Raw genomic sequence first — 144,179 nt, 5'->3', positions numbered from 1 at the left:
ATAATGCGCAGAATGAGAGAAAGTATTTGCAAAAAAATCTGAAGATCATATATCTGATACACAGTTAAAATACAGAATATATAAAGAAACTCTAAAACTCAACAATAAAAAAAAATCAAACAGCCCAAATCAAAAATGGGCAAAGAATTTGATGGACATTTCTCCAAAGAAGATATACAAATGGAAGCAAACACATGAAAAGATGTAAATAACCTTAGTCTTTAGAGAAATACAAATCAAAAAACTGCAATGAGATACCACTTCATATCCACTAGCATGATTATTATGAAAAATTAGAAAATAAAAAGTGTTGGTGAGGATGTGAAGAAATTGGTACACTTATACACTGCTGGTGAGAACATACAATGTTATTGTTGCTGCATCACACCATTTAGTGGTTACCTCAAAAAGGTAAACATAAGATCCATCAATTTCACTCTAAGCATATGCCCAAAGAATTGAAAGCAAGTATTCAAAACAGATACTTTTATACTCCTGTTTACAGCAGCATTATTCGCAATATACCAAAAGGTACAAACAGTTCAAACATCCCTCAACAGATGGATGGATAAGGAAATTGTGGTCAGGGGTGGGGGAAAGAAGGAGAGGGTAGGACGAACGGAGAGAATAACATACACACTGTCATGTGTAAAATAGCCAGTGGGAATTTGCTGTGTGACTCAGGAAACTCAAACTGGGGCTCTGTAACAACCTAGAGGGGTGGGATGGGGTGGGAGGTGTGAGGGAGGTTGAACAGGGAGGGGACATACGTGTACCTATGAGTGATTCATGTTGATGTATGGCAGAAACCAACACAGTATTGTAAAGCAATCATCCTTCAATTAAAGATAAATAAATTTTTTAAAAAGAAACCATACAATAGAATACTATTTAGGCCTTAAAAAAAAAAAAGAAATTCTGACACATCCTAGAACATGGATGACCTTGAAGACATTATGCTACATAAAATAACCCAGACACAAAAGAATAAATATGGTAATAAGTCCACTTATATGAGGTATATAGAATACACAAACTCATGAGACAGAAAGTAGAAGTAACTTGAGGCTGCTCAGAGTGGTAGTGGAGAGGTATTGTTGAATGCGTACAGAGTTTCTATTTAGGATGATGAAAATTATCTGGAATTGAATAGTGGTGGTGGTTATACAACAGTGTGAATGTAATTAACGCAGTTGAATTGTTCACTTACGATGGTTAAAAAAGGAAATTTTTTTGCATTTTGTCACAATATAAAAATAATAAAATAAAACAGGGCTTCCCTGGTTGTTCAGTGGTTCAGTGTTTAAGAGTCTGCCTGCCAATGCAGGGGACACAGATTCAATCCCTGGTCTGGGAGGATCCCACATGCCATGAGGCAACTAGGTCTGTGCACCACAACTACTGAATCCTGAGAACCCTAGAGCTTGTGCACCATAACAAGGAAAGCCACCCCAAAGAGAAGACTGCATTGCACAACTATAGAGTAGCCCCTACCCATTACAGCTAGAGAACGCCCTTGCGCAGCAACAAAGATCCAGTGCAGCCAAAAATAAATTAAATAAATAAAAATGTAAAAGACAATAAAAAGATCAACCCAGGTATACTGTCCACATTTGTCATTTTATCACCAGCCCCTGACTCATAGCAGACACTCAAAAAGTATTTGTTGAACACATGAATGAATGAATGAATGTTAGCAAGAGGCAGTTCTCAAACTGTGTGCTATTAGAATGTATTTCTGTGTCAGAATATTTGGAGGCTTTGTCAGCGCATACATTGCTGGGCCCAGAGCTCCTGATTTAACAGATCAAGGATGAAACCTGAGAATTTGCATTTCTGACAAGTTTCCAAGGTAACACTGATGCTGCCAGTCTGGGACCACACATTGAGAACTACTGATTTACAAGAACAATCACCATTGTTGAAGAACAAGGCCCCTGCTCAAATATGAAGTAAATAAGTAAAGCCTTAGATTCCTCTCAAAATCCTAGGCTGGGGAGGCCAAAACATGACTGAATCTCTTATCACCCTAAGTGGAGGATACAGAAAGCCAGATTTAAAAAGATTGAAAGAGAAAGTAATAGAGCTTTTTGTATATGTGACTGTTAAATTTTTACTCAATAAAACAGGTAAAGAAAACAGTTCCTGAAGGAAGTTAGTCCTCAATGAGACCCATAAAGGCAAAACCAGAAACACTGAAATTCTGAGTGCTGCTCACTAGTTGTGTAACTTAGGGTGGAATAGCCACCCTAAGTTGCTCTCTGAACTTCAAATACTATACCTTAAAATAGAGATGGGCTTCCCTGGTGGCTCAGGTCAGTTCAGTCCAGTCACTCAATCGTGTCCGACTCTTTGTGACCCCATGGACGGCAGCAAGCCAAGCTTCCCTGTTCATCACCAACTCCCGGAGCTTGCTCAAACTCATGTCCATCAAGTTGGTGATGCCATCCAACCATCTCATCCTCTGTCATCTCCTTCTCCTCCTGCCTTCAATCTTTCCCAGCATCAGAGTCTTTTCTTGTTGAAAAAAATTAAGTTATTTTAATTGGAGGCTAATTACTTTGCAGTATTGTAGTGGGTTTTGCCGTACGTTGACATGAATCAGCCACAGGTGTACATGTGTTCCCCGTCCCTCTGGGCTTCCAGTGCACTGGCTTTGAGTGCCCTGTTTCATGCATCAAACTTGGACTGGTGATCTATTTCACATATGGTAATATACATGTTTCAGTGCTATTCTCTCAAATCATCCCACCCTCACCTTCTCCCACAGAGTCCGAAAGTCTGTTCTTTACATCTGTCTCTTTTGCTGTCTCACATATAGGGTCATTGATACCGTCTTTCTAAATTCCATATATATGCATTAATATGGTGTTTTCCTTTCTGGCTTATTTCACTCTGTATAATGGCTTGAGTTTCATTCACCTCCTCAGAACTGATTCAAATGCATTCTTAATAGCTGAGTAGTATTCCATTGTGTATATGTACCACAACTTTCTTTTCTAATAAGTCGGCTCTTCAAATCAGGCTGGCAAAGTATTGGAGCTTCAGCATCAGTCCTTCCAATGAATATTCAGAACTGATTTCCTTTAAGATTGACTGGTTTGATCTCCTTGCAGTCCCAGGGACTCTTAAGAGTCTTCTCCAACACCACAGTTCAAAAGTGTCAATTCTTCAATGCTCAGCTTTCTTTATACTCCAACTCTCACATCCATACATGACTACTGGAAAAACCACAGCTTTGACTAGATGGACCTTTGTCAGCAAAGTAATGTCTCTGCTTTTTAATATGCTATCTAGGTTCCTCATAGCTTTTCTTCCAAGGAGCAAGTGTCTTTTAATTTCATGGCTTCAGTCACCATCTGGAGTGATATTGGAACCCCCAAAAAATAAAATTTGTCACTGTTTCCATTGCTTCCACATCTATTTGCAGTTAAGTGATAGGACCAGATGCCACGATCTTAGTTTTTTGAATGCTGAGTTTTACGCCAGCTTTGTCAGTCTGCTCCTTCACCTTCATCAAGAGGCTCTTCAGTTCCTCTTCACTTTCTTCCATAAGGGTGGTGTCATCTACATATCTGAGGTTATTGATATTTCTCCCAGAAATCTTGATTCCAGCTTGTGTTTCATCCAGCTGAACATTTCACATGATGTACGCTGCATATAAGTTAAATAAGCAGGGTGACAATATACAGCCTTGATGCACTCCTTTCCGGATTTGGAACCAGTCTGTTGTTCCATGTCCAGTTCTAACTGTTGCTTCTTGACCTGCATACAGATTTCTCAAGAGACATGTCAGGTGGTCTGGTATTCCCATATCTTGAAAAAATTTTCCAGTTTGTGGTTATCCACACAATCAAAGGCTCTAGCATAGTCAATAAAGGAGAAGTAGATGTTTTTCTGGAACTCTCTGGCCTTTTAGATGATCCAGCAGATGTTTGCAATTTGACCTCTGGGTCCTCTGCCTTTTCTAAATTGAGCTTGGACATCTGGAAGTTCATGGTTCACGTACTGTTGAAGCCTGGCTTGGAGAATTTTGAGCATTACTTTGCTAGTGTGTGAGATGAGTGCAATTGTGTGGTAGTTTGAGCTTTCTTTGGGATTGCCTTTCTTTGGGATTAGAATGAAAACTGACCTTTTCCAGCTGAGTTTTCCAAATTTGCTGACATATTGAGTGCAGCACTTTCACAGCATTATCTTTGAGGATTTGAAACAGCTCAGCTGGAATTCCATCATCTCCACTAGCTTTGTTTATAGTGATGCTTCCTAAGACCCACTTGACTTGGCATTCCAGGATGTCTGGCTCTAGGTGAGTGATCACACCATCGTGGTTATTAAGATCTTTTCTGTATAGTTCTGTGTATTCTTGCCACCTCTTCTTAATATCTTCTGCTTCTGTTAGGTCCATGCCATTTCTGTCCTCTATTGAGCCCACCTTTGCATGAAATGTTCCCTTGGTATCTTTAATTTTCTTGAAGAGATCGCTAGTCTTTGCCATTCTATTGTTTTCCCCTATTTATTTTCACTGATCACTGAGGAAGGCTTTCTTATCTCTCCTTGCTATTCTTTGCAACTCTGCATTCAGATGCGTATATCTTTCCTTTTTCCTTTGCCTTTAGCGTCTCTTCTTTTCTCAGCTATAGGTAAGGCCTCCTCCAACAATTGTGCCTTTTTGCATTTTCTTCCTTGGGAATGGTCTTGATCAGTGCCTCCTGTAAAATGTCACAAACCTCTGTCCATAGCTTTTCAGGCACTCTGTCTATCAGATCTAGTCCCTTGAATCTATTTGTCACTTCTACTGTATAATCATAAGGGATTTTATTTAGGTTATACCTGAATGCACTAGGGATTTCCCCTACTTTCTTCAATTTACATCTGAATTTTGCAATAAAGAGTTCATGATCTGAACCACAGTCAGCTCCTGGTCTTGTTTTTGATGACTGTATAGAACTTCTGGTGGCTCTGACAGTAAAGATCTGCATGCAGTTGGGAGACCTATGTTCCATCCCAGGGTTGGGAAGATCCCCTGGAGAAGTACATGGCAACCCATTCCAGCTTTCTTGCGTGGATTATCCCCATGGACAAAGGAGCCTAGTAGGCTGCAGTACATGGGCTCACAAAGAGTTGGACATGACTGAGCAACTAAGCACAGCACAATATAGAGATGGCAACAGAAAACAGATGGGGTTATCATAAGCTTTAGAAGAAAGGGAGCAAAATTAAAATATAGGTAATGCTCTCTTACCCAGCTGCTACTCAACCAACTTGCCAATTTAATTTCTCCATCTTCCTGACCTAGGGCTGCTGCAGGTTCATGGCCGGCATGCTCTTGCCTGTCCTTCCCATGGAATCAGCCTTCTGTATCCACAGATGCAGACACCTGGATGTACAAAGCTGTCTATACTCCAGTGTTTTATATTGTATAAGGTACTTGAACATCTGTGGCTTTTGGTACCCATGAGAGTCCTGGAACCAATCCCCATGGATAACATGCATTGATACTGTACTTCTGCTAACACCAGCAGAGTCAGAGGCATTACAAATCAGGTGTGTCTGTTATCAAACCTGTGTGCTGGATGTACTTACAAATGTACTTATGTAATTTAACTCAATATTACTTAAGTCCCTGAAATATGAGCACAAAAAAAAACACTATTGTTTCTATGAAAGACAAGTTGAATGCTTTGGAAAGTCTCCTAAAGGCAAGTTGTTAAATAAATTACTATCAGATTTCATACACGTGAGACATCTGCGAAAACGTGGGAGAACAGTTAAAATCTATAAAGATGCTTTGCTTCATTGGTCCACATACCTTTAAGTCCTTGCTCCACTTAAGAGGATCTCAAACTGGAAATCTTAGCAGATAGATCACAGAAGTGGTTTATGCAAGAATAACATATGGAACACCTGTCAGCTTCTGTCCTCAAAGGAAGAGTTTCAGCCTTGTATCAATAGATCATCCCCCAAAATGAACAGAATCATGTTTTAAAGTAAAATGTTTAAAGTCTGAAGATATCACTCCGTATCCTTCCCCACTTCAACTTTCACAGCCCACAGCACCAATCCAACCACCCTGGGTAAGAAGTGTTCACAGTCCTTGGTGCTGCTGAAATGTTACTTCTTCTCCCACCACTACCCCTGCTACCTTGAGAGTTCCATTTGGTTTCACACCCAAATGTCATTCCTGTTAACATTTCATTGGTAAATACACACTGTTGAAGTGTGCTATTTGCAGAGACAATTTGAAGCCCAGGACATTTCCATTTTACACTTTCTAGAAGCCTCCCCCCACAGCTCAGCAAGATCCAGGGAGGCTGGGGAAAAGTGGCAGCACAGACACACTCATGAATATTCATCCGGCCTTCAATACAAGTATAGCACCTGCTCTTACACAGCACGCTAATGATGATAAGCTCTTGGAAGATGATAAGCTCCTGGCATCCCTTGGAGCTGGGCCACTGCTGTTCTTTCCCACTTAGAAGGTTAGGGAGTGGGTCACAGAAAGGTTAATTGACTTGCTTAAGTCAGCACTACAAGTCAATAGGAGAGACGGAGTCAGATGTCGGGTGGCTGAGGTTGCCACCTGTCAGACCTGGTCTTGAGGCTTCCAGTTTAATTCCTTTCCCAAGAGCTTATGTGTGTTCAGCACAATAATACCTCTATGTAAAATATAAAGTATGTGTGCATGTGTGCGTGTACATATGCATGTCCATCTTTCCTCCTTCATGAGAACACCTGGAAAAGAAGCAGTCTGTTTAAAGTTCTGTCACGTTCGCTTTCTCTAGTCCAACTGACTGGGAAGAGCCCAGCTCCCCCACTCTTGCTGCCCCCGTTTCTGCATTTGCTGATAACTTGTTTCTTAAAGAAGCAGATTCCAGGGCCACTGCATCCGCCATTCCAGTGCATTCACAGCAACGAGAAAAAGCTGGGAGAGACAGTCCAATCTGGACAAAGGACTGCAGCCTGGAGATAAACTCGCCTGAAGACCAGGCTGTCCTTGCCCTCATCAAGTCCTAGAATCAGAAGACAAGCATCCTATCTATGGCTAAAACATCCTGCTCTGTAAAGATAGGGTTCCTCGGTGCTCAGAACATTCCTCTTTCCCAGGCCCCTCAGCCGTGGCCACATCATGGTTAGGACACTTGAAGAGGTTGGTCATAAGTTGTGACCATTGACACGTAAGCTGCTTGCATGGTAAAAGGAGGAAAAGTTATACAAATATCACCTCAGTCTGAGTTGCAAATACAGGTGGGCCACAGAGTGAATGTAAGCAGGGAGGATTGATAAGATCCTGTCTTCTCTTCCAGGGCCCACCTGAGAGCCTCTGGGACCAACATTCAGTCATCCACAAACATCTATCAAGTAGTTACTGTGCGCTCTGGGTGCTGACCTTCAGAGGAAACCCCCACTTCCCACAGCATGGAGGGGAGGAGGCAGAAAAAGATTAGGAAGAAGAACGAGGAAGAGACTGAGGCACCCATGGGCTTGGTACATTCTCTGTAGCTGCCTAGTGAGTCACCGTGTGCCATCCCGAACTCCACCCCGAGACCAGAACCCCTTCTGCCTGCCCTGTGCCTTCTGCTTTCCTCCCAAGCTTTAGGGATCCATAGAGGGTGATGGCCCAGACCTATGAGGTTGGTAGGAATCTGTATCACATGGAACCAGCAAGACCATAAAGGAATCCTTCATTCTGGTCTTGGTGTCTGTGTGCATGCTCTGTCGCTTCAGTCGTGTCTCCAACTTTTTGTGACCCCATGGACTGTAGCCCCCAGACCCCTCTGCCCATGGGATTCTCCAGGTAAGAATACTGGAGTGGGTTGCCATGCCCTCCTTCAGGGGATTTTCCCTACCCGGGGATCAAACCAGTGTCTCCCTTTTCTCCTGCACTGCAGGCAGATTCTTTACTGCTGAGCTACTGGTCTTGGTAGAGCAAAAAATAGGGAATGAATTTCAACTACTTTGCTTCTCAAGTAACTCAGATTTTCAAGGCCACACATGGGCCTAGAAACCCTTCAGGGGTCAGTCTCTACCTGTTAGCTCAAGATCGGTGTAAAGTCATATAACTGTTATAAAAAAGACAAGAGATAACAAATGCTGATGAGAATGTGGAGAAAAGGGTTAACACTTGTGCATGATTGGTAGGAATGTAAACTCATGCAACCTCTATGGAAAAGAGTATGGAGGTTACTCAAAAATTTAAAATAGAGTTACCATATGATTCAACCCTTCCCTGGTGGCTCAAATGGTGAAATATCTGCCAACAATGCAGAAGACCTGGGTTCAGTCTCTGGGTCAGGAAGATCCCCTGGAGGAGGAAATGGCAATCCACTGTAGTATTCTTGCCTGGAGAATTCTATGGACCGAGGAACCTAGCAGGCCATAGTCCATGAGGTTGCAAAGAATCAAACACACTAAGCAACTAACACACAACACACACATATGATCCAGCAATACCACTTTTTGGTATTTATCAGAAGAAAATGAAACACTACCTTGAAGAGTTATCCGCACCTCCATGTTCACTGCAGCGTTACAGTTGAGACACGAAAACAACATAAGTAGTTAAATAAAATGTGATCTACATATATTTTTTATAAATAAACCTATATTTATACTATACACACACAACGGAATATTATTCACCCAATAAAAAAGAAAACAACCTTGCCATTTGTAACAACATGAATAGACCTGAGGGCATTATTCTAAGTGAAATAAGTCAGACAGATAAAGACAAATACGGTATGGTATGATCTCACTTATGTGTGGACTCGAAGAAAGCCAAATTCACAGAAACACAGAGTAGATGGGTGGTTTCCAGGGGCTGGGAGCTGGTGGAAACAGGGAGATGTTCCAAAGTACAATCATCAGTTAGATGAATAAGCTCTGGAGATGTGACGTACAGCATGGTGACTATAGGTAATAACACTGTATTATTGCTGGAAGGAAAACTATGACAAATCTAAAATCCAGCATATTAAAATCAGAGACATCACTTTGCCAACAAAGGTCCATATAGTCAAAGGTATGGTTTTTCCAGTAGTCATGTATGGATGTGAGAGTTGGACCATAAAGAAGGCTGAGTGCTGAAGACTTGATGCTTTCAAATTGTGGTGCTGAAGAAGACTCTTGAGAGTCCCTTGGACTGCTAGGAGATCAAACCAGTCAATCCTAAAGAAAGGACTGATGCTGAGGCTGAAGTTCCAAAGGTTTGGCCATCTGATGTGAAGAGCCGACTCACCAGAAAAGACCCTGTTGCTGGGAAAGATTGAAGGCCAAAGGAAAAGAAGGCAGCAGAGGATGAGATGGTTAGATAGCATCACCAAGTCAATGGACATGAATCTGAACAAACTCCAGGGGATAGCAAAGGACAGGGAAGCCTGGTGTGCTACAGTTCATGGGGTCGCAAAGAATCAGACACAACTTAGTGACTGAACAACAACTGTATTATAACTGGAAAGTTGCTAAAAAGTAGATCATAAGTGTTTTTAACACACACAGACAAAGTAATTATGTGAGTTGGTGGAGATGTTAACTAACATTTTGGAATAATTTCAAGATATATACATATATTAAATCAACACATTGGACACTTTAAACTTACACTTACACAAAGTTATATGTCAATTATATCTCAATATAGCTTAGAAAAAAGAGAGAGAGAGAGAAAGACACATCACAGAAAAGCCAACATTTGCAAATGTGACCTTGCTTACTTTTAAAAAAAGAATGTATTTTGGAGGCAGCGTGTGAAACTGAAGCAGCACTAACTATCCTGAGGTTTAAGGAGACCTGGTGGGGACGTTCCTAAAGGTCCAGTGGTTAAGAATCTGCTTGCCAGTGAAGGGGACACAGGTTCAATCCTGGGTCCAGGAAGATTCCACATGCCATGGGACAATGGGGCCCATGGGCCACAACTGTAGAATCCATGCTCTAGAGACCCTGAGTCACAAATACTGAAGCCTGTGCATCTGGAGCCCACATTTTGCAGCAAGAGAAGCTGCCACAATGAGAAGACCACACACTGCAACCAAAGAAAGCCCATGTGCAGCACAACGAAGAACCAGCATAGCCAAACATAGTTAATCAATTAATTAATTTTAAAGAAGAAGGAGAAGAGCTGGTATCCCAGCTCTGTTACAAACTAGTGCTGGGCCAACTGATTCACAGCACTCAGACACCTCACGTCACCCATTGGCCCCTGAATTTGGGGTACGCATTTCACAAGGTATGCAGAGCCCATTGGTGTCTGAGTCCTGCTTCACAGGAGAGCTGAGGGCTGGTCCTTCATTCCTTATCTCAATGAAAGAGTGACTATTAGCTTCATATGTTTCCAGAACCACCTTCTAAACTCTGCTCTGAATAGAAAGCCGGCGGGTGGTCAGGGAGTGAGGTAATGGCCCACATTTCCTCCTGGCCCATTCACTGAAAGAGGCAACAGCCCTGTGATGAAGCCCTACTGCCCCTTCAGGTCCCAGGTCCAGAACCACGGCTGCTAGGAGCCCCACTCAAGCTGTTCTTTGAGGTTCCCCATCATGTGGATGGAACTCCAGGGCACCAGGCTACAATCCTTCCTGGGGACTCATTTTGTGGAAACCAAAGTCTTAGTCCCCTGGCCTCATTTACAAAGAGCTGACCCCATGCCAGAGTCCCTGGGAGATCAACTGAGGCTTTTATTAGAATTATAGCACAGTCAACTTCCCCTGAGCATCCTCATTCCCTTACAGGTGCTGCACCCCAGAGCCCTCCTCCACCTCTTATCCCCCTTACTCAATCTCTAGCTCAGAGTCTGTCTCTCAGCAAAGAAGCTAATATAATCTAGGACAGTTACACACCACATCCACAAACAGGCTCATTCAGATGTTTTAGAATGACAAAGGAACACTTCATCCCACACCTCTTGCTGAAAGGATGACTAACTGCAGGGTGGTGTGTGTGTGTGTGTGTACACACATATACATGCATCTACTCCAGAAGAACTGAGAGAAAACCAGTGACGTTATACATGGAACAGAACATGAGATTAGGTCAGATTGGCTAATTAAGGCTCAATCTCTGTCGTCTCCTGAGATGAAAGCTACCATGGACTCACACAGGAAACAATTAACCCCACTTGAGTTCAAGCAGCTTATGTGAGCAGAGAGCCCATTCCTTCTTCTGGAGTCATTAATTAATAAGTCTGCTTCTTCCCCATCCCTCATTACCATCAAAGCTTCTTTCACTGGTGGCATCAATTGTCATGCTATGCAATTCCCCAACTGACAGCACGAATGCAAATTTGGAGGGGAAATCACAGGGTGAGGGCACACTGTGCCAGGGGATGTTAACAGCTGTTTCTGTGGAGATGCTCCTTTTGCTTGAAAGCATATCACAGCCTGGCTCAGGCAAGGAGCAGCAGTCTGGAGAAACACCAACCATAAAACCAGAGGTCCTAAGAATCCTCGCTAATATAAATGAATGTGGCTTCCATTTGACAGGGTGAGGAAAATGGTGTGTTTTTAAATAAGACCTGAAGCATTGTAGGTAAATGAGAGGCCTTTCACAGGCATGCATATGTACCACTCAGATCCTTGGGCTGGATGCTTGTTTTGGAATTACCCCTATGCACAGTGCTTTTAAATGGGCCTAGTTATTCGTAAACAAGGTTACTGTCAATTTGTCATTTTTAACCACACTGGTCCCCAAAAAGATGTACTGCCTTCTCATGGGGCCTTTTCCCTTTATGCTTGTGATCTTGTATTTCTCCAATGTTGTAATGTAAAGCAAAGAGAGAGATTGGTCCAGGTAAAGGATTCTAGGAATTCTGCAGATCTCAGACCAGTCTCTAAGGGGATAAATCTCAACAGCTAAGGCCATGGGAGACGGAATTATAAAGGAGAAGGCCACTGATGCACAGCCCGGGAATGAGCGCATAATGTGGAAGGAGATGTGTGTGTGTTTGCAGACAGAAACACTCAGAGCCACTGTCCTGCGCATCTCACTATGAAGTTATCTGAAGTAGTAATTGGAAAATTAAGCAGAGTCAGAGCAAAGGGAGCTTTATGGGTTATTTTATCCAGTTTAGGGAAGACCATGGAGAATGGTCTCAGGGCTGAACTAGAGTTTACTGTTGGAGAATCTATAATTTTTATCTTTCTTTTAAATTCAGTCGTTTTTCTCCCCATCAGGCAATGCTACATAAATACAAACTCTTTGTTTCTGAACACTTCTTTTTCTAAGCTCCATATATACTACCATCCTACAGTTGGCATTTATCATAAAATGTTGCAATTACCAATATTATATGTTTATCACATAAAAACTAATAAATGTGAAACAGATGGGTGGCATTTCAGGGAGGCTCTGAATAGCTCCCAGTCCTTTATGTCTCAGCATAGAAAGAATTCAGCGAGAAGCAAAGTGATAGATAAGAAGTGATTTATTAGCATAGGATGCTTGTGAGGCTTACAAGTGGGTGGGCAAGAAGGTACCATGTTCCAAGAACTTTGTGAGCTACAGTTTCATAATCAAAGGAAAGGTGAAGGAAAAGATTTCCTTATAATCAAAAGAAAAGCGGACAAGAATTCTTTGTCATTCTTGACATTCTGCTTCTATCATGAGCTCCTCCTCAAAGTTGGGTAGGGAAGTTTCCCTGAAATACATGTTTAGGCTAGGTCTACAAATTACTGCTTTTTCTGTGTGCAGAGTATGCCCTAACTTCCTGAGCTCACAGGGCACAATGTGGGTCTCATACCACCGCTGTTTTATTGTTTGGAGGGCATATCTTGTGCATCTGTTGCCTGGTTTTCTTGCTAAGCAAGTCTGCTTGGTTTTGTGGTTAATCAAACTTGCTTTCTTGTGTAATCATTAACTTAAAGGCGTCTCCCATATTTCCATATTTTTTTACATACAATTCCCTAGTGAGATTAGCTATCTAATCTCCTACTTTGTCCCTTTACTCTGTCTCTGTCAAATTTACTTTAGGTTACAGTATGTATTCTGTTCTTCATTGTAGGGGTTTACCTGTGTGATGTTTCTCCATGTTCCTACTATACCCATATTCTTTTTCTAATTTATGACATTAGGATCCATATGGTGATCTTTAAAATTATAAAGTTCTATTAGAACTCAAATTGAGGAACTAAGAAACAGAAAGGGATGACAGAAGTAACAATAAGAAAGGACAGTGGAGGAAGGGTGGACAGATAAGTGAATTTGTTGGGGAAATGAGCCAAGAGTCACACTCACATATGTGAAAGAAATTTAGAAGACACAATGTTCCAAGAATGAAGAAATCTTTGGTATAGGGTAAAGGTGGCCAACCTGCTAGCTGTAATTAGTAATCTTAGGGTTTCCAAATTCTGTGTGCCACCTGCTACATCAATGAATTCCCAAGGGTTTACAAGAAACCATTTAGAAAACAGTTCAGACCTATGCAACTTTTAGTCTCAAATCCCTAACTATTTCCTACCTAGAGAACTGGGCTGTAAAACTTCTTTAGCCCCGCTACACTAGAAAACAACTGCCAGTTCCATGTATCCTTTCTCCAGGGAATGGCCCTCATTTCCATAGCTTTTTAAAATGATGTGAAGTGAGAAGAGAGGAAGCACTTCTGCAACAGCAGAGTAAGGATCTCCCAATCCCAGCTCTTCCATAACAACACCTATAACACTAGAAAGAAAGTTACCAAAGTCAATGTTTCAGGATTCTCAAAGTTAACCAAAGTCTTGCAACGATTAAAAAAAAAAAAAATTATTCAAGAAAAAAAAGCTGAATATTGGTAAGAACAATGAGCCTTGCAGTATTTTCACTTGTCCTAACTCCACTCCCATCTCCCGAGCTCCATATTAGCCTCGAAAACCAATAGCCTAACAATACAGTGACTATGAAAGTCGTCAGCCAAACAACCACTAGAGTGGGGAGAATGGGTTTGAACTCTTCCAAAAACTTGTTCCCAGAGCATTATCACTCTTTAAACAGTTTGACAGCTGACTGAAACGCTCCATTCTCAGCAGCTGTCTTTATTTGACCTGACTCAGAGTAAGCAGTCCTATTCCCAGGGCATTTGTCAAAAACAATGAGTAGCAATTGTTTAACATTTCAGCTGCCTAAGGCAGAATACCTCAAGGGATATTCTGAGGCTGAAAACAGGTTGAACAAAAAAATCTAAAAGGAAGAACTGAAAAACAGAACCCTCAAGTAAAGGAGAATAATTTTACAGAGAATGAAGGGATGGAGCCAAATCAAAAACAACACCCAGTTGTGGATGTGTCTGGTGATAGAAGCAAGGTCCAATGCTCTAAAGAGCAATATTACATAGGAACCTGGAATGTTAGGTCGATGAATCAAGGCAAAGTGGAAGTGGTCAAACAGGAGATGGCAAGAGTAAACATCGACATTCTAGGAATCAGCGAACTAAAATGGACTGGAATGGGTGAATTTAACTCAGATGACCATTATATCTACTACTGTGGGCAGAAATCCCTTAGAAGAAATGGAGTAGCCATCATGGTCAAAAAAAGAGTCTGAAATGCAGTACTTGGATGCAGTCTCAAAAATGATAGAATGATCTCTGTTTGTTTCCAAGGCAAACCATTCAATATCAAGGTGTTCCAAGTCTATCCCCCAACCAGTAACACCGAAGAAGCTGAACTTGAACGGTTCTGTGAAGACCTACAAGACTTTTTAGAATGAACACCAAAAAAACATGTCCTTTTCATTATAGGAGACTGAATGCAAAGGTAGGAAGTCAAGAAACACTTGGAATAACAGGCAAATTTGGCCTTTGAGTATAGAATGAAGCAGGGCAAAGGCTAATAGACTTTTGCCAAGAGAATGCACTGGTCATAGCAAACACCTTCTTCCAACAACACAAGATAAGATTCTACACATGGACATCACCAGATGGTCAACACCAAACTCAGATTGATTCTATTCTTTGCAGCCAAAGATGGAGAAGCTCTATACAGTCAGCAAAAACAAGACTGGGAGCTGACTGTGCCTCAGATCATGAACTCCTTATTGCCAAATTCAGACTTAAATTGAAGAAAGTGGGGAAAATCACTAGACCATTCAGGTATGACCCAAATCAAATCCCTTATGATTATACAGTGGACGAGAGAAATAGATTTAAGGAACTAGATCTGATAAACAGAGTGCCTGATGAACTATGGACGGAGGTTCGTGACATTGTACAGGAGACAGGGATCAAGACCATCCCCAAGAAAAAGAAATGCAAAAAAGCAAAATGGCTGTCTCAGGAGGCATTACAAACAGCTGTGAAAAGAAGAGAAGTGAAAAGCAAAGGAGAAAAGGGAAGATAAACCCATGTGAATGCAGAGTTCCAAGGAATAGCAAGGAGAGATAAAAAAGCCTTCCTCAGTGATCAGTGCAAAGAAATAAAGGAAAACAATAAGATGAGAAAGACTAGAGATCTCTTCAAGAAAATTGGAGATACCGAGGGAACATTTCATGCAAACATGGGCTCAATAAAGGACAGAAATGGTATGGACCTAAAAGAAGCAAAAGATATTAAGAAGACGTGGCAAGAATACACAGAAGAACTGTACAAAAAGATCTTCATGACCCAGATAATCATGATGGTGTGATCATTCACATAGACCTGGATCACGTAGACATGCACATCCTGGAATGTGAAGTCAAGTGGGCCTTAGGAAGCATTACTATGAACAAAGCTAGTGGAGATGATGGAATTCCAGTGGAGCTATCTCAAATCCTGAAAGATGATGCTGTAAAAGTGATACATTCAACATGTCAGCAAATTTGGAAAACTCAGCAGAGGCCACAGGACTGGAAAAGGTCAGTTTTCATTCCAACCCCAAAGAAAGGCAATGCCAAGGAATGCTCAAACTACCACACAATTGCACTCATCTCACACGCTACCAAAGTAATGCTCAAAATTCTCCAAGCCAGGTTTCAGCAATATGTAAACCGTGAACTTCCAGATGTTCAAGCTGGTTTTAGAAATGGCAGAGGAACCAGAGATCAAATTGCCAGCATCTGCTGGATCATCGGAAAAGCAAGAGAGTTCCAAAAAAACCATCTATTTCTGCTTTATTGACTATGCCAAAGCCTTTGACTGTGTGGATCACAATAAACTGGAAAATCTGAAAGAGATGGGAATACCAGACCACCTAACCTGTCTCTTGAGAAATCTGTATGCAGGCCAGGAAGCAACAGTTAGAACTGGACATGGAACTATAGACTGGTTCCAAATAGGAAAAGGAGTACATCAAGGCTGTCTATTGTCACCCTGCTTATTTAATTTCTATGCAGAGTACATCATGAGAAATGCTGGACTGGAAGAAACACAAGCTGGAATCAAGATTGCCGGGAGAAATATCAATAACCTCAGATATGCAGATGACACCACCCTTATGGCAGAAAGTGAAGAGGAACTAAAAAGCCCCCGATGAAAGTGAAAGAGGAGAGTAAAAAAGTTGGCTTAAAGCTCAACATTCAAAAATCTGAGATCATGGCACCCAGTCTCATCACTTCAAGGCAAATAGATGGGGAAACAGTGGAAAGAGTGTCAGACTTTATTTTGGGGGGCTCCAAAATCACTGCAGATGGTGACTGCAGTCATGAAAGTAAAAGACGCTTACTCCTTGGAAGGAAAGTTATGACCAACTTAGTTAGCATATTAAAAAGCCAAGACATTACTTTGCCAACTTTGCCATTATTTTGTCCGTCTAGTCAAGGCTATGGTTTTTCCAGTGATCATGTATGGATGTGAGATTTGGACTATAAGGAAAGCTGAGCATAGAAGAACTGATGCTTTTAAACTATGATGTTTAAAGAAGACTCTTGAGAGTCCCTTGGACTGCAAGGAGATCCAACCAGTCCAATCTATAGGAAATCAGTCCTGGGTATTCACTGGAAGGACTGATGTTGAAGCTAAAACTCCAATATTTTGGCCACTTGATGCGAAGAGCTGAATCATTTGAAAAGACCCTGATGTTGGGAAAGATTGAAGGCAGGAAGAGAACTAGATGACAGAGGATGACATGGGTTAGATGGCATCACCAACTCGAAGGACATGAGTCTGGGTAAACTCCAGGAGTTGGTGATGGACAGGGAAGCCTGGCACGCAGCAGTTCATGGGTTCGCAAAGAGTCAGACATGACTGAGTGACTAAACTGAACTGAAAAGTTTTCAACATAATCCTAAAACTCTAGATGGTCACACAAATGTACAGAGTCATGTACATGCCTAGGAAATGCCTGAGAAGGCCCTAATTTACCTCTAGCTGGCCTTCAGATTCTACATAAGCAAAAAGTAAAGACTATAAGGAAGATTTATAAACTGCCTGCCAGCACCTTGACAGCATACCTCAAAACACACACAGGTAGCCACTTGTCAAACACTAGCAGATGTATTGATCCAAAGCATTTAAACAAATCTGAGTCTAATCATTGTGAGAGTCCAGTCATTAGCTGACAACTATGTTAAATGATCACAGATATCAATGGCTACACATAACACTCATATCAATGGCTACACATAATACAGAGTGTACAGATTCAATTTAGGGAAATCTCTAAACAAATACAAAAACAACAAACAAGATTGTTTAGTTCAACAACTGGAGATCAAGGTGATTTTATTTCTAGAATTACTATATTATAATTATCTGATTTCCAGTTTTAAACAAAAAGATGAGGATAAACAGGAAAGTATGGCTCCTATATAGTTAAAATAAACTGTCAAGATAAACTACTTCTGAGGAAACTCAAATATTGGAGTTACTAGAAAAAGAGCTTAAATAAGCTATTATAAATATGTTCAAAGAACCAAAGAAAATTATGTCTAAGGATTAAAAGAAATCTTTAGAATGATGTTTCACTTCAAATAGAGTATAGCTTTAAACAGATGGAATTTTTTTTTTAACCATACAGATATTCTTGATTTGAAAAACACAGAGTTGAAACAAAAAATTCATTAGAGAAGCTCAACAAAGATTTGAACTGGCAGCAGAAAGAATCAGCAAACTTGAAGACAGATCTACTGAGATCATCTAGGCTGAGGAATAGAAAACAAAGAATGAAGAAAAATGAACAGACCTTAAGAGAGACCATCAACTAACACACACATGAGAGAAAAGAAAGAGAGGAGAAAAAGAATATTTGAAGAAATAATGGCTAAATACTTTTCAAACTTTATGGAAAACATTAATCTGCATATCTAAGTGGTTCAATAAAGTCTGAGTGGGATATCTTAAATAGATTCACACCTAGACACACCACTGTCAAACTGTCAAAAGACAAGATAGAGAGGTAACTCATCATATACACAGGCTCTTCAACAAGATTAACAGCTGAAAACATGGAGGTCAGAAGACAGTAGAATGACATATTCGTTTCTGAAAGAAAAAGATAATCAGCAATTCTATATCCAGCAAAATGATCTTTCATAAAATATTTTCTGGAAATTAAAATATTTCCAGAAAAGTAAAAACTCAGAGAATTCATCACTAGCAGACTGGCTCACAAGAAACAGTGAAGGGGGTCCTTCGGGCTGAAATTAGAGAACACTAGGCAATAATTTGAACCCACAAGAAAGAATAAAGAGCACCAATAGTAGTAACTACACAGGTCATGGTCTTCCCAGGTGGCGTTAGTGTTAAAGAAGCTGCCTGCCAATGCAGAAGACCTGAGATGTGGCCTCCAAACCTGGGCCAGGAAGCTCACCTGGAGGAAGAAACGGCAGAACGGCAGCCCCCTCCAGTGTTCCCACCTGGAGAGCACCACGGCCAGATGGGCCTGCTGGTCACAGTCCACAGGGACGCAAAGAGACGGACACAGCAGAGGCACTCAGCATGCACCCACATAGGTAAATATGACAATATGAATGTATTTTCTGTAATTTTATTCTCCTACCTGACTTTTGTTTAAAGCTGCACACAGTGCTATTTATAAAACTGTGTTGGTGGACTTATAATGTACATGGATCTAACTTGTATTATAAATATAGTACAAAGGAGGGGAAAAACACAAAGCTATTTTGGAGCAAAGTTTTTGTATATTACTGATATGAAGTCAGTTTTAATATGAACCATATTGTTTTAAATTAAAATGTTAATTTTACCTCCCAGGGAAAGCACTAGGAAAATAACTTTAAAATATGGTAAAAGAAATAGCAAGGAAATAAGAATAACATATTAAAACTATCTAACTAAAAAGAAGGTAGTAATGAAGGAATAAGAAGATCAAATGAGACATGAGATACTAAAATCAAATAGCAAAATGGCAGATGCAAACCATACCTTATCAACAATTCCAATTAAATGTAAATGGAGGCTTCCAGTTCAAGATGGCAGAAGAAGGACATGTGTCCATTTCCTCCCGTGAGAGCACTAAAACCAAAACCAACTGTTGAACAACTATCAATATCAACACTGGAACTCACCGAAAAGAGATACACCATGTCCAAAGACAATGACCCCTCAGTGAATGGTAGCAGGGGCACAATCATGATAAAATCAAATCTCATTCCCATTAGGTGGGTGACTCACAAACTGGAGAACAATAAGACCAAAGAAGTTCTCCACTGTTGTGAAGGTTATGAGCCCTACATCAGGCTTCCCAGCCAGGGGATCCAGCACAGGGACTGGAAATTCCCAGGAAATCTGACTTTGAAGGCCAGTGGGATTTGATTATAGGACTTCCACATGACTAGGGGAAACAGAGACTCCACTCTTAGAAGACACAAACAAAATCTTATGCACACAAAGACCCAGGGGAAAGGAAGAATGACACCACAGTGAACTGCTGACACTACACTAGTGACAGGACCAGACCTACACCTACTGTTGGAGGGTCTCCTGTGGGTCAGCAGTGGCTCACACAAGGACTGGGGCACTGGTAGCAGCAGTCCTGGGAGGTTCCCCTTGGTGTAAGTCCTCTTGGAAGTTGCTACTAACCCTACCACAGACGCTGTAGATCCCAGGGTTAGGTGACCACAGGCCAAACAACTAACAAGGACGGAGCTCAATCCCACCCACCACCAGATAATTGGATTAAAGCTTTATGAGGAAGGCCATGCTGACTAGTTCAGTTCACTTCAGTCCCTAAGTCGTCTCCGACTCTGCGACCCCATGAATTGCAGCACACCAGGCCTCCCTGTCCATCACCAACTCCCGGAGTTCACTCAGATTCACATCCATTGAGTCCGTGATGCCATCCAGCCATCTCGTCCTCTGTCATCCCCTTCTCCTTCTACCCTCAATCCCTCCCAGCATCAAAGTCTTTTCCAGATGAGTCAACTCTTGGCATGAGGTGGCCAAAGTACTGGAGTTTCACCTTTAGCATCATTCCTTCCAAAGAAATCCCAGGGCTGATCTCCTTCAGAATGGACTGGTTGGATCTCCTTGCAGTCCAAGGGACTCTCAAGAGTCTTCTCCAACACCACAGTTCAAAAGCATCAATTCTTCGGCACTCAGCCTTCTTCACAGTCCAACTCTCACATACATACATGACTACTGGAAAAACCATAGCCTTGACTAGATGGACCTTAGCTGGCAAAGTAATATCTCTGCTTTTGAATATGCTATCTAGGTTGGTCATAACTTTTCTTCCAAGGAGTAAGCATCTTTTGATTTCATGGCTGCAGTCACCATCTGCAGTGATTTTGGAGCCCAAAAAAATAAAGTCTGACACTGTTTCCACTGTTTCCCCATCTATGTCCCATGAAGTGATGGGACCAGATGCCATGATCTTCGTTTTCTGAATGTTGAGATTTAAGCCAAATTTTCACTCTCCTCTTTCACTTTCATCAAGAGGATTTTTCATTCCACTTCACTTTCTGCCATAAGGGTGGTGTCATCTGCATATCTGAGGTTATTGATATTTCTCTCGGCAATCTTGATTCCAGCTGGTGCTTCTTCCAGTCCAGCGTTTCTCATGATGTACCCTGCATAGAAGTTAAATAAGCAGGGTGACAACAGACAGCCTTGACACACTCCTTTTCCTATTTGGAACCAGTCTGTAGTTCCATGTCCAGTTCTAACTGTTGCTTCCTGGCCTGCATACAGATTTCTCAAGAGGCACGTCACGTGGTCTGGTACTCCCATCTCTTGAAGAATTTTCCACAGTTTATTGTGATCCACACAGTCAAAGGCTTTGGCATAGTCAATAAGCAGAAATAGATGTTTTTCTGGAATTCTCTTCCTTTTTCCATGATCCAGCAGATGTTGGCAATTTGATCTCTGGTTCCCTGCCTTTTCTAAAACCAGCTTGAACATCAGGAAGTTCATGGTTCATGTATTGCTGAAGCCTGGCTTGGAGAATTTTGAGCATTACTTTACTAGCATGTGAGATGAGTGCAACTGTGCGGTAGCTTGAGCATTCTTTGGCATTGCCTCTCTTTGAGACTGGAATGAAAACTGACCTTTTCCAGTCCTGTGGCCACTGCTGAGTTTTTCACATTTGTTGGCATATTGAGTGCAGCACTCTCACAGCATCATCTTTTAAGATTTGAAATAGCTCTACTGGAATTCCATCTCCTCCACTAGCTTTGTTTGTAGTGATGTTTTCTAAGGCCCACTTGACTTCACATTCCAGGATGTCTGGCTCTAGGTGAGTGATCACACTATCGAGATTATCCGGGTTGTGAAGATCTTTTTTGTACAGTCCTTCTGTGTATTCTTGCCACCTCTTCTTAATATCTTCTGCTTCTGTTAGGTCCATACCATTTCTGTCCTTTATCGAGCCCATCTTTGCATGAAATATTCCCTGGGTATCTCTAATTTTCTTGAAGAGATCTCTAGTCTTTCCCATTCTGTCCTTGTCCTCTATTGCTTTGCACTGATCGCTGAGGAAGTCTTTCTTATCTCTTCTTGCTATTCTTTGGAACTTTGCATTCAGATGCTTATATCTTGGCTTTTCTCCTTTGCTTTTCCCTTCTTTTCTTTTCACAGCTATTTGTAAGGCCTCCCCAGACAGCCATTTTGCTTTTTTGCATTTCTTTTCCATGGGGATGGTCTTGATCCCTGTCTCCTGTACAAAGTCAGGAACCTCATTCCATACATAGTTCATCAGGCAGTCTATGTATCAGGTCTAGGCCCTTAAATCTATTTCTCACTTCCACTGTATAATCATAAGGGATTTGATTTAGGTCATACCTGAATGGTCTAGCGATTTCCCTACTTTCTTCAATTTAAGTCTGAATTTGGTAATGAGTTCATGATCTGAGCCACAGTCAGCTTCTGGTCTTGTTTTTGTTGACTGTATAGAGCTTCTCCATCTTTGCCTCAAAGAATAGAATCAATCTGATTTCGGTGTTGACCATCTGGTGATGTCCATGTGTAGAGTCTTCTCTTGTGTTGTTGGAAGAGGGTGTTTGCTATGACCAGTGCATTTTCTTGGCAAAACTCTATTAGTCTTTGCCCTGCTTCATTCCGCATACCAAGGCCAAATTTGCCTGTTACTCCAGGTGTTTCTTGACTTCCTACTTTTACATTCCAGTCCCCTATAATGAAAAGGACATCTTTTTTTTGTGTTAGTTCTAAAAGGTCTTGCAGTTCTTCATAGAACCATTCAACTTCAGCTTCTTCAGTGTTACTGGTTGGGGCATAGACTTGGATTACTGTGATATTGAATGGTTTGCCTTGGAAACGAACAGAGATCATTCTGTTGTTTTGAGATTGCATCCAAGTACTGCATTTCAGACTCTTTTGTTGACCATGATGGCTACTCCATTTCTTCTAAGGGATTCCTGCCCTCAGTAGTAGATATAATGGTTATCTGAGTTAAATTCACCCATTCCAGTCCATTTTAGTTTGCTGATTCCTAGAATGTTGACGTTCACTCTTGCCATCTCCTGTTTGACCACTTCCAATTCGCCTTGATTCATGGACCTGACATTCCAGGTTCCTATGCAATATTGCTCTTTAGAGCATTGGACCTTGCTTCTATCACCAGTCACATCCACAGCTGGGTATTGTTTTTGCTTTGGCTCCATCCCTTCATTCTTTCTGAAGTTATTTCTCCACTGACCTCCACTAGTATATTGGGCACTACTGACCTGGGGAGTTCCTCTCTCAGTATCCTATCATTTTGCCTTTTCATACTGTTCATGGGGTTCTCAAGGCAAGAATACTGAAGTGGCTTGCCATTCCCTTCTCCAGTGGACCACGCTCTGTCAGACCTCTCCACCATGACCCGCCCATCTTGGGTTGCCCCATGGGCATGGCTTAGTTTCATTGAGTAGACAAGGCTGTGGTCCTAGTGTGATCAGAATGACTAGTTTTCTGTGTGTATGGTTTCAGTGTGTCTGCCCTCTGATGCCCTCTGCAACACCTATCATCTTACTTGGGTTTCTCTTACTTTGGGCATGGGGTATCTCTTGACGGCTGCTCCAGCAAAGCGCAGCCGCTGCTCCTTACCTTGGATGAGAGGTATCTCCTCACTGCCGCCCTTCCTGACCTTCAACTTGGGATGGCTCCTCTAGGCCCCCTGTGCAGGCGCAGCCACCGCTCCTCAGATGTGGGGTTGCTCCTCCCGGCTGCCACCCCTTACCTCGGACATGGGGTGGCTCCTCCTGGTCACCGCCCCTGAACTCGGACCCACGGTGGCTCCTCCCAGTCGCCACCCCTGGCCTTGGATGCGGGGTAGCTCCACTTGGCTGTTCCTGTGCCGTCTCAGCCTGGCACTCTCAGCCGCTGCCCCTGACCTCAGACGTGAGGTAACTCCTCTTGGCTGCCGCCCTTCAGGCATGGGGTCCTCCCGGCTTCTGCCCCTGACCTCGGACATGGGGCAGCTCCTCTCAGCTGCGCTTAGTGTGCCGGCCGTGCTACCTACACTTAGTGCGCCTGTCGCCACCGCCTACTAGAGCAAGACCCACTTTTTCCCAACCAGTTCCCCCATCAGCAAGTTTACACAAGCCTCTTAGCCTCATCCACCAAAGGGTAGACAGAAGAAGCAAGAAAAGTAATCCCACAGCAGCTAGAATGAAAACCATATTACAGAAAGTTAAATAGGATGAAAAATCAGAGGCTTATGTCCCAGACGAAGGAAGAAGATAAAACTCCAGAAAAACATCATAATGAACTGGAGAAGGGCAATCTTCCAGAAAAAGGACTCAGAATAATGATAGTGAAGATGAACCAGGATCTTGGGCAGGGTGGGGGGGGGGGAGGGGAATGGAGAAAATGTTAAAAATGTTTACCAGAGACCTAGAAGAACAAACAGATAGAAATGAACAAAGTACCAGAAGGAACTGATGGCAGAATAACTGAGGCAGAAGAATGGAAATTGGCTTGGGAGATAGAATGGTGGAAACCACTGCCATAAAGCAGAATATAGAAAAAAGAATGAAAAAAAAATGAAGACAGCCTAAGAGACCTCTGAGACAACATTAAATAAGCCAAAATTCACATTATATGGTTAACAGAGACAGAAAGAACCTGAGAAAATGTCTGAAGAGCTAACAGCTGAAAACTTCCCTAATATGGGAAAGGAAATAGTCAACCAAGTCCAGGAAACACAGAGAACCCCAGAGGATAAACCCAAGGAGGAACACACTGAGACACATTGTCATCAAACTGACAAAAGTTAAAGACAAAGATAAAATGTTAAAAGCAACAAGGGGAAAATGACAAATAATATACAAAGGAACTCCCATAAGGTTATCAGCTAATTTCTCAACAGAAACTCTACAAACCAGAAGAGAATCAGTTCAGTTCAGTTGCTCAGATGTGTCCAATTCTTTGCCACCCCCATGGGCTGCAGCATGCCAGGTTCCCTGTCCATCTCCTGGAACTTGCTCAAACTCATGTCTATGGAGTCAGTGATGCCATCCAACCATCTCATCCTCTGTCATCCCCTTCTCCTCCCACCTTCAATCTTTCCCAGCATCAGGGCCTTTTCAAATGAGTCAGTTGTTTGCATCAGGTGGCCAAAGTTTTGAAGTTTCAGCTTCAGCATCACTCCTTCCAGTGAATATTCAGGACTGATTTCCTTTAGGATGGACTGGTTTGATCTCCTTGCAGCCCAAGGGACTCTCAAGAGTCTTCTCCAACACCACAGTTCAAAACCATCAATTCTTTGGTGCTCAGCTTTCTTTATGGTCCAACTCTCACATCCATACGTGACTACGGGAAAAAAATCATAGCTTTGACTAGACGGAGATTGTTGGCAAAGTAATGTCTCTGCTTTTTAATATGCTGTCTAGGTTGGTCATAGCTTTTCTTCCAAGGAGAAAGCATGGCTTGCTTCATTGCTTTCATGGCTGCAGTCACCATCTGCAATGATTTTTGAGCCCAAGGAAATAAAGTCTGTCACTGTTTCCATTGTTTCCCCATCTATCTGCCATGAAGTATTGGGACCAGATGCCATGATCTTAGTTTTCTGAATATTGAGTTTTAAGCCAGCTTTTTCAGTCTCCTCTTTGACTTTTACCAAGAGACTCTTCAGTTCCTCTTCATTTTCTGCCATAAGGGTGGTGACAACCATGAACAGAATAGAGTGGCATGAAATATTTAAAGTGATGAAAGGAAAGAACCTACAATCAAGAATATTCTACCCACCAAGACTTCATTCAGATTTGATGGAGAAATCAAAATCTTTCCAGACAAGCAAAAGTCAGGAGAATTAAGCACCACAGAGGAACTAAAAGCCTCTTGATGAAAGTGAAAGAAGAAAGTGAAAAAATTGGCTTAAAGCTCAACATTCAGAAAACTAAGATCATGGCATCTGGTCCCATCACTTCATGAGAAACAGATGGGGAAACGGTGGAAACAGTGTCAGACTTTATTATTTAGGGCTCCCAGATCACTGCAGATGGTAACTGCAGCCATGAAATTAAAAGATGCTTACTCCTTGGAAGAAAAGTTATGACCAACCTAGTAGCATATTCAAAAGCAGAGACACTACTTTGCCAACAAAGGTCCGTCTAGTCAGGCTATGGTTTTTCCAGTGGTCATGTATGGATGTGAGAGTTGGACTGTGAAGAAAGCTGAGTGCTAGAGAATTGCAGCTTTTGAACTGTGGTGTTGGAGAAGACTGTTGAGAGTCCCTTGGACTGCAAGGAGACCCAACCAGTCCATCCTAAAGGAGGTCAGTCCTGGGTGTTCATTGGAAGGACTGATGCTGAAGCCAAAACTCCAATACTTTGGCCACCTCATGCGAAGAGTTGACTCATTGGAAAAGACCCTGATGCTGGGAGGGACTGGGGGCAGGAAGAGAAGGGGACGACAGAGGATGAGATTGCTAGATGGCATCACCAACTCAATGGACATGAGTCTGAGTCAACTCCGGGAACTGGTGATGGACAGGGAGGCCTGGCGTGCTGCGATTCATGGGGTCGCAAAGAGTCAGACACAACTGAACGACTGAACTGAACTGAACTGAAACCAGCTTTACAGCAAGTGCTAAAGGAACTCCTCTAGGCAGGAAGCACAAGAAAAGGAAAAGACATACACAAAATAAACCCAAACCAAGAAAATTAAGAAAACGATAATAGGATCATACATATCGATAATTACCTTAAATGTAAATGGATTAAATGCACCAACCAAAAGACACATAGTGGCAGGTCAGATGAAAACATGTGCATGCATGCACTTCTACTTACCACATCACTCTACTTAATCCCCCAAACTGTATGTAATTATTTTACACTGTTGAGTTAATCACATTTCCATTATGGCTTGCAGCTGTAATTATACTTTTTTGTCTGGCTATTGATTGTGAAATCTAGTAAACATCTTTTACTATTGTGATTATGTATCTATTATTCACTTAAATACCATTGTATCATGATTGGTCAACAGAAAATGTTATGGTTCTATATCACTAAAATTATTGTTTAATAGAAAATCCTGCAATCACTTTTTAAAATATGAATGCATTGCAGAATTATCTTGGACTTTTTTGAAGAATACAAATGCTAAGCATTGCTTTTTTTCTCCAAAGCTCCAGATGTGTTTCTAATAAGAAGTCATGTTTAAAAATAACTGGAATATATGATGATCTTTTACTTTAGTTTGTTTCACTTTTCTATTTCATATTCAGTGCTCCCATTTCATTTAGTTTATGTTTTCTAATTTCTCCATTTCTATTTTTTTAATGTTCTTTCTCGAGCCCTTATCAAGCACAGTAGAAAAGCTTTTGTGTATGTGTGTGTTTGTATATATATATAATGTATAATATAATATATATACTTTAGGTAACATGAATTTTTGCCTAGCTAAAAGTTTTGTGACATTTTGATTCCACTTGTTTGACTGCATGTGAATAGAATGCTAGATTTCTAATTTATATTATTAGTTGTTGAGTTTTTTTTCCCAGTTGTTATTTTTTTTAATTTTTTTAATTTTAAAATATTTAATTCTTACATGCGTCATTGAGTTATTTTTACAACTTAAAACTTGTATATGCTTCCACGTATTTTGGCATCTAATATTACTGCTAAAAGTTTAGAAAGTTTATTATCTTAGTGATTTTTAAAAAAAAATTTAATGAAGCTTGGAACTTCTAATCCAGTTCTGAGAATATAAAGAAATACTATGAAACAAACAGGAAATTAACTTGTGATACAGTATTATTAACTAAAGTACAGATTTTGTTCAAATTTCACAAAATTTTATGCTAGTGTCCATTATTTGTTTTCATACCTTATTCAAGAGTCCACATTTTATTGAGCAGCTTCAGCTGATGCAACAAATCCTGTTAAATTTTCTTTTCATTTTTATTCTATTACAAATATTTTCTATTTCTTTGTTATGGCTCCTTAAATACACATATCATTTCAAAGTGGATGTTGAATTTCTAAATACATGGAATTTTAAAGTATGTTTTCTATTAATTTCTCATTTTGATATTAATTTCTCATTTAAGTGATTTCTTTTCTGCAATCACCTTCTGTGTTTTCTCAGTCTTTTCACTTTACTGAAGCTTCCAATGGCTGAGTCAAAAGATCTCTCTTGGTAAATGTTACATTGCACTTGAAAATATGTGGGTTATTTTCAAATGTTTTTTAATATTGATATCTAACATAATTCCACAGTGACAAGAGAAGAGATTCTATGATTTTGGTACCTTTAGATCATCAAATTTTTGCACCTGGCCTTATGTCCCTGTATATGTCTCCTAGTGTCTCCTAGTTTATAGTCTCTGGGAAATTGAATAGAATTTGTACCCTACTGTTGTGTGAAAATTGTATAAACCTTAAATTTGTTGAATTGGTTCATAGTGCTTTTCAGGTCTGCTGTATCCTTCTACTTCTCTATATATTCATTCTATCAATTTTTGAGAGCTTGATATTGAAATTCTTAATTTATCTTAATTTATTCAACTGAAATTCTTAATTTATCTACTTATAATTGCAATATATAGTGAAACTATATGTAACCTTGCCCTGTATTTTCCAAATCTCCTGTAAATATTTTCACAATTAAAAAAATTTTAATGCAAATGGAATAAACATTTTAACCAAAGGGTAGAAATGATTGGCAGCATAGTTTTAAACACTGGATGGCTCAGTGGAAAAGAAACCAGCTGCAATGCAGGAGCCACAGGAAACATGGGTTCAATTTGTGGGTCAGGAAGATCCCCTAGAAAAGGAAATTACAACATACTCCAGTATTCTTACCTGAAAAATCCCATGGACAGAGGAGTCTGGGGCAGGGGGAGGCTACAATCCCTAGGGTTGCAAAAAGTTGAACACAACTGAGCACAGGCACCCATATCAACTATATATGCTGTTTTCAAGAGACAGTTTAGATTTAAGACACAACAGATTGAAAGCGAGAAGACAGAAAAAAGACATATCATACCTTAGTACAAATAGCATCAAACAGAGAGCTGGAGGGGCTATACAGACAAAACAGATTCAGATAAAACTGTTACTAGGAGTAAAGGAAGATATTTTATAATGATAAGAGGAACAATCCATCAAATATATATAGTATACACCTGTTTTTGCATACGAGTCCCAAGATACATGAAGGAAAAATGACAGAGCTGAAAGGATAGACAGTTTAACAATAACAGTTGGAAATTTCAATACCTTCCACTCAATAATGGATAGAACAACTAGACAGATCAACAACAAAGAAATAAAGAGGATGAGAAGAAATATTTCTTTTCTGATTGGATGACAATCTAGACCTTCTTTATTGCCCTTGTTCCTTTAGAGAGAAGAAAAAGAAGTAGTCCAAAGAAGAAGAGGGATCCAGGAGCACCGAAAGTGGGGTGTTCTCAAAAGAGTGCCTCCCTTTGACGGGATAAAAGCTTTTAATCTCTTTGTTTCTCCTAGAGAATTCAGCCCACACAAAAAATTGACCATCTGCTGGTCTTTCATCCATATCAGCACTTCTCATCAGGGAGAGGAGTAGGGTAGGATGGAAGCAGGGTCCTTCAGTTCAGTTCAGTTGCTCCGTCATGTCCGACTCTTTGTGACCCCATGAATCGCAGCACGCCAGGCCTCCCTGTCCATTACCAACTCCCGGAGTTGACTCAAACTCATGTCCATTGAGTCGGTGATGCCATCCAGCCATCTCATCCTTTGTCGTCCCCTTCTCCTCTTGCTCCCAATCCCTCCCAGCATCAGGGTCTTTTCCAATGAGTCAACTCTTCGCATGAGATGGCCAAAGTATTGGAGTTTCAGCTTCAGCATCAGTCCCTCCAATGAACACCCAAGACTGACCTCCTTTAGGATGGACTGGTTGGATCTCCTTGCAATCCAAGGGACTCTCAACAGTCTTCTCCAACACCACAGTTTAAAAGCATCAATTCTTTGGCGCTCAGCTTTCTTCACAGTCCAACTCTCACATCCATACATGACCACTAGCCTTGACTAGATGGACCTTTGTTGGCAAAGTAACATCTCTGCTTTTGAATATGCTATCTAGGTTGGCCATAACTTTTCTTCCAAGGAGTAAGCATCTTTTAATTTCATGGTTGCAGTCACCATCTGCAGTGATTTTGGAGCCCCAAAAAATAAAGTCTGACACTGTTTCCACTGTTTCCCCATCTATTTCCCATGAAGTGATGGCACCAGATACCATGATCTTACTTTTCTGAATGTTGAGCTTTAAGCCAACATTTTCACTCTCCTCTTCCACTTTCATCAAGAGGTTTTTAAATTCCTCTTCACTTTCTGCCATAAGGGTGGTGTCATCTGCATATCTGAGGTTATTGATATTTTCCCGGCAATCTTGATTCCAGCTTGTGCTTCTTCCAGCCCAACGTTTCTCATGATGTACTCTGCATATAAGTTAAATAAGCAGGGTGACAATAAACAGTCTTGAAGTACTCCTTTTCCTTTATCTTCCCTTAAAAATCAGAATGTGTATTATTAAAGAATAATAAATAATTTATTTTTATTAGCTAATAAAAGGTAAACAATTTCTGCCTCATTTGAAGATGCCTATATTTTTTCCATTCATATGCATCTGGGGAAAGTTTAGCACTTCCCTCAAGGATTCAAACATTTTGCAGTGTCATCAAGCAAGCAATGATGAACTGATTTAAGTTCAACAATCCACTGTAGAATGCATACATTAAAGCGGATTTTCTGTTACTTTATAATTTATTGACTAATTCCTTCAATCAAGTCCATTTAAGGGCTTTAATAGATTTCTAGTTTAGTTTAATGACTTTTTGTCAATGCCCTCCTACAATAGTACTTTTTTTAATCTTTAAGAACTTCATAATCTTTAATTAGTTCATACTACTCCACTGAGGTTAGATGATAACTACTCAGTTTTTATGAAAGACTTAGTGGATTCTCACAAAAGAGTATACACCAAAATCACCAAGGTTACTTGTTAAAAGTGAAGATTCTTAGGCCCCATCCCATAGAAAACTTTGATTCAATAGGTTTCATTGAGACCTAATACCCTGTAGTTTAAGTAAACAGTCCTTATGTAGATGGCAGAGAATATTTCAAAATGTTTTTAGAACATTTTGAAAAACACTAGCTTAATCCACAAATATCTAGATAGGAAAATATTTTGTTTTCCAAACTACAGCAGTTTATCTACTTTGATTTCAACCCTACAGGATTACTTTCATATTATATTGTAAAATAGCTTTGGTGCTTGAAAATATGTGATACAGCTTTTAAAAACTGTAAGTCTGAGGAGAAGCTAAGGAATATCTAAAGGGCAACAACTCAAGGAATTGAGAACTGAAGCACTGAAGCCAACATCTGCCTTGAAAGCTAGAGCAGTGAATTTCATTTTCAGATTTTACACATTCAGGGGACATATGACACAAGAGTGAAAAATCAGGGCCTGCCCAAGGTGAGAAATGTTTAGAAGACGCCTCCATTATGCTAGGATGCCAAGGGGTTATACTCTCAGCACAAGGGTGAATCAGAAGTTAATTTGTCCTCACTCACAGCAAACCATGATAAAAATTGCAGACTCACATTGGCCCTGGATGGAGTGGAGGAAGAAACTACCCTGAAATTCATAACTACATAGTAGTTCTCAAATGGATTTTCAGCCTGAATTCACACCATCTGTATAATTTGAAAATCTCAAATTCAGTCTTCAAAAACAGGTCCTGGGGTCAGTCCATTAAGAAGATACAGTACTTATAAGTGTTTATACACTCAACACAAGAGCACCTAAACATATGAAGCAAGTATTAACAAATTTAAGAGAGAAACAGAGAGTAATATAATAACAGTGGATGTTTAATACCCCACTCCCATCAATGCATAGGGCATTCAGACAGAAAAATCAGTAAGGAAACATTAGTTTTAAATGTCACATTGGATTACATGGACTCAACATACATATATAGAATATTCCATCTAAAAGAAACAGAATACAAATTCTTCTTAGATACACATGATACATTCTCCAAGACAGATCATACATCAGGCCACAAAACAAGTCTTTATAAATGTTAGAACACTGAAATCAAATCAAGCATCTTTTCCAACCACAATGATATTAAACTGGAAATCAGTTATGAGAAGAAAACTGGAAAATTGACAATTAGTGGTGATTAAACAATATCTTACTAACTAAACAGTGGGTCAAAGAAGAAACAACACAGAAATAAAGCAATATCCTAGACAAATGGAAATCAAAATATAGTATACCAAAACATGGGATGCAGCAAAAGCAGCTCTAAGAGGGAAGATTATAGTGATAAATGCCTACATCAAGAACAAGGAATATCTAAAATAAACAACTGAACTTTACACCTCAAGGAACTAGAAAATGAAGAACAAACTAAACCCAAATGTAGTAGAATAAAGAAACTAACAAATATCAGAGCAGAAATAAACTGACTAAAGACAGCAGAAATTACCAATGAAAGTAAGAGGATTTGGTTTCTTTAAAGATAAATAAAATAGATAAATCTTCAGCTAGAATCACCAAGAAAAGGAGAAGACTCAAATAAATAAAATCAGAAAGAAAAGAGGAGATGTTACAAGTGATACTACAGAAACACAAAATATTATAAGACCACTACTAAGAATTGTTTTTGTTCTTGCTAGGTCATGTCTGAGTCTTTTGCAACCCCAGGGACTGGGAGCCTGGGGCTCCCCAGGCTCCTCTGTCCATGGGATTTCTCAGGCAAGAATACTGGAGTGGGTTGTTATTTCCTTCTCCAGGGGAATCTTCCTGACCCAAGGATCAAACCCACATCTGCATGCAGATGGATTCTTTACCACTCAGCCACCTGGGAGCCCACTATGAACTATTATATACCAACAAATTGAACAACCTAAAATAATGAGTAAATTTCTAGAAACACACATCCTAACATGACTTAATCATGAAGAAATAGAAAATCTGAACAGACTGTTTATTGGTAATGAAATTGAATCAGCAATCAAAAACTTCCCCAAAACAAAAGTCCAGGACCAGATGGCTTCCCTGGTGAATTCTACCACACGTTAAAGGAAGAATTAATACCAATCCTTCTCAAACTCTTCCAAAAAGCAGAAGAGGTGGAAAGACTTCCAAATTCATTTCACATGGCCAGCATTACCCCGATAGCAAAGCCAGACAAGGACACTACAAGAAAAGAAAACCATAGACAAATATCCCCGATGAACATAAATGTAAAACTTCTCAACAAAATATTAGCAAATATATTCAACAACATATTAAAAGGATCACACATTGTGATCAAGTGGGATTTATTCTAGAGAAGCAAACATGGTTCATATCTGCAAACAAATATGTGTGATACACTACATTAACAAATGAAGAATAAAAATCATATAAAATAAAAATAAAAACTATCCCAGTAGATACAGACAAAGCATTTGACAAAATTCGATATCCACTTATGATAAAAACTCTCAACAAAGTGGATATAGAAGGAACATATATCACCATAATAAAGGCCATTTCTGAAAAGACCAGAAACAACATCATACTCAATGGTGAAAAGCTGAAAGTGTTTTCTTTAAGATCAGGAACAATAAAAGGATGCCCAGTCTAGACACTTTTATTTGACATAATATTGGAAGTCCTAGCCAGAAAACTTAGGCAAGAAAAAGAAATAAAAGGCATCCAAATAAGAAAGAAAGCAGTAAATCTCTATTTATAGATAACATGATATTAAATTAAAAAAAAAAAACACCAAAGACCCCATCAAAAAACTGTTAGAATAAAAAAATTCAGTAAAGTTACAGGATATAAAATCACTATGTAAAAATCTATGTGTGAATAATGAATTACCCAAAATAGAAGTTAAGAAAACAATCTCACAATTGCATAAAAAATAATTAAATACCTAGAAATAAATTTAATCAATAAGGTGAAAGACCTGTACAATAAAAACTATAAGACACTGGTGAAAGAAATTAAAGACACAAATAAATGGAAAGATATTATTTGTTCATGGATCAGAATAATTAACATTGTTAAAATATCTATACCACCAAGCAATCTACAGATTCAATACAATTCCTTTCAAAATTTCACTGACAGTTTTCACAGAAATAGAAAAAAAATCCTAAAATGTGTATGGAATCACAAAAGACCCCAAATAGCTAAATCTTGATCATCTTGAGAAAGAAGAACAAAGCTAGAAATATGACACTTTCTGATTTCACACTATTACAAAGCTATAGTAATCAAAGCAGTATAGTACTAGCATCATTTCAGTTCAGTTCAGTCGCTCAGTCATGGCCGACTCTTTGCGACCCCATGAACTGCAGCATGCCAGGCCTCCCTGTCCATCACCAACTCCCGGAGTTCACTCAAACTCATGTGCATTGAGTTGGTGATGCCATCAAGCCATCTCATTCTCTGTTGTCCCCTTCTCCTCCTGCCGCCAATCCCTCCCAGCATCAGAGTCTTTTCCAATGAGTCAACTCTTCACAGATACATAAATCAATGGAACAGAATTGAGTGCCCAGAAATAAATCCTTGTATATATTATCAATTAATTTACAACAAAGGCACCAAGAATATGCAATGAGAAAGGACAGTCTCTTCAATGAATTGTGTTGGGAAAACTGTACTTCCACATGCAAATGAACGAAACTGTTTCACTACCTAACACCATACACAAAAATTAATTCAGAGTAGATTAAAGGCTTGAATGTAAGACCTGAAGACTTAAAACTCCTAGAAGAAAATATAGTAGGTAAGCCCCTTTACAATGATTTTTTGGATTTCATGCCAAGAGAAAAGGCAACAAAAGCAAAAATAAACAAGTGGGACTACATCAAACTAAGAAGCTTCTGCACATCAGAGGAAACCATTAACAAAATGAGGAAACCTACCAAATGGAAGAAAATACTTGCAAATTATATATTCAATAAGTAGTTAACACACAAAATACAAGAAAAAAAACTCATACAACTTAACCTAATTAAAAAATGGGCACAGGAGCTGGACAGACATTTTTCCAAGAAGAACTACAAAGGGAGGGTGCTCAGGACTGGTGTATTGGGATGACCCAGAGGGATGGGATGGGGAGCGAGATGGGAGGAGGGGTTCAGGATGGGGAATACATGTACACCTGGGGCGGAGCCATGTCAGTGTATGAGAAAACCACTACAATATTGAAAAGTCATTAGCCTCAAATTAAAATACATAAATTTATATTAAAAAATAAAAATTGAAAAAAAAGAACTACAACGGGCCATCAAGAGTATGAAACACCACTAATCATCAGAGAAATACAAGTTGAAACTACAATGAGATATCACCTCACACCTGTTAGAATGACTACTATCAAAAAGACAAGTGTTGGCCAAAATGTGGAGAAAAAGGAACACTTGTCTACTGCTGATGGGAATGTAAATTGCTGCAGCCACTGAAAAACAATATGGATGTTCCTCAAAAATTAAAATAGGACTACCCTATGATTCATCAATTGGCCTACTGGGTATCTATCCAAAGAAAACAAAGTCACTCTATGCCTTCTTCCTATATCATGTTCATTGCAGCATTACTTATAATTCCCAGGACATGGAAGCAACATGAGTATGTAAGTGTCCATCAATAGATGGATGAATAGATACAGAAAATGTGAGATATATGTGTATGTGTGTATCCATATATATGAACACAACATACTCAGTCACAAAAAAGAAGGAAATCTTGCCATTTGGAACAATGTGGATGGACCTTGAGGGCATTATGTTAAGTGAAATAAGTCAGACAGAGAAAGACAGACGATGAATGGTCTCACTTTTATGTGGAATCTTTAAGAATAAGACAAACTCATAGATAGAAAGAACCGATCGGTGGTTGCCAGAGGCAGGGAGTTGGGGGTGGAAAAATGGGAGAAGGTGGTCAAAAGGTGCAAATTTCCAGTTATAAGAAAAATAAGTCCTTGGCATGTGATGTACAGTATAGTGACTACAGTTAATAATACTCTATTGCATATTTGAAAGTTAAGAGAGTAGGTCTTAAAAAGTTTGCATAACAAGAGAAAAGAAATTTGGGACTTCCCATGGCTAAGACTCCACAGTCCCAATTCAGGAAGCCTGGGTTCAATCTCTGGCTGGGAAACTAGATTCCACATGCCACAACTAAAGTTTTGCCTGCCGCAACTAAAGATCCCACATGTTGTAATGAAGATCAGAGATCCTGCATGCTGCAACTAAGACCCAGAATGAAGACCAAAGACCCTATGTGCTGCAACTAAGAACCAGCACAGCTGAATATATAAGTGTTAGTCCATCAGTCATGTCCAATTCTTTGCGACCCCACAAACTGTAGTCCTCCAGGCTTCTCTGTCTATGGGATTCTCCAAGAATACTGGAGTGGATTGCCATTCCCTTCTCCAGAGGATCTTCCCAATCCAGAGGTTGAACCTGGATCTCCTACATTGCAAGCAGATTCTTTAACATTTGAGCTACAGAGAAGCCCACAGCTGAATATATATATATTCCTGAATATATATTCATATATATATGAATACTGAATACTATATATATATATATATATACATATATATATATATATATATGCATGCATGCCCAGTCGCTCAGTCGTGTCCAACTCTGTATAACCCCATGGACTTTAGCCCACTAGGCTCCTCTCTCCATGGTATTATTTAGGCAGGAATACTGGAGTGGGTTGCCATTTCCTCCTCCAGGGAATCTTTTCAACCCAGGGATCGAACTTTCATCTCTTGAGTTTCCTGCATTGGCAGTACATATACATACTGTAAAAAAAAAAAATTGTAATTATTGTATTGAAGGATGTTAACTAGGCTTATTGTGGTGATCATTTCATGATATACAAATATTAAATCATTATGTTGTATACCTAAAACTAATATAATGTTATATGTCAATTAGTTATTGGTTAAAAAAAAAAAAAAATCCTGAGTATCCCCAAGCAACTGACAGATACAAACCATCCCTAGAGAAAACCACTTTCACAGGAAAACTCAGTTTCCACAGTTAAATTTCAATAATTATCAGGTCATAATAAAATTATCATTTAATATCAAGGAAATAAGTCTCCATGCTGCTGCTGCTGCTAAGTCACTTCAGTCATGCCGGACCCTGTGCAATCCCATAGATGGCAGCCCACCAGGCTCCTCTGTCCATGAGATTCTTCAGGCAAGAATACTGGAGTGGGTTGCCATTTCCTTTTCCAATACATGCATGCACGCTAAGTCACTTCAGTTGTGTTTGACTCTGTGCGACCCTATGGACAGCAGCCCACCATGCTCCCGTGTCCACAGAATTCTATAGGCAAGAATACTGGAGTGGGCTGCCATTTCCTTCTTTCTCCAAAGTCTCCATGAGACAGACCCAGGGGAAAAAAAAAAAAAAAACAGCAGAATCAGATCCACAAAAAATTGAAAAATTACAACTCTTTTCAGATAGAATATAAAAGCATTTGTATAATATATTTAAAGAATAAAAGTTTTAAATGAGATTTTTGTTGTTACTGTGGAGTTGCTAAGTCATGTCTCTTTTTGCAGTCCCATGGACTATAGCCCACCAGACTCCTCTGTCCATGAGATTTCCCAGACAAGAATGTTAAAATGAGTAACCATTTCCTTCTCCAGGGAATCTTCCCACCCAGGGATTGAACCCGTGTCTTGTACATTTTAAGAGCTTACTCTTGTAAGATCTGTGCCCTCTTCCCAAAGCATGTTCATTGCAGCATTACTAATAATTCCCAGGACGTGGAAGCATGTAACTACATAAGTGTCCATCAACGGATGGATGAATGGATACAAAAAATTTGATTTATATGTTCATATGTGTATACATATATATGAACACAACATAGTCGTAAAAAGAAGGAAATATTGCTATCTGAAACAATGTGGATGGAACTTGAGGGCATTATGCTAACTGAAAGAGAAAGACAAATGATGACTGGTCTCACATCTCTTGCATTGGCAGGCAGATTCTTTACCTCTGAGCCTCCAGGGAAGCCCTATATGAGGTTGAGAAAATTTAAAAACACGATAATTGGAATTTAAAACTCCATGTTGAGTTTAACAGCAGATGAGATACAGATGAAGAGAAAATTAGAGAATGGAAAATAAATCTGAAGATAGTATGTAGAATGAGGTATAAAGAACAGAGAGAGAAAATTTTAAAGAAAGATTAAGAGAAATGGTAAAAGAGTGAGAAGAACTAATAAATGAATACTGGAATTCCAAAAGAAGAAACAGATAAATAATTTCAGAGACAGTATTTAAAGTAACAATAGCTGAGAATTTTCTAAAACTTATAAAAGATAAAAATCATTAGATTCAAGTATCCCAAAGAATCCTAAGCAGGATTAAAAAGACAATTCAAATTGCAAAATACCATAGACTGAGGGTCAGCAAACTTTTCCTGAAAAAGGTCAGTTTGGTAAATCTTAGGATTTGCAGGCCAAACTCTTGGCATTACTTCTACTCAATTCTGCTGTTAAAGAACAAAAGCAGCTACTGTATGCAAAAGAGTGAGCCAGGCTGTAGTCCAACAAAGTCTTATTTACAAAAACCACTGGTGCCTCAGATTTGGTATGCAGGCTGTTTGTTGATTCCTGGCATGGAAGAAACACCTTAAAAGCAATTAGAGAGAAAAGACAAACTGTCTACAAAGGGATGACAAATAGATTTGAATCTAACTTCTTAATAGCAAAATGAAGACAGTGGAATAATGTCCTCAATGTGCTAAGAGAAGAACCACCAACCCAAGATTATATCAGTCAAAATAACTTTCACAGATGGAAGAGGTAAAAAAGTTATTTCTTATAAATAAAAATTGTAAATTAAGCATAAACAGACCCTTGGTTTTTAGAAATAAATTCTGATGAATATATTTCAAGCACCAGGAAGTATATCCATGGTGGGAAGTCTAATTTTAAAAAAGAAGAAAGGAAGGAAGAAAGAAAATAGGGACTTGCCTGGCAGTCTAGTGGTTAAAAGACTCCATGCTTGCACTTCAGGGAACATCGGTTCAATCCCTAGTGAGGGAACTAAGATCCTGAATATCATGTGGTAAGGTCAAGACAAACAAACAAGCAAAAATTCAAAAACCAAAGGGAAAAAAAAAAAGAAATGATGAAAAACAAAGTTGAAAAAAATTAAATTATGAGCAATGTGATGAGATTTGTTTTATGGTTCAGCATATTATCTATTTTAATGAAATTACTTTGGGTAATTGAAAAGAATGTATGCTTTGCTCTTTTTAGGTGGAGTCAGAAAACTAAGATCATGGCATCTAGTCCCATCACTTCATGGGAAATAGATGGGGAAACAGTGGAAACAGTGTCAGACTTTATTTTGGGGGGCTCCAAAATCACTGCAGATGGTGATTGCAGCCATGAAATTAAAAGACACTTACTCCTTGGAAGGAAAGTTATGACCAACCTAGACAGCATATTCAAAAGCAGAGACATTACTTTGCCAACAAAGGTCCATCTAGTCAAGGCTATGGTTTTTCCAGTAGTCATGTATGGATATGAGAGTTGGACTGTGAAAAAAGCTGAGCACCAAAGAATTGATGCTTTTGAACTGTGGTGTTGGAGAAGACTCTTGAGAGTCCCTTGGACTGCAAGGAGATCCAACCAGTCCATTCCAAAGGAGATCAGCCCTGGGTGTTCATTGGAAGGACTGATGCTAAAGCCGAAAGTCCAATACTTTGGCCACCTGATGCGAAGACTTGACTCATTGTAAAAGACTCTGATGCTGGGAGGGATTGGGAGCAGGAAGAGAAGTGGACTACAGAGGATGAGATGGCTAGATGGCATCACCAACTCAATGGACATGAGTCTGAATGAACTCCAGGAGTTGGTGATGGACAGGGAGGCCTGGCGTGCTGCAATTCATGGGAACGCAAAGAGTCAAACACGACTGAGTGGCTAAACTGAACTGAACTGGACTGAGGCTATAATCACAATTATATCAAATCTTGGCAGTTGTATTATGTAATTATGTATGACAAATTACCCCGAAATAATAAAGTTTCTGAGAGTCAGCAATCTGGGAGTGGCTTAGGTAAGCACTTCTGACTCAGAGTCTCATGTAGGGTTGTGGCCAATCTGTTGGCCAGAGTTGCTGAAAACTTGGTTGGAGCTGGAGCATTCAGTGCCAAGCTCTGTTATGAGGCTATTGGCAGATGGCCTCAAGGCTTCAGTTCCTGGCCACACTGTCCTCTCTTTAGGGCTGATCACACACTGGCTTCCCCCATGGGGTGAGTAGACCGAGAGCGGGTGAGTAGACCGAGATAGGGTGTGAGCCCCAGGATGGGAGTCACTGTCTTTTCAAAACTCACCTTGCATGTGGCAGACCATCACTTCTGCCGCGATGACATGGGCCACAGATCAGCACTGTGATATGCAGAGAGGAGGACCCAGAGGTGCAAATACCATATCCCACAACTGTGTTATTCAAATTTCTGTATCCTACTGCTATGTGGTTGACTGGTTCTATCAGGTACTGAGAGAGGAATGCTGATATGTCCAACTGAAATTGTGAATATGACTCTCCTTTCAGTTCTGTCATTTTTTGTTTATGCATTTTGGAGCTGTGTTTTTAGATGCATGCACATTTAGAGCTATTATATCTTCTTAGGGCATGGATTCCTTTGTCATAAAAAGACTTACCTTAACTCTGGTGAGATTCTAGGCTTAAGAATTGGTTTTGTCTGATAGTAATAACCATTCCAGCTTTCTTTTGTTTACTGTTCTCATCAACTGACTTTTATCTTATATATGACTTGCTATTTAATAAAAGTGGGTTACCCATGTTCCTTGGCTTTTGATCCCCCCTCCTCCGTTCTCAAACCCAGGAACAGAGGGCAGAGTTTTTCTCATGCTGCCATTTCTCTGTGGCCAGGAAAACCTCTCCACTTCCAAGGACTTGTGTGATTACATTGGACTCACCTGCATAATCCAGGATCAATCTCCCCATCACAAGGCCCTTAACCTTGAGTACTTTCATCTCCTCAAAGTGCTTTTGTGTGACTGACACTCTTGCCTTTGATCTGTCTGAGGTACTAGCAAATCCTTGCGCAGCTGCTCCCTTTGTTTACCTTCCTTAGGAGCTCAACAGACTCAGCTCTACGTAGGCCTTTAAAAAGGTAAAATTTTGCAGACTGTTCAGATCTTTCTCATCAGGTAGGAGCAATGTGATCTTGCAGCTTTCTGCATCATAAGTAGCAGTGAAAATTCTACTTAATAGCTAACAAAATATTTAACTAGATATTTAATAAAAACACTTTTAGAGAGACAAGGGAAAGGGGAGAAATGAAATTGATTGTGAGATGAGCCAGGGTAAATGCTAATCACATAACTGAGAAGCTGGTTACAAGACATCTAAATGAGGAAGGAAAAAAAGATTAGACCTGCAGCAGATTTTTATACTTTCGATTTTTAAAATTTAAGGCTAATATATAAAGATATAATTCCTGGTTAAATAATCCCAATGCACTCTCAAAGACTGGCATATTTGATACCATCTGGTAAGCAAGATAAATGGTCTCTGGAGTACCCTTAGCTTAGCGGATCTTCATTATCAGAATTAGCATCATATGATCATAGATTAACATACATATCCTTCCACCCGCATTCAAAGCTGGGGGACAACATGACTCCAGCATTTACAATAAAGGACAATATGTGCTGGCAGCTGGCAAAATCTATCCTAAGTCTGGGAACCAAAGAATGTATGTTCCCTGAATCCTGATTCTTGCCCCTAAAAGCAGATAAAATATAGCTCTCTAACCTAGAAAGGGCAGATATTTCAGTCACAGAAATAGAATGGCACCCGAATATCTCCTTGCCCCAAGCAAAGCGAACAAAATTTGATTTGTGGATTTATCAAGACTGGGAACAATGTTTTCTATACATATAGGATGAGTATGCGTGTGGGCAAAACTGGTCTTTTTTATGGCATCTTTTCCTGTTATTTTTTGACATATGTAATGGAAATTACTAAGACTTATGTAAAAGATTTAAATTATTACATGACTTCAAGTCATTTCGATATAGTGGAGACTTTTTTCTTTCAGAACTTCTGAGGCACTGTTGGGTCAAGACAAGGAACAAAGAAACAGTGTAGAAAAGCTAAAGAGAGAGTTAAATCTCTTCCAAGCACACTTCTCTCCTACAAGTCACAAACGAGGACCAACTGTCTCTCATTGGTGTGGAAATATTCCCCGGGCATTTATGCTCCTGGGGAAACGATGTAGCAAGGTTCTCTGAGGGATGAGCCTCTAAGCAGTGTGTGTTCACACAGTGAGGTCAGCCAAGGGTGGGTGTATTTGGGGTCACTTATGTCTGTGCTCAGTAATATTGGGTGAGCCAAAGCTTCGTTCAGGTTTTCCCTAAAATCTTACAGAAAAACCCAAAGAACATTTTGACCAACCCCAAAATTTGATTCCACAGTTGTACTGTTTAAGTTGCTTTGCACAGGGAGTCCCAGAGGAGGGGGGGGAAAAGCAAGAAGATACAAAAAAACATAGCATGCTTGTATCCCTGTGCTACCATTGAGGGTCAGCCTACTGCTGCCAGAGTACTTGGCTTAGCTGTTTGACCCTATGACTGGCATGTGTCGCCCAGGGCTGTGAAAGAATGTGGCCATGTGGATGAGTAAAAGCAGAGCACTAGAGCTGCCTGTTCCATGCTGGGCAAAGTCCAGACATGTCTGAAGTTTATTCTAACTCAACCGGGCAAGACTTACATTGTATTCCCACTGGATCAACGCAGAGGCCGGCTTAGTGAGGCTACGTAACTTATGCAAGGTTGCACAGCTAATAAGTGACCAAATCAGAATTCAGTCCTGTTAAAGCCCTACCTTCCTTCAAGGCACCAGCTGCCTCCATCCTGAAGTACATTTCCACTTGCAGCCCAGGAAGTAGCTCTGCCTGGCAGGAAGGACAGCAGCCTATAATCCTGGATCAGCCTCACTGGGCCGGCTACGCTTTGCCAGGGCTATTTTTTGGGATTCTCTAACTCTGGTCTTCATCTGTCCTGTTTGAGACACTCTGTCAGCCAATGATTCAATGATTCTTAAGATGTGAAATGCCAGTTTGTCCAAACCCCCAGTTAGGAAGTGAAGTGTGAAGGCTTTGCCCAAGCTAACCTTGCTCCTAGTGAGACACCTGGCCCTCAGTGCAGCTCCTTCTGTGTACCTGCAGCCCATCTGAGGACAGTCAGAGGCTTGTTTACGCCTGACTCCCAAAGGATGTCAGATGGTCATCCCAGACTGAGTTAGAAAACAACGTCCTTCCATCTGAGGTCATTGCATGGTCTCTGCTTGGGGTTCTCTGCAGTGGCAGAGCTGATTGGATGCTGGCGGGCAGCCAGGGCTGCTGACTCAGGACTGTGTCCCCTGGGGTGTAGGGATTTTGTGTGTCAGTGGTACCCAGCTCCACTGCATGGACCAAACTCTGAGGGTGACCAGGGAAGTACACCTGAATCCCACCCCACCCTCAAGGCTGCGGTCAAATTTTACCCCCTCCTATGGATGGCATCACTGACTCGATGGACGTGAATCTGAGTGAACTCTGGGAGTTGGTGATGGACAGGGAGGCCTGGCGTGCTGCGATTCATGGGGTCACAAAGAGTCGGACACGACTGAGCAACTGAACTGAACTGAACTGAAATGTTCTCATAGTCAATAAAGCAGAAATAGATGTTTTTCTGAAACTTTCTTGTTTCTCCCATGATTCAGTGGATATTGGTAATTTGGTCTCTGGTTCCTCTGCCTTTTCTAAAACCAGCTTGAACATCTGGAAATTCACAGCTCACGTATTGCTGAAGCCTGGCTTGGAGAATTTTGAGCATTACTTTACTAGTGTGCGAGATGAGTGCAATTGTGCAGTAGTTTGAGCATTCTGTGGCAATGTCTTTCTTTGGGATTGGAATGAAAACTGACCTTTCCCAGTCCTGTGGCCACTGCTGAGTTTTCCAAATTTGCTGGCATATTGAGTGCAGCACTTTCACAGCATCATCTTTCAGGATTTGAAATAGCTCAACTGGAATTCCATCACCTCCACTAGCTTTGTTTGTCATGATGCTTCCTAAGGCCCACTTGACTTCACATTCCAGGATGTCTGGCTCTAGGTGAGTGATCACACCATTGTGATTATCTGGGTCGTGAGGATCTTTTTTGTACAGTTCTGTGTATTCTTGCCACCTCTTCTTAATATCTTCTGCTTCTGTTAGGTCCATACCATTTCTGTCCTTTATTGTGCCCATCTTTGCATGACATGTTCCCTTGGTATCTCTAATTTTCTTGAAGCGATCTCTAGTCTTTCCCATTCTGTTCTTTTCCTCTATTTCGTTGCATTGATCACTGAGGAAGGCTTTCTTATCTCTCCTTGCTATTCTTTGGAACTCTGCATTCAGATGCTTATCTCTTACTTTTTCTCCTTTGCTTTTCGCTTCGTTTCTTTTCACAGATATTTGTAAGGCCTCTCCAGGCAGCCATTTTGCTTTTTTGCATTTCTTTTCCATGGGGATGGTCTTGATCCCTGTCTCCTGTACAATGTCAGTAACCTCAGTCCATAGTTCATCAGGCACACTATCTATGAGATCTAGGCCCTTAAATCTATTTCTCACTTTCACTCTATAGTCATAAGGGATTTGATTTAGGTCATACCTGAATGGTCTAGTGATTTTCCCTACTTTCTTCTACTTAAGTCTGAATTTAGCAATAAAGAGTTCATGATCTGAGCCACAGTCAGCTCCTGGTCTTATTTTGTCGACTGTATAGAGCTTCTTCATCTTTGGCTGCAAAGAATAGAATCAATCTGATTTCAGTGTTGACCATCTGGTGATGTCCATGTGTACAGTCTTCTCTTGTGTTGTTGGAAGAGGGCGTTTGCTATGACTGATGCATTCTCTTGGCAAAACTCTATTAGCCTTTGCCCTACTTCACTCCATATTCCAAGGCCAAATTTGCCTGTTACTCCAGGTGTTTTTTGACTTCCTACTTTTGCATTCCAGTCCCCTATAATGAAAAGGACATCCTTTTTGGGTGTTAGTTCTAAAAGGTCTTATAGATCTTCATAGAACTGTTCAATTTCAACTTCTTCAGCATTACTGGTTGGGGCATAGGCTTGGATTAGTGTCATATTGAATGGTTTGCCTTGGAAACAAACAGAGATCATTCTGTCATTTTTGAGATTGCATCCAAGTACTGCATTTCAAATTCTTTTGTTGACCATGATGGCTACTCCATTTCTTCTAAGGGATTGCTGCCCACAGTAGTAGATATAATGGTTATCTGAGTTAAATCCATCCATTCCAGTCCATTTTAGTTCGCTGATTCCTAGAATGTCGACATTCACTCTTGCCATCTCCTGTTTGATCACTTCCAATTTGCCTTGATTTACGGACCTAACATTCCAGGTTCCTATGCAATACTGCTCTTTATAGCTTCGGACCTTGCTTCTATCACCAGTCACATCCACAGCTGGGTATTGCTTTGCTTTGGCTCCATCCCTTCATTCTTTCTGGAGTTATTTCTCCACTGATCTCCAGTAGCATATTGGACACCTACCGACCTGGGGAGTTCCTCTCTCAGTATCCTATCATTTTGCCTTTTCATACTGTTCATGGGGTTCTCAAGGCAAGAATACTGAAGTGGTTTGCCATTCCCTTCGCCAATGGACCACATTCTGTCAGAACTCTCCACCATGACCTGCCTGTCTTGGAAAACCTATATGCAGGTCAGGAAGCAACAGTTAGAACTGGACATGGAACAACAGACTGGTTCCAAATAGGAAAAGGAGTACATCAAGGCTGTATATTGTCACCCTGCTCATTTAACTTATATGCAGAGTACATCATGAGAAATGCTGGGCTGGAAGAAGCACAAGCTGGAATCAAGATTGCTGGGAGAAATATCAATAACCTCAGATATGCAGATGACACCACCCTTATGGCAGAAAGTGAAGAGGAACTAAAAAGCTTATTGATGAAAGTGAAAGAGGAGAGTGAAAATGTTGGCTTAAAGCTCAACATTCAGAAAACAAAGATCATGGCATCCGGTCCCATCACTTCATGGGAAATAGATGGGGAAACAGTGGAAACAGTGTCAGACTTTATTTTGGGGGGGCTCCAAAATCACTGCAGATGGTGATTACAACCATGAAATTAAAAGACGCTTACTCCTTGGAAGGAAAGTAATGACCAACCTAGATAGCATATTCAAAAGCAGAGACATTACTTTGCCAACAAACATCCATCTAGTCAAGGCTATGGTTTTTCCAGTAGTCATGTATGGATGTGAGAGCTGGACTGTGAAGAAGGCTGAACACCAAAGAATTGATGCTTTTGAACTGTGGTGTTGGAGAAGACTCTTGAGAGTCCCTTGGACTGCAAGGAGATCCAACCAGTCCATTCTAAAGGAGATCAGCCCTGAGTGTTCATTGGAAGGACTGATGCTGAAGCTGAAAGTCCAATACTTTGGCCACCTCATGCAAAGAGTTGACCTATTGGAAAAAAAACCGTGATGCTGGGAGGGATTGGGGGCAGGAGGAGAAAGGGACGACAGAGGATGAGATCACTAGATGGCATCACTGACTCAATGGACATGAGTTTGAGTGAACTCCAGAAGTTGGTGATGGACAGGGAGGCCTGTCATGCTGCGATTCTTGGGATCAAAAGAGTCCAACACGACTGAGCAACTGAACTGAACTGAATGTCCTCATGCACTAGCTAGGCTAGTGCCTAGCTCAGAGTGAGTCCTTCACCTGTCAGGTGTACACCCCCACATGGTACCTGCCACCCGTTTGGCAGGTGGCTGTGAGCTCTCTGTCACCTGAGGCTGTCACATGGTCACAGCATTCCTCTGGGTGAAGGTCAGTGTCACACGTCTGGGGGCCATGGTTTCTCACTAAGTGCCCCTACAGAGCAGACCTTGGTCACCAGCTCCTCACCACTTCTCTTCTCTCTATATACTATCTAACCCAGTAAAAGTAAGTCCCCTAAATGCAAACCTTCACTTTTTAACATTTTTTAATTTTTAAATTTTCTATTTCTCCTTTAATTTTTATTTTTATAAGCTACTATTACTTTTCAAAAAAAGACCCTCTTTTTGCAGCAAATGCCATATATATATATACATATATATATATATTTGCATGTGTGGTTGTTGTTTTTTAATAATTCTTGTGGCTTTTTTTTTTCTTTCTTCTTCTTCTTTTCTTTAATATTGTATTTTTGAAAATCCAACCTCTACTCCAGATTTTTATCATTGCTTTTTGGTATTTGTTATCAATTTTGTACCTTTAAAAACCCAATCTTCAGTACCCATTTTTACTTAAAAGTGAGATTACTGGCTTGACTGCTCTCTCCTCTTTTGGACTCTCCTTTTTCTCCACCAGGTTGCCTTGGTCTCCTCCCTCCCCCTTCTCTTCTCTACGCAACTCTGTGAATCTCTGTGTGTTCCAGACAGTGGAGAACACTTAGAGAACTGGTTACTGCCTGGATCTGTCTCTCTCCTTTTCATTTCCCTCTTTTATCCTCCTGGCCACCTCTGTTTCCTTCCTCCCTCTCCTCTTCTCTGTATAACTCCGTGAACATCTCTGAGCGGTCCAGACAGTGGAGTGCACATAAGGAAGTGATCACTGACTAGCTTGCTCTCTCCACTTCTGATCCCACCTCATCTCATTCCAGTCACCTCTAACTCCCCCCTCCCTCTTCTCTTCTCCATGTAACTCAGTGAACCTCTCTGGGTGTCCCTCAATGTGAAGAAACTTTTCATCTCTAACCTAGATGTTTTATCACTGGTGCTGTATAGATGCAGAAGTCTTGAGTCTACTGTAAAAATAAGACTGAAAACCAGAAGCAGGAGGTTTAAGCCCAAATCCTGAGAACATCAGAGAACTCCTGACTCCAGGGAACATTAATTGATAGGAGCTCATCAAATGCCTCCATACCTACACTGAAACCAAGTACCACCCAAGGGCCAACAAGTTCCAGAGCAAGACATACCATGCAAATTCTCCAGCAACACAGGAACACATCCCTGAGCTTCAATATACAGGTAGCTCAAAGTTGCTCCAAAATCATTGACATCTCATAACTCATTACTGGACACTTCATTGCACTCCAGAGAGAATAAATCCAGCTCGACCCACCAGAACTCGGACACAAGCTTCCCTAACCAAGAAACCTTGACAAGCCACTGATACAACCCCACCCACAGTGAGGAAACTCCATAATAAAGAGAACTCCACAAACTGCCAGAATACAGAATGGCCACCCCAAATGAAGCAATATAACCAAGATGAAGAGACAGAAGAATACCCAGCAGGTAAAGGAACAGGATAAATGCCCGCCAAACCAAACAAAAGAGGAAGAGATAAGGAATCTACCTGATAAGAATTCCAAATAATGATAGTGAAAATGATCCAAAATCTAGAAATCAAAATGGAATCACTGATAAATAGCCTGGAGACAAGGATTGAGAAGATGCAAGAAAGGTTTAACAAGGACCTAGAAGAAATAAAAAAGAGTCAATATATAATAAATAATGCAATAAATGAGATCAGAAACACTCTAGAGGCAACAAATAGTAGAATAACAGAGGCAGAATATAGGATTAGTGAAGTAGAAGATAGAAATGTAGAAATAAATGAATCAGAGAGGAAAAAAGAAAAACTAATTGAAAGAAATGAGGACAACCTCAGAGACCTCCAGGACAATATGAAACGCTCCAACATTCGAATTATAGGAGTCCCAGAAAAAGAAGACAGAAAGAAAGACCATGAGAAAATGCTCGAGGAGATAATAGTTGAAAACTTCCCTAAAATGGGGAAGGAAATAATCACCCAAGTCCAAGAAACCCAGAGAGTCCCAAACAGGATAAACCCAAGGTGAAACACTCCAAGACACATATTAATCAAATTAACAAAGATCAAACACAAAGAACAAATATTAAAAGCAGCAAGGGAAAAACAACAAATAACACACAAGGGGATTCCCATAAGGATAACAGCTGATCTTTCAATAGAAACTCTTCAGGCCAGGAGGGAATGGCAAGACATACTTAAAGTGATGAAAGAAAATAACCTACAGCACAGATTACTGTACCCAGCAAGGATCTCATTCAAATATGAAGGAGAAATCAAAAGCTTTACAGACAAGCAAAAGCTGAGAGAATTCAGCACCACCAAACCAGCTCTCCAACAATTGCTAAAGGATATTTTCTAGACAGGAAACAAAAATAGGGTGTATAAACCTGAACCCCAACAATAAAGTAAATGGCAATGGGATCATACTTATCAATAATTACCTTAAATGCAAATGGGTTGAAAGCCCCAACCAAAAGACAAAGACTGGCTGAATGGATACCAAAACAAGACCTCTATATATATTGTCTACAAGAAACCCACCTCAAAACAAGGGACACATACAGACTGAAAGTGAAGGGCTGGAAAAAGATATTCCACACAAATAGAGACCAAAAGACAGCAGGAGTAGTAATACTCATATAAGATAAAAATAGACTTTAAAACAAAGGCTGTGAAAAAAGACAAAGAAGGCCACTACATAATGGTCAAAGGATCAATCCAAGAAGAAGATATAACAATTATAAATATATATGCACCCAACATATGTTGGGCACCGCAATATGTAAGACAAATGCTAACAAGTATGAAAGGGGAAATTAACAGTAACACAATAATAGTGGGAGACTTTAATACCCCACTCACACCTATGGATAGATCAACTAAACAGAAAATTAACAAAGAAACACAAACTTTAAATGATACAATAAACCAGTTAGACCTAATTTATATCAACAGGACATTTCACCCCAAAACAATGAAGTTCACCTTTTTCTCAAGTGCTCATGGAACCTTCTCCAGGATAGATCACATCCTGGGCCATAAATCTAGCCTTGATAAGTTCAAAAAAATTGAAATCACTGCAAGCATCTTTTCGGACCTCAATGCAGTAAGATTAGATCTCAATTACAGGAGAAAAACTATTACAAATTCCAACATATGGAGGCTGAACAACACGCTTCTAACTAACCAACAAATCACAAAAGAAATCAAAAAAGAAAGCAAAATATGCATAGAAATGAATGAAAATGAAAACACAACAACCCAAAACCTGCGGGACACTAAAAAAGCAGTGATAAGGGGAAAGTTCATAGCAATACAGGCATACCTCAAGAAACAAGAAAAAAGTCAAATAAATAACCTAACTCTACACCTAAAGCAACTAGAAAAGGAAGAAATGGAGAACCCCAGGGTTAGCAGAAGGAAAGAAATCTTAAAAATTAGGGTAGAAATAAATGCAAAAGAAACAAAAGAGACCATAGCAAAAATCAACAAAGCCAAAAGCTGGTTCTTTGAAAGGATAAATAAAATTGACAAACCATTAGCCAGACTCATCAAGAAACAAAGGGAGAAAAATCAAATCAATAAAATTAGAAATGAAAATAGAGAGATCACAACAGACAACACAGAAATACAAAGGCTCATAAGAGACTACTATCAGCAATTATATGCCAATAAAATGGACAACTTGGAAGAAATGGACAAATTCTTAGTAAAGTACAACTCTCCAAAACTGAACCAGGAAGAAATAGAAAATCTTAACAGACCCATCACAAGCACGGAAATTGAAACTGTAATCAGAAATCTTCCAGCAAACAAAAGCCCAGGTCCAGATGGCTTCACAGCTGAATTCTACCAAAAACTGAGAGAAGAGCTAACACCTATCCTACTCAACCTCTTCCAGAAAATTGCAGAGGAAGGTAAACTTCCAAACTCATTCTATGAGGCTATCATCACCCTAATATCAAAACCTGACAAAGATGCCACAAAAATAGAAAACTACAGGCCAATATCACTGATTAACATAGATGCAAAAATCCTTAACAAATTCTAGCAATCAGAATCCAACAACACATGAAAAAGATCATACACCATGACCAAGTGGGCTTTATCCCAGGGATGCAAGGATTCTTCAGTATCTGCAAATCAATCAATGTAATTCACCACATTAACAAATTGAAAAATAAAAGCCACATGATTATCTCAATAGATGCAGAGAAAGCCTTTGACAAAATTCAACATCCATTTATGATAAAAACTCTCCAGAAGGCAGGAATAGAAGGAACATACCTCAACATAATAAAAGCTATATATGACAAACCAACAGCAAACATTATCCTCAATGGTGAAAAATTGAAAGCATTTCCCCTAAAGTCTGGAACAAGACAAGAGTGCCCACTTTCACCGCTACTATTCAACATAGTTCTGGAAGTTTTGGCCACAGCAATCAGAGCAGAAAAAGAAATAACAGAAATCCAAATTGGAAAAGAAGAAGGAAAATGCTCACTGTGTGCAGATGACATGATCCTCTACATACAAAACCCTAAAGACTCCACCAGAAAATTACTACAGCTAATCAATGAATATAGTAAAGTTGCGGGATATAAAATCAACACACAGAAATCCCTTGCATTCCTATACACTAATAAAGAGAAAGCAGAAAAAGAAATTAAGGAAACAATTCCATTCACCATTGCAACGAAAAGAATAAAATACTTGGGAATATAACTACCTAAAGAAACTAAAGACCTATATATAGAAAACTATAAAACACTGATGAAAGAAATCAAAGAGGACACTAATAGATGGAGAAATATACCATGTTCATGGATCGGAAGAATCATATAATGAAAATGAGTATACTACTCAAAGCAATCGATATATTCAATGCAATCCCTATCAAGCTACCAGCGGTATTTTTCACAGAGCTAGAACAAATAATTTCACAATTTGTATGGAAATACAAAACACCTTGAACAGCCAAAGCAATCTTGAGAAAGAAGAATGGAAATGGAGGAATCAACCTGCCTGACTTCAGGCTCTACTACAAATCCACGGTCATCAAGACAGTATGGTACTGGCACAAAGACAGAAATATAGATCAATGGAACAAAATAGAAAGCCCAGAGACAAATCCACACACCTATGGACACCTTATCTTTGACAAAGGAGGCAAGAATATACAATGGATTAAAGACAATCTCTTTAACAAGTGATGCTGGGATAACTGGTCAACCACTTGTAAAAGAATGAAACTAGAACACTTTCTAACACCATACACAAAAATAAACTCAAAATGGATTACAGATCTAAATGTAAGACCAGAACTATAAAGCTCCTAGAGGAGAACACAGGAAAAACTCTCCGACATAAATCACAGCAGGATCCTCTATGACCCACCTCCCAGAATACTGGAAATAAAAGCAAATAAACAAATGGGATCTAATTAAAATTAAAAGCTTCTGCACAACAAAGGAAACTATAAACAAGGTGAAAAGACAGCCTTTAGAATGGGAGAAAATAATAGCAAATGAAGCAGCTGACAAACAACTAATCTCAAAAATATATAAGCAACTCCTGCAGCTCAATCCAGAAAAATAAATGACCCAAATGAAAAAATGTGTAAAAGAACTAAATAGACATTTCTCCAAAGAAGACATACGGATGGCTAACAAACACATGAAAACATCCTCAATATCACTTGTTATCAGAGAAATGCAAATCAAGACCACAATGAGGTACCATTTCAGGCCAGTCAGAATGGCTGTGATCCAAAAGTCTCAAGCAATACATGCTGGAGAGGGTGTGGAGAAAAGCGAACCCGCTTACACTGTTGGTGGGAATGCAAACTAGTACAGCCACTATGGAGAACAGTGTGGAGATTCCTTTAAAAACTGGAAATAGAACTGCCTTATGACCCAGCAATCCCACTGCTAGGCATACACACTGAGGAAACCAGAATTGAAAGAGACACGTGTACCCCAATGTTCATCGCAGCACTGCTTATAATAGCCAGGACATGGAAACAACCTAGATGTCCATCAGCAGATGAATGGATAAGAAAGCTGTGGTGCATATATACAATGGAGTATTACTCAGCCATTAAAAAGAATTCATTTGAATCAGTTCTGATGAGATGGATGAAACTGGAGCCTATTATACAGAGTGAAGTAAGCCAGAAAGAAAAACACCAATACAGTATACTAACACATATATATGGAATTTAGAAAGATGGTAATGATCACCCTGTATGAGAGACAGCAAAAGAGACACAGCTGTATAGAACAGATCTATAGACTTTTGGACTCTGTGGGAGAAGGAGAGGGTGGGATGATTTGGGAGAATGGCATTGAAACATGTATACTATCATGTACAAAATAATCGCCAGTCTAGGTTCAATACAGGATACAGGATGCTTGGGGCTGGTGCACTGGGATGACCCAGAGAGATGATATGGGGAGGGGTGGTGAGAGGGGGGTTCAGGGTTCAGAACTCATGTACACCCGTGGCGGATTCATGTTGATGTATGGCAAAATGAATACAGTATTGTAAAGTAAAAAATAAATAAATAAATAATAAAGAGAAAAAATAATCATAAAGTAAAAATTTTTTTTAAATGTAGGTTTCATTCTTGTTCAGATGTGGCCAGTCCAACAGATCAGCTTCAGTTTCAGTTTAGTTGCTCAGTCGTGTCCGACTCTTTGCGACCCCATGAATCGCAGCACGCCAGGCCTCCCTGTTCATCACCATCTCCCAGAGGTCACTCAGACTCACATCCATCGAGTCCGTGATGCCATCCAGCCATCTCATCCTTGGTCATCCCCTTCTCCTCCTGCCCCCAATCCCTCCCAGCATCAGAGTCTTTTCCAGTGAGTCAACTCTTCACATGAGGTGGCCAAAGTATTGGAGTTTCAGCTTTAGCATCATTTCTTCCAAAGAAATCCCAGGGTTGATCTCCTTCTGAATGGACTTGTTGGATCTCCTTGCAGTCCAAGGGACTCTCAAGACTCTTCTCCAACATCACAGTTCAAAAGTATAACTTCTTCAGCGCTCAGCCTTCTTCACAGTCCAACTCTCACATCCATACATGACCACAGGAAAAACCATAGCCTTGACTAGACGGACCTTAGTTGGCAAAGTAATGTTTCTGCTTTTGAATATACTATCTAGGTCGGTCATAACTTTTCTTCCAAGGAGTAAGCGTCTTTTAATTTCATGGCTGCAATCACCGTCTTCAGTGATTTTGGAGCCCCCCAAAATAAACTCTGACACTGTTTCTACTGTTTCCCCATTTATTTCCCATGAAGTGATGGGACCAGATGCCATGATCTTCGTTTTCTGAATGTTGAGCTTTAAGCCAACTTTTTCACTCTCCTCTTTCACTTTCATCAAGAGGCCTTTTAGCTCCTCTTCACTTTCTGCCATAAGGGTGGTGTCATCTGCATATCTGAGGTTATTAATATCTCTCCCGGCAATCTTGATTCCAGCTTGTGTTTCTTCCAGTCCAGCGTTTCTCATGATGAAACTCTGCATATAAGTTAACTAAGCAGGGTGACAATATACAGCCTTGATGTACTCCTTTTCCTATTTGGAACCAGTCTGTTGTTCCATGTCCAGTTCTAACTGTTGCTTCCTGACCTGCATACAGATTTCTCAAGAGGTAGGCTAGGTGGTCTGGTATTCCCATCTCTTTCAGATTTTTCCACAGTTTCTTGTGATCCACAGAGTCAAAGGCTTTGGCATAGTCAATAAAGGAGAAATAGATGTTTTTCTGGAACTCTCTTGCTTTTTCCATGATGCAGCGGATGTTGGCAATTTGATCTCTGGTTCCTCTGCCTTTTCTAAAACCAGATTGAGCATCAGGGAGTTCACGGTTCACATATTGCTGAAGCCTGGCTTGGAGAATTTTGAGCATTACTTTACTAGCATGTGAGATGAGTGCAATTGTGCAGTAGTTTGAGCATTCTTTGGCTTTGCCTTTCTTTGGAACTGGTATGAAAACTGACCTTTTCCAGTCCTGTGGCCACTGCTGAGTTTTGCAAATTTGCTGGCATATTGAATGCAGCACTTTCACAGCATCATCTTTCAGGATTTGAAATAGCTCAACTGCAATTCCATCACCTCCACTAGCTTTGTTCGTAGTGATGCTTTCTAAGGCCCACTTGACTTCACATTCCAGGATGTCTGGCTCTAGATTAGTGATCACATCATCATGATTATCTGGGTCGTGAAGATCTTTTTTGTACAGTTCTGCCATGTATTCTTGCCACCTCTTCTTAATATCTTCTGCTTCTGTTAGGTCCATACCATTTCTGTCCTTTATCGAGCCCATCTTTGCATGAAATATTCCCTTGGTATCTCTAATTTTCTTGAACAGATCTCTAGTCTTTCCCATTCTGTTCTTTTCCTCTATTTCTCTGCATTGATCATGAAGGCTTTCTTATCTCTCCTTGCTGTTCTTTGGAACTCTGCATTCAGACACTTATATGTTTCCTTTTCTCCTTTGCTTTTCACCTCTCTTCTTTTCAGAGCTATTTGTAAGGCCTCCCCAGACAGCCATTTTGCCTTTTTGCATTTCTTTTCCATGCGGATGGTCTTCATCCCTGTCTCCTGTACAATGTCATGAACCTCAGTCCATAGTTCATCAGGCACTCTATCTATCAGATCTAGGCCCTTAAATCTATTTCTCTCGTCCACTGTATAATCATAAGGGATTTGATTTAGGTCATACCTGAATGGTCTAGCGATTTCCCTACTTTCTTCAATTTAAGTCTGAATTTGGTAATAAGGAGTTCATGATCTGAGCCACAGTCAGCTCCTGGTCTTGTTTTTGTCGACTGTATAGAGCTTCTTCATCTTTGGCTGCAAAGAATAGAATCAATCTGATTTCAGTGTTGACCATCTGGTGATGTCCATGTGTAGAGTCTTCTCTTGTGTTGTTGGAAGAGGGTGTTTGCTATGACCAGTGCATTTTCTTGGCAAAACTCTATTTGTCTTTGCCCTGCTTCATTCCACTTTCCAAGGCCAAATTTGCCTGTTACTCCAGGTGTTTCTTTACTTCCTACTTTTGCATTCCAGTCCCCTATAATAAAAGGATATCCTTCTTGGGTGTTGGTTCTAAAAGGTCTTGTAGGTCTTCATAAAACAGTTCAACTTCAGCTTCTTCAGTGTTGGTGGTTCGGGCATAGACTTGGATTAGTGTGATATTGAATGGTTTGCCTTGGAGACGAACAGAGATCATTCTGTCATTTTTGAGATTGCATCCAAGTACTGCATTTCGGACTCGTTTGTTAACCATGATAACTACTCCATTTCTTCTCAGGGATTCCTGCCCGCAGTAGTAGATATAATGGTCATCTGAGTTAAATTCACCCATTCCAGTCCATTTTAGTTCTCTGATTCCTAGAATTCCGATGTTCACCCTTGCCATCTCCTGTTTGACCAGTTCCAATTTGCCTTGATTCATGGAGCTGACATTCCAGGTTCCTATGCAATATTGCTCTTTACAACATCAGATCTTGCTTCTATCACCATTCACATCCACAACTGGATATTGTTTTTGCTTTGGCTCCATCCCTTCATTCTTTCTGGAGTTATTTCTCCACTGACCTCCAGGAGCATATTGGGCACCTAATGACCTGGCAGTTCCTCTCTCGGTATCCTATCATTTTGCCTTTTCATACTGTTCATGGGGTTCTCAAGGCAAGAATACTGAAGTGGTTTCCATTCCCTTCTCCAGTGGACCGGCGCACCAAGCACCGGCGGCTGCGAGAGGAGCTACCCCACGTCTGATTCAGGGGCAGCAGCCTAGAGTGCCAGGCTGCAACGGCGCAGGAACAGCCGAGAGGAGCTACCCCTCGTCCGAGGTCAGGGGCGGCCGGGAGAAGCCACCTCGTGCCCGAGGCCTGGGGCAGTGACCCTGAGGAGCCACCCTGAGCCTGAGGCCAGGGCTGGCGGCTGCGAGGAGCATCCCGAGGAGCGGTGGCTGCGCGGGTACAGGAGGGCCTAGAGGAGCTATCCCACGTTGAAGGTCAGGAACTGCGGTGGTAAGGAGATACCCCTCGTCCAAGGTAAGAGAAACCTAAGTAAGATGGTAGGTGTTGCAAGAGTGCATCAGAGGGCAGACACACTGAAACCACACTCACAGAAAACTAGTCAATCTAATCACGCTAGGACCACAGCCTTGTCTAACTCAATAAAACCAAGCCATGCCTGCGGGACAACCCAAGACGAGTGGGACCTCTCACGGGTGGAGAGGTCTGACAGAGCCTGGTCCACTGGAGAAGGGAATGGCAAGCCACTTCAGTATTCTTGCCTTGAGAACAGATCAGGAGACAATGACTATTGTAAAGATAGTTTATTAGTCACAGTTCCCATGAGGAAGGAGTGCCATGTGCCACAGGGGTGCGGGCAGGTAAAGGGAAGGCACTAGGGTGTCTAGAGGGAGGCAGAATCACGAGCAGAATCACTGGACTATGGCTTCCATGGAAATGAACCAGTGAGGCAGGGCCAGCAGGCTCAGGACTGGCTGATTTGAATAATTTCAGGGCTCCAGGGAGGAGGGTCTTCCCTAGTGGTCTGGTAACTGGCCCTGGGTGATCAGGGCAGGGGGACAGTAGCCCTGAGTGAGAGTCTCATAGGGGAGGTGGTTGGGATGTGGGCTCTGGATTGGTTGGTTTGTATATGAAAGGAGTTTATTGTCTTTAGGAGCCAGCCAACTTTCAGAGGGGCAGCCCCTCCAGAGTCATGAAGGTCTCAAGACATCAAAACATCAGAAATATAGAAAATAAAAAGATGGGATGAATACAACATGTAATCTGGTCACCCCCTTGTATGTCTATTATACATCAATAAAAAGTGCATAACCACAATGAAGTAGTTGTTTGTAAAGCCACACTGACACCCTCCATTTTTCAGATGCTACACAGGCACACAGGGATGGCAGGCCTCGATTCCTAGTAGGAGAGAAGGGCTCCCTCAGCAGAGCTGGCGGCTGAGGCCAAAGCAGATCCTGGAGGGGCCTTCTCACTCCTTATTGTGGGTAAGGGACCCCTTTGCTGCCCCTTCTTCAGCTCCATTCTCCATGCCCAGCCCCTCCACCCCAGCATCTCCCTGCCCCTGCTGTCTTCCCAAGCTGCCTGCTTTGAGGGGCTCCATCTGGGACTGTGTACATAGTTGGAATATAAACGCAAAGGTGTGCCTTCTCTGGAGGATGCTCAATTCATCCAAGACCAAGACCACCTGCCTCTGGTCTGAAAAGGTCTGAGCACAGGGGCCCTCTTTCACTTGGGTGGGTGCCATGCATGGCTTATCACGGGGTGGAGTCTGGCAAGGTTGCTGCAGCATCATGTTGGGCCACACGGCCAAAGTTCTGGCTGTGCTGCCTGCCCTTAGGATGAGTGTACTAATCCTGCCCTGCCCCAGCCTCCTCGTCTATAAATGCAAATTATGATACTAAAATTAATAAGGCCCCAGGTGACTCTAGTGGTAAAGAATCTGCCTGCAATGCAGGAGAACTGGGTTTGATCCCTGGGTTGGGAAGATCTTCTGGAAAAGGAAATGGCTACCCATGCCAGTATTTTTACCTGGAGAATTCCATGGGTAGAGGAGCATGGTGGGCTCCAGTCCACGGGACTGCAAAGAGTCAGACATGACTGAGTGACTGAGCACCCTTTATAGGGTTACTGTGAGTCTCAAAGGAGTTACTATACCTAAAACAGGTCCAGAACATAGAAAATATAATGGGAGTGCTTGTTAAGTTTGTAGAGCACTTTACTGTACTGTCTAGTAATTAGGCACAAATGACCATTAGTTCAAAAAATGGTTATAATCACCATTAATTTTACCGACTGACATGGTTCTTAGTTGCTCAGTCTTATCCAACTCTTTGCAACCCCATAGACTGTAGTCTACCAGGCTCCTCTGTCCATGGAATTCTCCAGGCAAGAATACTGGAGTAGGGAGCCATTTCCTTCTCCAAGGGATCTTCCCAACCTAGGGATTGAACCCAGTTCTGCCTGTATTGCAGGCAGACTCTTTACCATCTAAGCCACTAGTTTTTCTTTCTTCTTTTAAAATTATTTACTTTTAATTGAAGGGTAATTGCATTGCATTGCTTTCTACCAAACATCAACACGAATCAGCCATAGGTTCACCCATGTCTCCTCCCACCTGAACAACCCCCCTCCACCTCCCTCCCCATCCCACCTCACTAGGCTGTTACCTTCTCAAGCCTCAAACATTCATTTTCAGACCCTTACTGAGTAGCTCCTCAGTGCCAGGATCTGAACTACTCTCTGGAGATTTCTAACCCAATGTGTCAGTAGGAGACAGCGGCAGTCATTTGTTGAAAATTTACTAAGCATCAGATCATGTGTTAAATGCTTGGCACAGATGAGCTGGCATAACCCTGCCACATGATCACAGGATGTCTTTAGTCCCAGTTTATACACAAGGGAGTTGGGGCTGGCAGGGCACTGCACTTGCCCACGTCAACAGTGATGTGGTCTGACCAACGTTGACCTGGGCACACACAGCACGGTGAATTTTACCCAGATGGAGAGACAGAGGTTTCAGGAAACGTGACTCCTGACCTGAGATTTGAAGAATGCACTGGTGTTATCCCAGCCAGCAAGGATGAAAGCAGTCTGGGCAGAGGAAAATTGTGGGCACAAAGTGAAGTGCTGGGCAGCTGCACACCTGGATGACCCCAATGTACCTGTGAAACCTGAGGGATGCTGCTGGAAAGGTGCCAGGGGAGAGGCCATTCTCTAGAAGTTATCAGAAGAGTCCAGAATTCATTCTCAGGGGCCAAATTCTATATACGTTTGTCATTTGAAATGGCCAAAATTCCAACCACAAACATGAGACAATTTCCCATCACCTGCCTTTCAGATGACACAGGCCAAATCTTGAAATAAAGGCCTGCCTTTGGTTTAGCGGAAAAATACCAAGTGCTCTGACTCCATAGGACCAGATGTTCTTTGAATCTGAACACCTCCAACTTCACTGCTCAAGGGACAGGTTCGGCTGGGAATGAAGGGAGGCCACAGGTGGCAAGGTGGCCCTGACCCAGCAGGAGAGTCCTATTGCAAATCAATCCCAGGCTCACAGCCTGTGGGGCCACACCCAGCAGCTGCAGCTGGTTATTTGGCACAGCGTCTTCCCAGTATGATCAGCAAAGGCAAGGATGAGCTGGGGTATGTGCCAGTTGGGTGAGGTGGTTCCCACTGCCTCTTCCTCCAGCTCTAATCTCACCGTCCACCATGAGCCAACATAGGCCTGCCTCCCACAAGCACTGCCCCCAGCAGAGAAAGGGGCCCTAGATGAGCTCTCAGCCCTGGCTGCCCAGTATTACTCAGAAACTTCTGATTCAGAGAGACTAGGTGGGCTGTGCCCCTCAGATGCACAGAGCTCCACTGCCATCGGAAGTGCAGTCTGGACTCTCCTCCATCTGCCCTGCCTCAGTCTCTGACAGGACACACAGGAGGGAGCCAGCCCCTCTCAGCCCCTGCAAGCCAAATGCAGTTCCCACATGTCTCAGGTGGACACACCTGATAAGAAGCACAGCAAGGAGAGTAACCACATTTGCATACTGGTCTAGACACACTCCCTCTAGTCTAATCCCACATCCTTGGAAGAGATATTTGAGGACAAGCATTTACCCATCAATTCCTCAACTATGGCCTAAGTAAAGAACAGTAATTGGCCTATATTAGCTGTCTTTTTCTTGTCCAGTGACTGTAACAAGGGAGACACGATCATACACTGGAGGTAGCTACAGGAGGCCAACATCACTACAGTGTGGATTTGAGGGACAAAAGACGAAAAAGAAAAAAAAAAAAAGAGGTGTCTGCTATGGTGAGTGGGAAGCATCAGAATATAAACAATAACACTGTACTAATGGTCAGTGGTAAGCACAGGGGACCATGCAGAGGGGCCCCAACGTCTACGCAATGGGACAGAGAGGGGCATACCATTTTGAATAAAGCATCTGCACACAGCTTGGGCTATATACATTTGTTTGCTTATTCATTCATTGGTTCATTTGTTTGTTTTCTAAAGGCAGAACCCAGAAAGACAGTCCTAGCAAGGCAGTGATTGGAAACTTGGGACCTGAAGGTGGTCCAAGGGAACCAGAAAGATTCACAGTTGAAGTTTCAAGTTTCAAGTTCACACAGCTGGTAACTTGCAGATTGAGTGCTGAGGCCAACCCTATCCAATTTCAAAGCCCATGCTCTTTCCTTTGCTCATCACTATAGCTGCCTCTTGAGAAATCTGTATGCAGCTCAGGAAGCAACAGTTAGAACTGGACATGGAACAACAGACTGGTTTCAAATAGGAAAAGGAGTACATCAAGGCTGTATATTGTCACCTTGTTTATTTAACTTATATGCAGAGTACATCATGAGAAATGCTGGGCTGGAAGAAACACAAGCTGGAATCAAGATTGCCAGGAGAAATATCAATAACCTCAGATATGCAGATGACACCACCCTTATGGCAGAAAGTGAAGAGGAACTAAAAAGCCTCTTGATGAAACAAAGTGGAGAGTGAAAAAGTTGGCTTAAAGCTCAACATTCAGAAAACAAAGATCATGGCATCTGGTCCCATCACTTCATGGCAAATAGATGGGGAAACAGTGGAAACAGTGTCAGACTTTATTTTGGGGGGCTCCAAAATCACTGAAGACGGTGACTGCAGCCATGAAATTAAAAGACGCTTACTCCTTGGAAGAAAAGTTACGACCAACCTAGATAGCATATTGAAAAGCAGAGACATTACTTTGCTGACTAAGGTCCGTCTAGTCAAGACTGTGTTTTTTCCTGTGGTCATGTATGGATGTGAGAGTTGGACTGTGAAGAAGGCTGAGTGCCAAAGAATTGATGCTTTTGAACTGTGGTGTTGGAGAAGACTCTTGAGAGCCCCTTGGACTGCAAGGAGATCCAACAAGTCCATTCTGAAGAAGATCAGCCCTGGGATTTCTTTGGAAGGAATGATGCTAAAGCTGAAACTCCAGTACTTTGGCCACCTCAGGCGAAGAGTTGACTCACTGGAAAAGACTCTGATGCTGGGAGGGATTGGGGGCAGGAGGAGAAGGGGATGACAGAGGAGGAGATGGCTGGATGGCATCACTGACTTGATGGACGTGAGTCTGAGTGAACTCTGGGAGTTGGTGATGGACAGGGAGGCCTGGCGTGCTGTGATTCATGGGGTCACAAAGAGTCAGACATGACTGAGCGACTGAACTGAACTGATAGCTCTTTAGGTAGAAAAATATTTTGCCAGTCTAAGCAAGTATGAAAAAAAGCTCATAAAGCTATTCATCGGTTTGTTTGCTGATATAATGACTTGGTTTTATAAGGGTTTTGAGAGGCATAGAAAAATACATAATTTTCAAAAATTGCTTATTAAGCATTTACCATGCCAGGAGGCACATGCTAGAGCTTTTACCTACACCATTGCATTTTATCTACAATAGCCCTTTGGTAGGCAGTATTATTATCTCCATTTTGGGGGATGAAAAAAATGGGATTTAAAGAGACTTTAATTTGAACAATGTGATAGTTAGTATGCAGTAAAGCTAGAATTCAAGTCAGGTCCAAGGCCTTAAGCTCTTAACTGTTAGATTAAATAGCTGAAAAGTCAAGGTAAAGGAAAAACATAATTAAGAAATTGCAGCCTGATTATACCCTAGAATTTCATTCCATATCATCTTGATTGGAAGTCAAGAATGAGCCAGAAATACTAAAGATTCCCAGCAGACAAAGCAAAAATGAATACTGATTATGAGCCACAATATCCTTAAGACAGAAACAAATTTAGGACAGCCCAACTTTTCTGATATTGTGAATTTTACCCACGAGTCTTCACAAAGAGAATAATAGTGTATGATGTCATGGACAATGTCCTGACCACACCTTTACAATAAATACAGTGATAAGCTTTATACATCTTATACTCGCAATTCACACACTTCACCACCGTTAGGATAAAACAAAAGAATGTGTGAGTTTGAGAAGTTCTGTGTGAGGCCAAACCATCGCAATCCAATTCTCAGCTCTCTGAGGAACTGATCTGAGCCAGGGTATGTGTATATGTGTGTGTGTATGTGTGTGTGTGTTCAGCCTGCACTTCTTTCAAGGGATCCTCTGTATGTATTAGATTGGGAGTTATACAGGGAGCCCTCATTGCGATTTCTGTGAAAATTAAGGCACTAAGGAAGGTGGACCCGGGTGGATGGTTGCCCTGTCTACGTGGAATGATTTGGTTTTGATCACTGTTATTCCCTGGTGGCTCAGCAGTAAAGAATCTGCCTGCAGTGCAGGAGTCTCAGGAAGGTTGCCTGGAGAAGGAAATGGCAACCCACTCCAGTATTCTTGCCTGGGAAATCCCACGGACAGAGGAGACTGGTGGGTTACAGTCCATGGGGTCGCAAAAGAGTCAGAAACGACTTAGCAACTAAACAACAACAATTTTATAAATATTGTTTTTAAATATCAATAAACAATGTAAAGTCATTCACAGGAGACCAAATTTAAGACAGCAGTCACTGCCTACTACTTCAGTAAAAGACCCCGGGAGTCCACTTCTTGAATGTTTGTCAGAATGTCTTCCAATCCCAAATCCATCATTTTCCATTGAGAATACAGAAAAGTTCTCAAAGAATGAAGGGTTTTCAAGAAGGGAGGTGCTATTGCATGTGTAGCTTCAAGCCTCGAATACCTCAGAGTAAATCACTTTCCTTTTTTGCCTTCACCCCTGCCTAAGTGGGGCTTCTCCAGTAGCTCAGTGGTAAGAATCCACCTGCAATGCAGGAGACCCGGGTTTAATCCCTGGGTCAGGAAGAACCCATGAAGAAGGAAATGGCAACCCACTCCAGTATTCTTGCCTGGGAAATCCCATGGACAGAGGAGCCTGGCCAGCTATAGTTCATGGGGTCGCACAGAGTCAGACACAACTAAAGTGACTAAGTAAGCAAGCAAAATTCTCTGAATTTTGAATTAATATGATTTTTTTTGAATTCTATGAAATTCTATGAATTGTTCTTTTAAGAACAATATATGAAATACAAATTCATATGCCAATGCTATTTTGTGTTCTCTCAATTGTTTTGAAAATAAAGTAGTGATTCTTACTGTTTAATTCTAAATAGAAAAGTACTTTAGGACTTCCCTCGTGGTCCAGTGGTTGAGAATCTGCCTGCCAGTGCAGTGTACATGGGCTCAATCCCTGGTCCAGGAAGATCTCACATACTGTGGGGCAACTAAGCCTGTACACCACAGCTGCTGAGCCTGAGCTCTACAGTCCATGTGTGATAACTAGAGAAAGCCCATGTAGAGCAATAAAGACCCAGCGCAACCAAAAATAATAAATAAGAAAAGAATAGCATTTTAACAATCTAATAAACAATGGCCAGTGTGAGCAGTTGAATTATAGATGGAAGCAAATGAGGCAGTTCCCTTTAAAGTATAGCTTTGATCATGCAATAAAGAACTATTTGAAAGATTTTCCTCTCTTCTTTGTAATGGAAATAAAGTGCCTTATAAATGAAGTTTTTATTAAGAATTGAAAGAAAGCAATGAGAACAAAAGGAACCTAGAATGAAGTGGAATTGGTGAGGAAGACATATTAGTAGAAAGTACATCAAAATATATGAAAATGCCAAGTAAAATATGACTTAGAATGTCAGCTAGGTAGTATTCAGCATATAGCTTAAAATTGGAAACAAAATATTCTGATGTTTCTATTTAAGTCAGGAATGAAATGAAAAACTAGTAGGCCTATTAGCATGAAGTGAAGAATTCACAATTTGGTTCATCAAAAAGAATTCCTGGATTTCAATGTAAAAGAAAACTATTAAATTCATTTTAGAATCATCTGTGATAATTTTTGCTCGTGAAATGGTTTTCATAATACAGACTGAATTTAATGGTGGCTAAGATCCAAGGCCTCTGCAAAAAATGAACAGCATATATATTTAATGAGAAAAAATGGGATAATGATTAGTGAAAATGGGCTGATATCTTTATGACACAAATTACAGAAACCAGAAAAAAATTCACTGAAGAAAAATGTGGAACTTATAAACATCTTTACTGCTGTGACATAGTTATATATTGATGTTTAAGTTAGGATGCAGATTTTAGATGAACTCATCCATTTTCAGTTTTTTAGTTTTAGTTTTAACTAGAATGAAAATAACTTGGTTAAATGCTTTCCTTTTCTTTTGGCCTCACTCACATTTGCCCTTGTGATCACAACCAAATGGTATGTTGCTCCCAGTTGCACCACTGAGAAGACTTGTCTGTCTAATTCTCTCTTATACCCCCAGCACCTAGAACAGTGCACACAATTGCTGCTTAAGAAGCATTTGATAAAAGAATAAATCCTTTTGAATGAGTGAATGAATGTCATTTAGACACAAAAGTAAATACCTCAAAAACTTGGAAACAAACTGACTCTCTGAAAATGACATTAATAAGATATACAGTGGTAGAGAATGTGCCTGCCAGTGCAGGAGATGTGGGTTTGATCCCTGGGTCAGGAAGATGAAGAAAATGGCAACCCACTCCAGTATTCTTGTCTGGGAAATCCCACAGGAGCCTGGCTGGTTATGGTCCACGGGGTCAAAAAAAGTTGGACATGACTTAGCAACGGAAAAAAAAAAAATATATATATATATATATATATACATATATATATATATAAAATCAAGATATGGGTTATGTACTTGGGAGTTATAACATGATGGCAGCCAAGGAAATAAAAGACTAATTTTTTATATGTTGCTGTAAAAAATTAAGTAACAGAATGGGATCTGGTAAATAGGGGGTGTCAATGATTAAGAATTTTTTTTCCTCTGGCTACCTTAATAGTAAGAAGATAAGCTCCATAAAGGCAGGGACTTTTTTTTGGTTTGGATAGATGGATGGATGAAGGGATATATGGGTGGGTGGGTTCATGGATGGGTGGATGAAGGAATGGAGGGATGGACAGATGATTCATTTATCCATGTAGTAAAGAATTGTGTGGGTTTCCCTAGTGGCTCAGACGGTAAAGAATCTTCCTGCAATGCAGGAGACCTGGGTTCAATCCCTCAGTTGGGAAGATCCCCTGGAGAAGGGAATGGCTACCCACTCCAGTATTCTTGCCTGGAGAATTCCATGGACAGAGGAGCCTGGCGGGCCACAGTCCATGATATCGCAGAGTCAGACACACCTGACAGACTAATACTTTCACTTTTCAAAGACCTTGTCCACACTAATCCAAATGGTAAGAGACTCACTGTGAACCTGTTCCCCACACCTGCATCTCCACCAGCTGCAGGGGCCTCAGAGGAGAAGTGCACATCCGGGAATGCTGAGCATGGCTGTGTCTTGCTGCCAGGGAAAGGTGGGCATAAGAACATGAGGTGAACTATGACTCCCACCTTCCAGCTCTGCAAGCAAAGACATGTTCATGGGCATCACCCAGCTCTTCCGCCTGGTCGCCTGCCAACCCCCAGGTATTTCTCTTGTCTACCTGGCTGCACTCCAGGTAACAGGAAAAGAACCCAAGCTACTTTCTCCTGGAGAATGATCAGGCAGATGCACACACAACTTCAGGTCGTGGCCACACCAGGTAGGCTGGGAAGCATAGTCTTTATGCTCTGTGGCCACATCCCTGGTGAATCTCTTCCTCTGCAAAGGGAAGATAGACACAGGACAGCATCGGTCCTTTACTGGTGTGGTGGGGCCATTTGTAGGCTATTTTGCAGGGGAAGGTAATCCGGCACAATGTTTGTAAATGAGTTGTTGCAGTTTGCCAATTATATCTCTCCTTGATTGTCTTTCATTTCAACAGGACTCTGAATGAAGATCAAGGCAGAGAGCTGTGGTTGGCACACCTGTGTAAATGAGTAAGGCTTTGATGGCCCATGGACTCTATCAGACAAGCATGTGACAGCAGGGATAGGGAGGGGGAGAAAGGCACAGACCACACTTTAATGCTGGGGGTGGGGGAAAGTGCAGCAGCCTGGGCTAGACAGTCAGGTGTGAGCCCAGGAGCAAGTTGGGACTGTCAGCATTTGAAGCTCAGAGGTATGATGTAAAGACCCATGTGAAGGACCTTGCAGATCCCTTTACACAAAAATCACCCACAAAGGATGAGAACAAGCTTCCCAAGGATTCTGAAACTGGGTAGGGCTTCACACATTCAGTACGAATCACCATCAACAGATCTGTCCCCTGTAAACCTCTTCCAAGTTTGGGGATCATAACATTGTGAGTTAACTCAGAAACTAGCTGACACTGGGCTCACTGATACAGTGAAGGTTCCCAAACTAGCATGAATATATGTCACCAGATCACAGGGGAACCCTGGGTTAGGGGTCCGACCCACCGCAAGCCCTGCCCATACGAGTGGCCTGCTTGTACCACCTCAGCATTTCTATCATTGGCATGACTCATGGCAACAGAATTAGCCTAACACCAACCATGTGACCTCATGGCTTAAATGTGTGTGTTTATACCAGGATGACTGCCTACCAACTAGAAAATGCAACAGGATGGGGTATACCTGTCCATACAGCCATCCATGTGGGACGCAGGTGCAACTCTGGTCACCAAGAATCACAGAAACTCTCAGGGCAAATAAACACAGAAAAGCCCCAAATACCTTTTCCCCAGCACTAAAAAATTAGACTATTCCAATATTTCTGATTTAACATGACTGATTTGAGATTCACATCTCAAGAGAGGAAAAAGTGACAGATCTCTTGCCAACAGCTACAATGGAAATTAACAAAACTTTACAAAAATATCCAAATCAGAAATATACTGTAAATATAATCAAAGGTATATAGTGCCCTGCCTATCAATTTGCTTAAGTGATCTTTTCATTTTCAGTGAAAATTATAGGCATAGCATTCTCAACAAAGGTGTAATTTTGATGGAAAAAAGCCCAGAGCTAGTGTAAAATTCATCTCCATCAGTTGGTGTTTAGCTATTTCTAAAATGAAATAGAACAGAAACAATTTCAAAGCTCCCAGAAAGTTACTGGATGCAGAGAAGTAGCAAATAAAAAGGAAACACATGCAAAACCCCCAGCATCCAGCCACCTCAAAGGATGTTCTGATTCCAGTAGATTGTGTCCATTTTGCTGCTGCTGCTGCTGCTAAATCGCTTCAGTCGTGTCCGACTCTGTGTGACCCCATAGACGGCAGCCCACCAGGCTCCACCGCCCCTGGGATTCTCCAGGCAAGAAAACTGGAGTGGGTTGCCATTTCCTTCTCCAATACATGAAAGTGAAAAGTGAAAGTGAAGTCACTGAGTCGTGTCCAACACTTTAGGAACCCAAATGTCCTTCTATCTACATATTAAAATACTTGCGTTGCCTGGAGTGAAGACTATCAGTTCAAGTCTATGACCTAAAGGGCAAAGACCACAAAGATAATAATGGCTACAAAGGTCAAGGCTTTTCATAAATTTTGCATTTTCTTTTTCTGGTTCTGTTATTAAACCCTAATTTTTGATACTTCCAAGAGCAACTTCAGTGTCCAAAAGGAAAACCCACCAAACCCCAACTTCATGCAAGGGGATCCCTCAACATAAACATCCTTTCCCTGTGCCTCTCTGGCCCAGGGATGGGATGGATATTGTCTGGTCAACTCTAGCTGACCAAACCTTAATATATTAAAGTGTCAGCATCCCAGTTTTCAGTGAAAATCTTCAAAAGAGCCACAACTAATAACAAGCCCCTCAAACTCCCTATGTTGTCCTCACCAAATACAGAGGATGCCCTTCACTACCCAGTTCTTGTGTAACTTTATTTTTTTTTTAATTCTTTATTTTAGTTGGAGGCTAATTACTTTACAATATTGTAGTGGTTTTTGCCATACATTGATATGAATGTATCATATCCAAGGAGCGGTGGCTGTGCAGCCATAGGAGGGCCTAAAGGATCTACTCCATGTTCAAGGTCAGGAGGGGCGGCAGTGAGGAGATACCCCTCATCCAAGGTAAGGAGCAGCGGCTGCGCTTTGCTGGAGCAGCCGTGAAGAGATATCCCACGCCCAAGGTAACAGAAACCCAAGTAAGACAGTAGGTGTTGCAAGAGGGCATCAGAGGGCAGACACACTGAAACCCCACTCACAGAAAACTAGTCAATCTAATCACACTAGGACCACAGCCTTGTCTAACTCAGTGAAACTAAGCCATGCCCTGTGGGGCCACCCAAGAAGGGTGGGTCATGGTGGAGAGGTCTGACAGAATGTGGTCCACTGGAGAAGGGAATGGCAAGCCACTTCAGTATTCTTGCCTTGAGAACCCCATGAACAGTATGAAAAGGCAAAATGATAGGATACTGAGAGAGGAACTCCCCAGGTCAGTAGTGCCCAATATACTAGTGGAGGTCAGTGGAGAAATAACTTCAGAAAGAATGAAGGGATGGAGCCAAAGCAAAAACAATACCCAGCTGTGGATGTGACTGGTGATAGAAGCAAGGTCCGATGCTGTAAAAAGCAATACTGCATAGGAACCTGGAATGTCAGGTCCATGAATCAAGGCAAATTGGAAGTGGTCAAACAGGAGATGGCAAGAGTGAACGTCGACATTCTAGGAATCAGTGAATTAAAATGGACTGGAATGGGTGAATTTAACTCAGATGACCATTATATCTACTACTGTGGGCAGGAATCCCTCAGAAGAAATGGAGTAGCCATCACAGTCAACAAAAGAGTCCGAAATGCAGTACTTGGATGCAATCTCAAAAACGACAGAATCATCTCTGTTCGTCTCCATGGCAAATCATTCAATATCACACTAATCCAAGTCTATGCCCCAACCACCAACACTGAAGCTGAAGCTGAAGTTGAACAGTTCTATGAAGACCTACAAGACCTTTTAGAACTAACACCCCAAAAAGATGTGTTTTTCATTATAGGGGACTGGAATGCAAAAGTAGGAAGTAAAGAAACACCTGGAGTAAAAGGCAAATTTGGCCTTGGAATATGGAATGGAGCAGGGCAGAGGCTAATAGAGTTTTACCAAGAGAACACACTGGTCAGAGCAAACACCCTCTTCCAACAACACAAGAGAAGACTCTACACACGGACATCACCAGATGGTCAACACCGAAATCAGACTGATTATATTCTTTGCAGCCAAAGATGAAGAAGCCCTATACAGTCAACAAAAACAAGACCAGGAGCTGACTGTGGCTCAGATCATGAGCTCCTTATTGCCAAATTCAGACTTAAATTAAAGAAAGTAGGGAAAATCACTAGACCATTCAGGTATGACCTAAATCAAATCCCTTATGATTATACAGCGGACGTGAGAAATAGATTTAAGGGCCTAGATCTGATAGATAGTGTGCCTGATGAACTATGGACTGAGGTTCATGACACTGTACAGGAGACAGGGATCAAGACCATCCCCATGGAAAAGAAATGCAAAAAAGCAAAATGGTTGTCTGGGGAGGCCTTACAAATAGCTGTGAAAAGAAGAGAGGTGAAAAGCAAAGGAGAAAAGGAAAGATATAAGCATCTGAATGCAGAGTTCCAAAGAATAGCAAGGAGAGATAAGAAAGCTTTCCTCTGTGATCAATGCAAAGAAATAGAGGACAAGGACAGAATGGGAAAGACTAGAGATCTCTTCAAGAAAATTAGAGATACCAAGGGAACATGTCATGCAAAGATGGGCTCGAAAAAGGACAAAAAATGGTATGGACCTAACAGAAGCAGAAGATATTAAGAAGAGGTGGCAAGAATACACAGAAGAACTATACAAAAAAGATCTTCACAACCCAGATAATCACGATGGTGTGATCACTCACCTAGCCAGACATCCTGGAATGTGAAGTCAAGTGGGCCTTAGAAAGCATCACTATGAACAAAGCTCTTGGAGGTGATGGAATTGCAGTTGAGCTATTTCAAATCCTGAAAGATGATGCTGTGAAAGTGCTGCATTCAATATGCCAGCAAATTTGGAAAACTCAGCAGTGGCCACAGGACTGGAAAAGGTCAGTTTTCATTCCAATCCCAAAGAAAGGCAATGCCAAAGAAAGTTCAAACTACTGCACAATTGCACTCATCTCACAAGCTAGTAAAGTAATGCTCAAAATTCTCCAAGTCAGGCTTCAACAGTATGTGAACCATGAACTTCCAGATGTCCAAGCTCAATTTAGAAAAGACACAGGACACAGAAGTCAAATTGCAAACATCTGCTGGATCATCTAAAACACCAGAGAGTTCCAGGAAAACATCTACCTCTCCTTTATTGACTATGCTAGAGACTTTGATGGTGTGGATAACCACAAACTGGAAAATTTTTTCAAGATATGAGAATACCAGACCACTTGACGTGTCTCTTGAAAAATCTGTATGCAGGTCAAGAAGCAACAGTTAGAACTGGACATGGAACAACAGACTGGTTCCAAATCCGGAAAGGAGTGCATTAAGGCTATATATTGTCACCCTGCTTATTTAACTTATATGCAGAGTACATCATGAGAAATGCTGGGCTGGAAGAAACACAAGCTGGAATCAAGATTGCTGGGAGAAATATCAATAACCTCAGATATGCAGATGACAGAAATGCCTTATGGCAGAAAGTGAAGAGGAACTAAAAAGCCTCTTGATGAAAGTGAAAGAGGAGAGTGAAAAAGTTGGCTTAAAGCTCAACATTTAGAAAACAAAGATCATGGCATCTGGTCCCATCACTTCATGGGAAATAGTTGGGGAAACAGTGGAAACAGTGTCAGACTTTATTTTGGGGGGCTCCAAAATCACTGCAGATGGTGACTGCAGCCATGAAATTAAAAGGCACTTACTCCTTGGAAGGAAAGTTATGACCAACCTAGATAGCATATTCAAAAGCAGAGACATTACTTTGCCAACAAACATCCATCTAGTCAAGGCTATGGTTTTTCCAGTAGTCATGTGAGAGTTGGACTGTGAAGAAAGCTTAGCACTGAAGAATTGATGCTTTTGAACTGTGGTGTTGGAGAAGACTCTTGAGAGTCCCTTGGACTGCAAGGAGATTCAACCAGTCCATTCTTAAAGGAGATCAGCCCTAGGATTTCTTTGGAGGGAATGATGCTAAAGGTGAAACTCCAGTACTTTGGCCACCTCATGCGAAGAGTTGACTCTGGAAAAGACTCTGATGCTGGGACGGGTTGGGGGCAGGAGGAGAAGGGGACAACAGAGGATGAGATGGCTGGATGGCATCACCGACACGATGGACGTGGGTTTAAGTGAACTCCGGGAGTTGGTGATGGACAGGGAGGCCTGGCGTGCTGCAATTCATGGGGTCGCAAAGAGTCGGACATGACTGAGCGACTGAACTGAACTGAACTGATATAAATCAGCCACGAGTGTACATGTGTTCCCCATCCTGAACACCCATCCTATCCCTCTGGGTCATCCCAGTGCACGAGCCCTGAGCACCCTGTATCATGCATCGAACCTGGACTGGCGATCTGTTTCATATATGATAATATACATGTTTCAATGCTATTCTCTCAGATCTTCCCATCCTTGCCTTCTCTCACAGAGTCCAGAAGACTGTTCTATACATATTGTGTCTCTTCTGCTGTCTCACATACAGGGTTATCATTACCATCTTTCTAAATTCCATATATATGTGTTAGTATACTATATTGGTGTTTTTCTTTCTGGCTTACTTCACTCTGTATAAAGGCTCCATTTTCATCCACCTCATTAGAACTGTATCAAATGTATTCTTTTTAATGGCTGAGTAATATTCCATTGTGTATATGTACCTGTTTATCTTTAATAAAAATGTTTTCTAAAAATGTTTCTTGTGACTGTTTAGTTATAGGAGCACAGAGCTGTTTGGTTGCTTTTGTCGTGGGACCTAATCCAGATCAAGGATTGCTTGTTTTATCTCAGTTATTTCTGAATGTAGAATATCCTCACTTTTTCTTTTTTCAGGACATTCACTTTTTGATGAGCTTTCTAGAATGCCCTAAATCCTTGTTTTGTCAGGCTGTTTTCTTGCAGTGTCACTTAAGTTGTTCCTCTAATCCTCAACTTTCTGAAAGTTAGATCTAGAACAGTCTGACCAACAGAAGTATAATGCGTATCACACATGATTCTACATTTGCTTGTTTCCCCACCAAAACATTTTTTAAAACAGGTGAAGTTAATGTTAATAACATACTGAAGTCCCATAACTAAACTTTTTTCATAACTAAACATCATTTTAACACTTAGTATTTTTAGATTAGTAATGAAATATTTTACATTATTTCTTCATACTAAATCTTCAAAACATGAAACATTTATTTATTTATTTATTTTAATGGGAGGCTAATTACTTTACGATATTGTAGTGGTTTTTGCCATATATTGAATGAATCAGCCATGGGTATACATTACACAGTTTTTTTAAACTTAGAGCACATCTCAAGCACATATGACTGGCTGGTGGCTACCATATTAAATAGTACAGGTCTAGAGACTTGATTAGATTCTGGCAGCAATATTTCTCAGGAGATAATGCGTCAGCAGGTCACTACTTAGTGGTGGTATGTTAACATGGCCAGATCTCTCTTTCACCAAAAACTTTTTTACCAGATCTCTTTACCAAAGATTCCTTCCTCCCTCCTGTACTCAGCAAGTAGTCCGTGGGAGGATACTTCACATCATTCTTGGGACAATAGGAAAAATTTTAATATAGATTGACATTAAATGATTTTATAGAATTATTTTAACTTTTCTTAGGTGTGATGAGGGGATTATGGCTATGTAGAAGAATCACCTTATTGTTAGGAGCAGGATAAAGTTTTTAGGAGTGAAACATCATGATGTTGGCAATTTCCTTTTACACTATATTAGCAAAAGTTTTATATATGTAGATACAGATAAATTTGACATATTTACAGAGAGATAAAGCAAATATGTCTAAATATTAACATTTTTCAATCCAGGTGCAGAGCATATGAGTGCTTATTGTACTATACTTTGATCTTTCTATAATTCTGGAATATTTTACAAGAAAAATTGGAGGGCAAGTTTTTTGAAATAATGATAATAGCCCTTGTTCTCTTCCGGGGACTATGCTAAAATGTGCTAAAAGTCCATTGCCACATTTACTCCCTGAAACAACTAGACAAGGTAGGTGCTATTATTATCCCACTTTTCCTAACAGGAGAACCAAGGAGCAGAGAAGTTAAGTGATTTGTATAAACTCACTCAGTTTAACAAATGACAAGGAAGATTCAGATTAAGTATGTCTAACTTGGACTCTGTGTTCTAAACCAGAAAAATGCATTGTCTCCTCAGCATTCACAACAAAGAATCAACATTCAGAAAAGGCAATTCCCAAGGTATTTATTCTGAGGATCCAACAGCAGCAGTGGGATATGAACTTAGAAAACTCAAACCTTGATTCAGGATCCTGATGCTGACAGCACCCAAGGGCCGACCTGCTCACAGCACCAGAGGTGCCTTGTCCCCTGACATCAACGGGGCTTTGCACTTGCTTGGTCTATTGTCTCCAAGAACTATGATGATCTTCTCCATCCTAGAACCGACACAAGTTAATTCAAATACTACTGGTTCTAAAGCTAAATTGGATTTCAGCTCATTTCTCTCCCATTGGTAATAGAACAGTGACGATATTGAGAACAGTTACTGCTTACTGAACACTTGCTGAGTACCAGTCACTCTTGTGAACACTCTCACATACTGCCTAACTTAATCCTCCAACCACTCTGTGAGCTGTGTTCTGGGAGGAAAATGAGGCACCAAAGCCACAGGCAGTTAGCAAAGCCTTGGGGCATAGTTCCAGAACATGCTTTTCACCACGCAGGGCAGGGTGGGAGGTGCCATCCCCAGAGAGCTTGTCACATGGAAACAGGGTAAAGGCAGGGCTGGCTATGAGTACCCTGGCAGTGGCCACGGCATCATATTATCCTCTGAGGAGGAGGCAGGGGATTGGCAGGGGAGAATACCCACACCTGCTGAACTCCTTCCACGGCTGATAGCGGGTATAGTCCTTTAATACCCAATGTCCTGCTTAAGATGCAGGACCCCTCTAGGGTAAATAAGTATTATTTCCATGTCACAGAGGAGAAAATGAAACTTGGGAAATTAAGTCACTTCCCCAGAATCTCACCACTAAGAAATGGTTCTTGCTACACAAAGTTAACAAGTGTTTGCTGAATGAACACACAAATACATAGTTTCATAATTTAAAAACAAAAACACAGAAGCTGTCAGATTCCATAAGCTAGATGTATTGACAACCCTACCATGGGCACACTAGGAGGGCATGGTGGATGAAGGGAAAGAACCCAGAGCCAAATTCTCACACCTAAACAGTCACAGGAAACCCAAGGCAACACCAGCTGACTCTAAGAAGCAGGTTCTAGAACCAGACTTGGAGCAGTTGGTGCACACCCATGGGCACTCAGTGCAGAGTCCACTCAGGAGGAGGCGTCTGAGCTGGAGCAGAAGGCAAAGGCGGTCTGAGTGACCCCACTGGTCACTCTGGAAAAGCAGGTGAGGAGGATCCCCTCAGAGCTGAGAGAAAACGGCTTTTAGCTGTGAGCAAGCACAGGTCCCTAGACACAGGCTCAGCAAACACAACTCAGGTCAGGAAACTTGGGGCAGTGCACCAACTGTACACCTGTACATGGTAGCCCTGAAGGTAGGCAGATAGTTGGAGAATCTCTTTCAGAGCCTCTGGACCCTGGACACTACCTGTCTCCTGGTCCAGCTCTGTGTGGACTGCACCTTCTGCCGACACAAGCTGGCCTCACTGAGCATCCTACCCCTGAGCTTCTCTGGACAGAGGCCTCCTCCCCATCTCCCACCTGAAGCCTAACAAAGCAGGCGCAGCCCAAGGGACAGGAGCAGAACCCAACTTCCTTTCTCATCTCTCTCTCTGCTTCGCGGTCCTGCCCTAGCTCCTGCTCCCTGGATCACAGTCCAGAAATAAAGTAAGATCACACATGTCCTCTGTCTCACACTCTGCTTTCTAGTGAGCCCAGACTAAGAGAGAATCAACAGAAGCCCCCTTCCCCAGAAAAATGCACACGCAAGCAAACTGAGGCGTGGCGTGCCCGTGGGTTTATGGCTTCCCTGCAGGCCAGGCTAAGACCTTCCATCTTAGGGGGGAGGGTGGTACTTTCAGTTTCTAAGCAGACACATACTTTGCTTCTCTTATTCATGAAGACCCTCCAGGACTTCTGACACCGGGAAAGCTCGAGAGTTAATCATGGGGAGGGGAGCTCAACAAAGCACAGAGAAGCCTCAAAACAGCACAAGAAGCCCAAAGCAGATGGAAGTGAGGCTCCCGAAGAGCTGGAGGGAGGGTTGAAATGAATCTGAGATGGGAAAGTGTGTTCCTGTCCGACTGCTCAGCCCTTGACCAATCTCAGCTCACATGGTCTTTTCCCAAAAATGCCCTTTGTATCAGCAAGAAGCATCAACATTGTTCAACAAGATGAAAATTTCATTACAAAACTTTTCGCGGTCCAGGAGCCCACCAATGGGAAGGGCTACTCGCCCAGAGCATAGCTCCTCCAGCCATCCCACATGACTAGACATCTAAACCACTGCACCCCTCCCCCAATACCCTGTATCCATGCCTGACCACCTGGACGTGGGTGGGCTTTGTTATTAGATGGCTGACATTTTCAGATATTGAGGTTTGGTCACCTAGAGTTGACCAGAGACATTGGAAGACCTGAAGGTTCTCCCTCATCCTCTCTAAGGAAGGAAGAAGCAGCCCCACGGCCAGACGCCCATCTCTATGAGGATGTGTTTGGAAGGAGCTGGAGGAAATCATCAGCAGTCACTGGACACACAGCTAATAGACATGCAGGCTAATCATTTTGAGAGCTTGTCAACTGACAACCAGCAGCGACATCCAAAAGCTACCCAGAGAACCTCCAAGGGGCAAGTAAGCACTCAGATCTGCCCAGTGCACCTACTTTATGCAAAGTCGCTACAGACAGACAGGCTGGCTGCTTTTAACCCACTTCAGCTCCTCTGGATACTTGCTCAGCTTTTCACATCCCCATTGCAAAGTGAGCTACCAGCCCCTGCATTTCCAGCCCTGTGAGGCGATAAGCCAGCAGCAGGATGTGTGGCCAGGAGCCTCATTGGAATTCAAATTCAGCACAGCTGTCTTCTGCCTGGTCTCAAATTTAAATAACAGCAAAAACTAGGCACCTGGCAGACAGGTTCAGAAAACCTCAGCTTCTGCAGCTGAAAGCACCCTCCTGACATGTACCAGATTACGGATGATGGATCTGGAAATTGCAACAATTAAGAAGCTAAAAAATACAATGCCGGCATCACATTTCCAGATGTGACTAAAACGCAAGCTGTGGGTGGGCTTTAAGTGGAAGGAGGCTGCAGTAAAACTCCCCTGTGGTAAATAGCAACCTCAGAGGTTCAAGCCACACAGCATCAGCCCACTCGCTCATTCTCTCAAATATTTATTCTACAAAGACACTTTCAATGACATTTGTGGAAGCAGGAAGGGGGAGAGCAGGATTTTAAACTGCTCTGCTAAAAGCCCAGAATATCCAAGAGGCTTTCATTAGCAAACATGAACCAAGCACCTACTATGTGCTGGCGCTGTCCCTGGTGCTGAAACAGCAGCAACGAGCACAGTAAGTGGAGTTCAACTTCTACTGGGAGAGGGACACCAGGCAGAATTAGCCCGTAAAATACATATAAATTGGGAGTACAAAATACCGAGGGAAAAGGGATAATGCAGCGAAGGGAACAGGACATTCAAAGTGGGGAGTCTGGAGCTCTAGCTGGGTTCCTAGAGAAGGCTTCCCAGAGAAAGAGACTTTCCAGTAAAGCTCTGAAAGAAAAGGAGACCCTGGTGGTCCATTAAGGGTAGTAGGAGGAGAAGGAGGCAGAGCCAGGAAAACTATGGGGTAGACGAAGGTCAGAGGAGGAAGGGGTGGGGAGGAGGAAAGAACTGGAAAGGAAGGGCAGAGCCTGGGAAGGGGGAGGGAGGCTGAGCCAGAAGAAGCAGGGAACTGGGAAGGGAAGAGAGGGCAAAGCAAGCTGTGCCAGGCACCCAGGCATTTCATTGTGGTAGCCCTATTTTCATCTGTTAAAATTACAGATGATTTTGCATTGGAAAATCATTCACTGTTAAAGGAAGGGAGGAACAGTTTGAAAACACCCTTCAGCCATGTGGTATGAAAGCCTTTGGAATAAGATGGTGCTGGGTTCAATTCCCAGGTCTGTCATTTGTGGCCTGAGCATCCTGGAGCTCTGACTTACATCTGACCCTCCCATTGTGCCCACCCAGTTGAGGGGGCTTGGAGAAAGAGCACCTGGCATAGAGTTTGCAACTTACCAGGACTCAGAGGACTGTTTCCCTGATCCTTCTCTACCACGGTCAGGCTGGGCTTGAGAGATGCAGATTGGGACCTGCCTTCAAGGAACCACAGCCAGGAAGCAAGGTGAGGGAGTGCACACGGACATGGTAAAAGGCAGCATCAGGCTGCTACTGAGCTAGAGATCTAACCTACAGAGGCCTGTTTTCAGCTACAGGGACTGGAAGAGGCAATGAATTAGGGAGGGCACTGGGGTGGAGGAAACGAGCTGCAGGTTTAATAAGTAGGGTATGTTGGAGGACAGCAGACACCTTGCTGAAGGTCCATCCTTGACAGCTAGAAAGGCTGTCAATGGACTGTAGTCAGATCACAGAGAACCTCCAGTGCCAGGATAAGACAGTGATTTTTAGAAGAAAAAGAGTTCTTAAAGGTTTTTAAGGTGAGGTTTTTAAGGTCTGAACCATTTAGACACTATGTGTGGGATGGATGATCAGAGGGAGTATGAGACAGGGGGAAGACAGGGGCTGGCTTGTAGTGTGGACGCTGGTGGTGGGTGCTCGGGGCCCAGCAGGGTTAGGTAACAGTCCAGGCAGCCAACCCAACAGCCGCCCTGCCCTCTACGGTCATCAACTCCAGAGAAAAGGCAACTCAAGGAGTAAACTGGAAATTTTGAGAGGGACTTTGCTCAGAGCAAATTGGTGATAAAGGAGGGATGGAAAGGAAGCAGCTGAGACTGGGAGTGGCCCCTGGGGACATGGGATCTGAGGGAGAGTGAGCACCTGTGGCCTTGGAGCTGAAAGAGGCAGAAAAGCCAAAGGTGCCTGGAGATGAGGAAGAGGGGCCAACCCGGGAGGCCCGGGATCTTCTCAAGAGCAGCTTCAGCAGGAAGGATGTCAAGGTAAATAGGAACCACAAGTGTAAACTACTCCTTATATCTGGTTAGTGGCCAGAAGAGGCTGGGGTGATCTGGGTGATTATTGGGCTTCCCTGGTGGCTCAGACGGTAAAGCATCTGCCTACAATGCGGGAGACCCAGGTTCAATCCCTGGGTTGAGAAGATCCCCTGGAGAAGGAAATGGCAACCCACTGCAGTACTCTTGCCTGGAAAATCCCATGGATGGAGGAGCCTGGTGGGCTACAGTCCATGGGGTCGCAAAGAGTCGGACATGACTGAGCGATGTCACTTTCTTTCACAGGATCAGTAATCAAGTTTATTAAATTAAGGATATTCTGGGTCCATCGGTAAACAGAAAGGAAAATGGTGAGAAGAGAGACAGAGGAGTGGTGAGAAGATTGGGAAAAGGCTTGTTTGACTCATTTCTGTGTGTGTGTGCTCATTCAGTCATGTCCGACTTGCTGCAACCCTTTGGACTGTAGCCCGCCAGGCTCCTCTGTCCATGGGATTTTTCAGGCAGGCATACTGGAGCCAGTTGTCATTTCCTCCCCAGGGGACATTTCCGACTCGAGGATCAAATCCACGTTTCCTGCACTGCAGGTCGATTCTTTACCACTGGGTCATTGGAGAAGCCTGTGTGACTAATGTAACCTGTGATAAAAGCTCAGAATACAAAAGACAGAGAAGGTGCCAGCCAGAGACCCAGGACATTACAGGCTGTGGGCACCCACATCTGAACACACAAGGGCAGTCACCCCAGTCCTGAAAGGGGCCTCGGTGGCTAGTTCAGTGAGGCCGTGTCCTACACACTGACTGCCACGGCTGCCCGCATGCTTGCTGTGGGCTTCATCACCACTGTGGCATCCACCAAGCATGATCTGCTGGAAACTTCATGGTTCTGTTTTCTTGAATATGTTTCTCATCCCAAAGCCCGTGGAGCCTGGCCCAGCCGCCTGCAGCACACGCATCGCCCATCCCGATGAGTTGCACCCTTGGCACTCCTTTGTAACAAGAACCCTGTCCTATTCATCTCAGCTGCATTCAGGATTAACGTTTTTCAAACCTTTCTCTCATCCATAACATTTATGTCCTACAATCGGCCACAACCTCATACAAAATCATTACCACAGTCCAGTCACCATTAACTCAGACCACTGCAAAGCTGTGCTGCCTCAGACGCACGTCTCCCTCTGAGGAAAATGACATTTTCCTCCCAACAGGTGGGCCCAGATGAGGATTGAGAATAGGATTTTGTGGAGAACCACGGTGGTTGTTACTTTCTCCTGCCACAGTTTGCTGCCCCCTAGAGTGGGAGTGGGCACAGGACAACCAGAGAACAACAAAGGAGAGGATGTTTGCGACAGCATGGGGGGCACATGTGTGGAAGGACGACAGGCAGGCTGAGACGGGGCCGTGTGGAGGCGAGGTGACGCTAGGACAAGCCCTTGGCGTGTGGAGGCTTCTGAGGGAGGGCAAACTGTTGGCGCCTGGTGGCCAATGGGAACAGACGTGGTGACCGCAGGAAGTGGGGCCAGGGGCTGAGGAGGATCCTCAGCTACAAAGAACGGTGGCAGGAAACAGGGGGGACGGGACCCAGAGCCACATCGCCGGCAAGAGGGGGGGCCTTGGAGGGAGTGGGAGTGGACGGGGGGCTGAGTCCACAAGTCAACTAGGGTGCTCCAGCCCAGGGCCCAGGATTGCACAAGTGACACCCGTCAGAGAGAGAACTTTTCACACACGGTGAGGAGGAGAGACACAGAGAGGCTTGAAACCCTCAGAAAGGAAAGTGAAATGAGAAAGAGAAACAAGAGTGTTAGGAACACACAGGAGGGAACAAAGAGTCAAAAGTGACCTACCCCTGGCCTCTAAAGTAACTCAAAGCATAAAGCTGATTAGACAGAAGAGGTAGGGTTGCAGCTGAATTATTTTGAAGATAATATGAGAAACCGGGCAAATGAAACTTTTAACCCAAATCCCTCCCAGGAAAGCATGAGCCTTTCTTGACCTAATGCTGGGGAGCTGTGGAGGAAGAAGACAGGTCATGAAGGCTCAGCAGCTTTGGTCCATGGGGTATGGTACAGCCAGGGCTTTGCTCCCCAGGACAGCCAGAGCAGCCCCACAAAATCACATCCCAGGCAGACGCCCCATGTTAATCCTCTCTACCCAACTCCCAACACCTCTGTCTCACTCTTCAGGTGCCTGTCTTTGGCGAAACCAGTGAGACAAGTGACGTCTGTGCAGCCTCCTGAAGGCCCCTATTGGCTCCTAGTTATTCAGGCAGGTCTCAACTCAGACATCACCTGCCCAGGGCAGCCTTGCCTCACCCAGTGCCTGCACTCATGCCCCCTGCAATGACCCTGCTTACCTGGTGGTGGGCTCAGTCAGCATTCGCAGAAGGCAGCCAGCTCCACGAAGAGCAGCACCACCTGGCACAGATGGACTAATGCCCACTTGTTGGGGCCACCTCTCTCCCCACAAGGTCTAGTCTGTTGCTGTTTAGTCGCTGAGTCATGGCCGACTCTTTTGCAACCCCATGGACTGTAGCCCACCAGGTTCCTCTGTCCATGGGATTTCCCAGGCAAGAATACTGGAGTGGGTTGCTATTCCTACTTCAGGAGAGCTTACTGACCCAGAGATCAAACCTGAGTCTCCTGCATTGGCAGGCAGATTCTTTACCACTGAGCCACCAGTGAAGCCCAGAAGTCTAGTCTAATACAGTAAAAATGAGCACAGCTGAGCTCCCATGATTATCACTAAGAATGTGGTTTCCTTTTCCCTGTTATAACCAAAACAGAGTGGAAAATTTTTCCTCCTCCAAGGAAGATTTAGAGTTCAAGCAGAGATGACTGAGGAAATGATGGGGCGGATGGGGGTGGGGTCATTCGCTGCAGGGACACCTGGATCCACCTCCGCCTCATCCCCTCTCCCAGACTGCAGGCACCTCTGAGCCCGGAGCATGGCCCTGCAGTGCCACCACCAGGACGCCCATGGAACTGCCCCAGGCCTGAGCCCTCTTCAGCTGCTGCTGTTGCTGCTGCTAATTCGTTTCCGTCGCGTCTGACTCTGTGTGACCCCATAGACAGCAGCCCACCAGGCTCTCCCATCCCTGGGATTCTCCAGGCAAGAACACTGGAGTGGGTTGCCATTTCCTTCTCCAATGCATGAAAGTGAAGTCGCTCAGTCGTGTCCGACTCTTCGCGACCCCATGGAATGCAGCCTACCAGGCTCCTCTGTACATGGGATTTGACGGTCCCAAAGCAGGGGGATTCCTGAACTTCTGGCAGAGAAAAAACAGGTGCAAATCTGCGAGGGTCTTAGAGATCAGTGACCCTCCTGCTGGGGTATTTGACCAGGAGACTAAGCCAAAAATATGGTTTTAATTCCAGCTCTATTTATAATCTGTATCCTTGAAAGTTCCCCCACCAGCTCTAGCACACCATTTCCAGGTGTGAAGAGAAGTAACATCATCAACCCCTCAGAGGATGATGCAAAGAACCAGACACATGGACAGAATTCTGCCAACACAGTAAGTAAAAAGTGTGAAAGCCCTGGACCCACCTCCAGTAAAGCACTACACAGGCTCAGTTACCCAACACAAGACATACAATCAAACCTGAGGCCTGAAAATGGGTTATTTCCGTTAGGCAGCCAAAAAATATATTTTATACTGTCTGCTACAATTACAGGTGCTTGAAAAATTAGCACTAAAAAAAAAAAGCCTTTTGCTTAGTGATGATCCTTCAAATAATTCAAGTTTATATTTTGGCTGACTAAAACAGGGTATCAAGAGAATTCCAACATAAATTCCAAAAAGATAATGTATAAGAAAAAAGCAAATATCCCAGTTGAGAAATAGGCTAATATTACATAAGAAACATAATTGCATAATTTAAGAAATAAAATGGTAGATATAAAAATTGAAAAATCTTAGTAATTAGAGAAACTCAAAACAAAACAACACTTTACCATCAAAGAGGCATTAAAACAAAGAAAATCAATAATAATTAAAGTTGATTCACTGGAGGGAAAATAAATTTGTACACTTTCTGGAGGATAATTTGCCAATGTTTACATAAATCCTTAAAAACCAACAGTATTTTCTGACAATACAACTTATGGGAATTTATCTTATAGAAATAATTAAAGACAGAAGGAAAGAGTTGGCTGCAAGCATCATCTGTAAAAGAAAATTTGGAAAGAATCTGACATCTATCATGGGGGATTTATTAAATAAAACAGCTGCATCTGCTCAGCAGATTACTATGCAGCCTCTACAAAGTGTGTCTAGTATCTGTATAGTCCTCAAGATGTTACTAAAATATTACCCAGGAAAAAAGCCTGGTGAGTACAAAAAAAAAATACATTTATGATCCAATTCAGCAACTACACATTTACTTAAACACATATCTACATATATATATATGTGTGTGGGTGGAAAGATGATTGTGGCTGTCTGGGCAGCTAAGACAGGGGATATTTCTACATTTTTTCCTTTATTTTTATTTTCTGAGCTTGTTACATATTGCTTAGGCAATATGAGAAAAACAAGAATATTTAATATTAAATTAAAATTTAAAAAAGAAAATAAAATTCCAAAATAAACTTCTGTGTGCAGAAGCAGGAAGAACATGGAACCCCGGGCCTAGAATCTTCTCACCATCCACTTGCACAGTAGGGGCCACTATCCCTGCCCGGAGCAGCCACCTAGCTGACACCAACCACGTCTCAATGCTCCAATTTGCCCAGCTCCATCCAAAGGTGTAGGAGGAGGGCACCTCCTTGGAAGGAGGGCAGAAAAGCTGTGTTTCAAGAACATGCCCCATGTTTCTTAAAGAATGTAAATGCAAAGAGATTTAAATTGGGCTTCATCATATAACGAGGTACCTGAAGTGAAAAAAACAAGTTCTACATAATTCCTAGGGACTTCGCAGGTAGCACAGTGGTTAAGAATCCGCCTGCCAATGAAAGAGACACAGGAGATGTGGGTTCGATCTCTGGGCTGGGAAGAGCCCCTGGAGTAGGAAATGACAACCCACTTCAGTATTCTCGCCTGGAAAAATCCATGGACAGAGGAGCCTGGCGGGTTACAGTCCACAGGGTTGCAAAGAGTCTGACATGACTGAGCAACTGAGCACACAGTTCCTGGCGGGGAGAGGGGACCTTAAACCACTGGACTAAGACAAAGAACCACATTCAGAACAGCCACAAGGGAGATCTGGCAATTTTTATTCAACTCACCAGGATCTATTTTCAGGATGCTATTGTAACGTTTACTGCATTAAAAAAAAATACGTTAGAAAATATCTGGTGTGAAAAAATCAGTGTAAAAGGCAATACATATTATATAAACCCCAAAGGATTTTGCACGCATTTCAGTGCTGTGAATTCAAGCGTCTGAAGCCCGACATCCTCCAGCTCGCCCAGGCCCAGGCCCAGGGGCGCGGCCTGGGGCAGCTCAGACAGCGTATCTTTTCTCTCCCTCGCGCTTGGCCTTGTGGTGCTTCACATAGTCGCTGTGCAGCTCCTTGAAGACGTTGCTCACCCCCAGCTGCAGTGAGGCCCGCAGGAACCGGATGTCGGACTCGATGCACAGGTCCAGGATGAGGTAGATACCCTCTTGCAGGAGGACTTTCACTGCTGGATACAAAGTGACCTGGGATGAGGGAATACACTTGTCTGTGAGAGCAAACAGGCAGATGCCAGGCCCTAGAATGCCTGATGACGGAGTCCGACTTTGGCCGCCAATTTGAGAAAAGATGCTCCTTTTAAAATGTCATTTTGCACGTAACTTAATTGAATATTCATATCTCAAAAGTTTATATCTGGAAGAAATACAGGTCAACTCAAGCCAACAAAAACTTGCAGTAAAACATCATGAAATCACAGAGGTAGCTTTGCTCTTCAGTAAATGATGCTTCTGTGCTTACCAGGGGTATTTAAAAACTGGAAGCTTTAGATTTAAAAACCGTATAGTAAGAGTCACCTTATTGGTCACATTCTTCCATGTGGCCAATCTTACTGGAAGCTATCCTACCTGTGGGATAAGGGTAGCAAAGTCACCACTTCCTCCAGAGCAGGGCAGGTGGGCAGCATTCTCCAAGCAGATCCCTGACAGATCTTGTCACAGGGCCCAACGTCAGATGTGATTTCTAATTACCATTTAATAGGTTTTTAGTTCTTTCAACAATAACACAATGGGCCCTAAATCCCTAAATGTCCAGAATAATTTAATCGGTCCCTGTGTCCAAGGAGGCAATCCTTGCAAAGAATCTGGGTTAACCAAAATCTGGGCTACAGCAGAAGTGGGCAGTCCAGCTCTGGTGTGACCACATCTGCTACTGGCACAAACTTTCAGATCAGAGATTCAGATTGGTATCTGGACAAAAAGGCCAAGACAGCAGGCACTGCTCACCATGCCAGGGCCTCGCAGGCTGCAGCTGGACCTGGGCTGCACAGAGTCTGTACACCACAGCAGCAGCAACCAGAAGCAGAGGAAGGTTCGAGACGACAACCCGGGGGGCGGCCGGTTCCTTATTAGTGTCCTGATGACCTAGCAGCTCATGCCTCTCTGCAAACATGCAGCTTCTAGCGAGTATACAGTTCATTAACTAGAAGAAGCATGACTCACCAAGGTAACCTCTGGGAGGCATTTGTTTTTGCCGCTAATGATGCTATTCTTCAGAGTTATGGTTAGTTCCACATGATAGCTCAAAAAGCATTTGACAGATAATCACCTTAATTAAATTCTGCTATTTTATAGATGATAAGAACATTCAAGGACAGCAGGAGGAAGGACTGGTCTGCGATTCCATACTAAGGTATTAGGGCAGGAAAGAAAAAATGAAACAGAGAAACTAAAAACCGAAGTCTTTCACCTCACTAGCTGGGGTGAGAACCTGCTCACTCATTCACTGAATCGTCACTCACTGAACAATCCCCCTTCCAAACGCAACAAGAGGCAGAGTGATTTCCGCCGGGGCAGAACAGATATCTGAACTAAGTGCTGGAGTTCAGATGTCGCAGTCCTTTTACCTGGCATCTCCTGGTGAAGGCAAAGCCCAGAGCGTGGGGTGGGGTGGGGTGGGGTGGGGGAACAAGAAGCCAGTAGGATCAGGATAACACAAGCACTGCACACCTTTACCTTAGACAACTCATTGAGAAAACAAGAAGGGGGAGCCAGTTTCTACAACATTGGCCAATGAATGAAAACACTTCTAGGTAACTTTTAAAAGGACCCTAGGCCAGGTGAGTAGGAGAAGGCAATGGCAACCCACTCCAGTACTCTTGCCTGGAAAATGGGCGGAGGAGCCTAGTAGGCTGTGGTCCATGGGGTCGCTAGGAGTCGGACACGACTGAGCGACTTCACTTTCACTTTTCCTTTCATGCATTGGAGAAGGAAATGGCAACCCACTCCAATGTTCTTGCCTGGAGAATCCCAGGGACGGCAGAGCCTGGTGGGCTGCCGTCTATGGGGTCGCACAGAGTCGGACACGACTGAAGCAACTTAGCAGCAGCAGCAGGCCAGGTGAGTAGTGCAAATTATTTACCCAAAGCTATCAATAAAGAGGGAAAACTGTAAATCTGATCTACGGGTAAAAGAGAAGATAAAAGTGACCATAATTTCCCTGACACATGCCCAGGGTTAACACAACACTGCATGGAAGGAACAGTCTGCAGCAGTGGCTGCCTCTCCCTGACCGAGGCTGTCTCATCGTCACCAGCCCCAATCACTGACGCACCTTCACCCATGGCACCTGCCTCCAAAAAGCGAGGGGAAGGCGAGCTAACACACTTGAGGGGAAGGCAAGCTACGCTTGCCATCCAGCTTGTAATTAAAACAACATGTCTTCCTGGTCTCCAAACATTTACAGTTCTCTCAGGAGAAGCTGCTAACGCACACGGAATACTTTCTTCATTACCAATTTTAAAAACAAATAAAAGGTAAAACATAGACTGTCCTGCCAATGGATTCTGGGACACAACTCCCTGAGATAATTCCCAAAGCTTTTGGTCTTCAAGATTAAAAATAAAAAAATAACCAATAAGCATAAATTAGACATGTATAAAGAGGCTGGGACGCGAAAGACTTTTCATACAGTAAATCTCAGGATAATAATCAGTGACTTCACGCTTCAAATTACAGACTCCCCTCTTGTCCTTAGGTAAGAGATACTGTGGCGTCTCATTCAGTTCCTCAGCTCGTGTTCCAACAAAAGCTCACACAGTAATGACTGCTTGGGAAATATCAAGAGTCTATAAAAATGCTAAATAATTGCAAGGAAACCAAAGTCCAAGCCCACATCTCATTCAAAGGACGACTTGAAGGGGCTCCTGCATGTGGCTCTGGCTCCCATACACCTGCCTCCCACCCGCCCACCCACCTGCCCACATGATGGGCGTCTCCACTTACTGAGGGAGCAGGGTCGGGGCTGTGGAAACGCCCTGAAACAGGGTCAGGATGGAAGCCAGGACCACGCCAGGCTTTCTGAGGAATCCCATTCCGATGACCCTCCTTAGAGGAAACGCTGACTCCTCTAATGTAACACTTTACCAGCGACTCATCACCATTCTTACAAGATTCACAACAGGATATTCTATCGAGAGCAAGATATACTACACAAGTAGAGAGATATACACCTGAACATACTGTACTTTACGCCTCTGACTTTCCATTTAAACAAAGAAGACATGAAGTCTTATAATGAACTTACTACACAGGTCACAGGGGGTCTTGTGGAAATAAAAAATAGCACATTGACACACCAAAGTGAGATCACTGTTGAAGAATGAATGAATTATCCAGAAGCCTGAAGTCAGACGAACTGGGACTACAGCCTTTAATCCAACTGAAGAAGTCTACCAGGATCTTTCCCAGGTCACCTGCTTGAGTGAGAGCAGCTGAGCCACATGCACAACGAGCCCTTGAGCCCCCTGCTGGGAGGGACCCTAGGCCCTCTTTCTGTCTCCCGCTCTAAGACTTGGGTAATACTTCATCTCCCTCATGACCCAAGAGACCAAGCAAAACAGGCCTAGGGCTCACGCTGGAGCAAGGAAAGGCCTAACGGTGGCAGCAGAAGCCCGCCAGCCTGGCGCCGCCAGCCTCTGCGTCCTTGTGCGGCCCTCAGTGACCCTGCAGGGTGGCTGCACCCGCAGGGCAGCTGCCGCCAGGGAGGCCCACCAGGCCCCACGGGTCATACTGCCAGAAGGCCTGTGATCGAGGCTGTGAACAGAAGCGCCTGGGGAGGCAGGCGGCTCGGCCTACCTTCTGTGCCTCCACCACATACTGGGCCACCAGGAAGGGGGCAAACACCCGGAACTCCTCGGCCCGTGCTGCCAGGTGGCTGTACATCCTTTCCACGAGGCGGGCACACGCCAGCACCGCCGGCAGGTCCTCTGCACTTCCTGTGGAAGCAAAGTGTTTCCAAACTGATTAATTCAGAAACCACGCATTTTAACTCTTCTAATTGTATACTTTCAACATAGCCCCGATTATTCAAACCGTCTGGTTTTTTTTTTTTCCCCCTAGACTCTTTAATTGGCTCAATTTGAAGACAGAATTAGGGGGAGACATTGCATCCAAATATTTATCTATATTGCAAAGAAAAGAACACTTACAATACTCAAGAGTCCATGATTGTTTTTTTAAGAGATGAACTAGAATAACCAAGATTTTAGGATGAATCTAGGATTGCTATTGTATTTAAAAAGGACACGGATATCTAAAAGAAAACTTAAATGTGGGAAAAAAAAGAAAAACCAACTTAAAAAAAAGGCTTTTGATATCAAATGGTTCTAAAGATAAGATGTGTCTTTGCCTCATTAAGTTTCAAAAGTCATCTAGGATTTTTCTTTCCTAGTTGGAGATATATATATATATGACTCAACTAACATTACTAGATCTACCCAGTTTCCCAGATTTATTTCAGACTCCTAGCTCTTCCCCTAGAGTGCCAGGATCACCCAGGCCTTAACAAACTCCTCCTCAGAATTCTAACAGTCTGAAATGTACCACAACCCAGGGTACACATGCCCCCTCGTCTGTCACAGCAGGGTGGGCCAGATACTCTGGCACAGCAGAGCAACCTCCCTGGTTTTCCCTCAGCATAGTAATACACTTTTTATTAAATTCTAGAAAATGCAAACAAGCCTATAATGACAAAAAGCACATTGGCTGCTGCCAGGGCTTGGGGCTGGACCCCAAGAGGGCTCTTCTGGGAATGAAACAAATGCTGTTTTAACGTCGTGGTGCTTTCCTGCATGCATTTATCCGTCAAAACTCACTGAAGTATATACTTCAAATGGATGCAGTTTCTTACACATATATTATGCAACAATGAGCTTAATTTTTGGAATGCACAATGCCTTTTTTTAAACATTGAATACATATACAAATATCTTACATATAAGCAATTTTTCTAGGTGAATGCTATTTTATGAAAGTACATAAACTGTTAACATCACTCCACTGAACATTTTAATAAGTAATACTTATGAGTGAGCCTCTTTAGCTTCTAATCTATACCACATCTTCTCTCTAGAAACTCTGAAGACACATGCGGTTCACACAGGAATTCCTGGCACCTGTTATCTCAGTCCAAATGTCATTAAAGAGTATAACCAGCTAAGATGCTCTGCAATTAAGCCATGAACACATCAGAGAGCCCAGTCTGGCCTGACAGGAGGTGACTGGGCCCCACCAGCAATGACGAGGCAGAACCCAGAGCCCAAGGTCAAACTTGAGGGTATGCTGATGACCACAAGCTGCACACACCCAATCCACCCTGACTGCCAGGCCAGGACCAGGTCTTCTGCCACAGTGGATGGCACAGCCAGAACCAGGCTCTGGCTGTTGAGTTCAGAACTGATCTCAGGGGCCTGAGCAAAGAGCTGGAGTCACGCCCACAGCCAGCACAGGGGCAGGAACCTGTTTCCAAATCCTGTTGCCAGACAGACTCACAAAGTCACATGAGAATGCAAAATACCTAATTGTGCTACTAGCTGACCCCAAAATTAGGCAGAATAATTTGGGAATTACAGTAATAACTCTACTTTTTCTCTTTCTGCAAAAGGTAATTGGTTAAGTAGCTTAAATCTCCAAGTCTAAACCCATTAACCTGATTCACAAGTGGGGATTATTGCCACCATATACTTGGGTGAGTACCACCCATATATTTCTAGCCCAGAACTATTGTCTTGGGGTTTCCCCCCTGATGCCCTCCAAGCTGAGCTCTCAGGCCCTCCTTTGTAGTCCTGAGCACCCAGCACATCCACCCTTGTGCCAGGCACAGCACACGGTACGTTCACAAATTTGAAACGGCACAGTACAGAGAGTCTCACTTTATATGCAAATTTCTAAATAATGAGAATCTCCTATAAATTAGAAGTTTAGCAAGAATCAACCAACTTCAAGGCTGGAAAACCAGCTGTACACATAATTTACACGATTGCCATATGGCAGTTTGCTTCACTGTTAAACAAACATGACCTTGAAGAGATACAGTGGGAATGGTGAACTGCAGAGACTCCACCCTTTTATTAGATGAGTGATGAACTGGCTCGGCTACTGTCTGCTCCCCTTTAATCTCCCCACTGACCTATGAGCTCCAGAAACAGTTCTTGAATCCACAGAAAAGAATCTTCAGAAAAGAACTATTTCAGTTAGGGGGTGTCAAATGCATTCACTGCTGCAGATACAGTAAAAACTGTGACTTTTTTTTTAATGTGACATTTAAAAAACTGTTCTGAGTATTCCTTTAATGATCTGAATATGTATCTTATTTAAACTTCACTGGGTTGTTTAAGTTGGGTGGTTTTTTACCTTTGGTAACACGTGTGGCCAGAGACACCTGTAAAATAAACACATTTGAAATTGTGCATAATACCGTTTCTCTGAATTACCTTTATCTTTCTGCCGTCCTTCATGTATAATTGAACACACCAATCTATGAAAACAGTTCAGGAAAGAAGGGATGGTTTTCAGCATTACCTGAAATAAGAGACAAAATAATATAAAAATATGTAGGCAACTGTTTATTTCAAGTTCTACTTTAAAGGAAGTTGTTATTTATTTCCTTCTTAACTTTACCCATCAGGATACTCAAAACAGTTGCAGCAACTCCTCCTAGCCAGGACTTGCTAGGGAAATGCTCACTCTACTTATTTAACTGCTTTACATCCTGTTTTCATGGTTGGAGTAGGGCTCCCACACTGCATAACTTTAGGAATCTAATGAAGCCATCCTGGTTTAGAATTTGCTGAATCTGTCTTTTACTCTAAGTTGTTTCTGGTGCATTCTGGATATGGGTAGAAACAAATAACAAAAAGTACAGTAGCCAATGTATTCAAGTATAACGGGCACTAGAGAAAAAGATTACATGAAGCAAACCCATTCAAAATGAGAAACAAAATTTCTCATTTTTTAGCAATGAAAAGGTCTGGCTGGGACTTTATCTTGAAAAATGATATCTTAAGTTATAAACAGGATTCTTTCATACTCAACCATCCTGAGATGTCAAGATTGCCAGAAGAAATATCAATAACCTCAGATACGCAGGTGACACCACTCTTATGGCAGAAAGCGAAGAACTAAAGAGGCTCTTGATGAAAGTGAAAGAGGAGAGTGAAAAAGTTGGCTTACAGCTCAACATTCAGAAAACGAAGATCATGGCATCTGGTCCCATTACTTCATGGCAAGTAGATGGGGAAACAATGGAAACAGTGACAGACTTTATTTTGGGGGGCTCCCAAATCACTGTAGATGGTGACTGCAGCCATGAAATTAAAAGACACTTGCTCCTTGGAAGAAAAGCTATGACCAAACTAAACAGCATATTAAAAAGCAGAGACATTACTTTGCCAAAAAAGGTCCATCTAGTCAAAGTTATGGTTTTTCCAGTAGTCATGTATGAGAGTTGGATTATAAAGAGAGCTGAGTGCTGAAGAACTGATACTTTTAAACCGTGGTGTTTAGAAGACTCTTGAGAGTCCCTTGGACTGCAAGATCAAACCAGTCTATCCTAAAGGAAATCAGTCCTGAATATTCATTGGAAGGACTGATCTGAAGCTGAAACTCCAAATCTTTGGCCACCTGATGTGAAGAACTGACTCACTGGGAAAGACCCTGATGCTGGGAAAGATTGAAGGCAGGAGGAGAAGGGGACAACAGAGGATGAGATGGTTGGATGGCATCACTGACTCAATGGACATAAGTTTAAGCAAGCTCTGGGAGTTGGTGATGGACAGGGAAGCCTGGCGTGCTGCAGTCCATGGGGTCACAAAGAGTCGGACACGACTGAGCAACCGAACTGAACTGAACTGATCCTGAGATCATAATCAAAGCAAGACACTGTCAAATAAAGCAGGCAGAAGCCACACAGGGCTACTGAAATTTAAACTAAGTTAAAATTCAGTTCCTAGTCATACAATTTTTAGCCCACATTTCACATTTTTAGCCCACATTCCACATTTTTAGCCCACATTCCACATTTTTAGCCCACAGTCCACATTTTCAGCCCACATTCCACATTTTCAGCCCACATTCCACATTTTCAGCCCACATTCCACATTTTCAGCCCACAGTCCACATTTTTAGCCCACATTTCACATTTTTAGCCCACAGTCCACATTTTTAGCCCACAGTCCACATTTTTAGCCCACATTCCGCATTTTTAGCCCACAGTCCACATTTTTAGCCCACAGTCCACATTTTTAGCCCACAGTCCACATTTTTAGCCCACATTCCACATTTCTAGCCCACATTCCACATTTCTAGCCCACAGTCCACATTTTTAGCCCACATTCCACATTTTTAGCCCACATTTCACATTTTTAGCCCACATTTCACATGGTCAAGACATGTCCGACAGTTCCCGTGGGGGATGCAGGTTCAAACACCCCCAGCCCCGGAGAAGCTCTATTCGGCAGCACTGCTCTAAGGCTCAGGGTGAGCAAGGAGTGGATCAAGCGCTAGGACTCTTTTCTTTGGTACAGTTTATTCAAGCAAGGTCTGGAGAGCATAATATACCATTCTTTATGTCAAATCATCAACTTCCGCAACATGTTCAGAAAAAGGTCATCTTGCCAAATCTCTCAGTGTGTCACCATGTTTCCTGAGGCCCTCGCTTCATCCTGACATCACAGTGATGAAAAGCACACAGATCCAAGGTCAGACCATCTGAGCTCACACCCTGCTTAACATGCAGTCCTAGACAGAGCACTGAGTCTTTCCACGCCTATTTCCTCATTTGCAAACTGAGGATAACAACAGGTTGTCATGAGGGTTAAATAAGGTAAAACATATCAAAAGCTCAGAATGGCACCAGCTGCTGTACTGCTGGGTACCCTGGCTGGGCTCACTTCCTGCTGTTCCCTTCAGATTCACCTGAGCAGATTCTAGCCTGGGGTTTCTATCAACTCTTTTGTATCACCTACTGCACACATGACCCAACGCATGGGCCCTGCTCCTTGCAATGTGCCCACAAGCTGTCACAGGTCACGCCCTTCTTTATTGCAATGCCATGTTCTTATCCTTGCCAGCTCTCTCCTACTATTAAACGGTCTAATTCTGCTCAATGGTTATTCATCATTGGTTTTGCAGGAGATGCAGACAGCTTTCCAATGTTACTTTCAAAAACTGCTTGAAATCCCACAGCTTTTGCAAGATCTGCAGTTCAGTTTATAACTGATTGGTACTGACCTCTTCCCTGGTGGCTCAGATGGTAAAGCGTCTGCCTACAACGTGGGAGACCCGGGTTCAATCCCTGGGTTGGGAAGATCTCCTGGAGAAGGAAATGGCAACCCACTCTAGTACTCTTGCCTGGAAAATCCCATGGATGGAGGAACCTGGTAGGCTACAGTCCATGGGGTTGCAAAGAGTTGGACACGACTGAGCAACTTCACTTTCACTTTATTGCATGGATATTCTACAGTCACACAGTAATCTAAGAATCAGCAGTGATCTAACAAACAAAGATGCTTACCAGATGGGCAGCGCCAAAGGCGATTGTTAAGTGGGGAGGACACTGGATGGAGTGCTTAGTTTACCAGAAAATCAATTTTTCAAAAAGTACACTATTGGCAGGTCTCCAAACTTAGCGCATTAAAACATTAAAACATATTTGAATGTGCCTATGTATATGTGTATCTGTCCTTTTAGAAGTTCCCATGTATCACGTAGGGCAGTGGCATAGCAAAATGAACACTGGTCAAAGAATTCCAGTCTTCTAGCTAAAATTCAGACTCAGCGCGGTGACAGTGATCAAATCATTCAGCAGCTCTGAGCATCAGTTTCTCTGCCAATGAAATGGGATTGTCACTGACTACAGAGTTGCTGTAGGCGTGAAACAAGACACGCAGCACATGTTCAGTAAATGTTAGCTGAACTGAAATCTTTTCTATGAAGCATCTGTTCCTAGTCTCATTTTATTTAAAAAGTGGCATACTATAAAACCAGAACTCAGGATACCTCACTCACTATAATCAACTGAATTATAAACCCAAGATGAGATCTAAGCCAGTGAGTGACATTTAAATATATGATCCCTGTGTCTCAGCAGTAACGAATCTGCTTGCAATGCAGAAGATGCAGGTTCAGTCCCTGTGTTGGGAAGATCCCCTGGAGAAGGAAATGGCAATCGACTCCAGTATTCTTGTCTGGGAAATCCCATGGACAGAGAGAAGTCTGGTGGGCCACAGTCCAAGGGGTCACAAAGAGTCAGACACACCTTAGTGACTAAACAAAAACTGCAAAAACAGAATAACTCCTAATGGGCTTCCAGAAACACATACTACACAGATATGTTTTAAGTGTCAGATTCAACACAGCCTGATGTGAAGGTCACACCCTCCCGTGCATGAGAAACCACCTGGGCCCTAGAAACCACTGGAAGCAAAAAGTTTGCCTTGCAAATCCTTACCCTCCTCCTGCTGCTGTTCTCCTGAAAGTTGCATTTCCCTGCCCACATGCACCCTGCCCTCCTCACCTTCGGGTGACACTGCAGGATTGAAAAAAGCACGTTGTGTGCCCTCGAGAAGATACGCCCATACTCAAGGGGCTTCAGGTGGTCCAAGGGTACGGTCAGCAGGATGCTGAAGGCCAGGCTGACGTGGTGAGGGTTTCTGATGGTCCCTTCCCCCTGCCGCAGCAGTGCAGCCAGGACGTCCAAGACAGGCCCCACTAGAGCCAGGGCCAAGGGCTGCTCCTGACAAGCCTCTTGAGTCTGCAGCTACAGGGCAAGGAACAAGGGACAGAAAATGAAGGCAAATCTCCAGGGAAATAGCCCCAAACCCGAAGTGACAGAGGTAAGAAAGTCCAGACTCCAGCACTGACCAGGTCCCACCCTGATCGCCATCCACACCCCCACCCTCTTCTTCCTGATGCTCCCCCTACCCATACCTAAGTACAAATGGGCTTTGCCCACTAATGCAGATTCCCAGTGAAAACAGAAGATCAGAGAGAAGGCTTAGACCCTATGCCCTGAGAATGTGCTCATCCAGGGGATTGCTCATGTAGCACAAGTTAGACTCAGAGCTGATAATGACGTAAGCGCAAGCTGTAAGCACAGTGCTTACAGCTCAGGACACGGCCCCAGAAACACGCTCTGCATAATAAAACCCGAGTGTGACAGAAGCAGAAGCGACTGAAAGGCAGGGACAGGGGTACGCACAACCCAGAGGTACTCACCATCAGAGCCGTGACCATCTGCGGGCACGCGCGCCAGAATAAACTAGCCTTCTCTTCACTGCACGGACAGTTCAGGAGTAACTTAACTAACGTCGCAGCCGACAACACAGCCTAGGGGACAAGGGAAAACACTAGCAGTGGAAGGAGCTGGCTCCGGAAGGAGGCCCATCTCAGGAAGCAGGCCAGTCACGCTGCTGTAACAAAGCAGAGCCCGTTAAGAGTCCCACACTGGGGTGGGAATGAGACTCGGCTCTGTCAAGTCCTGAGGGTGACACCCTTTACACCACTTGAGGAAATACATGAACTAGGTGGGCAGAACTGTGGCAAAGGAAGAGCCTCCTCTGTAGCACCTCACCAAACCAAACATGTAAACATGCCGGGACAGTGAAACAGAAGACGCTGCAGAGATGTTAATCAGAGGCCCAGTTCATCAAGGTGGTGTCAAAAGAGGAGGCCACCATCCCTTACCCATGAGATCCATCTGTGCCTAGGGATAAAAAGCAGGGCCAGAAGGAAACACGGACAAAGTGTAACAATTAGACCAAGTGCCATGGTGACAGGTGATGATATTAAACCATGAGAAAGGAAGGAAAGTGACTAGACCCATGTGGGCATCTCACACCGTGAACTCGAGCCTTATGGCGGCCCCTTAATTCTCTCCTAATGTTGTAGCCTCCCCCACCATGAAATCCTAGCTTCTGCGCTTTGCCCTTGCTCCCTCTGACCAGACACCCCCACTCTCTCTGCTGAGATCCACTCCCCTCTCCACCTCCCTGGAGGTTGTGTCTCCCCATCAAGGGTCTGCTCACTGCCCCAGCCCCTGCCATCCATCTCCCTACTCACACCCATTCCACCTCCGTCTCCCTAGCAACACCCCCATTTCCATTCAAATCTTCTTTATCTCTGAACTCAGCTCAGTCTCACCTCCTCCACAATGTTCCTCTGACTAGCTGATGGTATCTTTCTTTCTTTTTAATAAATAAATACTGCATGCAAGATCTGTTTCTCGACCAGGTATCAAATCTGAGCTCCCTATAGTGGAAGCACGGGGTCTTAACCACTGAACTGCCAGGGCAGTCCCTGACAGGTGTAAATGGAAGGTCATGGGTTGTATTCGCTGGTTGGCTGAAGGAAAGCCCAGAGGCCTTCTCAAAGCTAGGCCTTCGGAGCTGCAGACACACAGTAAAAACTCCCAGGGAGGCAAGCACATGCTGTTGGTGGGGTGGAGGGAGGGCTCACATGGAGAAGCAGCAAGCTCCCTCTGTCGCCCCCAATCTGCCCCCAACCAGCTCTCCTCCCACTCACATCAAAATCCACCTCTGGGTGCCAATTCTAACCAAAAGTCAAGAAAACCCTCATGAAACAGAGAGAGCCTGGGACCCAGCGAGCCCCTAGCTTTCCTCCTTCTGTGCAAGCAACAGCCTCCAGCCGGTCTGGTGCTCAGGCTGGTCAGGGGGCCGAACTCGAGCACTTTGGCTCTGCACAGAGGCTTCCTGGACACACTGACCTAGTGTGAAGTCAGGGCTTTGTTAGCAATGACCGAGTAGGCTGGGGGCAGAGGGCCCAAGGGCAGCTTGCTACCCTGAGAGATTCTCAAGTGGGAGCTGGGCTATGTGACCAAACCAAGTAACATTTTCAAAAGTATGATGTGAGTGATCTCAAACAATGGAGAGTAGCACTTAACTTTTTATGTGTCTGTAGACGGTTACTCCTTGCAAGAAAAGTTATGACCAACCTAGACAGCATATTCAAAAGCAGAGACATTACTTTGACGACTAAGGTCCGTCTAGTCAAGGCTGTGGTTTTTCCTGTGGTCATGTATGGATGTGAGAGTTGGACTGTGAAGAAGGCTGAGTGCCGAAGAATTGATGCTTTTGAACTGAGGTGTTGGAGAAGACTCTTGAGAGTCCCATGGACTGCAAGGAGATCCAACCAGTCCATTCTGAAGGAGATCAACCCTGGGATTTCTTTGGAAGTAATGATGCTAAAGCTGAAGCTCCGACACTTTGGCCACCTCATGCGAAGAGTTGACTCATTGGAAAAGACTCTGATGCTGGGAGGGATTGGGGGCAGGAGAAGGGGACGACCGAGGATGAGGTGGCTGGATGGCATCACGGACTCGATGGACGTGAGTCTGAGTGAACTCTGGGAGATGGTGATGGACAGGGAGGCCTGGCGTGCTGAGATTCATGGGGTCGCAAAGAGTCGGACACGACTGAGCGACTGAACTAACTGACTGATTATGAGTGTGTGCGTGCTATGCATGCTAAGTCTCTTTAGTCGCGTCTGACTTAACGCAACCCTACGAACTGTAGCTTGCAGGCTCCTCTGTCCATGGGATTCTCCAGGCAAGAATATTGGAGTGGGTTGCCATTTCCTTCTCCAGGGGATTTTCTCGACCCAGGGATCGAACCCACACCTCTTACATCGTCTTCTGCACTGGCAGGCAGGTTCTTCACCACTAGCACCACCTGGGAAGCCCAATAGTATTCAATATGGTAAGAACACAGTTGTAATTTGAAAGAGCCCCCCTTTGGAAAATACAGCCTCTGTGCATTGAGGACCTGGGCTCCCCTGAGTCCACAGCTCCGTCCCAAACTCCCACGGTGCCTACAGTCGCTGTTGGATTGATATTGCACATTTGTGTCACTTCAGCACTGACACGGGCATTTCCAACTCTTCCCACTAAAGCCAAAGGGGCAACCCACCTGCAGATCTGCTCTCCACAGGTTACTGACGTCCAGTCCCTGGAGGATACACTGCAGCCACATGTGGAAGTCTTCTGTCGTCCCAGACTCTAACATTCGGGTGAACAAAGCTCCCAAGTGAGGCTCAATCTCCTCAACTACCTGAACCGGAATCGCAGGATCTGTGAAGGAAACGAGACTGCTAAGATATGGCAGACAAGGGGCAGGTTAAGTAAACCATCTCAGTGAGATGAAATGGTGTGCGGTCAGTAAAGGCCAGCATTTCGGAGACATGGGCAGAGCCACAGTGCAAGTGAAAAAGCGGAGCACACTCACAGCCTGGCACCGCCCTCTCACACCCGGCCCTTGCGCCCTGCCCACAGCACCTGTGCACCCAGTGTAAAGAGTCCAAGAGGACGACGGCGGCGACGTCCAGCAGGGCTCACCTCTAGACCGTGGGAGACAGGTGACTGGCGATCGCTTCATACTCTTTTCTACTTTTCTTATATTCTTTTATGAACTCAGTAGGGGCTCAGGGGTGGGGTGGTACTTTTACATAGATGGGGATGTTGAAGGGATGGAAAGAAGCCCAGGCTCATGAAGCCTGTCTGCTGCAGTTACCCCGGTTCCCCTACTTAATGCAGGACAGTCTTACGAAGTACACCCAGGGTCCGCAGGTTCATCAGAGAGCCCACAGTCAGCAGGCTCAGGGCCCTTTACGATCCAACCCCAGCATAACTGTTCCAGCCAGCAGATGAGCCCACCCTGAGCAAGTCCCTCCTGCGCCCCAATCTGTGTTTCCTACAGGAAGCACTGAGGGCGGGTGGACCGGCCCAAGGCTCTGAGAGACAACATCCAGGTCCAAGTGTCCCACAGCTGCAGGATTCTGGAGGCGTGACCTCCCTGAGCCTCAACTCTCTCATCTGTGAAATGGGTGGGACAGCACCAACTCCTAGAGTTGGTCAAACACTGGATGGCTGAACGTCAGCACCATGACCTCACTGCCCTCCCCTCACCCATCTCCCGCAGGAGGCCTTCACTGCCAGAGTCCACTGTGCTGGTTGCTTCAAAGCCTTTCCTCACCCTGTGACTCTGGTAATTTGTGTGAATGTCTGTTTACTAAATTAGGTCAAAACCAATACCTTATTCATCTCCAGAGGAGGACACAGTTCCACACATATAGGAAGCATTTTTAAGTGATGGTTTTTTATAACTGAATCGAGGTAGTCAATTCTCCTGTCAGACAGCATTTCTTACAAATTCTCATTTTTCTGAGCTGAGACCTACTTGACTTACCCTGAAGGACCAAGGTGGTCACCTTAACCCTTCCTCTCCCAGCCCAAAGCCCCAGGCCACCCCCCTTGGCCTTTCCTCCAGACCTCTCACCACCCTGGTCCCTTCTAGAGGCGAATCTAGCAGCTCAGGTGCGTGAGGCCTGCCCCCATGGCAACACTGGCAACACTCAGGCCAACGATCTGGGGGTGCAGTAGGGTATGAGGCCTCACCCCCCAACCCAGCTCTGTCTGGGGTAAAAGGTACAACAAGTCCAGGGACACATAACTAGGACTCTGAGGCTGCCTCCAATTATGGGGGTCTCAGGGATAAAGGAGGACACTCCATTCATATTTAACAAAGGGGAAGGGGGCCAGCGCTTTAGACCACCAGCGGCCATTTCTTAGGACACTGGTCTTAAATGCTCTATCAGAACGTGTTAAATGAGTTAACGGAAGACTGAATTTAACCCATGAAGAAGGTGACACCATTCCGTGAGAGTCGCTGACAGAGTGAAACAGAACACAGAACACGTACCCAAGGCCCCCAAGTCAGTCCACACCCAGAACAGACCAGGAGGGGAGGCAGCAGCCCTCTGCCCTGGCCGTGGCCCAGGAGGCCTCTCTTCCTACAAAGCCCAAGAACATCTGTGGGTGCGAGAATACCACAGCCCCCGCTCGCCACCGCAGCCTCCCCACCAGGGAACAGAGGTCAGTGTGCACTGTGAGGGCTGGGCTAGGCTGGCGGGCCCCCCGCCCCACCTCAGAGGATCTTAACTAGCCTCCACTTCAGTAACAAGCAAATAAGAAAACAGGCCCACAGCAACTGGGAACAGTGCTACCTTGATGAGATCAAGTTAGGGATGGACTCTGGTCTGCTAACCTCTGACCTGGGGACAGCAGGGAGTGAATTCTGCATCAAGATGCTGGCTAGGCTTTTGGCCCTGATTAGCTACCCTGCAAGGGTGACACCCAGCTAAAACACTGCGATGACATCATGGGCTGCGCCACTGTCCAATCAGGTCGCAGGGCCCCAAAATGGCCAGGACCACTGAGGCCCGGGGGACGATGTCCGCCCTCACAGAGTTTCACGAGGCTCCCCATAAGTTAAGTCGCCTGCAACTTTAAGAGGTGGGCAGGTTTACTCTTTCTTAAGTCCACCGGTGATGCTGAAGATCTGATACTGGAGAGCCTACAAAGAGGGATGAAGCTGTCTACGTTGACTTCTGGGGCCAGGATGGAAAGACTCAATCATAGAAGAGTGATTCAAAACTATAAACTAGAATGACCTCCAAAATAAGTGAAGAACTAAAGCATGAAACAATATATCTAGAAGCCTGCTATTTGTGTAAAAAGCAGGAAAACAATTGTGAGTAACTGCTCACATGCCCAAAGAAGGGAGACGCTAGACATGAACACCAGGGAGGGCTTCTACCAGCTCCTGGTGTAGCACCCTCTGAAATGCACCCCTGGTTCACAAAAGGGGGCGGGCAGAAAGTCACCTGGCTGCCGCTCAGTGACCTTCCGCCAAAAGCTATCCAGTACAGAAGCAGCTCAAGAGAAAGCGCCTCACCTGCAAGGACTTTCCTCACAGCATGAAACACGGAGGTACACACAGAATCCTCCTGAGGATGTAGCTCTGGGACCAAAAAGAACAGAGTTAAAAACTGCACGGCTGCCTGGAAAGATCGGGGATCTCCCGCTAGGGCTGGCAACTCCAACAGGATCTGAGCATAGGTGGTCTGGTAGAGAGTGGTGTAGGCGGACAGCGCTTCGTCTGTCCCTTTCGAAACATCTGTCCAATCGTGCCTGGAGCGCAGGGCCACATCGGCCTCCAAGAGCGAGCCCAAGGACGAGATGACAGCGGGCAGGAGGCGGCCCTGGGCCCTGGGGGCCATGCAGCGCTGGAGCAGGGCCCCCGCCTGCAGCACTACCTCCTTCAACAGCTTGGGCAGCACCTCTGGGGCCTCGTCCTGCTGCTTCTGCTCCTTGACTAAAGGCCCCAGCACTTGGCACACCTTGGTTAAGGACACCAGCATGAGCTGCTGGCCCACAGGAATCTGATTTTCTGACTGTTTGCCTGAAGTCACTTCATTGTGCAGTTGGTGCCCTGAGAGGAAGGCAAGGATTTTCCCAAAATTGAGCCCCAGACTGAGCTTTCTCTGGATAAGCATCTGCAGGAGCTGTTCTAAGAACGTTCCCACCACCTGGAGGAATTCCAGCCAAGAGGGGTCATCCACACTCACAAGAAGCCTCCTGCTGGCTCTGAACAAGGAGGTCAGTGTGATCTCAAAGATATCGCTAACATACATGACCCTGAGCACAGCCTGGGCACTCTTTCCTCTCTGCAGGCAACCGAGAAGCTGGTAGCACGTCCTCAAACACCTGAGGCTCAGGGAGGAGGAGCAAGAGCTGCCCGGCGTGGCGACGGCCACAGACAGTAACAGAAGAAAACAATGCACATGATAGGGTGCCGGGAGGCTGTCCAGCTGTAGAGCAGAAAGAATCCCCAAAAGCTGCAGGATGCTCTCCAACTGCTCCCCCTCCAGCTGAATGGGGGAGTCACCCCTGACCAACGAGAGTACGTTTTGGGCAATTTCTTCTCTTGGCTCTACACCTTCAAATCCAACTTTGGCAAATCTGCTTTCCCAGTGAGCCATGACCATGTAATCCTCTTCAAAGAGCCAGGGCAGCTGCTGGCGGAGAAGAGCTGGCTCCCTCTGGGCAGCGGCACACAGGATGCTGCCACAGCACGCGGTCAAGCCCAGGAAGAACGCAGAGTGGAGGGACTGCATTTCAGGGAAGAGAGGGCTGTGGAGGACAGCCTGCGAGATCTTTCCGAGTGTGATATCTGGTTCCTCCTCCGCTAAGCCTTCCTGGGCTTTGCTCACTGGTAAAGTTCTCAGCAGGATGCTGGCCAGGTACTGTAGGTCATCTGGACCAAGATATGATGTTAAAATCATGAGATTGGACATGACCAAGTGCCAGTGGGCAATGGGGTAGGTGAGCGCACTCACTGTCCCGACCTGGCCATCCCAGGAAGCTGACGTCCCCCGGGTCACACTCGCTCTCCCAGAGCCCAGGATGTAGGCGGCATCACGCCTCAGAGCACAGAGGGCTTCTTCAGACTGGAAAGTGGCTTGCAGTAAGGTGTTCTTCATTCTCTGCAGGTGGAGCTGCTCCAGGCAGTACCGACCAAGGGAGTCGGACTGAAGCGTGAACTCCTCTATCTCCTCCCAACGCTCGGCCTCCACGCCCGGGAGCAGCGCAAGGGGGCCTGAGGGCTCTGGGGTAGCGCCCGCCAAGGCCCCGGGCTCAGAGCGGTATGGGCTGCAGTTCAAGCGCAGCGCGGCGTCCACCTGGGCCCAGGAGTGGGCAAGCAGAAGCGCAGAGTCGCCAACCTTCTGCTGCCAGAGCTCAGGCGGTGAGGACCAGGGCTTGCAAAGGAGGGCCAGCAGGGGCTTCACGAGGCCCTGCAGCATTCCGTCCATGGCCTTCCGCATGCGCCTGACCACAGGCAGGGGTGAGCCAGCATCCAAGCTCCGCGCGTGGACCATGACACAGCACAGCAGCGAGCTCAGCGACAGGGACTTCAGGGCCATGTCCTCGTCACCCTGCAAGCCAGGCAACACCAGAGACTGGAACTGCTCCTGCACCTGGGCCCACATGTCCAGGACCTGGCTCAGGGGCAGCTCCGGGAGGCACTCTTGGAGCACCGCAGCAGGACCAGCAGCCAGCAGTGGCAGTCTCAGCGCCTCAGCTGCGGGGCGACAGAGCACCCCTAGCACCTCCTCGAACAGCCGGGGTACCTGCCGGAGCCTGGCGTATGTCTGGAAGAGTGTGTGGATCAGTGCCTCCTGGGCTTTCTGGGTCCGCAACTCTGTGACTTCTGCGTCAATCCATGCTGAAGCCAACAGGTCATCCAGGTCTGGCTCCAGGATCAAATGATTCAGGGAGAGCAAAACCTTGAGGCAGCGGAACCAGGCTGGCACGAGGGCCTGTGGATGGTTTAGCAGCAACTCAGCCAGACGACGGTAAAAGTGGAACTGAGCCTCACCATGCCGGATTCGGTCCGCAGCGATGTTGTAGATGGTGTTACTGGCCACTGAGTTTAGAAGCTGTTCCACAACAAGGAGTTCTGCGGTCCAATCGGACACAGACAGGGCTTGCCTCTGCTCCTCCAGGTGGGAGATTCTTAAGCAGCCAAAAAGTTGAGGGAGCACCTTGAAGCAAAGCAGCTGGTTCCCCTCCTTGAGGTAAGACTCAACAAAGAGTTTGTACAGCAAGGCCACAGAGTTGGCCACCACTGAAGCCTGAAGGGGCGGGTCACAGTAGCCAGCATCCACCAGCCTGGCAATTATAGTGCCCAGGGGAGCTAGAAGATTCTTCATGGCCCCTATCTTTGAGTCGCCTTGCTGCTGGTCCAAGAGCTCCTCTCTGTATGAAGGGAGCAACTCAGGCTGAAAAGCTCCACCTCGAAGCACAGCCTCAATCTGATTCCTAATGTCCCGGCCTAGCGCTGGCCGCAGCTGGCCCTGGCCAGCCTGAGTCCATGTGCCCCCCGAGAGAAAGTGTCTCAAGACCAGGCAGGGCTGGAGCAGGTGCCCAGTCAACTCCCCAAAGGCGCGTCTCGGGTTGACCTGCTGCTGCTGAAGTGAGAGGTAGTGGCTGAGGCTCAGGTGAATGACTTCAAACAACTGGGGTGTTACGGCTCCTGGCTGCCGACCGGCCAACCAGCAGAGCTGGCTCAGCAGGTCAACTATCAGCTCCTGCCTGGCCGTGTAGATGACAGCAAGGGCAGGTGTCGAGAGGATACCCTGGCAGCAGCTCAGCACAACACAGATGTTCCTCTGGGATCCCAAAAGAGAGAACTCGGCTATCCTCTCATTGATGATCTGAGTATTGAGAAAGAAAGGAAACTCGTCACTGACACTAAACCCGCAGACACTCAAAAAACACAACACAATGAGCAAACTCGCTCCTTGCCCTGATCTTAATGAGAAAAAAATGCCCAGATTAGCACATCTAAATGGACTTGACTTTTCCTTAGCACATCAAAAGAAGCCAGAGGACCTGTCTTAATTCCTACACACATCCATCTCCTACCAATATAAATTAAGAAAAGGGCTCCATGCCTTTATATTATCTGCTGTCCTTTTCTAAACAGCAGAGTTTTATAAGGCTTAAAGTCCAAAGATTTCATGTTTTCTTAGAACCTAAACCTATAATTCAACTTAGATGCTACAGGTAGATGGGACAGTGACTTCGGTTATGATCCTGTGGTCCAAAACACATTTCTATAATCAGTAATACTGTTTGTATCTAAAAAAGCCAAAGCAAAAGGCATTCTTAAAAGAAGAAAACAAACATTGCCAGTTACTACTTATAGCAAACCCAGTCTACAGCTTTCAAAATTCTGAAAGTCACAAAAAACAGAAATCACAAGGGCCAGGCAGATTCCAAAATTCACTTATGGGCTATGCAACTTGCTTCCAGCCTCACAGCATCTGAGAATCAAATTTATCCCAGGTACCAAGTTATGAGTAGCCCAATGACACAGGTGTGTTTATCTCCATCCATATAACTGCTGGCTCCGGAAAAGCTGAACCAAAAATATTTTGTACTTAAATGCCAGCACTCTACTATGGTAATCTTCAAATATTTCTGATTATACAACTTTTTCTACTTTTATACCTGATAAGGTTATAAATTACACACATGCACCAAAGTACGAGTATTTTATACAATTATAAGGCATACATAAAAATTAAGGTGACCTTTTAAAAATCATATAAAGATGAAATATTTTCTTCTCATATCCCCTAAGGACCATTCAGAATAGTCCAGTTTGGTGACCACTGACCTATTAGTTTAAAAAGTGACATAATTCAGAGCATAATTTCAAGAACCACTAAAGCTTGTGAGCCATCAGGCTATCAACCATTTAATTCCTCTGTTCCCAGCCTCTACTGCTTTTCTCCGGCCCACTGAGTCAAAAACCTTTGAGGAAAATCTCATCTGGATTTTGACCTTTGATCTCCCTCTAGTTCAACAAAAAGGTGGGGGAAAAAAGTCATAAAGTAGCATCATCTGCTGGATACCTTTTCTAATTAAAAAGGTAATTAACCAGCTTATGAAAACGTTCTAATCTTTTATTCAATATTAAATAATATAAAGTGCTTAGTTCAGTCAGTAATGAAAGCCACGGCAGATGAGGCCTGCCCACCGCTCCCCTCCTGCTGTGCAGCCCAGTTCCTAACTCTCAGGGGTTAGGGACACCTGGTATAGCGAATTTGATATACATTCAATAAACATCAATTATTATTATAACTGTAAATGTACTATTTATTTCTTCTCCCCTGCTGTTGCGCTGTGTGTGTGCTCAGTCGTTTCCAACTCTTTGCAACCCCACAGACTGTACCTCATCAGGCTCCTCCATCCATGAAATTTTCCAGCAAGAATACTGGAGCATGTTGCCATTTCCTACTCCAGGAGATCTTCTAGACACAAGGATCGAACCTGCGCCTCATGCATCTCCTGCACTGGCAGGTGGGTTCTTTACCACTAGCACTACCTGGGAAGCCATCTCCCCTCCTACCTTGATATTTTCTGCATCTTGATATAATTAACCATAAGACAATTAAGCCTCTGGCATTAACAGGAAATCAACAGAGATACATGTAACATATACAGGATAACACAGGAAACTGTTAATTACCTTGATGAGGGAAATCTGAAGGTTAACTGTCTTTCCATTCTTGAGGAGGTTCTGCAGTTTTCTGCTATGTAGAATGTTATCTACATAGATCCAAAGCCTTTCAACAATGTCTTCCTTCAGTTCAAGTTTTTTCTTATAAAATCCAACCAACGACTGCCTTGCCCAATCAAGCAATACCTGAATTTGGAAAAAAATATACTTAAAAATAAATGAATTTCTTTATCAAGAAAAACACTGGACATTTATAGGGACATCCCATGAATAACCAAATACAACTGCCGGGGGAAGAACTTTCTTTACAACTTATCTTTGGTAATATTGTGTTTTGATACCTTAAAATATGTTTATTAAACAATTAAAAAAAAACTAACTTTGGAGACTTCCCTGGTGGTCCAGTGGCTAAGACTCCATGCTCCCAATGCAGGGGGCATGGGTTCGATCCCTCATCAGGGAACAGGATCCCACATGTCACAACTAAAAGATCCTGAATACCGCAACAAAGATATTGTGTGCCCCAACTAAGACCCAGCACAGACAAATAAATAAATTAAACAAAAAAGAAAAAAACTAATTTGGCCATCACCTGGGGCCAATAAAAAGTTTCAAGTGAAATGGTTTCTTCTAACTAATCACTTCTAAATTATAAAAGTTAAAAGCACAACAACAATTGCTCAGGATGGCCTCAAAAAAGAATGACACACAAAAGCAAAGATGCAGAGTCAGGAGACCAGAGTTTGTGTCCCGGCTTCCTGAGTTACCTGCAGCTTCATCTCTAAACCTACTTATTGCGTTTAGAAGACAGAGTCTTCCATGAATGATTCACAAATGCTGTATCAGGAGGAGGGCTGAACATGGATAGTTTTCATTATTGCGACATGATTCCTTATTCATAAACACAAGGAAAGGTGGTGAGGCCCCAGCTCAAGACACCAGAAATGTCCATAACAGCATGAATAGTGCAAATGCTAAAAGAAAAAAACTCTCCCGAGAAGGATAGTGGAAACCTTGATCAAACTGCCTGCCACAGCTGTCAGGTGACACTTAGGCAGCCAAAACGGTTCTTACGTACAGCCAGATTCAGAAACTACTAGTTCTGCTGGTGCTGTACAAAGTGGATCTCATCATTTCAACAGCGGTAATCCATCTTTGACAATTATGAACTGCTTTATTGTTGTTGTTTCGTCACTAAGTTGAGTCTGATGTCTTTTGCAACCCCACGTACTGTAGCCCACCAGGCTCCTCTGTCCATGGGATTTCCCAGGCAAGAATACTGGAGTGGGTTGCCATTTCCTTCTTCAGGGGATCTTCCCAACCCAGGGATCGAACCTGTGTCTCCTGCATTGACAGGTGAATTCTTTACTGCTGAGGCACCAAATGACTGTATGTTAACCCATTTTAATGAGTTCATCACCTTGGTGTCTCCATTACATTAACAGTTTTTCTTAGTCAGATAAGTTTGAGAAATGTTAACAAAGAACGATGTCTTTCTTGCTTCCTAATCTGTTTCTAATCTATCACTTTATAATCTAATTCCCTTTGGGTTATTACAAATGCTAAAGCTTCTCTACTTCCCAACCTTTGATTCATCAAGTTCCAAAGATGTTCAAAAAGCACCAATAAGAATTGTTTATGGAGCATCACTTAGGATTTACAAATAACTGAAACTGCCAACAGACTCAGAACCTAATTCCTGTAAGTGAAAGTGAAGTCGCTCAGTCGTGTCCGACTCTTTGCAACCCCGTGGACTGTACCCTACCAGGCTCCTCTGTCCATGGGATTTTCCAGGCAATAGTACTGGAGTGGATTGCCATTTCCTTCTCCAGGGGATCTTCCTAAACCAGGGATTGAACCCTGGTCTCCCACATTGTAGACAGACACTTTACCGTCTGAGCCACCAGGTAACCCAAGTCCAAATGTGTTCACTGATGCCCATACTTAGGGCTTCCCAAGTGGCACCAGTGGTAAAGAACCTGCCTGCCAATGCAGGTGATATAAGAGACGCGGGTTCAGTCCTTCGGTTGGGAAGATCCCCTGGAGAAGGGCATGGCAACCTACTCCAGTATTCTTACACGGAGAAACCCATGGACAGAGGAGCCTGGCAGGCTACGGCACATAGGGTCACAAAGAGTTGAACAGGGTTGAAGTAACTTAGCACACACCCACATAATTTGGAATATAAGAGATATTTCCAAACATAAAAGAAATGCTGAGGTTTTATAACAGAAAAAGTTTGTTAGTGAAATATCTATTAACTTTTTCTCACTGAAACTACTTTTAACTTTCTAACCATGCTTCCTTCTCCAACCTTTTCTCTAATCTTTTAAAATTTTAACTAAACATCAATATGCAATTTAATAAGTGACCATTAGTTTAGGTCGTAAAACCGTAACTTTTGCATTAAACTTACTTGCTCTTTATTTGGAAGAAGACACTGGTGAGAAATCCAAGCAAAGTGAGCTAGTTTTAGTTTATCTTCCCAGGACGTTGTCTTGCTTTTAAGTTTCACAGAAATGCCAGAATAAACAGCTGCCATTTCGGCACTTTACCTACAATTTAAAGCAATGGGAAAAAAATACGTTATATAAAGGTCAAACTTAATAGGCACCAAAAATGAACATTATGTACCTTATTGTCTACATAACTTATACTCCTTTAAAAAATATTCTTCAGTGAATTAAAACACCATTGGGCAGAAGTCAATATATAGGATGCTTGAGTCCATGAGTTTTCTAGAAGAAAGCTTTCATGCTTTTCACATGAAAGCAGACAGAAGATGGATTACCCACACGTGTAAAAGTATTCCTGCTGTGATCAAACATGACATCCTCAGAGGTCAGTGTGCAGGAATTCACTGAAACAAAACCCAAAGTGTTCAAATTACTTGAGAACACTCAAATTACTTTATTTTCACACATGGCTTTAGATTGAAAGGGTTGTTACAGCAAAAATGTCCTAATACATACATACTGTAGAGTATGTATTAGGATCCACTCCACTAAACAGTTTAAAAAGATAAGCAGTATTTGGAAATGGTAATATTTCTCCAAGTTCAAAAGAAATAAAGTATAAACCCAGTCCCAACAGAAAGACTTATTTCAGCTGCAACAGTAACTTCATTAATTTACGAAAATACACTGCTTCTAAAGACTCTACAGAATACAGTTAAACAATTAATGTTGGAAAAATACAATACAAAAAAAATTATGACTAAAGCACCAATACAAACATACCAACCACTTATAATCCTATAAAACTGAGATAAATGTAGCTTTGAGTTTCCTAAAAGTCATAGTAAAAATGGAAAACATCAGATTAAATCATTCTCATTCTATTAAACAAGTCAGCTCCTCAAAGGAGAAAGTTTTTCATGGTACTTAATACTGAACTAGAGATCCCAGGTGGCTCAGTGGGTAAAGAATATCCCTGCAATGTAGGAGACACAGAGATGCAAGTCCATCCCCGGGTCCAGAAGATCCCCTGGAGAAGGGCATGGCAACACACTTCAGTATTCTTGCCTGGAGAACCCCGTGGACAGAGGAAGCTGGTGGGCCACAGTCCACAGGGTCACAAAGAGTCGGACACGACTGAAGGACGGACCACAGCACTGCAAACAGCAACCAAATAGGACCAGTGAAATATGGAGGCAAAATCGCGGCCTCAAGATTCTATTTTAAATACTCTCAAACGAAAAGAGTTTGATCTACTGAGAGCTGGATCACTGGATTTCTTTAATCTAAGGGGTCCGAAATTCTCCACACCTACCTTCAGAATTAATTCTCTATAGGCATTTTTACAAGGGAATAAGGAACGATACTATTCCTCTGTTACAGAGACCAGAACAGTCAAAAGATGTCAGTCTGCCGTGTGTCAAAACATCCAATATACATCCAACAGTTACTAACTTAACTGTGAAATTCAATGACCATCACGACAGCTACCAAGTACTTAAAAAGCGTCTGAAGAACTGGCTACAAAGACGCCCCAGACAACTCTCCTAGACCTGCCAACCTTGGGCTCCCGGTGACCTCAACGATCTCTGCGAACGCGCGTGGGAAGTCGGGTTGAGGACCACAAACCCGCGAGGACAGCAAAGCCGCGTCCGTCTCGCGCGTTCACACGCCGGAACCCTGAGGAGCTCAAGGAAGCTAACAGCCAGGAGGCAGGCGAGAGGCCGCCGGAGGAGCGACCAGCGGGGAGGACCGGGCCTTGGTGGGGAGCTCACCTGGAGGGACGTGGTCACCTGGTAGGAGCCGCGATCGGGGCGGAAGGCCGGCCGGGAGGGGACTCACCTGCCGGCAACCCCAGGTGAGGAACTCACGCAGGCCCCGCCGTGAGGCGCAGCGGACTGGTCGGAGGTCAGTCCCCGAGTCGGGAGCTCTCCCGGCGGTCAGTCCCGGACCTCGCGGGGACGGACAGCAACAACGGGAGCGACTCCGGAGCTACCACGTGAGGGCCTCGCTCCTTCCGCCCAAAGCCAGCCGCCCGGGTTTGGGCGGCGCGGCGCTGGGAGGGGCGGAAGGAGCGCGGGGGCGGGGCGGCGCGCGCGCCAGGCATCGCCAGCCGAGCGCCGAGGCGCCGCGCCCATTGGCGGAGACAGCTGCGCGTCGAGGCCCGAGCGGCCCGGCCCAGCCCGCGGCGGCTCCGCGTTAGTCAGTCATGGGGCGGCCGCCCAGAGCCGCCGCGGGGGCGGCGGGGCTCGGGGCTCGGGGGTCCGGCTGAGCCGGCCGCGGATAGCGAGCCTGCCGCGAAGGCGACGGAGGCGGACGCGGGGCGACCCCGGCGGCAGCGGCGGCGGGGGGAGCGGGAGCCGCCTGGGATGTTCAGTGAGTGCGGGCGGCGGGCGCGGGTGGCGGCGCGGCCTAGGCAGTGGGGGCGGGGCGGGCCGGCGTGGCTGCGGGCGGCGGCCCCGCCCGGAGGCCCGGAGCGCGGGCCGGCGCTCTCGGGCGTCTAAGCTAGAGGAGTGTCTCTAGGCCAAAGTCGGGCAGAAACTCGGCACATGGTGGCGGGGAGGACGCTGACGAGCGCGGCGGCCCCCACCTGCGAGGGCGCCCTCGAGGCGGCCGCACCCCTGACAGCCGGCTGCGGGCTGTGCGCCGCGGAGCGCCGAGGCCGCGGAGCGCCGGGGCGAGGCGTGGGCGGGGAGCCGAAGGGGAGCGAGCCGGCGTCCTGGGCTCGGCGGAAGTGGGGCCCTTCAGACTGCGGCGGGGGCGCCCCGGGTCGGCCCCCCGCGGCGGCCGGCTGAGCCCTGACCTCTGACCTTGCAGGTGGAGGTCTCGGAGCTGAAAGCCGGCCTGCGGGACCCGGGCCGCGCCGGCAGCGGCGCGCGGGGACTGTCTGCTCCTAGGTGACCCAGCGTTGCGGGGAGGGGGGAAGGGGACTGCGGTGGCCGACCTCGGCCTGGGTCCCAGCCCTGCTTGAGGGTGGAAGTCAGAAGAGGAGTTCGGGCCATGTCCTTACACTCAGGGAACCGTCTCGTAGTGGATGGGCCTGATGTCTACATCGGCCTTCTGTGGAAACCATGTACCTACCTGTAATCTCTATGAGCATTCGTTTCTTCTGGGGTATTGACTGATAACTTAAAAGTGGACTTTTTAAAGGATACCCAAAAGAGGAATAACGTATATGAAAATACCTGACAAATAGGATGTGTTCTGTTAATACTAATTATCGGCTATTACAATTACTTTTTTGGTAGAGTACTTTGTAGGTTCCATGTGGGCGTAAATTTTTTGCATTAAATGTGAAGCATGCTAACTTTTGATTTTTATGAATTATAAATATTTCCTGCCTTACGAATCCGTATTAAGCTGGAAAACCAAAAAGTGGGCTTACCTTAAGCATTTTTTGTTTTTGGTCATCAACAGTAAATCAGTGTGTTTGGGAATGATTTTGATGCTTCTGCCTCTAAATGTGTGAAGTTTATACTTGGTTCTGTCACTGGGAAATTAGGAAAAGTCCTCCGTTAACTATGCAGTCAACCAATTTTTTGGTTTTACTTTTGCAAACAGACATCCTCCATGATACCTATGAAGGACACCTTTGGAGAAAGGCTTTTTGTTTGTTTGATGATTCAGCTGGAAGGAGGCTGCAAAGATGCTGTTAAACAGCATTGCCCAGGACAGTGCTAGAAGCCCTTCCTAGCCTCTCTGTGACACATAGCTTCTCAGGTAGTAACTATTTTGATCATGCCTTCAACAAGCGTGTGGTAAGTTCTCACTGTTCTGTTCCCCAAGAGAACCCTTGGAGCAGCAAGACATAAAGGGGAAGAGCTCAGACCCAGCAGCCAGGTGACCCAAGCACCCCTCTTGGCACTGTGGACCCCACGGCACCTGTCTGACTTCTGTGAGCCTCAACTTTCTCATCTGAGGAATGTTCCCTACCCTATGGGTCAGTAAGTGCTAGGTATTAGTATAGTGGTGGTGTAGGAAACTAATAGTGTGGTGATTCCCAGGATAGAAGTTTGTTCCTGGGTTTGATGGGCAGAGAGAATCAGGCCTGAGGAAGAGATGGCCAAGCTGGGCTGTGAAGCCTGGGTGAAAGTGAAGTCTCTCAGTCGTGTCCGACTCTGCGACTGGTGAACTGTAGCCCACCAAGCTCCTCTGTCCATGAGATTCTCCAGGAGAGAATACTGGAGTGGGTTGCCATTTCCTTCTCCAGGGGATCTTCCCAACCCAGGGATCAAACCCAGGTCTCCCACATTGCAGGCAGACGCTTTAACCTCTGCACCACCAGGGAAGCCTGGCTGAGACTTAGTTAATCCAGGTAGGAGTTGGGGGAGAGGAAAGAGGGAGGAGTTCCTCCAATTAAAGAAGGAGGCTTTGACCAAAGCCCCTAAGGCTAGACAGCGGGGTGGTACCCACCTGTTTTGTAAACAAAGACAGATCCGAGTAACCTTGAGATGACAAGGTGGAGATGGGTTTTTTTGTTGGTTTTTTTTTTTAATCTTCCCCACTGATGGAGGAAGGAGAAAGTTTTTAAGCTGAGCACAGATGGCATCAGATTAGCTTTTTGGAAAGATTATACTTGTAGTAATGTGGAATTGAAAGTAGGGAAGGCCCAGCCACTTGTCTTGGTAGCTTTGCGTCTGCCTTTGACTCTGAAAGGAAAAGGACTGCTTACCAGAGGCAGGCATTTTAATCCAAATCTGGAAGCTTAAAGAGCACTTTGAGACGGCATGAAGAAACCTGGAGACCATTCCAGGCAACTTTTTCTCTTGAAAAGATCTTCAGGGATATATTGTATATGCCTAACTACAAGGCAGGATTTTCCCCCCACCTCCCCCCGAAGTTCAGTTCAGTCGCTCAGTTGTGTCCGACTCTTTGCAACCCCATGAACCGCGGCACACCAGGCCTCCCTGTCCATCACCAACTCCTGGAGTCCACCCAAACCTATGTCCATTGAGTCAGTGATGCCATCCAACAATCTCATCCTCTGTCGTCCCCTTCTCCTCCTGCCCTCAATCTTTCCCAGCACTGAAGTCTTTTTCAATGAGTCGGTTCTTCGCATCAGGTGGCCAAAGTATTGGGAGTTTCAGCTTCAACATCAGTCCTTCCAATGAACACCCAGGACTGATCTCCTTTAGGATGGACTGGTTGGATCTCCTTGCAGTCCAAGGGACTCTCAAGAATCTTCTCCAATACCACAGTTCAAAAGCATCAATTCTTTGGCGCTCAGCTTTCTTTATGGTCCAACTCTCACACCCATACATGACCACTGGAAAAACCGTAGCCTTGACTAGACGGACCTTTGTTGACAAAGTATCCCTGAAAGTATCCCTCTTAAAAGAAAGTGTCACCACACGCTTAAGTGTCTCCTATTACAAACACTGTAATTACGCTTTCCAACAACAAGGTGCCGTTTGGGAAATGTACTGGACTGAAACAATCTTAGTCAATGCTAGTTTGGGATTATTTATACACTCAGTATAGTATTAATAAGTGATAAGTAGAAAAGGTATACCCACCTGAATGGGTATTGATGGCTTTGTTGAGATTTCCAGTGATGTGCGGGTTCAAGAAGTGCTCTGTCATAGGTGATTTGATAGATGTGAAGGTGATGTGTTCTAGAAAATGGAATTGATGATTCAGAGTGGCTAAAGTGACCACAGAGGCATAGATGTTGAAGATAGAAGTGGATGCTTGCGTGCATGCTAAGTTGCTTCAGCGGTGTCTGCCTCTGCTGGTCAGTGGTTTCTGACTCTCTAGACTAGAGCCCGCCAGGCTCTTCTGTCCATAGGATTCTCCAGGCAGGAATACTGGAGTGGATTGTCATGCTCTCCTCACCAGGGGATCTTTCTGATCCAGGAATGGAACCTTTTTTTAAGTTAACGAAATATTTTTCTTTATTAATTTTCTTATTGCAAGGGTAAAGTTGTCTTAGGTTTGAGCTTGCTTTTATTTGAATGTAGTTTCGTAGACAGTAGGGCTTCCCTCGTGGATCAGAGGTTAAAGCATCTGCCTGGAATGCGGGAGACCCAGGTTCGATCCCTGGGTTGGGAAGATCCCCTGGAAAAGGAAATGGCAACCCACTCCAGTACATGGAGGGAGGAGCCTGCTAGGCTACAGTCCATGGGGTTGCAAAGAGTCGGACATGACTGAGCGACTTCACACACACACAGACAGTAACTGCTGCTCTGTTTGTCTGCTGAAACAAATTCCTTTTTCCCTTCTAATTTTTTTTTAACTTGAAGATGGTTTAAAGAACATTGTATATTGGCAAACTTTAGAAAATACTATAGAAAATTCCCATTCATAAATCTTTGTTTAGCAATCAGATAAGATATCTTTCTGGTAAGATGTATTTAAATGTATCTGGGAGAGTTGGCAATTCAGTAATCAGAACTATTTTGCAAAACTTTGTAAATTGACATTTTTAAGTCATGATACTGCTGCTTTACTTTCACAAAATAATACCATGATCTGGAACTGTGTGCAAAACAGTAAGCATTGGCCACGTGTGGTTGCTTTAATTAAAATGAAAACTTCTTCCGTTGCATTGCTGCTTAGTCGCTTCAGTCGTGTCTGACTCTGTGCGAACCCATAGACGGCAGCCCACCAGGCTCCTCTGTCTCTGGGATTCTCCAGGCAAGAACACTGGAGTGGGTTGCCATTTCCTTCTCAGTTGCATTAGTCACATTTTAATTGCTAAATAGCCCTTTGTGGCTGGTGGCTGCCCCACTGAGCAGTGCAGATGGACAACATTTCCACCATTGCAGGAAATCCTACGGGCAGTACTGTTGTTTTAGTTGTTAAGTCATATCCCAGTCTTTTGGGACCGCATGGGCTGTAGCCTGCCAGGCCCCTCTGTCCATGGGGTTTCCCAGGCAGGAATACTGAAGTGGTTGTCTTTTCCTTCTCCAGGGGATCTTCCCGACCCAGAAATTGAAACTGCATCTCCTGCACTGGCAGACAGGAAGCCCATGGGCAGTGCTGCTCTAGAGTGAAAAAGGGATCTTCCCACTGAGACACACATGAGGGCTTAATGGCACTAAAGCACCTTCGAAACCTCATTTGAGTCCTGTTTCAGAGAGAATGATAAACATAGGAAACCATATCCCCCTTATTTTGAGAGCACAATATCCTGTTTCTTCTGTCTGCAGACATTGTAAATGGAGTACATGTGAAAAGTTTTCGTTATAAAAGCAGACATGGTAGATATAGGTAGCCATTCTATAGATTGTGCCATACCCTTCCACGTTAACAAAGTTTTGTATAGAAATAAGTTTTCTGAGCCCTAAAACAAGTGTTGAAGTAGGAATTAAATATTTGTGGCTTTCTTGGTTCATAAAAATACAGAGAAATCACGTGCCTTAATTAAACCGTTGGGAATTCCAAGCAGGAGCTAGACAAAGCTCACTTTATTTTTAATGTGAATTTCCAAGATAAAAGCCCTGTTCTAGGGAACTGTTCATCTGGGGCAACTAAGACACAATGATGGCAGAAGAGAGCAGCTGCATCGGTTGTGGAGGATGGTTTTTAGCATGGAGTAGCATAATCAGATTTGTCTTTTTCTCTGACCACCTTCAAAAGGGTGTTTGAGGTATGCCTACAGGTGGGAGGGTATTGGATTAGTCCAGATGAGAAGTGATTTGTGCTGTCAAAAAGCAGCAGTGCGGATGTAGTAACACAGTAGCTCCAAGACAGAATCCTGTCTGGAATAGAAGGACATGATGGCCGTTTAGAAGTGAGGCTGGGGGAGACAAGAGAAGATGGCCACTAGTTTTTGCTTGTTTGGTTGGTTTTGTTTGTGGTTTTTATTGTTGTTGTCTCTGTTGGTGGTTGGTGGCACCATTAAGCTGGTTAGGAGAACTAGAAGGAGGAAGTATGGAAGGAAGAGAATTTGAGCACATTGCATTTCAGATGTTGGCAGCATCCAGGTAGAGAAGTCATTCAGTCTTGAGCTCAGAAACGTGATCTGACTACAGACAGCAGAGAGTCTTGTGTCACTGATGCTGTGATGCAGGGAATGTGGAGGATGGGAGGGGGGAGCCGGAAGACACGCTTGCAGGGGAGGTGGCATATTCAGCACCCTGGAGACCATGTAAAGATAATGCGGGGAAATAACTTAGATTTGACAAGAGTTGAGGAATCTCAGGTCTAAGTAAATAGCTCGCTGATGTTGGCTGGCTGGGTAAGGAGGTTTGGAGTGGCTGGGGGTAGGAAGCTACGGGAAAAGAATTGACAAGAAAAGCCTTCTGGGACTTTATGGAGGTCTCAGCTGATGTTAGAGATCAATTTCTAGTGTCCTCTGGCTGCCGGACTGTGTGATTTCTGCGCCACCCTATCGCCTCCCAGATTTTACATTGCTTCCTAGGCCCCCAGCTGGCGGCCTTACTCTGTGGCATATTATTTCCATGGGAAGGAGCACAGCTCTCAGTTATTCTGCAAGTTTTAAAGGTATACATGACCGAAACCGAGGATAGTCTGGTTCATTTATTTTTAAGCTATGGTTTATATTTCCACAAAGCATTTAATCATGATGATTAATGCAAAAACTTAGGTTTTTAGATGCTACTTAGAAGATCTGTCCATGGATTTTGCAAGCCTGTAGAATGCTGCAGTGAAAGAGAAGAGAACTAATATGTGAGTCCCTAGTAAGCACTTTACATCTCACTTTAAAAGTATAAAATGATTTTTATCAGTTTTTAAGCATCATTACAACTGGAAAACATACACTTAAAAAAAAAAAACAGAGAAACACCTAGCTGCTGTCCATATACTCAGTTAGGGAATTGATTTGAGGATAGTGGTGGTGAGTTTGCCTGGATTTGTTTTGAACTCATTTATCCTCAGAGCTGTCACCTTGTATCTTAGGGGTGAGGGGAGACATGCTATTCACATGGTGCTCTATTGGCATCTCATGGAATTGGTAGTCCTTAACCCATGAAGTGCTGGGCTGGGGCTATCTCTTTAAGCACCCCTCCAACCGCACACGTTTGAACATAAGTGGGTGGGGTTAGGCTGCAAGGGTGAGTGTTAAGAGAGCAGCTGTGGTTCTTCCTTCCTGGTGTTACTTTGAGGCAGGAAGGTAATCCTGTCCTGATCTTCTGTAGCAACTTTGTTGAAGTATTAAATAGTAGAGAACTATTAATGCATGAGAAATAGATACAATAGGTTAGAATCCTCATTTTAGTTTCCAGAAATACTAATAACGTGATATGAAAAGAAAGGTATGCATGTATGTATTTTTAACTTTAAAGCTAAAATATTTTATGTCAATTGAAAATTAAGAGAAAACCTGAAATTTTCTGAAAAAGATGTAATTAGATTGAAAATCAATTTAAATTTAAAAGATTTTATAAATATGAGAAAAGATAAACAGGTAAGGGAATTGCAGTGTTAGTCTCATGCCTGAGTCTCTCAAAAAGACTGGTCCATTTTAAGGAGGGTTTGTTTTGTTTTGTTTTTTATTTTCTTCATGTGTCCATTTATGGGTGTTAGTACTGTGGAGATCGAGGTGGCTCAGTGGTAAAGAATTGACCTGCCAAGCAACAGACGTGGGTTCAATCCCTTGGTAGGGAATATCCTTTGGAGAAGGAAATGGCAACCCTCTCCAATACTCTTGCCTGGGAAATCCCACAGACAGAGCAGCCTGGCGGACTACAGTCCATGGGGTCGCAAGAGAGTCAAACGATTTAGTTACTGAAAAACATGGCATCTAGGGAAATCAGTCAAGAGAGAGGGACTGATTTCTTTGCAGAACTCTTTATTTATTTCATTTAAAATATGTGTGCGCTGGAATCTAGTCCAGGGAAGTCAGTTGGCTCATGTTTCTGATATTTCAGTTGAGTGCAGCTGTAAAAGAGACTTAATGCCTGTGTTCCTCCCCTTGAGATCCATGGCCTTGCAGATGATTCACTGCCTACCCTCAGGGAAGGTTCTAAGTGGTGGTTTGGAGCCAGAATCTGCTGTTTGGGGCAGCTGTTGCTGCTGCTACTAAGTCGCCTCAGTTGTGTCCGACTCTGTGCGACCCCATTGGGGCAGCTAATTCGGGTAAATTCGTTAGAGTCTGTATTTACAGACTAGTCTCTAGTGATCCCCAGTAGGGCCAGTTGTGTTTCTTTATAACTGTCGTTCTAGCTGCTTTCTCTTCGCTGTCTCGTTTCCCCTTCTCTTTAAACACGCATATACAGTGTCCCACCTTGGGTTCACTTGCCATTCCAGGGTCTGCTCTGTCAGTTTTCCCATGTCTGTCCTGTGTACACGTTTTTCCTGTTGGACAGGTAACCTCTTAACTCCCATCTTATTTGAAACTCTGAGGGACATACATTGATAGTTTGCACTCCCATGGCAATGAGAGATGGCTGGTAGGAAATCTGGAAAAGCTTTAGTTTCAGCTAAAATATAAGGAATTGGGCTGCTTTGGAAGAGTTTGGAGACTAAGAATTCTTGAAGTTAGCTATATGTTTCATTGTATCACTGACTCAACCATATCAGACCCACTGCCTCTCCTTTTTAACAAACATTTGATCCTGTCTCTAGTAATCCAGAAATGAAATGCATAGGTAATATAATCATTCTATACACTTGGTTTAAAATAACATTTATGGTGTTGTAACATTTTATATTTGTATATAAATATATGTATTTTTGTATATGCGTATCTCCAGCCTTTACTGTTTGTTCTATTGTATGACTTTTATACAATTGAAAAGTCAATCTTCAGATTATGTTTTAAAAAATCTTCAGATTATGTTTTGAAAGAGTCAACCTGAATCAGTTTGCAAGGATTATTTGTCAGTGATTTTGGAACAGCTTGTTTGGTGCTGTATCTGGATAAAACAGTTATATGGTTATTCACGGAAAGAAATTTCAATGGATAAAAATTATATATGGATAAATTTCTTTAATATTTAAAGAATAACAGATTTTTGGAATATGAGGAATTTTAGCCCTGGGATTTCTTTGGAAGGAATGATGCTAAAGCTGAAACTCCAGAACTTTGGCCACCTCATGCAAAGAGTTGACTCATTGGAAAAGACTCTGATGCTGGGAGGGATTGGGGGCAGGAGGAGAAGGGGACGACAGAGGAGGAGATGGCTGGATGGCATCACCGACTCGATGGACGTGAGTCTGAGTGAACTCCGGGAGTTGGTGATGGACAGGGAGGTCTGGCGTGCTATGATTCATGGGGTTGCAAAGAGTTGGACACGACTGAGCAACTGACCTGAACTGAAAACAAATGGAGGAAATCACAAAAGAGAAGTCCAGTGCCTATAATTGAAACTGAAAACTTAAACATATCCAAATAAATGATCAAAAACACATCTTCCACATACAGACAAAAAAATTAGAAGCTCTTGATTTAGAGAAAGTCACCTTCATGGGGACAGTCACTTGTGTACAGATAATGTTATTTGCATTCCAGAGTGGACACCATGTTTTGATTATGAAGAAGAAAATATTTTTTACATCACTGGAGTGAACGGGGGGGGGGGTGTGTGTGTGTGTGTGTGTGTGTGTGTGTGTGTGTTTGGCTGGCCCAGGTCTTAGTTGTGGCATGTGGGATCATTCCCTGAAGTGAAAGTCTTGGTCACTTAGTCATGTCCAACTCTTTGTGACCCCATGAACTGTAGCTCTCCAGGTTCCTCTGTCCATGAGGTTCTCCAGGCAAGAATACTGGAGTGGGTTGCCATTCCCTTCTCCGGGGGATCTTCCTGACCCAGGGATCAAGCCTGGGTCTCCTGCATTGCAGGCAGATTCTTTACCATCTGAGCCACCAGGGAAACCCCTAGTTCCCTGACCAGGGATTAAACCTGGGCCCCCTGCATTGGGAGCGCATAGTCTTAACCACTGGACCACTAGGGAAGGCCAATGAGTCTCTGTCCTTGTTGATCATAAATTTAGCAGTCAAGGAAGATAGTCCTTTTGAAGGGGAACTTTCAAACTAGCTTGAATTACCACCTCAAATTAGTTTGAATATTATCCCTGCATTTCCTCCCTTATAAGAATTCATGAGAGGATTTCACTGGTGGTCCATTGAGAGTCCACATGCCAGTGCAGGGAATATGGGTTCAGTCCCTAGTCCAAGAAGTGCCCACGTGTCGTGGGGCACCTAAGCCCAAGACCACAGCCACTGAAGCCCACGTGCCCTAGAGCTGGTGCTCCGCGACGAGAGAGGCCATTGCCGTGAGAACCTGTGCGGCCCAGAGAGCGAGCAGTCCACCTGTCACAACTAGAGAAAGCTCGCACGAGACAGTGGAGACCCAGAGCAGCCAGGAATAAGATTAACAGAATTCCTGAGAAACTTTCTGATAGGTATACATGTCCTCTTATTATTTTGATGCTTATCTGTACCTGGTGTTACAGATCAAGAGTGAAAGAGGTAAACAACATGACTGAAATGTAAACACACCGATCTAAATGGAGTTTGGCGGGGATATCTGTGGGGCTTCTATTTTTCTAACTATTTTGTATTGGGGTATAGCCAATTAACAATGTTGTGATAGTTTAGGTGAACAGCAAAGGGACTCAAGCAAACAGCCATGCATATACATGTAACCATTCTCCCTGTGGGGCTTTATTATTAGGTTGGTACAAAAGTAATTGCGGTTTTGGACTGTGAATTTTAAATCATTATAGTTATAATGATTATAATGGTTAAGACACATCTTTATTAATGAAAATAGGAGCTGTTACAATCAACACATTTTTGCCAGTGAGAAAAATGTTTATTTCTGTAGCATAAAAATGCATGCTTTGGGATTTGACGAACTCTTCAAAAGCATTTTCTGCTTTCTGCTGGTTGTGGACACATTTTCCCTGCAAAAAGTTGTCAAGATGCTTGAAGAAGTGATAGTCGGTTGACGAGAGGTCAGGTGAATGTGGTGGATGAGGCAAAACTTCGTAGTCCAATTCATTCAAGTTTTGAAGCATTGGTTGTATGACTTGTAGTCAGGAGTTGTCATGGAGAAGAATTGGGCCCTTTCTGTTGACCAGTGTTGGCTGCAGGCATTGCAGTTTCAGTGTATCTCATCGATTTCCTGAGCATACTTCCCAGATATAACGGTTTCACTGGGATTCAGAAAGCTGTAGTGGATCAGGCAGGCAGCAGACCACTAAACAGTAACTGTGACCTTTTTTTGGTGCAAGTTTGGCTTTTGGAAGTGCTTTGGAGCTGCTTCTCAGTCCAGTCACTGAGCTGGTCATCACTGGTTGTTATATAAAATCCACTTTTTGTCCCACAGCACAAGCTGATTGAGAAACGGTATATTGTTGTTGTGTATATTAAGAGAAGACAATACTTCAAAATGATGATTTTTTGGGGGGGGTCAGCTCCTGAGGCACCCACTTACCAAGTTTTTTCACCTTTCCAGCTTGCTTCAAATGCCGAATAATTGTAAAATGGTCAACATTGAGTTCTTCAGTAGCTTCTTGTGTAGTCGTAAGAGGATCAGCTTCAGTGATCGCTCTCAGCTGGTCATTGTCAACTTCTGATGGCCAGCCACTACTCTTCTCATCTTCAAGGCTCTTGTCTCCCTTGCAAAACTTCTTGAACCACCACGTTAGCGAATTGATCATTAGCAGTTCCTAGGCCAAATGCGTTGTTGATGGCGCAAGTTTTCTCCACTGCTTTATGACCCATTTCGAACTCAAATAAGAAAATTGTTCAGATTTGCATTTTGTCAAACCTTATTTCCACAGTCTGAAATGAATATAAAATAAACAGCAAGTAATAAGTCATTAGCAAAAAGAAAATAAGGTGAGAAATGTCATTAAAATGTTATATAACATAACCACATTTATTTAAAAATGTATTTCAGTATCAGCAAATTTAACAAGACAAAAGCTACAGTTACATTTGTACCAACCTAATATCGCTATTCTCATTTTCCATGATTGAAGCTGGCCAGGTGGTCATTGGGACAGTAGATAAGGTGGTAGAGAGGGTGAGGTTGGTCATTAAGGCTCTCAAGTTGGCCCGGTGGCCCCTGTCCATGCATGACATCCAGCTGTCCGTGTGACTCCCCCACAGGTCATGAAACGGGTCCGCACGGAGCAGATCCAGATGGCCGTGTCCTGCTACCTCAAACGCCGGCAGTACGGGGACGCGGACGGCCCACTGAAGCAAGGCCTGCGGCTGTCGCAGAGCACCGAGGAGATGGCTGCCAGCCTCACAGGTACCTTGCCCCTCTCCCAGAGGCAGCAGTTGGCCCAAGTGCCTCTTCGAAAGCCCATCATAACACGTCCTACCTTGGAATCCCAGGGCTTTTGAGCTGTTCCTGATGTTGTGTGCGACTTTCTCCTTCCTTGAACAGGGCCAGGGTCATCTCTTCCCTCTTGCATGGGCCCCTCCCATCTCACCTGGACCTCACTCATGGAAGGCCAGGTTCTCCAGGATGAGTCCTTTGGGAAGTGGTTGGAAGTGTTGGCATCATACGCATATTCCTGAGACTTTCAATGTGTTTTTGCTTTTGTTGTTTGAAATTGGATTTGGATTTTTTAGAAAAAATTTTGAGAAATTTTTCCTGCAGTACTTTTAGATTGGTTATAAGCGTCTTTAAATGGCCAAGGGTGAAGCTTGAGATAACAGTGCTTTCTCTAGCTCAGCCCTGGCTCCTCTTAAGAAGCCCAGCAGGCATCTGCCTCCTTGTCTTCCATGTCAGACTCATTCACTCTCCCTCACCTTCAGACTCAGATGGCTTCCCCTGACAAGGGCGGGGCCAGATGATGGACTTGGAATAGATTCCTGAATGCCTTACTGTTCCTAGTAAGATGGCCAGTGTACCAGTCATGAGTAAGTCCTTCTGAGCTTGGCATCACAGTCTTGGGTAAGTGCCTGCTGCCTTGTCTTCTTTGGAACCTGTGTTGCTGCTGATAGACAGTAGGGCAACCACTGTAAAATTTGTGTTCTCAGTTGTCTTGATTTAGATGATATGGCATATCAGGAGACTGCCTGTTACTTCTAGAAAACTGCCAGGAAAAGTAAGAAGCATGAAATGTGATTATCATAACATTTTATCCTGAATAATTTAATTGAGTAATCTGAATAATTATGTCTGCATTCAGCAGACAATCTTGAAGGCCTGCCAGTGGCCGGGTGCTGAGAAGTTCTAGAGAGAGCTGAGACTTGATCCTGGCTTCTGAGGTGCTTCCCATTACAGTTGGGAAATGAGGCAGGTAAATCAGCATTCGTGGGAGAGTGACATAGTGAGTCCTGTGAGGGGGATTCTCAGCCTCTATGCAAACAAAGAACATACTCTTTACAGGTGGATCAGCAGGTCAAAAGGGCTTCCCAAAAGGTCTAATGGTTCCCATAGTAAATCATAGAAAGAGTGAGCTGAGTTTCCAAAGAACCGTTAGGAGCTTATCAGCGGGGAGAGTTGAAGGGGAGCATCCAAGGTACCAAATGTGGATTTTTGGAAGATGACTCCGGTGTCTGTGTTAACCAAGGAAGGGCCAAGATGAGAACCAGGGGAGCTACTTAGAAGGCTACGGTATGATCCAGTCTGAATTGAGGACAGCCTGAGCTGAAAGGCTCAGACGAGTGAGAGGAGGATGAGGTGAGCACTCGTGACTGAGGACTCGAGACTGGCTTCCTCATGGAGGGGCAGCAGAAGGAGGCTGTTCCTACGTGTGCAGCCTTCCATCAAGTCTCTAGAGTTTCGGAGGGGACACTGATTCTTCTCACCCGTCTTCCCATCTCTGTGTGGTGTATGTCATGGCCCTGCATCCTTGCTGCATAAATTACATCCACGCCTAATTACGCGTGTGTCAGTGTTTCGTCCAGATTGTTGCTAAGGATGGCTCCTCAGTCCCCAGGCACCTTTCTCCAGCCCTGAGGTTCCCACTCCCAGCAAAAAGGGTAGGAGAACTTTGCTTTTTGCAAAGCATGAACTCACAGAACGGTGATGAAGTGTATGTTTACATCCTGAGTATTGAGATTCCAGCCTTCTTCCTCCTCCCATTACTGAGAATTTTGGCAGCCAAGCACCTACTGACCAGGAAAGTGATTAACTATCGCTCGTCCTGGTGAAACCGCCCTGCTGAACAGAAGAGACCTAAAGACATCACCGGGAAGATGCCATCCGCGTCCTCTTGGTGATAAACCCACGCCCAGAGTTCGTACCAGCTCTGTGATGCTGACTTTCAGAAAACTAGAGACTGTTGGTTCAGACCTTAAAAGAAACTGATCTACTTCACATGAAAAATGGAAGCGAAAAGAAATGATGAGAAGCATCTTGGAGAAAACAAACAGCAGAAAGAAGAGAAACCTCAGCAATATCATCACTGATGGTCTTAAAACAAGAGAATGCTATTTTGAGAGGAAAAAAGAACGTTCAAATGTTTGTGTTGTTGATGTTCAGTTGCTCAGTCATGTCCGACTCTGTGACCTCACGAACTGTAGCACGCCAGGCTTCTCTGTCCATCACAACTCCCGGAGCTTGCTAAAACTCATGTCTGTCGTCCCCTTCTCCTGCCTTCAGTCATTCCCAGCATCAAGGTTCTTTTTTAATGAGTCGGTTCTTCGCATCTGGTGGCCAAAGTATTGAAACTTCAGTTTCAGCATCAGTCCTTCCAGTGAATATTCAGTTTGATTTCCTTTAGGATTGACTGGTTTGATCTCCTTGCAGTCCAAGGGACTCTCAAGAGTCTTCTCCAATACCATAGTTCAAAACCACATATTTATGTATGTACATGTACTTACATGACAGTACAACTGAAAAATCATTAGAAGAGTTGAAAGTTGAGAAAGCCTCCCACAGAGTAGACCAGAAAGATAAAAAATGGAATCTGGGAGAGGTTAAAGAATCAGTTCTGGAGGCCTATCTGGAAATTGTAGGAGTCCCAGAAAGAGGACACAAGAGAGAGTCAACAAAATGATTCAAGAAAATTTCTCAGAATTGCAAGATGTGAATTTCTAGATTGAAAGGGCCCCCTGGATGCCCAGCACCAAGGTTGAAAATAGACCCATCCCAGGGCACATGATGGTACAGTACCAGGTCCTGTGCTCAGATGCGTCCAGAGGAGTCTCTCAAGTCTCTGTACCTCTCCTCTCATCCGGCTCGTGTATCCTGTGCTTCATACCTTTTGTTCCTTTGCTGTCACGAAACTGGGTGTCAGGAAGGGCAGATGGATGCATCAGTCATACTTAACCAGAGGCCCCAACGTCCTTTGAAAATGTACTGAGAGGCCCAATGCTACTGATGCCCTGCAACACCAGCTGCCACCCATCCTGCCACATTTTAGGCTAATGATTATCTTTCTGTGTGCATCTTGTGTGTCTCTTCCTCTGCAGTCCAATCTGAATCTGGTTGTACCAACATAGTGTCCGCAGCCCCTTGCCAGGCAGAGCCCCAGCAATATGAAGTACAGTTCGGACGGCTGCGGAATTTTCTCACTGGTAAGTACTCCCCACCAGCACCTTTTTTTGTCAAAAGGGAGTGATGCACATTTCCCTCAGAACCCGCTTTGTTCCAGCTATGGTTTAGGTGCCAGGGATCCAAAGGTAGTTGAACACAAGTCTTGTATTCAAACTTATAGTGTGTTGCAACTCCTGAGAGTTAAATCAGGAGGTTAAAGGGCTCTGAGCATGCTATTCACTAGTCCATGGCCTTCAGCACAATGACTGTGACTTGTGCTGAATAAGTGGAGGCTCAGTCAGCCCTGTAAGGATGCCTCCTTACATGCAGCAGATGTGAAATGGACGTTGCTATACTGCCAGTAAGACATCTCAAAATGGCCTTTTGCCCTTATTTCCAAAAGTGCAAGGGAGTAATAATACTCATGAATCAGCAACACAAAAAATTGAAAGTTGTAATTTAGACCAGTTTGTGGGTGGTGTAATAACCGTGGAAATACAGAACCAGTAGATAGGAATTATAATGAGGTTTCATAATTCACTGTTTGACTTTGTCACTTTTAAAAATGAAGTCATGTAGCCTGTCTGATGCCTTTAGTTCCTCATATGTAGAGTGAACAAGGCTATTCAAAGACAAAACCAAGTGATTTTGACTAGTCCTAAGACAACTGATTATAACTTTAATGTTGGAACAATGATTACAATAAATGTGACTACGTTAATTCTGGTTCTAATCAAAGTCTTTTGAGTACTTTTCCTTCCACAAAACACCTTGAGGTGCAAGAAATAAAAAACTTTCTCTGTCCTCAACAGATGGAGAGTAATTAGCCACGTATTGGTTAGTAGAAAATTATAGTTCACATACTTTGAAGTTGTTTTATTTTTCTTTCCTTATTTGAACAATCCTTGAGTTAATAATTTTAGTAAGCAATCAAGTATATAAACCCAAAGTAATACACCTGATTACCACTGAGCGCTCTAATCTCACTTCACCCTCACAGTGGCCAGTGTCTTAAAGCAAAGAGTCCACATCTCCTGCGCAGTTAGGCAGAATGACCAGTGTGTTACAGGAGAGAAGGGTTACAAATAAAGCCCTGGAGAGGGCTGTCTTATCAGTTTCACAGATGTTGAGGGATGGGATTCATTAAGTAGAGAATAGTCTGTTAAATTGTTACAGAAATTTAAAAATTGTGAAGATTAACAATTTAATAAAAAGAGTCTGTTTAAACTGTAAAGAAAGAAACTCCAGTAAGATCGTTATATCATATGAATGTTAAATAGAACAGCGATCAGTTGCTTTCTGTGTTGGTTAAAGATAAAAAAAGAAAAATTGGATTTATAAAAAGAATTTCAGTCAGAGGTAAGCAAGAACTTAGAGATGAGATATTTTTAACTATTGGCATTGGTTTTTGAGGCTTTAAGCAATTTTTAAAATTTTTTACAATCTGTTTTTAGAAAATCATTTCACTTGGTTTTTAAAATACAGCTATGATTTCCCCGTTATAGATTTTTCTCATCAATCTAGTGATGAGGAAGTTGGTTTAGAAAGAAATGCCTGGCCTCATTGAGCCCTTCGCTTGCATCCATTCAGACTGCATGTGCATGAGGCGCTGATCGCACTGGGGCTGGGGTGACAGTAGAGTGTGTTGGGGGGGGGCCTGCCCTCTGATGGAGGAGCCAGACAACTTGGGGGGCTCCAAATCCGTCGCTGAGACAGTCTCTATTAGCCTTTTCCTGTGTAATTTCTCATCTTGTTTCAAAACTGAGAAAGTTTTAATTTTTCAGTTCTTGGTCACAGGTTATTTTGAGAGGGAGAATATATATGGTTTTTCCTTACAGAATGCTTTTTCCTGGAACATTCTTCTCTACCATCGGGTCTCTGAAGAGTAGTCAGCCAAATCAAATGAATAATTATCTCCTGAGCTCCAGGATAGAAGTATAACATACAGTCATTAATCTGAATTGGTGATTAATCCTAAGAGGGCTGACAGTCACAGTTTTTGCATGGAATGTGACTGTAGGGGAGGTGTTTCCATGGACCAGTATAGCACCAGTCGCGGGGTATTGAGTCCGCACTTGAAGTGAAGGGAGAGAGAGGTTGGGGTGTGGCAGTTAGGGGCGGCCTTCTTTAGGAGGGTAGGCTTTACATTAGCACTTGGATTTCAGACATCTGTGGAAGAGAAGCAGAAGGATTCGGGCTCTGTGCAGAGGCATGAACAGAGTGGCAGAGGTGGTGATTATGCTTTCAGGAACCTTGAAGGAGCCGTGTGTTGAAAATGGGCTTTCAGATTGGAGATAAAGACAGAATGGAGGCAGGATTTGACCACTGGCTTAGATGTGTGACCTTCATCCTGCGTGATGGAGACAGGCCCAGGTGTGACTGTGGGTATGGGAGCAGTGGACAGAGTGTGTGTTAAGGGGCGATGGAGGCCAGCCCAAGTGCACAGAGGCCCTGAGGAGGGAGACAGGGCTGCGGAAGTGGAAAACAGTGTCTTGAGTCCATAGTTCCATCGTCAAGGTGGGATATCCAGGAGTAAAGGAGGGAGAGCTGAGAATGACGGGCTTGGAGTGGGGGGCAGGGGGAGGTATCCTGGGCAGAAATAAGTCAGGTTTGACTTTTTATATGGTTAGGATGATGGCATCCTGCTGCGTAGCATGTAAGGTACAGAACTCAGCATCAGCTGTGGGAAAGTACAAATTAAAGGCTAGGAGATGAAAAATCCTAAAGGAAATAATGGAAAAAGTGAGTACTAAGGCTGTAGCACCTGCAGTATGTTTTTCCTCTAGAAGCCATGGGGTGAGAGGTTCTGTGAGCTCGCCTGTTGGGGCCTTTTCTCCAAGACACTCAGTAGGCAGAGCATAGACTGGAGTCAGTCATTCTGGATCTGAACCTGGGGATACCTGGGACTCTTGGATACAGTTTGGGTGTAAGTGCCTGGCTCATAGAAGGCATACATGCAGTGTTAGTTCCTTAAAGCGAGGTAAGCCTTTGAAGAGCAAGGTAGGAAGAGGAGCTCACAGGCGTGGATGCAAAGGGTCAGGTCAGTGGCGCTGCCTACAAACAAAGGAAGGTGTTGGGTTGTGTCTGAAGGCCTAACCCTGTGGAGAAAGGCCAGGGAATGAGGACTGGTGTTTGTTTGACTTAGTGTCCTTTCAGTAAAACATAAGGTGTATATTATGATTACAAGGGAACAAGATTAAAATTGAGCTAAAACTTCAAGTTAATCTCACCTTGTTCCAGATATGTTGATGGGAATTTTTAAAGTACTGCATCCCTGTTTCTAGATGGCTAGTGTTTTGTGTTTTTTTATTCTGAGCTTAGTAAATTAAAATACCTCTCATTTTCAAAAATAAGCCTGAAACTTAAGATTGTAAGGAGTTGAAAACAGCCCTTCACCCCAGTAGAACATATTGAATGTCTGATTGATAAAATTGCATCTTCTTGTTAGTATTTTGAGATTGAAATTTTCCAGAGGTCTTCTAAAGAATTATAGTATTCAAAGAAATACCAAAATCTTTATTAGTCAGGGTTCTCTAGAGAAACAGAACCAATAGAATGGAATGCATATATAAAGAAAGAGATTTATCTTGAGTTGGCTCACATGATTGACAAGTCCAAAATCTTCAGGGCAGGCCTGCAGAGCCTGCCCAGGAGAGCCACAGTCCATGTCCAGAAGCGGTCTGCTGGGGGAATTCCCTCTCCTCTTTGTGCTCCTAAAACCTTCCGCTGATTGGATGAGTCCCACCCACATACAGAGGGGAACCCACTCTGCTTAGTCTACTGATTGAAATGTTCATCTCATCTAAAAAGTTTCCTTCACAGAAACATCTAGAATGTTTGACCCAATATCTAAGTGCTGTGTCCTAGCCTCATTGACACATAAAATTAACCATCATAAGTCTACCCACTATGAACTTGGCACCCATACCCATCTTCTTAAAAGATAATTACTCTCCAAATAAAGATGATTAACAAGGTCATAATTCTGCCTAACACTAAGTACAGCTATATTTGGCCACTGGGTACGAATAGCTGACTAATTGGAAAAGACCCCGATGCTGGGAAAGATTGAAGGCAATAGGAGAAGGGGGCAGCAGAGGATGAGATGATTAGATTGCATTGTTGACTCAATGGACATGAATTTCAGCCAACTGTGGGAGATAGTGAAGGACAGGGAAGTTTGGCAGTCCGTGTGGGTCACATAGAGTCAGGCGAGACTTAGCAACTGAACAACAACCAAGAATTCCCTAATCACTTTCTCAGAAGAAGAAACAAAGTCCGCAGGTAATGTTTACTCTTCTTGAAACTCTGTGATTTGAATGCTATGATATAGGGACTTCCTAGTGGCCCAGTGGTCAGGACTCCGTGCTTCCACTGCAGGGGACATGGGTTCAGTCCCTGGTCAGGGAACTAAGACCCTGCATGCCATGTGGCACAGCCAAAAAAGGAGTAAATACTGTGACGCAAAGTCAGTGTAACTTATATTCTGTGGTAAGGGGATAAGAAAAGAAAGAAAACAAAGATATTTGCTTACGTACAGATACTCACACCAACGTGTTCATAATAAAATGAGGAGGAGTACTCATAATAGTTACAGTTCTGGGGTCTGAAGCTAGTCGCATGGTCAGAGCTGGTCTTCAGCTCCCTTCTACTCCCTATCCAGCATTGCTTTTACCTTTAGTTAGCACCTCAGCTGGTCCTGGTTCTTTACATGGTGGGATGACACAAGCCTTCGTTCCTGAAGGGTCTGGACCACTACTAGTCCTGCCTTGGTTGGATTGCTGCATTTGTTTATTCACTTTCACCTCAGGGACGGTAGCACTAAGATGCCATAAGTGACCTCCTCTGTTGCAGACACACTCTCCTTTCCCCCTGTGGAGCAGCAGTGCAGCCTCCCTGCAGCAGTCAGGCTCAGTCACCCAGGGCCAGCACCAGAGCACCCTGCGCCTGTTGGCTCAGAGGCAGGAGCCTGCAGCAGCTGGGCAGCAGCCCTAATTCAGTGTGGGATCGCTGTAATTGAAGTTCGTCTTGTAAGAATGCGTTTGAGTGGGGGCATGTTTATCCTTAAATGCACATACTATGCAGTTAATTCACCTATGGTAAGATGAAATAGAGCATTAAGCAGAGGTAGCATGCTGGAATCATCTCCCTTCTGATTAGAGAGATAAGTGCCCTAATTCAGTATTCCTGAGTCTTGAGACAGGTGTGGATTCCTTTCCATGGAATAAAAAAAGAAAATGCTATCAGAATGTTATATAAGTGCTAAATTAAAGCATTTTTGTATTATTTACTTAGGTACATACAGACATTACACTAGATAGGAAACTTTTATGCTTCCTTTATTTTGTTTGAACCTTAACTCATTTACAAATAAAGTATAAGCAAAATCACAAAAACTAAAGTTCAGATTAGCCAGTGAATGTAACAGATGGATTTTGCCATAAATAGCTCACTGCTCCACATGGACCGAGGTGCCGGTGCACAGGCATGCCTCCTTGCTGGCCACTTGCCTCTGTCCACGTGGCTGTGGAGCCTTTGCTCTGTCACAGCTCTCTGCCTTCCCTCACTCAGGTGTCACACACACACCTCGGTGCTGTTCTCATCAGCCTGTGACAAAACTGGACACTAATGTGAACATTCTTTGCCATGTGGTTTCATGGTGTTTAAGTCTCACATTGGCAAATTATTTAGTTTTAATGATGTGAAAATATTCCTCTTATAAATTACCGCTGCAAAGAGAAGTTGTCCTTTTTAACCAACAAAATCTAAATGACTACACTGACAGGTGTGAGACACTTAGGGATGAGCAATGTCGTCTTAACACTGGGACATGTCGACCAGGAGTCTGTACATGTAAGTGAACCCACTGAACTAAGAACTTTGATGTTACTGCAAGAGATAAGAGCACTAAGACTGTATGCCAGTACTTGCTAAAGACCACCCAGATAATTCTGAATTTATCTGTGTTTACTTTTTAAAGTATCAAATTAAAGTTTCTGTGAAGAACTCAGTCTCCCCAGAATCCATGTAGGGTCTCTGCAAGGTCTGAGATCCCAATTTGAGCAACGCTAATGCGTTGGGGAAAACACTAACCCAAAGGCCTGGATACAAGCTCCTTTGAATGTGTGTGAGAAGAGGCACACTGTTTAGCCTCTGGGCATCAAATTCCAGGTTTGCTGGCCTTCTGGGTCTGTGATCTTCCTTCCTTGGTCCAAAGGCTTTGGCTTCAAGTTTCCAAAATTTTGTGTTGGGCTTATACTTCAATCCATAGCCTCAGAAAGTAGGGTCCTGGCCAGAAGGGGACTGTGCACTCCACAGGAGACCATGCTGGTTATAAAGGCGTCACTTCTTTTTCCTTACAGATTCTGACTCCCAGCACAGCCATGAAGTGATGCCTCTCCTCTACCCTCTCTTTGTCTACCTCCACCTCAACCTGATCCAGAATAGTCCGAAGAGCACAGTGGAAAGCTTTTACAGCCGCTTCCATGGAATGTTTCTGCAGAACGCCAGCCAGAAGGATGTCATCGAGCAGCTCCAGACCACTCAGACCATCCAGGACATCCTGTCTAACTTCCGGCTGCGAGCCTTCCTGGACAACAAGTACGTGGTTCGTCTGCAGGAAGACAGCTACAACTACCTTCTCCGCTACCTCCAGAGTGACAACAACGCCGCGCTGTGCAGGATCCTCGCCTGGCACATCCATCTGGATGTGCAGCCCGCCAAGAGGACGGACTACCAGCTCTACGCCAGTGGTGGCTCCTCCCGCGGCGAGGGTGGTGGCCTGGAGCCCGCCGACATGCCAGCGCCCATCCTGCAGAATGAGGCTGCGCTGGAGCTCCTGCAGGAGAGCATCAAGCGCGTCAAGGACGGTCCCCCTTCCCTCACCACCATCTACTTCTACGCCTTCTACAACACAGAGCAGCTGCTGAACACTGCAGAGGTCTCCCCAGATAGCAAGCTGCTCGCAGCAGGCTTTGACAACTCCTGTATAAAACTGTGGAGTCTACGTTCTAAGAAGTTAAAGTCCGAACCCCATCACGTAAATGTGTCCCGCATCCACTTGGCTTGTGATTTCCTAGAGGAGGAGGTAGGCATATCAGTTTTTCTTCCCTGTACCTGCCTTACTAATGTGCTTCGAGTATTCTTACCAAACATGACAGATGTTACAGCAAATGGACTTCATTATATTCCTCACCATATAACTAATGCCAGACTAATGCCTGGTAACCTGTAACCAGTGAATTCCTGCTAATGGCCAGCCTTGGCCAAGAGGAAAATGTTAATGTGAGCTGAACATCATTAACGAATGGTCAGTATGTGTTACTACCTGAAATGTGGATATCATTGCTGAGCCTAAAGACCTTTAGCTATGTGTGTGAGTGTGCATGTGTACATATATAAGCAATCAGAAGTAGGATTACTGGGTCAAAAGGTATATAGCTGTTTCCCAAGAGTAAACTAGGATGCTGTTTCTCTTTCCCCTCCCCGCCGACCCTGGGTGCCCTTGGCCTTTCACAGCAGTGCAGTCCTCTGACTTCTCCAGGGTGCCCTGTTTTCGTCCGGCAGTCAGCGTAATGATCTTGTTTGCTTTGATTGGGGGTGGTCATTGGAAAGGGCAGGCCTAGTGGCCTGAGTTTCAGGTCACTGAGAAGCACTGGTTCAGAAAAAGCGAAGGCAAAGGGAAATAGACGTGGAACTTCATAGAGTTCACCTTGCCTGAGAGTGGTGCCTCGGAATTTGCAGGGAGAATACCTTTGTCATGTCACCATTGGAATTCAGGTAGCTCAGACTCAGCTTACTTTGGATGGAAAATTCTTTGCACTAGGTTGAAAGGTTAAGGGTTTTCTTAAAGTCATTCAAGTTAATTTTCAGTTGCTGATAAGGATGTCAAGAATATTGGATGTACAAAGTCGGCCTTTTTCACCTATTCCTGTTTTCTGAGTCATTTTCCAGTTAGCATGGCCTTTGAGTCTTTGCTTCTTGAAGTTGAGAGAGGAAAATTAGAGGAGTTTGTTATGATGAACAAAGAATCTAAATTCTGATGCACAAACTTTGATTTCTAGAATCTGTAGTGCCTTCTAGAATACTTTTCATTGCATATTTGAATTATTAAGTTTCTTTTCATTGGGGACAGTTCTAGCTTCTTAGGGGCTCTTCACATGCAGTGAGGGATACTGCCCTCATCTACTCTGAATTTTCTATTTAGAAAAATTATTCCTGCTGACCTTACTAGTTTTGATGATATGATACTGGTTTGAGGATTAGTCTAGGTATTAATATAAAGGAAGATAGCAAAGGTAGAAAGATAGCTGCAAAGATGGAAAGAACATTAGATTAAAATAAAAATTTTTAAGAATCCCCCCCTGGCTACCACTGAATTTTATAATATGTGAATTTTATCTCATTTTTTAAAAAATCAAGAGCAATAACCAAAATCATCTGTGTAAGCATAAAATTACCCCCAATTCAACTGGATTTACAGCACTGCCCTCAGCTTCTGCCGTTTGCACTGGAAGGTAATCTTGATTAGCCTCGGGAATTTGTTTGATGGCCCAGCACTGCTGCTTCAGTCACCCCAGTGCTGGTAGCCGCCTCATGGTAGAAACGCGCAGAGTGGAGAGCGGGACTGCCCTCCCACTTTTTTTTTTTTTTTTTTTCATTTTATCAGTAATATATTTTTCCCTTAATTTTTTTTTCGCTTTATTTATTTTAAAGAGATTGTCTTTAATCCACTGTATATTCTTGCCTCCTTTGTCAAAGATAAGGTGTCCATAGGTGTGTGGATTTATCTCTGGGCTTTCTATTTTGTTCCATTGATCTATATTTCTGTCTTTGTGCCAGTACCATACTGTCTTGATGACTGTGGCTTTGTAGTAGAGCCTGAAGTCAGGCAGGTTGAATCCTCCAGTTCCATTCTTCTTTCTCAAGATGGCTTTAGCTATTCGAGGTTTTTCGTATTTCCATACAAATTGTGAAATTATTTGTTCTAGTTCTGTGAAAAATACCATTGGTAGCTTGATAGGGATTGCATTTGAATATTTCGATTGCTTTGAGTCGTATACTCATTTTCACTGTATTGATTCTTCTGCTCCATGAACATGGTATATTTCTCCATCTATTTGTGGCGTCTTTGATTTCTTTCACCGTTTTTATAGTTTTCTATATATAGGTCTTTAGTTTCTTTAGGCAGATATATTCCTAATTATTTTATTCTTTTTGTTGCAATGGTGAATGGAAATTCCTTAATTTCTCTATTTTCTCATTATTAGTGTATAGGAATGCAAGGAATTTCTGTGGTTGATTTTATATCCTGCAACTTTACCATATTCATTGATTAGCTCTAGTAATTTTCTGGTGGACATTTCTTTTTTTGCTCTGATTGCTGTGGCCAAAACTTCCAAAACTATGTTGAATAGTAGTGGTGAGAGTGGGCATCCTTGTCTTGTTCCTGACTTTAGGGGATATGCTTTCAATTTTTCACCATTGAGGATAATGTTTGCTGAGGGTTTGTCATATATAGCTTTTATTGCGTTGAGGTATGTTCCTTCTGTTCCTGCTTTCTGGAGGGTTTTTTCCATAAATGATGTTGAATCTTGTCAAAAACTTTCTCTGCATCTATTGAGATAATCATATGGTTTTTAGTTTTCAATTTGTTAATGTGGTGAATTACATTGATTGATTTGTGGATATTGAAGAATCCTTGTATCCCTGGGATAAAGCCCACTTGGTCATGATGTATGATCTTTTTAATGTGTTGTTGGATTCTGTTTGCTAGAATTTTGTTAAGGATTTTTGCATCTATGTTCATCAGTGATATTGGCCTATAGTTTTCTTCTTTTGTGGCATCTTTGTCAGGTTTTGGTATTAGAGTGATGGTGGCCTCACTGAATGAGTTTGCAAGTTTACCTTCCTCTGCAGTTTTCTGGAAGAGTTTGAGTAGGATAGATGTTAGCTCTTCTCTGAATTTTTGGTAGAATTCAGTTGTGAAGCCGTCTGGTCCTGGGCTTTTGTTTGCTGGAAGATTTCTGATTACAGTTTCCATTCCCTCACACTTTGCGACATACTGGACGACGGAGAGAGCTTGTCAGTTGGCAGTTGCATGTTTTTAATATTTATGCAGCATGATAAAACCACAGGTACCAGAAAGGAGGACTTGCCCTCCTTTCCAGTTATGTGGATAGGACACCAGCCTCCCTGCAACCTCAGCCCAGCAATGTAGCTCCTGTGTTCAGTTCATTTAACATTTGGTCATTCTGCCCCAACCTGGTCATCTTTAAGTTTGAAAAGTAAAGTCAGTGTTGTCAATAATAGTCAGTTCTGTAGTTTGTGTACCAGACTGTCATAGATGTATGCTAGCCAATAGGAATATAGTGTGAGCCATATGTGTAATTTAAGTTTTTCTCATCATCACATTAAAAAGGTAAGATGTAGCTGGTATCAATTTTAATACTGTATTTTCAACTCATTGTAGCCAAAATATTATCATTCTGCATGTAAGCAGTATTTTCAAAATGTTAATGAAGTCTGTTACATTCTGCCTTTTTGTCCTAAGCCTTAGGAACCATATAGCACATGTCCGTTTACACTGGCGGCAGCCGCTGTTTCTCTCCTCGATCAGGCCGCTGTCTGCTCACAGTCGCGGCGTCTCACCTGCTTCCAGGTCTCACCCTCTCCCAAGCCCAGCCATATTTAATCTCTTTCGGCTCCATTGGTAGCTGATTGGAGAGCAGCCCAAGGCTTGTTCAGATCCCCAAGCACCCTGACCCAGGACTCACTGTGCTGTAACTAGGGCACTGGGGACACAAGTCCAGAAGCAGACTCGGGGCTCCTTGGTCTAAGGCAGGGTCAGCAGACTGTAGTGTTCAAAGAGCTGGTTTTTTCTTACTCTTTTAAAATTTCTATTTTAAGCATATCTTAAATGTATATAGTACAGTTTATTATTACATGAATGTACTTTACAAATTAATTCATATTTGGGATGCATCTGGGGTAGAATTTACTGTGGTGGGGGGCAGGGTTAGACAGTTGTAGAACATTTGGGATGTTGTCCTATTAGCATGGGAGGGATGGGAGGGGTCTGCGTGGTCAGGCTTGGGTGACCCATTGCTTATTCAGGGTTTCAGCTCAACTGCACTGAGAGGCCGTTGTGGGGCTGGCTGACCCACAGAAGAAAATGTGGCCAAACTATTTTAAGCTGTGGTCCTGGCAGGGAGTTGATAGGGCCAGCCTGCAGGGCTATTCTAGTTTCCCTATTTCTTGGTTTATAGAGTCAACAGGCACTTTCCACAGGCTCAGGACAGTCATGGGGCCCCTGAGAAGTCCAGCTGCCTCCCAGTGCGTCCTCCTCTGTCCCTGAGCACTCAGAGGCAGGACCTACTGCCAGGACTTCCTGCTCCAAACGAAGATGTCTTAAGCCTCAGAGATAAACTCTGGTGTAGAGCAGTGAGTCATGCCTGAAATTTTAAAGTATTATTGTAACCTCTTTGGAAAGAAAAATTACTAATATTCTTGGTAATCTCAGTAGAACCTTAAGCTCCCAAATGCTTATGTATTTTCAGTGTTGATTATCTGGAATAGCCATTTTGAATATCCATGAACATCAATGTTTATTTTCTCTTTTCTCAAAAATGTATACATTGGAGGCATTCGTTCTATTTTTAATTTAATAGTTTTTAAATAGAAATTAAAAGAATGGCTTTTTTCTGTACAAAGGCTCACAAAGGTATTTATTTCTAAGCCAGCAAGGCCCATTTCGTTCAGGAAGCTTCATTTTAAGTCTTTATTCGTCCAGTGTATAACCGAAACTCATTTGACTTTATGAACTCCAGGATTGAGATAGTTGCAGTTGTAAGGAGCTTGTCTTTGAGAGAATGAAAGGAAAGTAGATTTGAACCCAGAGAATATGCTTGGGCGTGCAGCAGGGGGCCTCCCCCACAACCCCTTGCCCCTTTTACCAGGAGTTGTCTTTCTTATCCCCACACATAGGGGTTTATTTCCAGGAATCACAAGAGTAACTTGACTCTGAGAGGAATTCTGAATCCTTGCCTCCTGTTTTACTTTGGGGAAATATTTGAGCCGACCCAGAAGGTCACGGTTTCAAAACTGTTCTTTCTTTTTGGATACCAGCCATTCATGTCTGGTTACAGGGCATGGGGGTAAGTTACCGATGACTGCACTTTCCTAGCCGACGGTTATTTCTGTGATATGTCCAGGGTTTATTTCTGGCTAAACTCCCACAGTGGTTCTGTATGCATCTTGAGATGAAACCACATCTGCCACCATCATTGACCCCAGCTGTGGAGGTGATTTTTCTTAATGGACTAGAAACAGGGAGCACTGTGGCCTACAAAGCAGCCAAGACTGACAGGTGAAGACATGCCTGTAGAATAAAAGAACATAAGATCAAAGAACATAAAATCAAAAATAAATTTTTTCGAGTGATTGACTTTTGAAGTCTGTCCTCAGCGTAAGAGTAAGGTCCATGGTCATTACTCTGAAGTAGTAGCCTCGCTATAGTGTTAGCTGCAAGGTGAATTTAAAGAAAGCAGATTTGTAAGTTGTAGGAGACAAGGTGCTATCCTGGGGTCATCCTGAAGGACAGAGTCATTTACTGGGTAAATGCTGTTTCCCAAGCAGGTCGCTTTGTTTCTGGACATTTTGTTTTCCGTGGCAGACCGCTAAACACTCTTCTCTTGTGTGTGTCCCCACTGCCCCCAGGATGACGAGGACGACAATGCAGGCACGGAGATGAAGGTCCTGCGGGGACACTGCGGGCCAGTGTACAGCACCAGGTTCCTCGAGGACAGCTCGGGGCTGCTCTCCTGCTCTGAGGACATGTCCATCAGGTACTGGGACCTGGGCAGCTTCACCAACACCGTGCTGTACCAGGGCCATGCCTACCCTGTGTGGGACCTGGACATCAGCCCGCAGAGCCTGTACTTCGCCAGCGGGTCCCATGACCGCACGGCCCGGCTGTGGTCATTTGATCGGACGTACCCACTGCGAATCTATGCTGGGCACCTGGCAGACGTGGACTGCGTCAAGTTCCACCCCAATTCAAACTACTTAGCCACGGGCTCAACCGACAAAACGGTGCGGCTGTGGAGCACTCAGCAGGGGAACTCAGTGAGACTCTTCACTGGCCACCGCGGCCCTGTGCTCTCCCTGGCTTTTTCCCCCAACGGTAAGTACCTGGCATCAGCGGGTGAGGACCAGAGGCTGAAGCTGTGGGACTTGGCGTCCGGGACCCTCTACAAAGAGCTGCGGGGCCACACGGACAACATCACCAGCCTGACCTTCAGCCCAGACAGCAGTCTGGTCGCATCCGCGTCCATGGACAACTCCGTGCGTGTCTGGGACATCCGAAGCGCGCACTGTAGCACACCCGCCGACGGCTCGTCCAGCGAGCTCGTGGGCGTCTACACCGGCCAGATGAGTAATGTGCTGAGTGTGCAGTTCATGGCCTGCAACCTCCTGCTGGTGACTGGAATCACACAGGAAAATCAGGAACATTGATTTGGATCTTTGATATGACAGACTGGGGCGTGCGAAGGGCTCCATATGGCAAGTCTTAGGACAGACGGAATCACTGACTGACTGTGAAAGACTCCCCGTGTCCCCCCTTGCCCTGCAGATGTCCTGAAACCACCACTCTCCACTTAGCCCCGAAGTGTGGAAGGATAGGGGCAGGAAGGGTGGTGATGGGGAGCAAACGTGAGATAGGAATCACGGAGATCCCACTGTGTCCTCGTGTGGCCTCTCCCTATCTCTGGCGCCAAGGTGCCCTTGCCTCGCTGGGGCTGCACTTGACCTGAGGATGTTTGCCAGGCACCCTCCCCGGGAGCAGTGCCACAGGGTCACTGGGTGGGAGGGACTCTATACAGGTAGGAAAGTGGGAGTGAGAATTAGGAAAGGGGGCAGGGTCATCCTGGCAAACGTCTTTCCTTTTCTGTGATTACAAAGAACCAGGATTTTTTATTATTGTTATTATAATTATTATTGAGAAGAGGAAACCTAGCACTGGCAGAGGGGGCCTTCTCTGCTCTCATCTTTCAGGTTTTACTCCTGGCACTGGCTGTGATACTTGGAATTTTGAGGTTCAGGGAATTCAGAGAACTTGGTCGCACAGTGTATTGGGAGAAAGGGAAAATTCCTGGGGGGCAGTTGGGTCACTCCAGCTGACATGCTTCTAGAAGTGGGTGGGCAGATTTGACTGAGAAAGTCTTGGGCTCTTACAGCAATGGTGGGAAAGAAAGAGTCTTTTTGTGGCTGCACTTCTGTTAACAATTTTCTTCCCCGAAAGGACGGATTGTGGTAAAGAAATGAAAATAATTAGAAGTGAAAAGTCAAAAGAAAGAATTAAAAAATGTTGAATTTCCCAATGATTCCGAGGTGTGGCTTTTCCAGCATCTTTTCCTCCTGAGATCATCCCTCCCACCTGCTTTGCAATAGCAGTTTAACGAACAGTCTGTGAAACAAATCTTAAGTACGAACACACACATCGAAAACTATGCTCTGAGGATGAAGCGACTTCTAATTTGTGGGAAAAGGATTAAATATTTCTGTTTTCTGAAAAGAGTTATTTTGTATTTTGTTTTCTATTAAAATGTGTTTAGTTTCCAAAAAAGTGTTGGCATTTCTTTTAACAGGCGGGTGTGTGGGCTGTTTTGGAGGGCACAGGTCACCTCTCTTTGGAGTGGCAGCCAGTTGTGCAGACTGGACTCCCCAGCTGCCCTCCTGTCTCCCCTTGTATTCTGTTCAGCTGGCTTCAAATTGCGTTTCTTCTTGGCATTCACAGGGATTATTGAAAGCATTTAACACTTTTTTACACATCCAAGCTTGCCAGTTGCTGACCAGAGATGACATATATTTTTCTATCTGTAGTTATTTGGTGAGATCCTACTTCAGTAAAGACTCCATGATAAAATCCCTAAGGGGCTTACAAATGATGTCACTTAACTAACTCAAACCATTTATTGTACCATTTCAGGTAAAGGACTTATTTAAAGATGTAAATGATGTGTGAATTTTTTTAATGTACTTTTAGAACAATTTTCTGAAAAGGACACTAGAATTCCATGCCCAGAAAGTTTTTTTTTTAACTTGAGCCTAAAATATTAATTAACAGGAAATGTTTCTTATTCATAAAAACTCATGTATTTGAGACATTGTAAGAAATCTTTGGCAACTTAGCCAGATAGCGTCACCTTCCGCATGGTCTGCTGATAAAGGCTGGGATTCAAATGTGTTCTTATCTATAATAAATGAGCTCTTAGATTGTGTGGTATATTGCTAGAAACCATGAATTCCTAAATTGAGCTGAATCATTCTCAGAAGTGAAAATATCACTAATTTTAGGTTTCATGTTTATTTTTTAATGCAGAATTTCTTTGATTAAACACAAAAATGCCTTAGTTTGGTCAGCCTTCATACTACAGATCACATACACACTGTGATTTCATTTCAGGCTCGTAATGATACGCATCTTGGCCCCTTTTCTGGATTAATTTTAATGTGGAGTAATTTAACTTTATAGAATGCCCTTATTTTTCCAGAATCTTAGAAATATTATAAGAGTCTATATGTGTCCTTATGTCCACAAGGTGCCTAAAAACATGGTTACACTCAACTCTTCAGGTTCCTTTCTTGTATTGTTTTATCTTCAGAGCAATCCTGTGAGGCAGATAGGACTAGAGATATTACCAGTTTGTAGATGAAATACTAAGATACCTGGAAGAACTGTTTTATCTGTACCCAACATGGAATAGTCACGTATCAGATGGGCTATAGAGAGGATCTATATTTCAGATCTTCCAAGTTCAAGATAAAGGATATAGCCCTAAAGATAGAAAAACTTAAAAAAAACTGAAAAGGAAATATAAATTATTTTAAAGGCATGTATATAGTGCCTTCTATCTGCCAGAAACTCCAATTACTTTATGAAAATTAATTTATCTCCATAACATCTCTGTGAGTTAAGTGCCATTTTTATCCTCATTTTACAGATGAAGACTCTGAGGCACTGAAGGGTTAAGTAATGTGCCAAGGGTCATCGGCTACAGCTGATAACTGATGAGGTCAGAATCCGAGCTAGGCAGTCTGGCTCAGGGCCCATGCTTCGTGCAGTTTCCCTTCATCCCCACAGAACCAGGTAAAGAGTGGCCTCAGGTCTGTAGTGACAGTGTTCCTGGCAATAGTTAAAAGACATGCTTTTCTCCGTCAAGTCAACAATAAGCAGGATCAAGAACTGGCAGTAGGAAAAAACGTAATATATAGATAAAAGACACCTGAGAATATTAAGTTATTTTAAAACACAATGATAAATCTTTGTAAATGTAAGGTGGGGGAAAAAAACAGCTGAAATTTCTTAGAAAAATCTCTGTAATTTAGCCAAATTACAGAGACTGACCAAAAGAGCAAAAATTAGGATGAAGTAATGAAAGACATAAAACAGGAAACAATTTAAAATTATGTTCAAGATCCAGCTTCTAAGGAAATCCATGATTCCTAGTTATTCATTTGTTTTGTGCCTGTATTTAAAATGTCTTGGTTGTATTAAAAAAAAAAAAAAAAAAAAAAAACCTGCATATGTAGCCTTCTGATTTTGCTATTGCCCAGATTGGTATTAAGTATATGAATTAAAAGGTTAGTCTATACTTCAACTTGTCTTTCAGTTGCATGTTTTAGAAAAGTGTTCATTGTATCTATGCCCAACTGATACCAAGACTATATTATTGTCACCTACATAGCAGCCAGATGACTCAAACTGCTTTGTGGGGAACAGAACATCTTCACTGTGGAACCTAAAGAATGCAGACATTCCTTGTCAGTTTCACCCACTGAAGGGCACTTTGGATCAGTCAGTTCAGTCGCTCAGTCATGTCCAACTCTTTTCAACCCCATGAACTGCAGCAAGCCAGGCCTCCCTGTCCATCACCAAATCCCAGAGTCACCCAAACTCCTGTGCATTGAGTTGGTGATGCCATCCAGCCATCTCATCCTCTGTCGTCCCCTTCTCCTCCTGCCCCCAATCCCTCCCAGCATCAGGGTCTTTTCCAATGAATCACCTCTTCACATCAGGTGGCCAAAGTATTGGAGTTCAGCTTCAGCATCAGTCCTTCCAATGAACACCTAGGACTGGTCTCATGTAGGATTGCCTGGTTGGATCTGCTGGCAATACAAGGAATTCTCAAGAGTCTTCTCCAGCACCACAGTTCAAAAGCATCAATTCTTCAGCATTCAGCTTTCTTTATAGTCCAACTTTTACATGCATACATGACCACTGGAAAAACCATATCCTTAACTAGATGGACCTTTGTTGACAAAGTAATGTCTCTGCTTTTTAATACGCTATCTAGGTTGATCATAACTTTCCTTCCAAGGAGTAAGCATCTTAATTTCATGGCTGCAGTCACCATCTGCAGTGATTTGGGAGCCCAAAAATTAAAGTCTGCCACTGTTTCCAGTTTCCCCATCTATTTGCCATGAAGTGATGGGACTGGATGCCATGATCTTCGTTTTCTGAATGTTGAGCTTTAAGCCAACTTTTTCACTCTCCTCTTTCACTTTCATCAAGAGGCTCTTTAGTTCTTCACTTTCTGCCATAAGGGTGGTGTCATCTGCCTATCAGGTTATTGACATAATTCCAGCTTGTGTTTCTTCCAGCCCAGCATTTCTCATGATGTACTCTGCATATAAGTTAAGTAAGCAGGGTGACTATAGACAGCCTTGACGTACTCCTTTTCCTATTTGGAACCAGTCTGTTGTTCCATGTCCAGTTCTAACTGTTGCTTCCTGACCTGCGTACAGGTTTCTCAAGAGGCAGGTCAGGTGGTCTGGTATTCCCATCTCTTTGAGAATTTTCCACAGTTTATTGTGATCCACACAGTCAAAGGCTTTGGCATAGTCAATGAAGCAGAAATAGATGTTTTTCTGGAACTCTTGCTTTTTCAATACTTTGGATACTCCCCTGTGAGTGACTGAAATTCAAAAAAAGTTACATTAATGTGTCTGTTATGATCAAAAGTGTTAATGGGTGGAAATAAAATGGATACAGTCCCTGGCTTGAATTTAGAGAAGGGAGCAGGGATTAATCAAATGATAACCAGAA

At 43.5% G+C, this 144,179-nt stretch overlaps 2 protein-coding genes across 11 annotated transcripts; one reads left to right on the top strand and one right to left on the bottom strand.

Moving 5' to 3' along the window:
• Window positions 1-84,121: 84,121 nt before the first annotated feature.
• Window positions 84,122-110,745, bottom strand: URB2 (URB2 ribosome biogenesis homolog). The gene is made up of 10 exons (XM_069572576.1): window positions 110,492-110,745; window positions 108,677-108,815; window positions 106,270-106,446; window positions 101,125-104,446; window positions 98,302-98,462; window positions 95,594-95,704; window positions 94,893-95,135; window positions 90,811-90,898; window positions 88,175-88,314; window positions 84,122-84,565 (listed from the first exon to the last, which is right to left on the bottom strand). Exons 2-10 carry the CDS (start codon window positions 108,800-108,802, stop codon window positions 84,368-84,370), a joined length of 4,566 nt encoding a protein of 1,521 aa, XP_069428677.1. The 5' UTR covers window positions 108,803-108,815; window positions 110,492-110,745; the 3' UTR covers window positions 84,122-84,367.
• Window positions 110,746-110,837: 92 nt separating this feature from the next.
• On the top strand, window positions 110,838-140,454 carry TAF5L (TATA-box binding protein associated factor 5 like). 10 transcript variants are annotated; one of them, XM_069572579.1, is made up of 6 exons: window positions 110,844-111,092; window positions 112,503-112,656; window positions 122,743-122,887; window positions 126,007-126,111; window positions 132,433-133,157; window positions 138,788-140,454. In XM_069572579.1, exons 2-6 carry the CDS (start codon window positions 112,639-112,641, stop codon window positions 139,583-139,585), a joined length of 1,791 nt encoding a protein of 596 aa, XP_069428680.1. In that variant the 5' UTR covers window positions 110,844-111,092; window positions 112,503-112,638; the 3' UTR covers window positions 139,586-140,454. The 10 variants fall into 10 exon arrangements, with proteins under 10 accessions (XP_069428682.1, XP_069428680.1, XP_069428683.1 ...); XM_069572582.1 differs by having other exon boundaries at window positions 110,856-111,092; window positions 112,503-112,611; XM_069572584.1 differs by lacking the exon at window positions 112,503-112,656 and adding an exon at window positions 123,780-123,887 and having other exon boundaries at window positions 110,892-111,092; window positions 122,743-123,692.
• Window positions 140,455-144,179: the final 3,725 nt, after the last annotated feature.

The sequence above is a fragment of the Ovis canadensis genome, chromosome 25, assembly GCF_042477335.2.
Source record: "Ovis canadensis isolate MfBH-ARS-UI-01 breed Bighorn chromosome 25, ARS-UI_OviCan_v2, whole genome shotgun sequence".
Classification (NCBI taxonomy): Eukaryota; Metazoa; Chordata; class Mammalia; order Artiodactyla; family Bovidae; genus Ovis; species Ovis canadensis.
This window is presented reverse-complemented; position numbering and strand designations above follow the sequence as displayed.

What these genes read in the sequence shown, in the direction of transcription:
- URB2 (XM_069572576.1), bottom strand. Translation starts at nt 108,802, where the DNA reads ATGGCAGCTGTTTATTCTGGCATTTCTGTGAAACTTAAAAGCAAGACA. An exon ending in AGATGGTCACGGCTCTGATG is followed by an intron (nt 95,136 to 95,593) that starts GTGAGTACCTCT and finishes CTTGCCCTGTAG; the next exon opens with CTGCAGACTCAAGAGGCTTG. An exon ending in AGGACGGCAGAAAGATAAAG is followed by an intron (nt 88,315 to 90,810) that starts GTAATTCAGAGA and finishes TTGCTTCCACAG; the next exon opens with GAAGTGCAGAGGACCTGCCG.
- TAF5L (XM_069572579.1), top strand. An exon ending in GCTGCGGAATTTTCTCACTG is followed by an intron (nt 126,112 to 132,432) that starts GTAAGTACTCCC and finishes TTTTCCTTACAG; the next exon opens with ATTCTGACTCCCAGCACAGC. An exon ending in GTGATTTCCTAGAGGAGGAG is followed by an intron (nt 133,158 to 138,787) that starts GTAGGCATATCA and finishes CACTGCCCCCAG; the next exon opens with GATGACGAGGACGACAATGC.